Here is a 144,179-nt window from a genome sequence, read left to right as displayed (position 1 = left end):
ACACACCCAATCCAATACTGACATCATCACACACAATACAGAACACACCCAATCCAATACTGACATCATCATACACAATACAGAACACACCCAATCCAATACTGACATCATCACACACAATACAGAACACACCCAATCCAATACTGACATCATCACACACAATACAGAACACACCCAATCCAATACTGACATCATCACACACAATACAGAACACACCCAATCCAATACTGACATCATCATACACAATACAGAACACACCCAATCCAATACTGACATCATCACACACAATACAGAACACACCCAATCCAATACTGACATCATCAAACACAAGACAGAACACACCCAATCCAATACTGACATCATCACACACAATACAGAACACACCCAATCCAATACTGACATCATCACACACAATACAGAACACACCCAATCCAATACTGACATCATCACACACAATACAGAACACACCCAATCCAATACTGACATCATCACACACAATACAGAACACACCCAATCCAATACTGACATCATCATACACAATACAGAACACACACAATCCAATACTGACATCATCATACATAATACAGAACACACCCAATCCAATACTGACATCATCATACACAATACAGAACACACCCAATCCAATACTGACATCACACACAATACAGAACACACCCAATCCAATACTGACATCATCATGCACAACACAGAACACACCCAATCCAATACTGACATCACACAATACAGAACACACCCAATCCAATACTGACATCATCACACACAATACAGAACACACCCAATCCAATACTGACATCATCAGACACAATACAGAACACACCCAATCCAATACTGACATCATCATACACAATACAGAACACACACAATCCAATACTGACATCATCATACACAATACAGAACACACCCAATCCAATACTGACATCATCACACACAATACAGAACACACCCAATCCAATACTGACATCATCATACACAATACAGAACACACCCAATCCAATACTGACATCATCACACACAATACAGAACACACCCAATCCAATACTGACATCATCATACACAATACAGAACACACCCAATCCAATACTGACATCATCACACACAATACAGAACACACCCAATCCAATACTGACATCATCACACACAATACAGAACACACCCAATCCAATACTGACATCATCACACAAAATACAGAACACACCCAATCCAATACTGACATCATCACACACAATACAGAACACACCGAATCCAATACTGACATCATCACACACAATACAGAACACACCCAATCCAATACTGACATCATCACACACAACACAGAACACACCCAATCCAATACTGACATCACACACAATACAGAACACACCCAATCCAATACTGACATCATCACACACAATACAGAACACACCCAATCCAATACTGACATCATCACACACAATACAGAACACACCCAATCCAATACTGACATCATCACACACAACACAGAACACACCCAATCCAATACTGACATCACACACAATACAGAACACACCCAATCCAATACTGACATCATCACACACAACACAGAACACACCCAATCCAATACTGACATCACACACAATACAGAACACACCCAATCCAATACTGACATCATCACACACAATACAGAACACACCCAATCCAATACTGACATCATCATACACAATACAGAACACACCCAATCCAATACTGACATCATCACACACAATACAGAACACTCCCAATCCAATACTGACATCATCATACACAATACAGAACACACCCAATCCAATACTGACATCATCACACACAATACAGAACACACCCAATCCAATACTGACATCATCACACACAATACAGAACACACCCAATCCAATACTGACATCATCACACACAACACAGAACACACCCAATCCAATACTGACATCATCATACACAATACAGAACACACCCAATCCAATGCTGACATCATCATACACAATACAGAACACTCCCAATCCAAGACTGACATCATCATACACAATACAGAACACACCCAATCCAATACTGACATCATCATACACAATACAGAACACACCCAATCCAATACTGACATCATCTCACACAATACAGAACACACCCAATCCAATGCTGACATCATCATACACAATACAGAACACTCCCAATCCAATACTGACATCATCATACACAATACAGAACACACCCAATCCAATACTGACATCATCATACACAATACAGAACACACCCAATCCAATACTGACATCATCTCACACAATACAGAACACACCCAATCCAATACTGACATCACACACACAATACAGAACACACCCAATCCAATACTGACATCATCATACACAATACAGAACACACCCAATCCAATACTGACATCATCACACACAATACAGAACACACCCAATCCAATACTGACATCACACACACAATACAGAACACACCCAATCCAATACTGACATCATCATACACAATACAGAACACACCCAATCCAATACTGACATCATCACACACAATACAGAACACACCCAATCCAATACTGACATCATCATACACAATACAGAACACACCCAATCCAATACTGACATCATCACACACAATACAGAACACACCCAATCCAATACTGACATTATCACACACAATACAGAACACACCCAATCCAATACTGACATCATCACACACAATACAGAACACACCCAATCCAATACTGACATCATCACACACAATACAGAACACACCCAATCCAATACTGACATCATCATACACAATACAGAACACACCCAATCCAATACTGACATCATCACACACAATACAGAACACACCCAATCCAATACTGACATCACACACAATACAGAACACACCCAATCCAATACTGACATCACACACAATACAGAACACACCCAATCCAATACTGACATCATCACACACAATACAGAACACACCCAATCCAATACTGACATCATCACACACAATACAGAACACACCCAATCCAATACTGACATCATCACACACAATACAGAACACACCCAATCCAATACTGACATCATCACACACAATACAGAACACACCCAATCCAATACTGACATCATCACACACAATACAGAACACACCCAATCCAATACTGACATCATCATACACAATACAGAACACACCCAATCCAATACTGACATCATCACACAATACAGAACACACCCAATCCAATACTGACATCATCACACACAATACAGAACACACCCAATCCAATACTGACATCATCACACACAATACAGAACACTCCCAATCCAATACTGACATCACACACAATACAGAACACACCCAATCCAATACTGACATCATCACACACAATACAGAACACACCCAATCCAATACTGACATCATCACACACAATACAGAACACACCCAATCCAATACTGACATCATCACACACAATACAGAACACACCCAATCCAATACTGACATCATCACACACAATACAGAACACACCCAATCCAATACTGACATCATCACACACAATACAGAACACACCCAATCCAATACTGACATCATCACACACAATACAGAACACACCCAATCCAATACTGACATCACACACAATACAGAACACACCCAATCCAATACTGACATCATCACACACAATACAGAACACTCCCAATCCAATACTGACATCACACAATACAGAACACACCCAATCCAATGCTGACATCATCACACACAATACAGAACACACCCAATCCAATACTGACATCATCACACACAATACACAACACACCCAATCCAATACTGACATCATCATACACAATACAGAACACACCCAATCCAATACTGACATCATCATACACAATACAGAACACACCCAATCCAATACTGACATCATCAGACACAATACAGAACACACCCAATCCAATACTGACATCATCATACACAATACAGAACACACCCAATCCAATACTGACATCATCAGACACAATACAGAACACACCCAATCCAATACTGACATCACCATACACAATACAGAACACACCCAATCCAATACTGACATCATCATACACAATACAGAACACACCCAATCCAATACTGACATCATCATACACAATACAGAACACACCCAATCCAATACTGACATCATCAGACACAATACAGAACACACCCAATCCAATACTGACATCATCATACACAATACAGAACACACCCAATCCAATACTGACATCATCACACACAATACAGAACACACCCAATCCAATAGTGACATCATCATACACAATACAGAACACACCCAATCCAATACTGACATCATCACACACAATACAGAACACACCCAATCCAATGCTGACATCATCACACACAATACAGAACACACCCAATCCAATACTGACATCATCATACACAATACAGAACACACCCAATCCAATACTGACATCATCAGACACAATACAGAACACACACAATCCAATACTGACATCATCATACACAATACAGAACACACCCAATCCAATACTGACATCATCATACACAATACAGAACACACCCAATCCAATACTGACATCATCACACAATACAGAACACACCCAATCCAATACTGACATCATCATACACAACACAGAACACACCCAATCCAATACTGACATCATCATACACAATACAGAACACACCCAATCCAATACTGACATCATCACACAATACAGAACACACCCAATCCAATACTGACATCATCACACAATACAGAACACACCCAATCCAATACTGACATCATCATACACAATACAGAACACACCCAATCCAATACTGACATCATCACACACAATACAGAACACACCCAATCCAATACTGACATCATCACACACAACACAGAACACACCCAATCCAATACTGACATCATCACACACAATACAGAACACACGCAATCCAATACTGACATCATCACACACAATACAGAACACACCCAATCCAATACTGACATCATCAGACACAATACAGAACACACCCAATCCAATACTGACATCATCACACACAATACAGAACACACCCAATCCAATACTGACATCATCACACACAATACAGAACACACCCAATCCAATACTGACATCATACACAATACAGAACACACCCAATCCAATACTGACATCATCACACACAATACAGAACACACCCAATCCAATACTGACATCATCACACACAATACAGAACACACCCAATCCAATACTGACATCATCTCACACAATACAGAACACACCCAATCCAATACTGACATCATCACACACAATACAGAACACACCCAATCCAATACTGACATCATCACACACAATACAGAACACACCCAATCCAATACTGACATCATCATACACAATACAGAACACACCCAATCCAATACTGACATCATCACACACAATACAGAACACACCCAATCCAATACTGACATCATCATACACAATACAGAACACACCCAATCCAATACTGACATCATCATACACAATACAGAACACACCCAATCCAATACTGACATCATCACACAATACAGAACACACCCAATCCAATACTGACATCATCACACACAATACAGAACACACCCAATCCAATACTGACATCATCACACACAATACAGAACACACCCAATCCAATACTGACATCATCACACACAATACAGAACACTCCCAATCCAATCCTGACATCATCACACACAACACAGAACACACCCAATCCAATACTGACATCATCACACACAATACAGAACACACCCAATCCAATACTGACATCATCATACACAATACAGAACACTCCCAATCCAATCCTGACATCATCTCACACAATACAGAACACTCCCAATCCAATCCTGACATCATCACACACAATACAGAACACACCCAATCCAATACTGACATCATACACAATACAGAACACACCCAATCCAATACTGACATCATCTCACACAATACAGAACACACCCAATCCAATACTGACATCACACACAATACAGAACACACCCAATCCAATACTGACATCATCACACACAATACAGAACACACCGAATCCAATACTGACATCATCACACACAATACAGAACACACCCAATCCAATACTGACATCATCATACACAATACAGAACACACCCAATCCAATACTGACATCACGCACAATACAGAACACACCCAATCCAATACTGACATCATCACACAATACAGAACACACCCAATCCAATACTGACATCATCATACACAATACAGAACACACCCAATCCAATACTGACATCACACACACAATACAGAACACACCCAATCCAATACTGACATCACACACACAAAACAGAACACACCCAATCCAATACTGACATCATCACACACAATACAGAACACACCCAATCCAATACTGACATCATCATACACAATACAGAACACACCCAATCCAATACTGACATCACACACACAATACAGAACACACCCAATCCAATACTGACATCACACACACAATACAGAACACACCCAATCCAATACTGACATCATCACACACAATACAGAACACACCCAATCCAATACTGACATCATCATACACAATACAGAACACACCCAATCCAATACTGACATCATCATACACAATACAGAACACACCCAATCCAATACTGACATCACACACACAATACAGAACACACCCAATCCAATACTGACATCATCATACACAATACAGAACACACCCAATCCAATACTGACATCACGCACAATACAGAACACACCCAATCCAACACTGACATCATCTCACACAATACAGAACACACCCAATCCAATACTGACATCATCAGACACAATACAGAACACACCCAATCCAATACTGACATCATCACACACAACACAGAACACACCCAATCCAATACTGACATCATCATACACAATACAGAACACACCCAATCCAATGCTGACATCATCACACACAATACAGAACACACCCAATCCAATACTGACATCATCATACACAATACAGAACACACCCAATCCAATACTGACATCATCATACACAATACAGAACACACCCAATCCAATACTGACATCATCATACACAATACAGAACACACCCAATCCAATGCTGACATCATCACACACAATACAGAACACACACAATCCAATACTGACATCATCATACACAATACAGAACACACCCAATCCAATACTGACATCATCATACACAATACAGAACACACCCAATCCAATACTGACATCATCACACACAATACAGAACACACCCAATCCAATACTGACATCATCACACACAATACAGAACACTCCCAATCCAATACTGACATCATCACTCACAATACAGAACACACCCAATCCAATACTGACATCATCACACACAATACAGAACACTCCCAATCCAATACTGACATCACACACAATACAGAACACACCCAATCCAATACTGACATCATCACACACAATACAGAACAACCCAATCCAATACTGACATCATCACACACAATACAGAACACACCCAATCCAATACTGACATCATCACACACAATACAGAACACACCCAATCCAATACTGACATCATCATACACAATACAGAACACACCCAATCCAATACTGACATCATCATACACAATACAGAACACACCCAATCCAATACTGACATCATCACACACAATACAGAACACTCCCAATCCAATACTGACATCATCACACAATACAGAACACACCCAATCCAATACTGACATCATCATACACAACACAGAACACACCCAATCCAATACTGACATCATCACACACAATACAGAACACACCCAATCCAATACTGACATCATCACACACAACACAGAACACACCCAATCCAATACTGACATCATCACACACAACACAGAACACACCCAATCCAATACTGACATCATCACACACAATACAGAACACACCCAATCCAATACTGACATCATCACACACAACACAGAACACACCCAATCCAATACTGACATCATCACACACAATACAGAACACACCCAATCCAATACTGACATCATCTCACACAATACAGAACACACACAATCCAATACTGACATCATCACACACAACACAGAACACACCCAATCCAATACTGACATCATCACTCACAATACAGAACACACCCAATCCAATACTGACATCATCACACACAATACAGAACACACCCAATCCAATACTGACATCATCACACACAACACACCCAATCCAATACTGACATCATCACTCACAATACAGAACACACCCAATCCAATACTGACATCATCACACACAATACAGAACACACCCAATCCAATACTGACATCATCACACACAATACAGAACACACCCAATCCAATACTGACATCATCACACACAATACAGAACACACCCAATCCAATACTGACATCACACACAATACAGAACACACCCAATCCAATACTGACATCACACACACAATACAGAACACACCCAATCCAATACTGACATCATCACACAATACAGAACACACCCAATCCAATACTGACATCATCACACACAACACAGAACACACCCAATCCAATACTGACATCATCACACACAATACAGAACACACCCAATCCAATACTGACATCATCATACACAATACAGAACACACCCAATCCAATACTGACATCATCACACACAACACAGAACACACCCAATCCAATACTGACATCATCACACACAATACAGAACACACCCAATCCAATACTGACATCACACACAATACAGAACACACCCAATCCAATACTGACATCATCATACACAATACAGAACACACCCAATCCAATACTGACATCATCACACACAATACAGAACACACCCAATCCAATACTGACATCACACACAATACAGAACACACCCAATCCAATACTGACATCACACACAATACAGAACACACCCAATCCAATACTGACATCATCATACACAATACAGAACACACCCAATCCAATACTGACATCATCACACACAATACAGAACACACCCAATCCAATACTGACATCACACACAATACAGAACACACCCAATCCAATACTGACATCACACACACAATACAGAACACACCCAATCCAATACTGACATCATCACACACAATACAGTACACACCCAATCCAATACTGACATCATCACACAATACAGAACACACCCAATCCAATACTGACATCATCACACACAATACAGAACACACCCAATCCAATACTGACATCATCACACACAATACAGAACACACCCAATCCAATACTGACATCATCACACACAATACAGAACACACCCAATCCAATACTGACATCATCACACACAATACAGAACACACCCAATCCAATACTGACATCATCACACACAATACAGAACACACCCAATCCAATACTGACATCACACACAATACAGAACACACCCAATCCAATACTGACATCATCACACACAATACAGAACACACCCAATCCAATACTGACATCATCACACACAATACAGAACACACCCAATCCAATACTGACATCATCACACACAATACAGAACACACCCAATCCAATACTGACATCATCACACACAATACAGAACACACCCAATCCAATACTGACATCATCATACACAATACAGAACACACCCAATCCAATACTGACATCATCACACACAATACAGAACACTCCCAATCCAATACTGACATCATCACACACAATACAGAACACACCCAATCCAATACTGACATCATCAGACACAATACAGAACACACACAATCCAATACTGACATCATCATACACAATACAGAACACACCCAATCCAATACTGACATCATCACACAATACAGAACACACCCAATCCAATACTGACATCATCATACACAAAACAGAACACACCCAATCCAATACTGACATCATCACACACAATACAGAACACACCCAATCCAATACTGACATCATCACACACAATACAGAACACACCGAATCCAATACTGACATCATCACACACAATACAGAACACACCCAATCCAATACTGACATCATCATACACAATACAGAACACACCCAATCCAATACTGACATCACGCACAATACAGAACACACCCAATCCAATACTGACATCATCACACAATACAGAACACACCCAATCCAATACTGACATCATCATACACAATACAGAACACACCCAATCCAATACTGACATCACACACAATACAGAACACACCCAATCCAATACTGACATCATCACACACAATATAGAACACACCCAATCCAATACTGACATCATACACAATACAGAACACACCCAATCCAATACTGACATCACACACACAATACAGAACACACCCAATCCAATACTGACATCATCATACACAATACAGAACACACCCAATCCAATACTGACATCACACACAATACAGAACACTCCCAATCCAATACTGACATCATCACACACAATACAGAACACACCCAATCCAATACTGACATCATCATACACAATACAGAACACACCCAATCCAATACTGACATCATACACAATACAGAACACACCCAATCCAATACTGACATCACACACACAATACAGAACACACCCAATCCAATACTGACATCATCACACACAATACAGAACACACCCAATCCAATACTGACATCATCATACACAATACAGAACACACCCAATCCAATACTGACATCACACACACAATACAGAACACACCCAATCCAATACTGACATCACACACACAATACAGAACACACCCAATCCAATACTGACATCATCACACACAATACAGAACACACCCAATCCAATACTGACATCATCATACACAATACAGAACACACCCAATCCAATACTGACATCATCATACACAATACAGAACACACCCAATCCAATACTGACATCACACACACAATACAGAACACACCCAATCCAATACTGACATCATCATACACAATACAGAACACACCCAATCCAATACTGACATCACGCACAATACAGAACACACCCAATCCAACACTGACATCATCTCACACAATACAGAACACACCCAATCCAATACTGACATCATCAGACACAATACAGAACACACCCAATCCAATACTGACATCATCACACACAACACAGAACACACCCAATCCAATACTGACATCATCATACACAATACAGAACACACCCAATCCAATGCTGACATCATCACACACAATACAGAACACACCCAATCCAATACTGACATCATCATACACAATACAGAACACACCCAATCCAATACTGACATCATCACACACAATACAGAACACACCCAATCCAATACTGACATCATCATACACAATACAGAACACACCCAATCCAATGCTGACATCATCACACACAATACAGAACACACACAATCCAATACTGACATCATCATACACAATACAGAACACACCCAATCCAATACTGACATCATCATACACAATACAGAACACACCCAATCCAATACTGACATCATCACACACAATACAGAACACACCCAATCCAATACTGACATCATCACACACAATACAGAACACACCCAATCCAATACTGACATCATCACACACAATACAGAACACTCCCAATCCAATACTGACATCACACACAATACAGAACACTCCCAATCCAATACTGACATCATCACACACAATACAGAACAAACCCAATCCAATACTGACATCATCACACACAATACAGAACACTCCCAATCCAATACTGACATCATCACTCACAATACAGAACACACCCAATCCAATACTGACATCATCACACACAATACAGAACACTCCCAATCCAATACTGACATCATCACTCACAATACAGAACACACCCAATCCAATACTGACATCATCACACACAATACAGAACACTCCCAATCCAATACTGACATCACACACAATACAGAACACACCCAATCCAATACTGACATCATCACACACAATACAGAACAACCCAATCCAATACTGACATCATCACACACAATACAGAACACACCCAATCCAATACTGACATCATCACACACAATACAGAACACACCCAATCCAATACTGACATCATCATACACAATACAGAACACACCCAATCCAATACTGACATCATCATACACAATACAGAACACACCCAATCCAATACTGACATCATCACACACAATACAGAACACTCCCAATCCAATACTGACATCATCACACAATACAGAACACACCCAATCCAATACTGACATCATCATACACAACACAGAACACACCCAATCCAATACTGACATCATCACACACAATACAGAACACACCCAATCCAATACTGACATCATCACACACAACACAGAACACACCCAATCCAATACTGACATCATCACACACAACACAGAACACACCCAATCCAATACTGACATCATCACACACAATACAGAACACACCCAATCCAATACTGACATCATCACACACAACACAGAACACACCCAATCCAATACTGACATCATCACACACAATACAGAACACACCCAATCCAATACTGACATCATCTCACACAATACAGAACACACACAATCCAATACTGACATCATCACACACAACACAGAACACACCCAATCCAATACTGACATCATCACTCACAATACAGAACACACCCAATCCAATACTGACATCATCACACACAATACAGAACACACCCAATCCAATACTGACATCATCACACACAATACAGAACACACCCAATCCAATACTGACATCATCACACACAATACAGAACACACCCAATCCAATACTGACATCACACACAATACAGAACACACCCAATCCAATACTGACATCACACACACAATACAGAACACACCCAATCCAATACTGACATCATCACACAATACAGAACACACCCAATCCAATACTGACATCATCACACACAACACAGAACACACCCAATCCAATACTGACATCATCACACACAATACAGAACACACCCAATCCAATACTGACATCATCATACACAATACAGAACACACCCAATCCAATACTGACATCATCACACACAACACAGAACACACCCAATCCAATACTGACATCATCACACACAATACAGAACACACCCAATCCAATACTGACATCACACACAATACAGAACACACCCAATCCAATACTGACATCATCATACACAATACAGAACACACCCAATCCAATACTGACATCATCACACACAATACAGAACACACCCAATCCAATACTGACATCACACACAATACAGAACACACCCAATCCAATACTGACATCACACACAATACAGAACACACCCAATCCAATACTGACATCATCATACACAATACAGAACACACCCAATCCAATACTGACATCATCACACACAATACAGAACACACCCAATCCAATACTGACATCACACACAATACAGAACACACCCAATCCAATACTGACATCACACACACAATACAGAACACACCCAATCCAATACTGACATCATCACACACAATACAGTACACACCCAATCCAATACTGACATCATCACACAATACAGAACACACCCAATCCAATACTGACATCATCACACACAATACAGAACACACCCAATCCAATACTGACATCATCACACACAATACAGAACACACCCAATCCAATACTGACATCATCACACACAATACAGAACACACCCAATCCAACACTAACATCATCATAAGAACATAAGAAATAGGAGCAGGAGTCGGCCAATCGGCCCCTCGAGCCTGCTCCGCCATTCAATAAGATCATGGCTGATCTGGTCATAACCTCAAATCTGAATTCATGTCCAATTTCCTGCCCGCTCCCCGTAACCCCTAATTCCCTTTACTTCTCGGAAACTGTCTATTTCTGTTTTAAATTTATTTCATGATGTCGCTTCCACAGCTTCCTGGGGCAGCAAATTCCTCAGACCTTCCACCCTCTGAGTGAAGAAGTTTCTCCTCATCTCAGTTTTGAAAGAGCAGCCCCTTATTCTAAGATTGTGCCCCCTAGTTCTAGTTTCACCCATCCTTGGGAACATCCTTACCGCATCCACCCGATCAAGCCCCTTCACAATCTTATATGTTTCAATAAGATCGCCTCTCATTCTTCTGAACTCCAATGAGTAGAGTCCCAATCTGCTCAACCTCTCCTCATATGTCCACCCCCTCATCCCCGGGATTAACCGAGTGAACCTTCTTTGTACTGCCTCGAGAGCAAGTATGTCTTTTCTTAAGTGTGGACACCAAAACTGTATGCAGTATTCCAGGTGCGGTCTCACCAATACCTTATCTCACTGCAGCAATGCCTCCCTTTTTTTATATTCTATCCTCCGAGCAATAAAAGCCAACATTCCATTGGCCTTCTTGATCACCTGCTGCACCTGCATGCTAACTTTTTGATTTTCTTGCACCAAGACCCCCAGATCCCTTTGTACTGCAGTACTTTCCAGTTTCTCGCCATTAAGATAATAACTTGCTCTCTGATTTTTCCTGCCAAAGTGCATAACCGCACATTTTCCAATATTGTATTGTATCTGCCAAATCTCCGTCCACTCACCCAGCCTGTCGATATCCCGTTGTAGGTTTTTTAGAACATCAGAACATAAGAACATAAGAAATTGGAGCAGGAGTCGGCCAATCGGCCCCTTGAGCCTGCTCCGCCATTCAATAAGATCATGGCTGATCTGATCCCAACCACAAATCTAAAGAACACAAGAAGTCGGAGCAGGACCCGGCCACATAGCCCCTGGGCCCTCTCCGCCACCCACAGGGCATTGACCGATCCGAACTCAGCTTCATGTCCAATTTCCTGCCCGCTCCCCATAACCCCTAATTCCCTTTACTTGTAGGAAACTGTCTATTTCTGTTTTAAATTTATCTAATGATGTAGCTTCCACAGCTTCCTGGGGCAGCAAATTCCACAGACCTACCACCCTCTGAGTGAAGAAGTTTCTCCTCATCTCAGTTTTGAAAGAGCAGCCCCTTATTCTAAGATTATGCCCCCTAGTTCTAGTTTCACCCATCTTTGTCCTCCTCACTCTCTAGTTTCACCCATCTTTGTCCTCCTCACTCTCTACTTTCCCTCCCATCTTTCTATCATCTGCAAACTTTGATATGTTACTCTCGGTCCCCTCCTCCAAAGCGTCAAAAGAGATTGGAAAGAGTTGGGGACCCAGCACCGACCCCTGTGGAACACCACTGGCTACTGGTTGCCAGTCCGAGAATGAACCATTTATCCCAACTCTCTGCTTCCTGTTCGATAACCAATCCTCCACCCATGCCAGAATATTACCCCCAATCCAGTGATTCTGTATCTTGAGCAATAATCTTTTATGTGGCACCTTGTCGAATGCCTTCTGGAAGTCAAAACACACTACGTCCACTGGTTCCCCTTTATCCACCCTGTACGTTATGAACCATACACAATACAGAACACACCCAATCCAATACTGACATCATCATACACAATACAGAACACTCCCAATCCAATACTGACATCATCATACACAGTATGTGGATGGCCCGACTGGAGAGGGGGCAAAACTTGACCTCCTCTTGGGAAATAAGGAAGGGCAGGTGACAGAAGTGTTAGTGAGGGATCACTTTGGGACCAGTGATCATAATTCCATTAGTTTTAAGATAGCTGTGGAGAAGGATAGGTCTGGCCCAAAAGTTAAAATTCTAAATTGGGGAAAGGCCAATTTTGATGGTATTAGACAGGAACTTTCAGAAGTTGATTGGGAGAGTCTGTTGGCAGGCAAAGGGACGTCTGGTAAGTGGGAGGCTTTCAAAAGTGTGTTAACCAGGGTTCAGGGTAAGCACATTCCTTATAAAGTGAAGGGCAAGGCTGGTAGAAGTAGGGAACCTTGGATGACTCGAGAGATTGAGGCCCTCGTCAAAAAGAAGAAGGAGGCATATGAGATGCATCGACAGCTGGGATCAAGTGGATCCCTTGAAGAGTATCGAGATTGCCGGAGTAGAGTTGAGAGAGAAATCAGGAGGGCAAAAAGGGGACATGAGATTGCTTTGGCAGATAAGGCAAAGGAGAATCCAAAGAGCTTCTACAAATACATAAAGGGCAAAAGGGTAACTAGGGAGAGAGTAGGGCCTCTTAAGGATCAACAAGGTCATCTATGTGCAGAACCACAAGAGATGGGTGAGATCCTAAATGAATATTTCACATCGGTATTTACGGTTGAGAAAGGCATGGATGTTAGGGAACTTGGGGAAATAAATAGTGATGTCTTGAGGAGTGTACATATTACAGAGAGGGAGGTGCTGGAAGTCTTAACGCGCATCAAGGTAGATAAATCTCCGGGACCTCATGAAATGTATCCCAGGACGTTATGGGAGGTTAGGGAGGAAATTGCGGGTCCCCTAGCAGAGATATTTGAATCATCGACAGCTACGGGTGAGGTGCCTGAGGATTGGAGGGTAGCAAATGTTGTGCCTTTGTTTAAGAAGAGCGGCAGGGAAAAGCCTGGGAACTACAGACCGGTGAGCCTGACATCTGTAGTGGGTAAGTTGTTCGAGGGTATTCTGAGAGACAGGATCTGCAGGCATTTGGAGAGGCAGGGACTGATTAGGAACAGTCAGCATGGTTTTGTGAGAGGAAAATCATGTCTCACGAATTTGATTGAGTTTTTTGAAGGGGTAACCAAGAAGATAGATGAGGGCTGTGCAGTAGACGTGGTCTACATGGACTTCAGCAAAGCATTTGACAAGGTACCGCATGGTAGGTTGTTACATAAGGTTAAATCTCATGGGATCCAAGGTGAGGTAGCCAATTGGATACAAAATTGGATTGACGACAGAAGACAGAGGGTGGTTGTAGAGGGTTGTTTTTCAAACTGGAGGCCTGTGACCAGCGGTGTGCCTCAGGGATCGGTGCTGGGTCCGCTGTTATTTGTTATTTATATTCATGATTTGGATGAGAATTTAGGAGGCATGGTTAGTAAGTTTGCAGATGTAACCAAGATTGGTGGCATTGTGGACAGTGAAGAAGGTTATCTAGGATTGCAACGGGATCTTGATAAATTGGGCCAGTGGGCCGATGAATGGCAGATGGAGTTTAATTTAGATAAATGTGAGGTGATGCATTTTGGTCGATCGAATCGGGCCAGGACCTGCTCCATTAATGGTAGGGCGTTGGGGAGAGTTATAGAACAAAGAGATCTGGGAGTACAGGTTCATAGCTCCTTGAAAGTGGAGTCACAGGTGGTTAGGGTGGTGAAGAAGGCATTCGGCATGCTTGGTTTCATTGGTCAGAACATTGAATACAGGAGTTGGGATGTCTTGTTGAAGTTGTACAAGACATTAGTAAGGCCACACTTGGAATACTGTGTACAGTTCTGGTCACCCTATTATAGAAAGGATATTATTAAACTAGAAAGAGTGCAGAAAAGATTTACTAGGATGCTACCGGGACTTGATGGTTTGACTTATAGGGAGAGGTTGGATAGACTGAGACTTTTTTCCCTGGAGAGTAGGAGGTTAAGGGGTGATCTTATAGAAGTCTATAAAATAATGAGGGGCATCGATAAGGTAGATAGTCAAAATCTTTTCCCAAAGGTAGGGGAGTCTATAATGAGGGGACATAGATTTAAGGTGAGAGGGGAGAGATACAAAAGGGTCCAGAGGGGCAATTTTTTCACTCAAAGGGTGGTGAGTGTCTGGAACGAGCTGCCAGAGGCAGTAGTAGAGGCGGGTACAATTTTGTCTTTTAAAAAGCATTTGGACAGTTACATGGGTAAGATGGGTATAGAGGGATATGGGCCAAGTGCAGGCAATTGGGACTAGCTTAGTGGTATAAACTGGGCGACATGGACATGTTGGGCCGAAGGGCCTGTTTCCATGTTGTAAACTTCTATGATTCTATAATACAGAACACACCCAATCCAATACTGACATCATCACACACAATACAGAACACACCCAATCCAATACTGACGCCAACCTAACACAATGCAGAACTGATACAACTCCATTGCCCACATTGGCTGTCTGTCCGATTATGTCCTGGACTACAATAACCGAACCTGGTTCCAATTCCTCTGCAGCCGAAATGTGCTGCTTCACCATCTGATAGGACAGGGGCCCCGCACGGTCAGATCGGGAACCGAACCCTGTCCCCGGGCAGGGGCCCCGCCCGGTCAGATCGGGAACCGAACCCTGTCCCCGGGCAGGGGCCCCGCACGGTCAGATCGGGAACCGAACCCTGTCCCCGGGCAGGGGCCCCGCACGGTCAGATCGGGAACCGAACCCTGTCCCCGGGCAGGGGCCCCGCACGGTCAGATCTGGAACCGAACCCTGTCCCCGGGCAGGGGCCCCGCACGGTCAGATCGGGAACCGAACCCTGTCCCCGGGCAGGGGCCCCGCACGGTCAGATCGGGAACCGAACCCTGTCCCCGGGCAGGGGCCCCACACGGTCAGATTGGGAACTGAACCCTGTCCCTGGGTCGGGGCTCCGCACGGTCAGATCGGGAACCGAACCCTGTCCCCGGGCAGGGGCCCCGCACGGTCAGATCGGGAACCGAACCCTGTCCCCGGGCAGGGGCTCCGCACGGTCAGATCGGGAACCGAACCCTGTCCCCGGGCAGGGGCCCCGCACGGTCAGATCGGGAACCGAACCCTGTCCCCGGGCAGGGGCTCCGCACGGTCAGATCGGGAACCGAACCCTGTCCCCGGGCAGGGGCTCCGCACGGTCAGATCGGGAACCGAACCCTGTCCCCGGGCAGGGGCCCCGCACGGTCAGATCGGGAACCGAACCCTGTCCCCGGGCAGGGGCTCCGCACGGTCAGATCGGGAACCGAACCCTGTCCCCGGGCAGGGGCTCCGCACGGTCAGATCGGGAACCGAACCCTGTCCCTGGGTCAGGGCCCCGCACGGTCAGATCGGGAACTGAACCCTGTCCCCGGGCAGGGGCCCCGCACGGTCAGATTGGGAACCGAACCCTGTCCCTGGGCCTGTCGTCCTTCTCCCAGTTCTCCACTAACTTTCTTCACTTTGTTCTCCAAACTGTTCATTTAATGGAAATCTTCAAGACTCAGATTGATCGATTTGTTTCACATTCGTGTATGGAGAGATATGGAGAAATGACGGGTGAATGGAGTTGAGGCAGAAATCAGCTGTGGTCAAACTGAATGGTGGAGGACGCTCGACGGGCTGAATGGCCTCCTCCTGTCCCTGTGTAACAGACTCGAGGGGCTGAATGGCCTCCTCCTGTTTCCATGTTCCGAAAGCCTTATGGTGTTTTTACGACAGACACACACCATCCCTTGACAGCCTGGGTCACTGAACAGTCAGTGAGAGCAGGAACCCAGACTGAACATCCTTCAGAAGCAGAGAAGCTGAATGATGCAGTAACAGCGTTCCCCAGTGAGCAGCGGGCCGGAATCTAATCGAGGGGTTCGGGGGGGTTTATATATAGAATAACAGATACCCGGGAGTGAGTTACAGGCCGGAATCTAATCGAGGGGTTCGGGGGGGGGGTTTATATATAGAATAACAGATACACGGGAGTGAGTTACAGACTGGAATCAAATCGAGGGGTTCGAGGGGTTTATATATAGAATAACAGATACCCGGGAGTGAGTTGCAGACTGGAATCTAATCGAGGGGTTCGGGGGGTTTATATATAGAATAACAGATACCCGGGAGTGAGTTACAGACTGGAATCAAATCGAGGGGTTCGGGGGGTTTATATATAGAATAACAGATACCCGGGAGTGAGTTACAGGCTGGAATCTAATCGAGGGGTTCGGGGGGGGTTTATATATAGAATAACAGATACCCGGGAGTGAGTTACAGACTGGAATCTAATCGAGGGGTTCGGGGGGTTTATATATAGAATAACAGATACCCGGGAGTGAGTTACAGGCTGGAATCTAATCGAGGAGTTCGGGTGGGGTTTATATATAGAATAACAGATACCCGGGAGTGAGTTACAGACTGGAATCTAATCGGGGGGTTCGGGGGGGTTTATATATAGAATAACAGATACCCGGGAGTGAGTTACAGGCTGGAATCTAATCGAGGGGTTCGGGGGGTTTATATATAGAATAACAGATACCCGGGAGTGAGTTACAGACTGGAATCAAATCGAGGGGTTCGGGGGGTTTATATATAGAACAACAGATACCCGGGAGTGAGTTACAGACTGGAATCTAATCGAGGGGTTCGGGGGGGTTTATATATAGAATAACAGATACCCGGGAGTGAGTTACAGGCTGGAATCTAATCGAGGGGTTCGGGGGGTTTATATATAGAATAACAGATACCCGGGAGTGAGTTACAGGCTGGAATCTAATCGAGGGGTTCGGGGGGTTTATATACAGAATAACAGATACCCGGGAGTGAGTTACAGACTGGAATCTAATCGAGGGGTTCGGGGGGTTTATATACAGAATAACAGATACCCGGGAGTGAGTTACAGACTGGAATCTAATCGAGGGGTTCGGGGGGGTTTATATGCAGAATAACAGATACCCGGGAGTGAGTTACAGACTGGAATCTAATCGAGGGGTTCGGGAGGTTTATGATTCTGTGATCATGACTTCCTTGCTTTTGTACTCTATGCCTTTATTTATAAAGCTCAGGATCCCGTATGCCTTTTTAACCACTTTCTCAACCTGCCCTGCCACCTTCAATGATTTGTGTACATATACCCCCAGATCTCTCTGTTCCTGTACCCCTTTTAGAATTGTGCCCTCGAGTTTATATTGCCTCTCCTCGTTCTTCCCACCTAAATGTATCATTTCGCCTTTTTCTGGGTTAAATTTCATCTGCCACGTGTCCGCCCATTCCACCAGCCTGTCTATATCCTCTTGAAGTCTATCACTATCCTCCTCACTGTTTACTACACTTCCAAGTTTTGTGTCATCTGCAAATTTTGAAATTGTGCCCTGTACACCCAAGTCCAAGTCATTAATATATATCAAGAAAAGCAGTGGTCCCAGCACTGACCCCTGGGGAACACCACTGTACACCTCCCTCCAGTCCGAAAAACAACCGTTCACCACTACTCTCTGTTTCCTGTCCCTTAGCCAATTCTGTATCCATGTTGCTACTGCCCCCTTTATTCCATGGGCTGCAATCTTGATGATAAGCCGACCGTGCGGCACTTTATCAAACGCCTTTTGAAAGTCCATATACACCACATCCACCGCATTGCCCTCATCGACCCTCTCTGTTACCTCATCAAAAAACTCTATCAGGTTAGTTAAACACAATTTCCTTTCACAAATCCGTGCTGACTTTCCCTAATCAATCCACACTCGTCCAAGTGACTGTTAATTCTGTCCCGGATTATCGTTTCTAAAAGTTTCCCCACCACTGAGGTTAAACTGACTGGCCTGTAGTTGCTGGGTTTATCCGTACACCCTTTTTTGAACAAGGGTGTAACATTTGCAATTCTCCAGTCCTCTGGCACCACCCCCGTATCTACGGATATTTGGAAGATTATGGCCAGTACCTCCGCAATTTCCACCCTTACTTCCCTCAGCAACCTGGAATGCATCCCATCCGGACCGGGTGACTTATCTACTTTAAGTACAGCTAGACTTTCCAGTACCTCCTCTTTATCAATTTTTAGCCCATCCAGTATCTCAACTATATCTTCCTTTACTGAGACTCTGGCAGCATCTTCTCCCTTGGTAAAGACAGATGCAGACTCTGCTTTCCCGCCTTTGCTCCTTACCCCTTGATACCCACACCGAACAAAAAGATCTTGATCTCAATCTTGATATCCCGGGGTATGGGAGTGTAGTGGTTCTATTACTGGACTAGTAATCCAAAGGTCTGGGCTAATAATCCAGAGAACATAAGGCCCAACCATCTTCAGCTGCTTCATCAATGACCTTCCCTCCATCATGTCAGAAATGGGGATGTTCGCTGATGACTGCACAGTGTTCAGTTCCATTCGCAACCCCTCAGATAATGAAGCAGCCCGAGCCCGCATGCAGCAAGACCTGGACAACATCCAGGCTTGGGCTCATAAGTGGCAAGTAACATTCGCGCCAGACAAGTGCCAGGTAATGACCATCTCCAACAAGAGAGAGTCTAACCACCTCCCCTTGACATTCAATGGCATTACCATCGCCGAATCCCCCACCATCAACATCCTGGGGGTCACCATTGACCAGAAACTTAACTGGACCAGCCATATAAATACTGTGACTGCAAGAGCAGGTCAGAGGCTGGGTATTCTGCGGCGAGTGACTCACCTCCTGACTCCCCAAAGCCTTTCCACCATCTGCAAGGCACAAGTCAGGAGTGTGATGGAATACTCTCCACTTGCCTGGATGAGTGCAGCTCCAACAACACTCAAGAAGCTCGACACCATCCAGGACAAAGCAGCCCACTTGATTGGCACCCCATCCACCACCCTAAACATTCACTCCCTTCACCACCGGCGCACTGTGGCTGCAGTGTGTACCATCCACAGGATGCACTGCAGCAACTCGCCAAGGCTTCTTCGACAGCACCTCCCAAATCCACAACCTCTACCATCTAGAAGGACAAGGGCAGCAGGCACATGGGAACAACACCACCTGCACGTTCCCCTCCAAGTCACACACCATCCCGACTTGGAAATATATCGCCGTTCCTTCATCGTCGCTGGGTCAAAATCCTGGAACTCCCTTCCTAACAGCACTGTGGGAGAACCTTCACCACACGGACTGCAGCGGCTCAAGAAGGCGGCTCACCACCACCTTCTAAAGGGCAATTAGGGATGGGCAATAAATGCCGGCCTCGCCAGCGATGCCCACATCCTGAAAATATGTATTTTTTTTAATTGGTCACAGCCTTTTGGGTAAGAGAGTTCCAGATTTTCACTGCCTTTTGTGTGAACGCCCTGGCTCTAATTTTAAGGTCCTGCCCCCTTGTACTGGACTCACCCCACCAGAGGAAATAGTTTCCCTCTATCCACCCTATCAAATCCTTTACCATTTTAAACACCTCGATTAGATCACCCCTTAATCTTCTAAACTCGAGGGAATACAAGCCTAGTCTGTGGAACCTGTCCTCGTAATTTAACCCTTTTAGTCCCAGTATCGTAAATGTTAAGACTCTGTTAACGTGGTGGAGGATCAGATATATAGATCTGGGGACAGGTGGGAAAACTCACAGTGAGTCAAATGGGATCCTGGGCTTGAATGTAAAAGTTGGGAAGGGAGGAGTGAACTGGCACAAGATGCTGGTTGGGCCTCAGTTGGGAGGATTGTTAGCAGCTCTGAGCACCCCATTATAGGAAGGACAAGGGGGTGCTGAAGGAAAGGGGACAGAGAAGATTGCCCACAATGTTCCCAGGAGTGAGCAGTATGTTGAAGGAAGGTCTGAGAAATGAGGGCCATCGCACTGGAACAGAGAAGGTTGAACCACAGATGGTTCAAAACTAGGAAATGTTTTGAGAGGGCAACTAGTGTTAATGGCAAATTTGTAACAAGGGGTTGTAGACGGAGGGCCACTGTTGAAGAGGGAAGAGGGGGTTTACAGAGGCTGATTAGAGCAGGCAATGATTGAGAAGGAAGGGAGGTTTACAGAGGCTGATTGGAGCAGGCAATGATTGAGAAGGAAGGGAGGTTCACAGAGGCTGATTGGAGCAGGCAATGATTGAGAAGGAAGGGAGGTTTACAGAGGCTGATTAGAGCAGGCAATGATTGAGAAGGAAGGGAGGTTTCCAGAGGCTGATTAGAGCAGGTAATGATTAAGGAAGGGAGGTTTACAGAGGCTGATTAGAGCAGGCAATGATTTCGAAGTGATTTTTGAGCTCGATACTATCGAAGTGAATCGGATAAGTATTTGAAAAGAAGGTTTGGGGAAATGCTATTTGAGTTTCATGCTCCAGTGGAGGTGTGAAAATAAGAACATAAGAAACAGGAGCAGGAGTAGGCCATTCGGCCCCTCGATCCTGCTCCGCCATTCAATCAGATCATGGCTGATCTTTGACCTGAATTCCACTTCCCCGCCCGATGCCAGTGAGGTAGATGCAATGAGCAGAATGGATGGTGTCGTGTGGTTCGGGTTACTGGACTCGGAATCCAGTAAACAGAAGTTCAAACCCCACCAGGGCAGTTTGAGAATTTGAGTTCAGTTTTTTAAAAATCTGGAAAATAAAATGGTGTGGGTTGTCATAAAAAACGATTTCAGAACGTCGGAAGAGGAGAAGGCTATTCAACCCCTCGAGCCTGGTCGTTCCACTCCCCTTTGTGTGAAGAAAGGCTTCCTGACATCACTCCTGAACGGCCGAGCTCTCATTTCAAGGTTTTGCCCCCTTGTTTTTGGACTCTCGGGGTGATTATGTAAACTGGGAATGTTCTCATATTTGGGGATCCAGGACATGAGTAATTTGAGACATGACGTGTGGTGATTGTTCGCGGCTCGGGAGGAACAGGTGACTTTGACCAATGGCTCCCAAACCTCTCCACCACTGGGGGTTTTCCTCACCTCATGTCAGTAAGTCCACGATCATTGTATCATGAGATGACCAGGATGGTAGGAGGTCAACTGGATGGACTGCGGTCTTTTCCCATCCAGCAATTCCTATGTTCCCAAAACCCATCCGGTTCATTAATGCCCTTCAGGGAAGGAAACCTGCCGTCCTTACCCGGTCTGGGCCGAGATGTGACTCCAGACCCACAGCAATGTGGTTGTCTCTTAACTGCCCTCTGAAATGGGCCCAGCAAAACACTCAGTTTGACAACCACCTTTCTCAGGGCAACTTGACATGACAATAAACGCCCACACTCCAAGAATCAACTGAATTGCTCTTTCTGTGCTTTAAGTAATCATTCAGTGGGTGTTAACAGAGACAACATGGAATTTCAATAATTTCATATAATATTGGACTGACACAGCAGGTCAGTCAGTAACTGATTGACAGTTCACAATCAGAATCGAGCTCTCATCACCCCGCAAACAGGACCCTTTACTCACACAATCACCAATTTCCCACTGCACCCCAAATACCCCAGAGAGACAGCCCCCCACCCCCGATATCACTGTGTCCTGTCCCCACACTGAACACACCCAGAGAGACAGCCCCCCGATATCACTGTGTCCTGTCCCCACACTGAACACACCCAGAGAGACAGCCCCCCGATATCACTGGGTCCAGTCCCCACACTGAACACACCCAGAGAGACAGCCCCCCGATATCACTGGGTCCAGTCCCCACACTGAACACACCCAGAGAGACAGCCCCCCGATATCACTGGGTCCAGTCCCCACACTGAACACACCCAGAGAGACAGCCCCCCGATATCACTGGGTCCAGTCCCCACACTGAACACACCTGCCCAGGGAGCTCTTTTACAAGACTTGCTCTCACTGCAGCAGCAGATACATCTCAACTTTCAGCAAAACAAAATGCTTTTTTGGCAACTACTCTTTTTACGAAATAATTGTTTTTGGTTTAGAAGCTGAACACAGTGTGTCTATCACAGTGTATGTGTGCGACTGACTGTGAGCATGCGTGTGACTGACTCCGGGTGACTCACTGTGAGTGTGCATGTGACTGACTGAGCGCGTGAGGCCGTCTGTGAGCGCGTGAGGCCGTCTGTGAGCGCGTGAGGCCGTCTGTGAGCGCGCGAGGCCGTCTGTGAGCGCGCGAGGCCGTCTGTGAGCGCGCGAGGCCGTCTGTGAGCGCGCGAGGCCGTCTGTGAGCGCGCGAGGCCGTCTGTGAGCGCGCGAGGCCGCGTGCGAGGCCGCGTGTGAGCGCGCGAGGCCGCGTGTGAGCGCGCGAGGCCGCGTGTGAGCGCGCGAGGCCGCGTGTGTCTGTGACTATGCATGTGTATATCTGCACAGTTTATGTCTGTGATCTGTGTTGATTCAGGAGCACAGGGTGCTGCTGGGATTTGAAATGGGTTTTGTCCCCTTCAAGCCCAGTGATTGTAACAATTGCTCCCAGTCGATGCAGGCTGCTCGATCCACCCTCCCCGACAGGGACCGCACATGGACAGATGCAAGTCCCCATCTCCTACATTCCCCGACCGTTCGCTCACCCAGCCTGGTACCGGGCCCTCCCGGTGTGGGGGGGGCGGGGGGGGGAAGAGAATCCAACATGACTGTGTTGTTTCTGATGTGGATTTATGTCGACCCTATCATATAAAGCACCCTGATTGGTCAGGAGAGGCCTCCTCCGATTGGTTGTGCAGTTTGAGTGGGGATTGAAGTGCAGGTCGTGTGTCAGTGCTGGTTACCCAGTGCCCTCCCATGCTGCACTTTATTTATATATATATATATATATATAGAACCTATACATTGCATAAACACTCTCACACTCTTCAGATCTGTCTCTGAAGCATGCAGATATAAAAGGGCTGGCCTTGGAGTGAGACAGTCGGTACAAACTCTGCGGGTCCCTCCTCCGCTGGACAGGAGCTGCAGTCTCACAGCTTTAGATTATTGCCACTAATCTCAGACAGGACTCGAGAGCCTCCCGTTCACCCTCCCCACACACCCTCAGTCCCGGGAGAGTCAGGTCTTGGAGACGAAACGTGCCCACACCTGCTGCAGCTGTGTGCGGGAGACACGCAGGACAGAGGGCATCAGTCGGTGGTTGCCCGGTATCAGGGGCATGTGTCTCCGTGACGACGGCTGGCGTGCTGGGCTGCTCTCCGCCGAGCGGCTCCTCTGCAGGAAGGTGGTGCTGGGGTGAGGGTAGTGCTCTGTCTCCAGGGACGAGGAGGAGAAGACGGAGGAGGCCAGTCTCCTCAGCGGACTGTACCTCGGGATGGGCTGCTGGGGCCCGTGGCCTGGCTGCTCCTCCCCAAACTGAAACAGAAACGAGGTCATGGCCAAAATCAGCTTGAGAAAGGCAGGCGGCCAAGTCTCGGGTTAGATTCCGGGGTGGGTAAACTGGGGCCCGGGGCTGGTGACCGAGGGGCGAGTGACCCGGGGGGGCAGGGGCGAGTGACCCGGGGGGGCAGGGGCGAGTGACCCGGGGGGGCAGGGGCGAGTGACCCGGGGGGGCAGGGGCGAGTGACCCGGGGGGGCAGGGGCGAGTGACCCGGGGGGGCAGGGGCGAGTGACCCGGGGGGGCAGGGGCGAGTGACCCGGGGGGGCAGGGGCGAGTGACCCGGGGGGGCAGGGGCGAGTGACCCGGGGGGGCAGGGGCGAGTGACCCGGGGGGGCAGGGGCGAGTGACCCGGGGGGGCAGGGGCGAGTGACCCGGGGGGGCAGGGGCGAGTGACCCGGGGGGGCAGGGGCGAGTGACCCGGGGGGGGCAGGGGCGAGTGACCCGGGGGGGCAGGGGCGAGTGACCCGGGGGGGCAGGGGCGAGTGACCCGGGGGGGCAGGGGCGAGTGACCCGGGGGGGCAGGGGCGAGTGACCCGGGGGGGCAGGGGCGAGTGACCCGGGGGGGCAGGGGCGAGTGACCCGGGGGGGCAGGGGCGAGTGACCCGGGGGGGCAGGGGCGAGTGACCCGGGGGGGCAGGGGCGAGTGACCCGGGGGGGCAGGGGCGAGTGACCCGGGGGGGCAGGGGCGAGTGACCCGGGGGGGCAGGGGCGAGTGACCCGGGGGGGCAGGGGCGAGTGACCCGGGGGGGCAGGGGCGAGTGACCCGGGGGGGCAGGGGCGAGTGACCCGGGGGGGCAGGGGCGAGTGACCCGGGGGGGCAGGGGCGAGTGACCCGGGGGGGCAGGGGCGAGTGACCCGGGGGGGCAGGGGCGAGTGACCCGGGGGGGCAGGGGCGAGTGACCCGGGGGGGCAGGGGCGAGTGACCCGGGGGGGCAGGGGCGAGTGACCCGGGGGGGCAGGGGCGAGTGACCCGGGGGGGCAGGGGCGAGTGACCCGGGGGGGCAGGGGCGAGTGACCCGGGGGGGCAGGGGCGAGTGACCCGGGGGGGCAGGGGCGAGTGACCCGGGGGGGCAGGGGCGAGTGACCCGGGGGGGCAGGGGCGAGTGACCCGGGGGGGCAGGGGCGAGTGACCCGGGGGGGCAGGGGCGAGTGACCCGGGGGGGCAGGGGCGAGTGACCCGGGGGGGCAGGGGCGAGTGACCCGGGGGGGCAGGGGCGAGTGACCCGGGGGGGCAGGGGCGAGTGACCCGGGGGGGCAGGGGCGAGTGACCCGGGGGGGCAGGGGCGAGTGACCCGGGGGGGCAGGGGCGAGTGACCCGGGGGGGCAGGGGCGAGAGACCCGGGGGGGCAGGGGCGAGCGACCCAGGGGCGAGCGACCCAGGGGCGAGCGACCCAGGGGCGAGCGACCCAGGGGCGAGCGACCCAGGGGCGAGCGACCCAGGGGCGAGCGACCCAGGGGCGAGCGACCCAGGGGCGAGCGACCCGGGGGGGGGCAGGGGCTAGTGACCGAGGGGCGAACGACCCGGGGGGGGGCAGGGGATAGTGACCCAGGGGCGAGCGACCCGGGGGGGGGGCAGGGGATAGTGACCCGGGGGGACAGGGACCAGTGACCCAGAGAACGAGAGTTCAAATCCCACCCGGGCCGTTTGAGAATTTGAATTCAGTTGAAGAAATCGGTTAATAAAAAGTTGCTCTCAGTAAAAGTGACCGTGAAACTGTCGGATTGTCGTAAAAACCCAACTGGTTCATTAATGTCCTTTTAGGGAAGGAAACCTGCCGTCCTTACCCGGTCTGGGCCTATATGTGGCTCCAGACCCCACACCAACGGGATTGACTCTTAACTGCCCTCTGAAGTGGCCTCTCCGTTATATCAAAACACGATTGGTTCGGGGCGACGAGAGAAGAGCAATAAATGTCGGGTTTACCTGCCACAACCCACATCCCCAGAATTAAATAAAAACTTGCTGACTCAGGGGCCTCGCTGAGACACTCCGGGGGCCTCGCTGGGGGCAGTCAGGGGCCTCGCTGAGACACTCCGGGGGCCTCGCTGGGGGCAGTCAGGGGCCTCGCTGAGACACTCCGGGGGCCTCGCTGGGGGCAGTGAGGGGCCTCGCTGAGACACTCCGGGGGCCTCGCTGGGGGCAGTGAGGGGCCTCGCTGAGACACTCCGGGGGCCTCGCTGGGGGCAGTCAGGGCCTCGCTGAGACACTCCGGGGGCCTCGCTGGGGGCAGTCAGGGGCCTCGCTGAGACACTCCGGGGGCCTCGCTGGGGGCAGTGAGGGGCCTCGCTGAGACACTCCGGGGGCCTCGCTGGGGGCAGTCAGGGGCCTCGCTGAGACACTCCGGGGGCCTCGCTGGGGCAGTCAGGGGCCTCGCTGAGACACTCCGGGGGCCTCGCTGGGGGCAGTCAGGGGCCTCGCTGAGACACTCCGGGGGCCTCGCTGGGGGCAGTGAGGGGCCTCGCTGAGACACTCCGGGGGCCTCGCTGGGGGCAGTGAGGGGCCTCGCTGAGACACTCCGGGGGCCTCGCTGGGGGCAGTCAGGGGCCTCGCTGAGACACTCCGGGGGCCTCGCTGGGGGCAGTCAGGGGCCTCGCTGAGACACTCCGGGGGCCTCGCTGGGGGCAGTCAGGGGCCTCGCTGAGACACTCCGGGGGCCTCGCTGGGGGCAGTCAGGGGCCTCGCTGAGACACTCCGGGGGCCTCGCTGGGGGCAGTCAGGGGCCTCGCTGAGACACTCCGCGGGCCTCGCTGGGGGCAGTCAGGGGCCTCGCTGAGACACTCCGGGGGCCTCGCTGGGGGCAGTCAGGGCCTCGCTGAGACACTCCGGGGGCCTCGCTGGGGGCAGTCAGGGCCTCGCTGAGACACTCCGGGGGCCTCGCTGGGGGCAGTCAGGGGCCTCGCTGAGACACTCCGGGGGCCTCGCTGGGGGCAGTCAGGGGCCTCGCTGAGACACTCCGGGGGCCTCGCTGGGGGCAGTCAGGGGCCTCGCCAGGGTGCTCGGGAACACTCCAGGATTCCACACTCCTCACAGGAGAAAGGCTGACCGGTTAAACCAACTCCACGGGTGACAGCAGCTCTCAGCACTGAGAGTAAACCCGGCCCAGAACTCCTCCACAATTTGGGCGATTCGAGGGGAACGAATGGAGCACAGTCTGGCCCCTCCCCGACTCGGGGATTAAATCAGAGTGACCTGTTAGATTGCTGTGTGGGGTCCAGGTGCATGGAAGGCCCTCGGGCCAGGGATTACCAGCTCAAGGGGCACATAAGCAGAGTGGGCATGTGATTGGGACTGAGGGAGGATGGGGGGAGAGGGAGAGAAGGGAGGAGGGGGGGTGTGGGGGGGGGGGAAGAGAAAGAGGGGCCGGTCAGACAGAGAGGGGGGGGGGGCCGAGAGAGGGAGGGGGGGGGGGGGGCCCGAGAGAGGGGGAGGGAGAGGGGGAGGGCCGAGAGAGGGAGGGGGGGGGGGCCGGGAGAGGGGGAGGGCCGAGAGAGGAGGGGGGGGGCCGAGAGAGGGAGAGGGCCCGAGAGAGGGGGGGGGGGGCCCCGAGAGAGAGAGGGGGGGGCCGAGAGAGAGAGAGAGAGAGGGGGGGGGGCCGAGAGAGAGAGAGAGAGAGGGGGGGGCCGAGAGAGAGAGAGAGAGAGGGGGGGGGGCCGAGAGAGAGAGAGGGGGGGGGCCGAGAGAGAGAGAGAGAGGGGGGGGGCCGAGGAGAGAGAGAGGGGGGGGCCGAGAGAGAGAGAGAGAGAGGGGGGGGGGGGCCGAGAGAGAGAGGGGGGGGGGGCCGAGAGAGAGAGAGGGGGGGGGGCCGAGAGAGAGAGGGGGGGGGGGCGAGAGAGAGAGGGGGGGGGGGGGGGGCGAGAGAGAGAGAGGGGGGGGGGCCGAGAGAGAGAGAGGGGGGGGGCCGAGAGAGAGAGAGGGGGGGGGGCCGAGAGAGAGAGGGGGGGGGGGCGAGAGAGAGAGAGAGAGAGAGGGGGGGGGGCCGAGAGAGAGAGAGGGGGGGGCCGAGAGAGAGAGAGGGGGGGGGCCGAGAGAGAGAGGGGGGGGGGGCCGAGAGAGAGAGAGGGGGGGGGGCCCGAGAGGAGAGAGAGGGGGGGGGGCGAGAGAGAGAGAGAGAGAGAGGGGGGGCCGAGAGAGAGAGAGAGAGAGGGGGGGGGGCGAGAGAGAGAGAGGGGGGGGGGCCGAGAGAGAGAGAGGGGGGGGGGCCGAGAGAGAGAGAGGGGGGGGGCCCGAGAGAGAGAGAGAGGGGGGGGGGGCGAGAGAGAGAGAGAGAGAGAGAGGGGGCCGAGAGAGAGAGGGGGGGGGGGCCGAGAGAGAGAGAGGGGGGTGGGCCGAGAGAGAGGGAGGGGGGGGGCCGAGAGAGAGAGGGGGGGGGGCCGAGAGAGAGAGAGGGGGGGGGGGGGCGAGAGAGAGAGAGGGGGGGGGGGGGCGAGAGAGAGAGAGGGGGGGGGCCGAGAGAGAGAGAGGGGGGGGGGGCCGAGAGAGAGAGAGGGGGGTGGGCCGAGAGAGAGGGAGGGGGGGGGCCGAGAGAGAGAGAGGGGGGTGGGCCGAGAGAGAGGGAGGGGGGGGGCCGAGAGAGAGAGGGGGGGGGGCCGAGAGAGAGAGAGGGGGGGGGGGGCGAGAGAGAGAGAGGGGGGGGGGGGCGAGAGAGAGAGAGGGGGGGGGCCGAGAGAGAGAGAGGGGGGGGGGCGAGAGAGAGAGAGGGGGGGGGCCGAGAGAGAGAGAGGGGGGGGGGCCGAGAGAGAGAGAGGGGGGGGGGCCGAGAGAGAGAGAGGGGGGGGGGGGCCGAGAGAGAGAGAGGGGGGGGGCCGAGAGAGAGAGAGGGGGGGGGGCCGAGAGAGAGAGAGGGGGGGGGGCCGAGAGAGAGAGAGGGGGGGGGGGGCGAGAGAGAGAGAGAGAGAGAGAGAGAGAGGGACAGAGAGAGAGAGAGAGAGAGAGAGGGGGGGGGCCGAGAGAGAGAGAGGGGGGAGGGGGCCGAGAGAGAGAGAGAGAGGGGGGGGGGCCGAGAGAGAGAGAGAGAGAGAGAGAGGGGGGGCAAACAGAGAGGGGAGAGGGGCTGTCCCTGGGGTTCAGTCTGCACCCCCCTGACCCAGCCCTGTTCTGACCCCGAGGTGACTCCACTGACGCTCGGTGTTTCTGCAGCTTACCTGTGGCTCGGAGGCCGAGAGATCCGACTCACGTCTCCTGGTGCGGGGAGCGGGCTGTGAGTGGTGCAATGGTGAGCGGCTGGGGCTCGCTGCCCGTGGATCCCTCCGACTCTCGGAGACCGAGGGGCAGTGCCCTGCCTTCCGATCCTGGTCACTCGTCGTCAGGGGGCCCCTCGCCCTCCCGTCCTGGGCCTTGGGCCTGACTGCTGCCTCTGCCCCCTCCAGAGGTCTCAGCTCCTCGGGCTCCTCCTCTGTTGTCCCTGATGAGCTGGCCTCGACCCCTGGCTGGAAGTCCTTGAGTTCAGTCTTGTCGATGATGACCCACTCCTTGCTGTTGCAGTCCTCCTCCTCAGCCAAAGGCACTGACCTGAAGGCCGTGCTCAGAGCTTCGTGCTCCACTGAGGCAGAGGCTTCCATCCTCACACTGCCCGGCCTCTCTCCCCCACACTGCCCCTGCCCCACATTCACTGACAGCATCTGTGCCTGCTGCGAGGAGTAAACCTGACGCGAGGGAGAGCCCATGTAGTCCATCCGTGACCTGCAACAGACCAACGGGGCAGGTCAGGGGAAAGGCAACACATCACAGCTCACATGGACAGCGGGGCGGTGGGATTAACACAGGGCTTTGGGGAGAGAGCGAGGCGGTGAGATTAATACAGGGCTTTGGGGAGAGAGCGGGGGCGGTGGGATTAATACAGGGCTTTGGGGAGAGAGCGGGGCAGTGAGATTAATACAGGGCTTTGGGGAGAGAGCGAGGCGGTGAGATTAATACAGGGCTTTGGGGAGAGAGCAGGGCGGTGAGATATAAAGGGCTTGGGGGAGAGAGCGAGGCGGTGAGATTAATACAGGGCTTTGGGGAGAGAGCAGGGCGGTGAGATTAATACAGGGCTTTGGGGAGAGAGCGAGGCGGTGAGATTAATACAGGGCTTTGGGGAGAGAGCGAGGCGGTGAGATTAATACAGGGCTTTGGGGAGAGAGCGAGGCGGTGGGATTAATACAGGGCTTTGGGGAGAGAGCGAGGCGGTGAGATTAATACCGGGCTTTGGGGAGAGAGCATGGCGGTGAGATTAATACAGGGCTTTGGGGTGAGAGCGAGGCGGTGAGATTAATACAGGGCTTTGGGGAGAGCGGGGCGGTGAGATTAATACAGGGCTTTGGGGAGAGAGCAGGGCGGTGAGATTAATACAGGGCTTTGGGGAGAGAGCAGGGCGGTGAGATTAATACTGAGCTTTGGGGGGAGAGAGCGGGGCGGTGAGATTAATACAGGGCTTTGGGGAGAGAGCGAGGCGGTGAGATTAATACAGGGCTTTGGGGAGAGAGCGAGGCGGTGAGATTAATACAGGGCTTTGGGGAGAGAGCAGGGCGGTGAGATTAATACAGGGCTTGGGGGAGAGAGCGAGGCGGTGAGATTAATACAGGGCTTTGGGGAGAGAGCAGGGCGGTGAGATTAATACAGGGCTTTGGGGAGAGAGCGAGGCGGTGAGATTAATACAGGGCTTTGGGGAGAGAGCGAGGCGGTGAGATTAATACAGGGCTTTGGGGAGAGAGCGAGGCGGTGGGATTAATACAGGGCTTTGGGGAGAGAGCGAGGCGGTGGGATTAATCCAGGGCTTTGGGGAGAGAGCGGGGCGGTGAGATTAATACAGGGCTTTGGGGAGAGAGCGGGGCGGTGAGATTAATACAGGGCTTTGGGGAGAGAGCGAGGCGGTGAGATTAATGCAGGGCTTTGGGGAGAGAGCGAGGCGGTGGGATTAATACAGGGCTTTGGGGAGAGAGCGGGGCGGTGAGATTAATACAGGGCTTTGGGGAGAGAGCGAGGCGGTGGGATTAATACAGGGCTTTGGGGAGAGAGCGAGGCGGTGAGATTAATACAGGGCTTTGGGGAGAGAGCGGGGCGGTGAGATTAATACAGGGCTTTGGGGAGAGAGCGAGGCGGTGAGACTAATACAGGGCTTCGGGGAGAGAGCAGGGCGGTGAGATTAATACAGGGCTCTGGGGAGAGAGCGGGGCGGTGAGATTAATACAGGGCTTTGGGGAGAGAGCAGGGCGGTGAGATTAATACAGGGCTTTGGGGAGAGAGCAGGGCGGTGAGATTAATCCTGAGCTTTGGGGGAGAGCATGGCGGTGGGATTAATACAGGGCTTTGGGTAGAGAGCGGGGCGGTGAGATTAATACAGGGCTTTGGGGAGAGAGCAGGGCGGTGGGATTAATACAGGGCTTTGGGGAGAGAGCGAGGCGGTGAGATTAATACAGGGCTTTGGGGAGAGAGCAGGGCAGTGAGATTAATATTGAGCTTTGGGGAGAGAGCGGGGCAGTGAGATTAATATTGAGCTTTGGGGAGAGAGCGGGGCCGTGAGATTAATACAGGGCTTTGGGGAGAGAGCGAGGCGGTGGGATTAATACAGGGCTTTGGGGAGAGAGCGGGGCGGTGAGATTAATACAGGGCTTTGGGGAGAGAGCAGGGCAGTGAGATTAATACAGGGCTTTGGGGAGAGAGCGGGGCGGTGAGATTAATACAGGGCTTTGGGGAGAGAGCAGGGCGGTGAGATTAATACAGGGCTTTGGGGAGAGAGCAGGGCGGTGAGATTAATACAGGGCTTTGGGGAGAGAGCGAGGCGGTGGGATTAATACAGGGCTTTGGGGAGAGAGCGGGGCGGTGGGATTAATACAGGGCTTTGGGGAGAGAGCGAGGCGGTGGGATTAATACAGGGCTTTGGGGAGAGAGCGGGGCGGTGGGATTAATACAGGGCTTTGGGAAGAGAGCGAGGCGGTGAGGTTAATACAGGGCTTTGGGGAGAGAGCGGGGCGGAGAGATTAATACAGGGCTTTGGGGAGAGAGCGGGGCGGTGGGATTAATACAGGGCTTTGGGGAGAGAGCGGGGCGGTGAGGTTAATACAGGGCTTTGGGGAGAGAGCGGGGCGGAGAGATTAATACAGGGCTTTGGGGAGAGAGCGGGGCGGTGGGATTAATACAGGGCTTTGGGGAGAGAGCTGGGCAGTGAGATTAATACAGGGCTTTGGGGAAAGAGCGGGGCGGTGAGATTAATACAGGGCTTTGGGGAGAGAGCGGGGCGGTGAGATTAATACAGGGCTTTGGGGAGAGAGCTGGGCGGTGAGATTAATACAGGGCTTTGGGGAGAGAGCTGGGCGGTGAGATTAATACAGGGCTTTGGGGAGAGAGCGGGGCGGTGAGATTAATACAGAGCTTTGGGGAGAGAGCGGGGCGGTGGGATTAATACAGGGCTTTGCGGAGAGAGCGGGGCGGTGAGATTAATACAGGGCTTTGGGGAGCGAGCGGGGCGGTGACATTGATACAGGGGTTTGGGGAGAGAGCGGGGCGGTGAGATTAATACAGGGCTTTGGGGAGAGAGCGAAGCGGTGAGATTAGTACAGGGCTTTGGGGAGAGAGCGGGGCGGTGAGATTAATACAGGGCTTTGGGGAGAGAGCGAGGCGGTGAGATTAATACAGGGCTTTGGGGAGAGAGCCGGGCGGTGAGATTAATACAGGGCTTTGGGGAGAGAGCGGGGCGGTGAGATTAATACAGGGCTTTGGGGAGAGAGCGAAGCGGTGAGATTAATACAGGGCTTTGGGGAGAGAGCAGGGCAGTGAGATTAAGACAGGGCTTTGGGGAGAGAGCGGGGCGGTGAGATTAAGACAGGGCTTTGGGGAGAGAGCGAAGCGGTGAGATTAATACTGAGCTTTGGGGAGAGAGCGGGGCGGTGAGATTAATACGGGGCTTTGGGGAGAGAGCGAGGCGGTGAGATTAATACAGGGCTTTGGGGAGAGAGCAGGGCGGTGAGATTAATACAGGGCTTTGGGGAGAGAGCAGGGCGGTGAGATTAATACAGGGCTTTGGGGAGAGAGCGAAGCGGTGAGATTAATACAGGGCTTTGGGGAGAGAGCGGGGCGGTGAGATTAATACTGAGCTTTGGGGAGAGAGCGGGGCGGTGAGATTAATACAGGGCTTTGGGGAGAGAGCGAGGCGGTGGGATTAATACAGGGCTTTGGGGAGAGAGCGAAGAGGTGAGATTAATACTGAGCTTTGGGGAGAGAGCGGGGCGGTGAGATTGATACAGGGCTTTGGGGAGAGAGCGGCGGTGAGATTAATACAGGGCTTTGGGGAGAGAGCGGGGCGGTGGGATTAATACAGGGCTTTGGGGAGAGAGCGAGGCGGTGAGATTAATATTGAGCTTTGGGTAGAGAGCGAGGAGGTGAGATTAAAACAGGGCTTTGTGGAGAGAGCGGGGCGGTGAGATCAATACAGGGCTTTCGGGAGAGAGCGGGGCGGTGAGATTAATACAGGGCTTTGGGGAGAGAGCGAAGCGGTGAGATTAATACAGGGCTTTGGGGAGAGAGCGAGGCGGTGAGATTAATACAGGGCTTTGGGGAGAGAGCGAAGCGGTGAGATTAATACAGGGCTTTGGGGAGAGAGCGAGGCGGTGAGATTAATACAGGGCTTTGGGGAGAGAGCGAGGCGGTGAGATTAATACAGGGCTTTGGGGAGAGAGCGAAGCGGTGAGATTAATACAGGGCTTTGGGGAGAGAGCGAGGCGGTGAGATTAATACAGGGCTTTAGGGAGAGAGCGGGGCAGTGAGATTAATACAGGGCTTTGGGGTGAGAGCAGGGCAGTGAGATTAATACAGGGCTTTGGGGAGAGAGCGAGGCGGTGAGATTAATACAGGGCTTTGGGGAGAGAGCGAGGCGGTGAGATTAATACAGGGCTTTGGCGAGAGAGCGAGGCGGTGAGATTAATACAGGGCTTTAGGGAGAGAGCGGTGCGGTGAGATTAATACAGGGCTTTGGGGAGAGAGCGAGGCGGTGAGATTAATACAGGGCTTTGGGGAGAGAGCAGGGCGGTGGGATTAATACAGGGCTTTGGGGAGAGAGCGGAGCGGTGAGATTAATACAGGGCTTTGGGGAGAGAGCGGGGCAGTGAGATTAATATTGAGCTTTGGGGAGAGAGCGGGGCGGTGAGATTAACACAGGGCTTTGGGGAGAGAGCGGGGCAGTGAGATTAATATTGAGCTTTGGGGAGAGAGCGGGGCGGTGAGATTAATACATGGCTTTGGGGAGAGAGCAGGGCTGTGAGATTAATACAGGGCTTTGGGGAGAGAGCGAGGCGGTGGGATTAATACAGGGCTTTGGGGAGAGAGCGGGGCGGTGAGATTAATACAGGGCTTTGGGGAGAGAGCGAGGCGGTGAGATTAATACAGGGCTTTGGGGAGAGAGCGAGGCGGTGGGATTAATACAGGGCTTTGGGGAGAGAGCGAGGCGGTGAGATTAATACAGGGCTTTGGGGAGAGAGCGAGGCGGTGAGATTAACACAGGGCTTTGGGGAGTGAGCAGGGCGGTGAGATTAATACAGGGCTTTGGGGAGAGAGCGGGGCGGTGAGATTAATACAGGGCTTTGGGGAGAGAGCGAGGCGGTGGGATGAATACAGGGCTTTGGGGAGAGAGCGGGGCGGTGAGATTAATACAGGGCTTTGGGGAGAGAGCGAGGCGGTGAGATTAATACAGGGCTTTGGGGAGAGAGCAGGGCGGTGAGATTAATACAGGGCTTTGGGGAGAGAGCGAGGCGGTGAGATTAATACAGGGCTTTGGGGAGAGAGCAGGGCGGTGAGATTAATACAGGGCTTTGGGGAGAGAGCAGGGCGGTGAGATTAATACAGGGCTTTGGGGAGAGAGCAGGGCGGTGGGATTAATACAGGGCTTTGGGGAGAGCGAGGCGGTGAGATTAATGCAGGGCTTTGGGGAGAGAGCGGGGCGTTGAGATTAATACAGGGCTTTGGGGAGAGAGCGAGGCGGTGGGATTAATACAGGGCTTTGGGGAGAGAGCGGGGCGGTGAGATTAATACAGGGCTTTGGGGAGAGAGCGAGGCGGTGAGATTAATACAGGGCTTTGGGGAGAGAGCGAGGCGGTGGGATTAATACAGGGCTTTGGGGAGAGAGCGAGGCGGTGGGATTAATACAGGGCTTTGGGGAGAGAGCGGGGCGGTGAGATTAATACAGGGCTTTGGGGAGAGAGCGAGGCGGTGAGATTAATACAGGGCTTTGGGGAGAGAGCGAGGCGGTGGGATTAATACAGGGCTTTGGGGAGAGAGCGAGGCGGTGGGATTAATACAGGGCTTTGGGGAGAGAGCGAGGCGGTGAGATTAATACAGAGCTTTGGGGAGAGAGCGGGGCGGTGAGATTAATACAGGGCTTTGGGGAGAGAGCGGGGCGGTGAGATTAATACAGGGCTTTGGGGAGAGAGCGAGGCGGTGGGATGAATACAGGGCTTTGGGGAGAGAGCGGGGCGGTGAGATTAATACAGGGCTTTGGGGAGAGAGCGAGGCGGTGAGATTAATACAGGGCTTTGGGGAGAGAGCAGGGCGGTGAGATTAATACAGTGCTTTGGGGAGAGAGCAGGGCGGTGAGATTAATACAGGGCTTTTGGGGAGAGAGCAGGGCGGTGAGATTAATACAGGGCTTTGGGGAGAGAGCATGGCGGTGAGATTAATACAGGGCTTTTGGGGAGAGAGCAGGGCGGTGAGATTAATACAGGGCTTTGGGGAGAGAGCGGGGCGGTGAGATTAATACAGGGATTTGCGGAGAGAGCGGGGCGGTGAGATTAATACAGGGCTTTGGGGAGAGAGCGGGGCGGTGAGATTAATACAGGGCTTTGGAGAGAGAGCGGGGCGGTGAGATTAATACAGGGCTTTGGGGAGAGAGCAGGGCGGTGAGATTAATACAGGGCTTTGGGGAGAGAGCGGGGCGGTGAGATTAATACAGGGCTTTGGGGAGAGAGCGAGGCGGTGAGATTAATGCAGGGCTTTGGGGAGAGAGCGGGGCGGTGAGATTAATACAGGGCTTTGGGGAGAGAGCGAGGCGGTGGGATTAATACAGGGCTTTGGGGAGAGAGCGGGGCGGTGGGATTAATACAGGGCTTTGGGGAGAGAGCGGGGCGGTGGGATTAATACAGGGCTTTGGGGAGAGAGCGAAGCGGTGAGATGAATACAGGGCTTTGGGGAGAGAGCGAGGCGGTGAGATTAATACAGGGCTTTGGGGAGAGAGCGAAGCGGTGAGATTAATACAGGGCTTTGGGGAGAGAGCGAGGCGGTGAGATTAATACAGGGCTTTGGGGAGAGAGCGAAGCGGTGAGATTAATACAGGGCTTTGGGGAGAGAGCGAGGCGGTGAGACTAATACAGGGCTTTGGGGAGAGAGCAGGGCGGTGAGATTAATACAGGGCTTTGGGGAGAGAGCGGGGCAGTGAGATTAATACAGGGCTTTGGGGAGAGAGCAGGGCAGTGAGATTAATACAGGGCTTTGGGGAGAGAGCGGGGCGGTGGGATTAATACAGGGCTTTGGGGTGAGAGCAGGGCAGTGAGATTAATACAGGGCTTTGGGGAGAGAGCGAGGCGGTGGGATTAATACAGGGCTTTGGGGTGAGAGCAGGGCAGTGAGATTAATACAGGGCTTTGGGGAGAGAGCGAGGCGGTGAGATTAATACAGGGCTTTCGGGAGAGAGCGGGGCGGTGAGATTAATACAGGGCTTTGGGGAGAGAGCGAGGCGGTGAGATTAATACAGGGCTTTGGGGAGAGAGCGGGGCGGTGAGATTAATACAGGGCTTTGGGGAGAGAGCGGGGCGGTGGGATTAATACAGGGCTTTGGGGAGAGAGCGGGGCGGTGGGATTAATACAGGGCTTTGGGGAGAGAGCGAGGCGGTGAGATTAATACAGGGCTTTGGGGAGAGAGCGGGGCGGTGAGATTAATACAGGGCTTTAGGGAGAGAGCGGGGCGGTGAGATTATTACAGGGCTTTGGGGAGAGAGCGGGGCGGTGAGATTAATACAGGGCTTTGGGGAGAGAGCGAGGCGGTGAGATTAATACAGGGCTTTAGGGAGAGAGCGGGGCGGTGAGATTAATACAGGGCTTTAGGGAGAGAGCGGGGCGGTGAGATTAATACAGGGCTTTGGGGAGAGAGCGAGGCGGTGAGATTAATACAGGGCTTTGGGGAGAGAGCAGGGCGGTGGGATTAATACAGGGCTTTGGGGAGAGAGCGGAGCGGTGAGATTAATACAGGGCTTTGGGGAGAGAGCGGGGCAGTGAGATTAATATTGAGCTTTGGGGAGAGAGCGGGGCGGTGAGATTAACACAGGGCTTTGGGGAGAGAGCGGGGCAGTGAGATTAATATTGAGTTTTGGGGAGAGAGCGGGGCGGTGAGATTAATACATGGCTTTGGGGAGAGAGCAGGGCTGTGAGATTAATACAGGGCTTTGGGGAGAGAGCGAGGCGGTGGGATTAATACAGGGCTTTGGGGAGAGAGCGGGGCGGTGAGATTAATACAGGGCTTTGGGGAGAGAGCGAGGCGGTGAGATTAATACAGGGCTTTGGGGAGAGAGCGAGGCGGTGGGATTAATACAGGGCTTTGGGGAGAGAGCGAGGCGGTGGGATTAATACAGGGCTTTGGGGAGAGAGCGAGGCGGTGGGATGAATACAGGGCTTTGGGGAGAGAGCGAGGCGGTGAGATTAATACAGGGCTTTGGGGAGAGAGCAGGGCGGTGAGATTAATACAGGGCTTTGGGGAGAGAGCAGGGCGGTGAGATTAATACAGGGCTTTGGGGAGAGAGCGAGGCGGTGAGATTAATACAGGGCTTTGGGGAGAGAGCAGGGCGGTGAGATTAATACAGGGCTTTGGGGAGAGAGCGGGGCGGTGAGATTAATACAGGGCTTTGGGGAGAGAGCGAGGCGGTGAGATTAATACAGGGCTTTGGGGAGAGAGCGAGGCGGTGAGATTAATACAGGGCTTTGGGGAGAGAGCAGGGCGGTGAGATTAATACAGGGCTTTGGGGAGAGAGCGAGGCGGTGAGATTAATACAGGGCTTTGGGGAGAGAGCAGGGCGGTGAGATTAATACAGGGCTTTGGGGAGAGAGCAGGGCGGTGGGATGAATACAGGGCTTTGGGGAGAGAGCGAGGCGGTGGGATTAATACAGGGCTTTGGGGAGAGCGAGGCGGTGAGATTAATACAGGGCTTTGGGGAGAGAGCGGGGCGGTGAGATTAATACAGGGCTTTGGGGAGAGAGCGAGGCGGTGGGATTAATACAGGGCTTTGGGGAGAGAGCGGGGCGGTGAGATTAATACAGGGCTTTGGGGAGAGAGCGAGGCGGTGAGATTAATACAGGGCTTTGGGGAGAGAGCGAGGCGGTGGGATTCATACAGGGCTTTGGGGAGAGAGCGAGGCGGTGGGATTAATACAGGGCTTTGGGGAGAGAGCGGGGCGGTGAGATTAATACAGGGCTTTGGGGAGAGAGCGAGGCGGTGAGATTAATACAGGGCTTTGGGGAGAGAGCGAGGCGGTGGGATTAATACAGGGCTTTGGGGAGAGAGCGAGGCGGTGGGATTAATACAGGGCTTTGGGGAGAGAGCGAGGCGGTGAGATTAATACAGGGCTTTGGGGAGAGAGCGGGGCGGTGAGATTAATACAGGGCTTTGGGGAGAGAGCGGGGCGGTGAGATTAATATTGAGCTTTGGGGAGAGAGCGGGGCGGTGAGATTAACACAGGGCTTTGGGGAGAGAGCGGGGCAGTGAGATTAATATTGAGTTTTGGGGAGAGAGCGGGGCGGTGAGATTAATACATGGCTTTGGGGAGAGAGCAGGGCTGTGAGATTAATACAGGGCTTTGGGGAGAGAGCGAGGCGGTGGGATTAATACAGGGCTTTGGGGAGAGAGCGGGGCGGTGAGATTAATACAGGGCTTTGGGGAGAGAGCAGGGCGGTGAGATTAATACAGGGCTTTGGGGAGAGAGCATGGCGGTGAGATTAATACAGGGCTTTTGGGGAGAGAGCAGGGCGGTGAGATTAATACAGGGCTTTGGGGAGAGAGCGGGGTGGTGAGATTAATACAGGGATTTGCGGAGAGAGCGGGGCGGTGAGATTAATGCAGGGCTTTGGAGAGAGAGCGGGGCGGTGAGATTAATACAGGGCTTTGGGGAGAGAGCGAAGCGGTGAGATTAATACAGGGCTTTGGGGAGAGAGCAGGGCAGTGAGATTAAGACAGGGCTTTGGGGAGAGAGCGGGGCGGTGAGATTAAGACAGGGCTTTGGGGAGAGAGCGAAGCGGTGAGATTAATACTGAGCTTTGGGGAGAGAGCGGGGCGGTGAGATTAATACGGGGCTTTGGGGAGAGAGCGAGGCGGTGAGATTAATACAGGGCTTTGGGGAGAGAGCAGGGCGGTGAGATTAATACAGGGCTTTGGGGAGAGAGCAGGGCGGTGAGATTAATACAGGGCTTTGGGGAGAGAGCGAAGCGGTGAGATTAATACAGGGCTTTGGGGAGAGAGCGGGGCGGTGAGATTAATACTGAGCTTTGGGGAGAGAGCGGGGCGGTGAGATTAATACAGGGCTTTGGGGAGAGAGCGAGGCGGTGGGATTAATACAGGGCTTTGGGGAGAGAGCGAAGAGGTGAGATTAATACTGAGCTTTGGGGAGAGAGCGGGGCGGTGAGATTGATACAGGGCTTTGGGGAGAGAGCGGCGCGGTGGGATTAATACAGGGCTTTGGGGAGAGAGCGAGGCGGTGAGATTAATATTGAGCTTTGGGTAGAGAGCGAGGAGGTGAGATTAAAACAGGGCTTTGTGGAGAGAGCGGGGCGGTGAGATCAATACAGGGCTTTCGGGAGAGAGCGGGGCGGTGAGATTAATACAGGGCTTTGGGGAGAGAGCGAAGCGGTGAGATTAATACAGGGCTTTGGGGAGAGAGCGAGGCGGTGAGATTAATACAGGGCTTTGGGGAGAGAGCGAAGCGGTGAGATTAATACAGGGCTTTGGGGAGAGAGCGAGGCGGTGAGATTAATACAGGGCTTTGGGGAGAGAGCGAGGCGGTGAGATTAATACAGGGCTTTGGGGAGAGAGCGAAGCGGTGAGATTAATACAGGGCTTTGGGGAGAGAGCGAGGCGGTGAGATTAATACAGGGCTTTAGGGAGAGAGCGGGGCAGTGAGATTAATACAGGGCTTTGGGGTGAGAGCAGGGCAGTGAGATTAATACAGGGCTTTGGGGAGAGAGCGAGGCGGTGAGATTAATACAGGGCTTTGGGGAGAGAGCGAGGCGGTGAGATTAATACAGGGCTTTGGCGAGAGAGCGAGGCGGTGAGATTAATACAGGGCTTTAGGGAGAGAGCGGTGCGGTGAGATTAATACAGGGCTTTGGGGAGAGAGCGAGGCGGTGAGATTAATACAGGGCTTTGGGGAGAGAGCAGGGCGGTGGGATTAATACAGGGCTTTGGGGAGAGAGCGGAGCGGTGAGATTAATACAGGGCTTTGGGGAGAGAGCGGGGCAGTGAGATTAATATTGAGCTTTGGGGAGAGAGCGGGGCGGTGAGATTAACACAGGGCTTTGGGGAGAGAGCGGGGCAGTGAGATTAATATTGAGCTTTGGGGAGAGAGCGGGGCGGTGAGATTAATACAGGGCTTTGGGGAGAGAGCGAGGCGGTGGGATTAATACAGGGCTTTGGGGAGAGAGCGGGGCGGTGAGATTAATACAGGGCTTTGGGGAGAGAGCGAGGCGGTGAGATTAATACAGGGCTTTGGGGAGAGAGCGAGGCGGTGGGATTAATACAGGGCTTTGGGGAGAGAGCGAGGCGGTGAGATTAATACAGGGCTTTGGGGAGAGAGCGAGGCGGTGAGATTAACACAGGGCTTTGGGGAGAGAGCGGGGCGGTGAGATTAATACAGGGCTTTGGGGAGAGAGCGAGGCGGTGAGATTAATACAGGGCTTTGGGGAGAGAGCAGGGCGGTGAGATTAATACAGGGCTTTGGGGAGAGAGCGAGGCGGTGAGATTAATACAGGGCTTTGGGGAGAGAGCAGGGCGGTGAGATTAATACAGGGCTTTGGGGAGAGAGCAGGGCGGTGAGATTAATACAGGGCTTTGGGGAGAGAGCAGGGCGGTGGGATTAATACAGGGCTTTGGGGAGAGCGAGGCGGTGAGATTAATGCAGGGCTTTGGGGAGAGAGCGGGGCGTTGAGATTAATACAGGGCTTTGGGGAGAGAGCGAGGCGGTGGGATTAATACAGGGCTTTGGGGAGAGAGCGGGGCGGTGAGATTAATACAGGGCTTTGGGGAGAGAGCGAGGCGGTGAGATTAATACAGGGCTTTGGGGAGAGAGCGAGGCGGTGGGATTAATACAGGGCTTTGGGGAGAGAGCGAGGCGGTGGGATTAATACAGGGCTTTGGGGAGAGAGCGGGGCGGTGAGATTAATACAGGGCTTTGGGGAGAGAGCGAGGCGGTGAGATTAATACAGGGCTTTGGGGAGAGAGCGAGGCGGTGGGATTAATACAGGGCTTTGGGGAGAGAGCGAGGCGGTGGGATTAATACAGGGCTTTGGGGAGAGAGCGAGGCGGTGAGATTAATACAGAGCTTTGGGGAGAGAGCGGGGCGGTGAGATTAATACAGGGCTTTGGGGAGAGAGCGGGGCGGTGAGATTAATACAGGGCTTTGGGGAGAGAGCGAGGCGGTGGGATGAATACAGGGCTTTGGGGAGAGAGCGGGGCGGTGAGATTAATACAGGGCTTTGGGGAGAGAGCGAGGCGGTGAGATTAATACAGGGCTTTGGGGAGAGAGCAGGGCGGTGAGATTAATACAGTGCTTTGGGGAGAGAGCAGGGCGGTGAGATTAATACAGGGCTTTTGGGGAGAGAGCAGGGCGGTGAGATTAATACAGGGCTTTGGGGAGAGAGCATGGCGGTGAGATTAATACAGGGCTTTTGGGGAGAGAGCAGGGCGGTGAGATTAATACAGGGCTTTGGGGAGAGAGCGGGGCGGTGAGATTAATACAGGGATTTGCGGAGAGAGCGGGGCGGTGAGATTAATACAGGGCTTTGGGGAGAGAGCGGGGCGGTGAGATTAATACAGGGCTTTGGAGAGAGAGCGGGGCGGTGAGATTAATACAGGGCTTTGGGGAGAGAGCAGGGCGGTGAGATTAATACAGGGCTTTGGGGAGAGAGCGGGGCGGTGAGATTAATACAGGGCTTTGGGGAGAGAGCGAGGCGGTGAGATTAATGCAGGGCTTTGGGGAGAGAGCGGGGCGGTGAGATTAATACAGGGCTTTGGGGAGAGAGCGAGGCGGTGGGATTAATACAGGGCTTTGGGGAGAGAGCGGGGCGGTGGGATTAATACAGGGCTTTGGGGAGAGAGCGGGGCGGTGGGATTAATACAGGGCTTTGGGGAGAGAGCGAAGCGGTGAGATGAATACAGGGCTTTGGGGAGAGAGCGAGGCGGTGAGATTAATACAGGGCTTTGGGGAGAGAGCGAAGCGGTGAGATTAATACAGGGCTTTGGGGAGAGAGCGAGGCGGTGAGATTAATACAGGGCTTTGGGGAGAGAGCGAAGCGGTGAGATTAATACAGGGCTTTGGGGAGAGAGCGAGGCGGTGAGACTAATACAGGGCTTTGGGGAGAGAGCAGGGCGGTGAGATTAATACAGGGCTTTGGGGAGAGAGCGGGGCAGTGAGATTAATACAGGGCTTTGGGGAGAGAGCAGGGCAGTGAGATTAATACAGGGCTTTGGGGAGAGAGCGGGGCGGTGGGATTAATACAGGGCTTTGGGGTGAGAGCAGGGCAGTGAGATTAATACAGGGCTTTGGGGAGAGAGCGAGGCGGTGGGATTAATACAGGGCTTTGGGGTGAGAGCAGGGCAGTGAGATTAATACAGGGCTTTGGGGAGAGAGCGAGGCGGTGAGATTAATACAGGGCTTTCGGGAGAGAGCGGGGCGGTGAGATTAATACAGGGCTTTGGGGAGAGAGCGAGGCGGTGAGATTAATACAGGGCTTTGGGGAGAGAGCGGGGCGGTGAGATTAATACAGGGCTTTGGGGAGAGAGCGGGGCGGTGGGATTAATACAGGGCTTTGGGGAGAGAGCGGGGCGGTGGGATTAATACAGGGCTTTGGGGAGAGAGCGAGGCGGTGAGATTAATACAGGGCTTTGGGGAGAGAGCGGGGCGGTGAGATTAATACAGGGCTTTAGGGAGAGAGCGGGGCGGTGAGATTATTACAGGGCTTTGGGGAGAGAGCGGGGCGGTGAGATTAATACAGGGCTTTGGGGAGAGAGCGAGGCGGTGAGATTAATACAGGGCTTTAGGGAGAGAGCGGGGCGGTGAGATTAATACAGGGCTTTAGGGAGAGAGCGGGGCGGTGAGATTAATACAGGGCTTTGGGGAGAGAGCGAGGCGGTGAGATTAATACAGGGCTTTGGGGAGAGAGCAGGGCGGTGGGATTAATACAGGGCTTTGGGGAGAGAGCGGAGCGGTGAGATTAATACAGGGCTTTGGGGAGAGAGCGGGGCAGTGAGATTAATATTGAGCTTTGGGGAGAGAGCGGGGCGGTGAGATTAACACAGGGCTTTGGGGAGAGAGCGGGGCAGTGAGATTAATATTGAGTTTTGGGGAGAGAGCGGGGCGGTGAGATTAATACATGGCTTTGGGGAGAGAGCAGGGCTGTGAGATTAATACAGGGCTTTGGGGAGAGAGCGAGGCGGTGGGATTAATACAGGGCTTTGGGGAGAGAGCGGGGCGGTGAGATTAATACAGGGCTTTGGGGAGAGAGCGAGGCGGTGAGATTAATACAGGGCTTTGGGGAGAGAGCGAGGCGGTGGGATTAATACAGGGCTTTGGGGAGAGAGCGAGGCGGTGGGATTAATACAGGGCTTTGGGGAGAGAGCGAGGCGGTGGGATGAATACAGGGCTTTGGGGAGAGAGCGAGGCGGTGAGATTAATACAGGGCTTTGGGGAGAGAGCAGGGCGGTGAGATTAATACAGGGCTTTGGGGAGAGAGCAGGGCGGTGAGATTAATACAGGGCTTTGGGGAGAGAGCGAGGCGGTGAGATTAATACAGGGCTTTGGGGAGAGAGCAGGGCGGTGAGATTAATACAGGGCTTTGGGGAGAGAGCGGGGCGGTGAGATTAATACAGGGCTTTGGGGAGAGAGCGAGGCGGTGAGATTAATACAGGGCTTTGGGGAGAGAGCGAGGCGGTGAGATTAATACAGGGCTTTGGGGAGAGAGCAGGGCGGTGAGATTAATACAGGGCTTTGGGGAGAGAGCGAGGCGGTGAGATTAATACAGGGCTTTGGGGAGAGAGCAGGGCGGTGAGATTAATACAGGGCTTTGGGGAGAGAGCAGGGCGGTGGGATGAATACAGGGCTTTGGGGAGAGAGCGAGGCGGTGGGATTAATACAGGGCTTTGGGGAGAGCGAGGCGGTGAGATTAATACAGGGCTTTGGGGAGAGAGCGGGGCGGTGAGATTAATACAGGGCTTTGGGGAGAGAGCGAGGCGGTGGGATTAATACAGGGCTTTGGGGAGAGAGCGGGGCGGTGAGATTAATACAGGGCTTTGGGGAGAGAGCGAGGCGGTGAGATTAATACAGGGCTTTGGGGAGAGAGCGAGGCGGTGGGATTCATACAGGGCTTTGGGGAGAGAGCGAGGCGGTGGGATTAATACAGGGCTTTGGGGAGAGAGCGGGGCGGTGAGATTAATACAGGGCTTTGGGGAGAGAGCGAGGCGGTGAGATTAATACAGGGCTTTGGGGAGAGAGCGAGGCGGTGGGATTAATACAGGGCTTTGGGGAGAGAGCGAGGCGGTGGGATTAATACAGGGCTTTGGGGAGAGAGCGAGGCGGTGAGATTAATACAGGGCTTTGGGGAGAGAGCGGGGCGGTGAGATTAATACAGGGCTTTGGGGAGAGAGCGGGGCGGTGAGATTAATATTGAGCTTTGGGGAGAGAGCGGGGCGGTGAGATTAACACAGGGCTTTGGGGAGAGAGCGGGGCAGTGAGATTAATATTGAGTTTTGGGGAGAGAGCGGGGCGGTGAGATTAATACATGGCTTTGGGGAGAGAGCAGGGCTGTGAGATTAATACAGGGCTTTGGGGAGAGAGCGAGGCGGTGGGATTAATACAGGGCTTTGGGGAGAGAGCGGGGCGGTGAGATTAATACAGGGCTTTGGGGAGAGAGCAGGGCGGTGAGATTAATACAGGGCTTTGGGGAGAGAGCATGGCGGTGAGATTAATACAGGGCTTTTGGGGAGAGAGCAGGGCGGTGAGATTAATACAGGGCTTTGGGGAGAGAGCGGGGTGGTGAGATTAATACAGGGATTTGCGGAGAGAGCGGGGCGGTGAGATTAATGCAGGGCTTTGGAGAGAGAGCGGGGCGGTGAGATTAATACAGGGCTTTGGGGAGAGAGCGGGGCGGTGAGATTAATACAGGGCTTTGGGGAGAGAGCGGGGCGGTGAGATTAATACAGGGCTTTGGGGAGAGAGCGGGGCGGTGAGATTAATACAGGGCTTTGGGGAGAGAGCGAGGCGGTGAGATTAATGCAGGGCTTTGGGGAGAGAGCGGGGCGGTGAGATTAATACAGGGCTTTGGGGAGAGAGCGAGGCGGTGGGATTAATACAGGGCTTTGGGGAGAGAGCGGGGCGGTGAGATTAATACAGGGCTTTGGGGAGAGAGCGGGGCGGTGAGATTAATACAGGGCTTTGGGGAGAGAGCGGGGCGGTGAGATTAATACAGGGCTTTGGGGAGAGAGCGGGGCGGTGGGATTAATACAGGGCTTTGGGGAGAGAGCGGGGCGGTGGGATTAATACAGGGCTTTGGGGAGAGAGCGAAGCGGTGAGATGAATACAGGGCTTTGGGGAGAGAGCGAGGCGGTGAGATTAATACAGGGCTTTGGGGAGAGAGCGAAGCGGTGAGATTAATACAGGGCTTTGGGGAGAGAGCGAGGCGGTGAGATTAATACAGGGCTTTGGGGAGAGAGCGAAGCGGTGAGATTAATACAGGGCTTTGGGGAGAGAGCGAGGCGGTGAGACTAATACAGGGCTTTGGGGAGAGAGCAGGGCGGTGAGATTAATACAGGGCTTTGGGGAGAGAGCGGGGCAGTGAGATTAATACAGGGCTTTGGGGAGAGAGCGGGGCGGTGGGATTAATACAGGGCTTTGGGGTGAGAGCAGGGCAGTGAGATTAATACAGGGCTTTGGGGAGAGAGTGAGGCGGTGGGATTAATACAGGGCTTTGGGGTGAGAGCAGGGCAGTGAGATTAATACAGGGCTTTGGGGAGAGAGCGAGGCGGTGAGATTAATACAAGGCTTTGGCGAGAGAGCGAGGCGGTGAGATTAATACAGGGCTTTAGGGAGAGAGCGGGGCGGTGAGATTAATACAGGGCTTTGGGGAGAGAGCGAGGCGGTGAGATTAATACAGGGCTTTGGGGAGAGAGCAGGGCGGTGGGATTAATACAGGGCTTTGGGGAGAGAGCGGAGCGGTGAGATTAATACAGGGCTTTGGGGAGAGAGCGGGGCAGTGAGATTAATATTGAGCTTCGGGGAGAGAGCGGGGCGGTGAGATTAACACAGGGCTTTGGGGAGAGAGCGGGGCAGTGAGATTAATATTGAGTTTTGGGGAGAGAGCGGGGCGGTGAGATTAATACATGGCTTTGGGGAGAGAGCAGGGCTGTGAGATTAATACAGGGCTTTGGGGAGAGAGCGAGGCGGTGGGATTAATACAGGGCTTTGGGGAGAGAGCGGGGCGGTGAGATTAATACAGGGCTTTGGGGAGAGAGCAGGGCGGTGAGATTAATACAGGGCTTTGGGGAGAGAGCATGGCGGTGAGATTAATACAGGGCTTTTGGGGAGAGAGCAGGGCGGTGAGATTAATACAGGGCTTTGGGGAGAGAGCGGGGTGGTGAGATTAATACAGGGATTTGCGGAGAGAGCGGGGCGGTGAGATTAATGCAGGGCTTTGGAGAGAGAGCGGGGCGGTGAGATTAATACAGGGCTTTGGGGAGAGAGCGGGGCGGTGAGATTAATACAGGGCTTTGGGGAGAGAGCAGGGCGGTGAGATTAATACAGGGCTTTGGGGAGAGAGCGGGGCGGTGAGATTAATACCGGGCTTTGGGGAGAGAGCGAGGCGGTGAGATTAATGCAGGGCTTTGGGGAGAGAGCGGGGCGGTGAGATTAATACAGGGCTTTGGGGAGAGAGCGAGGCGGTGGGATTAATACAGGGCTTTGGGGAGAGAGCGGGGCGGTGGGATTAATACAGGGCTTTGGGGAGAGAGCGAGGCGGTGAGATTAATACAGGGCTTTGGGGAGAGAGCGAAGCGGTGAGATTAATACAGGGCTTTGGGGAGAGAGCGAGGCGGTGAGATTAATACAGGGCTTTGGGGAGAGAGCGAAGCGGTGAGATTAATACAGGGCTTTGGGGAGAGAGCGAGGCGGTGAGACTAATACAGGGCTTTGGGGAGAGAGCAGGGCGGTGAGATTAATACAGGGCTTTGGGGAGAGAGCGGGGCAGTGAGATTAATACAGGGCTTTGGGGAGAGAGCGGGGCGGTGGGATTAATACAGGGCTTTGGGGTGAGAGCAGGGCAGTGAGATTAATACAGGGCTTTGGGGAGAGAGTGAGGCGGTGGGATTAATACAGGGCTTTGGGGTGAGAGCAGGGCAGTGAGATTAATACAGGGCTTTGGGGAGAGAGGGAGGCGGTGAGATTAATACAGGGCTTTGGCGAGAGAGCGAGGCGGTGAGATTAATACAGGGCTTTAGGGAGAGAGCGGGGCGGTGAGATTAATACAGGGCTTTGGGGAGAGAGCGAGGCGGTGAGATTAATACAGGGCTTTGGGGAGAGAGCAGGGCGGTGGGATTAATACAGGGCTTTGGGGAGAGAGCGGAGCGGTGAGATTAATACAGGGCTTTGGGGAGAGAGCGGGGCAGTGAGATTAATATTGAGCTTTGGGGAGAGAGCGGGGCGGTGAGATTAACACAGGGCTTTGGGGAGAGAGCGGGGCAGTGAGATTAATATTGAGTTTTGGGGAGAGAGCGGGGCGGTGAGATTAATACATGGCTTTGGGGAGAGAGCAGGGCTGTGAGATTAATACAGGGCTTTGGGGAGAGAGCGAGGCGGTGGGATTAATACAGGGCTTTGGGGAGAGAGCGGGGCGGTGAGATTAATACAGGGCTTTGGGGAGAGAGCGAGGCGGAGAGATTAATACAGGGCTTTGGGGAGAGAGCGAGGCGGTGGGATTAATACAGGGCTTTGGGGAGAGAGCGAGGCGGTGGGATTAATACAGGGCTTTGGGGAGAGAGCGAGGCGGTGGGATGAATACAGGGCTTTGGGGAGAGAGCAGGGCGGTGAGATTAATACAGGGCTTTGGGGAGAGAGCGAGGCGGTGAGATTAATACAGGGCTTTGGGGAGAGAGCAGGGCGGTGAGATTAATACAGGGCTTTGGGGAGAGAGCGGGGCGGTGAGATTAATACAGGGCTTTGGGGAGAGAGCGGGGCGGTGAGATTAATACAGGGCTTTGGGGAGAGAGCGAGGCGGTGAGATTAATACAGGGCTTTGGGGAGAGAGCAGGGCGGTGAGATTAATACAGGGCTTTGGGGAGAGAGCGAGGCGGTGAGATTAATACAGGGCTTTGGGGAGAGAGCAGGGCGGTGAGATTAATACAGGGCTTTGGGGAGAGAGCAGGGCGGTGGGATTAATACAGGGCTTTGGGGAGAGAGCGAGGCGGTGGGATTAATACAGGGCTTTGGGGAGAGCGAGGCGGTGAGATTAATACAGGGCTTTGGGGAGAGAGCGGGGCGGTGAGATTAACACAGGGCTTTGGGGAGAGAGCGGGGCAGTGAGATTAATATTGAGTTTTGGGGAGAGAGCGGGGCGGTGAGATTAATACATGGCTTTGGGGAGAGAGCAGGGCTGTGAGATTAATACAGGGCTTTGGGGAGAGAGCGAGGCGGTGGGATTAATACAGGGCTTTGGGGAGAGAGCGGGGCGGTGAGATGAATACAGGGCTTTGGGGAGAGAGCGAGGCGGTGAGATTAATACAGGGCTTTGGGGAGAGAGCGAGGCGGTGGGATTAATACAGGGCTTTGGGGAGAGAGCGAGGCGGTGGGATGAATACAGGGCTTTGGGGAGAGAGCAGGGCGGTGAGATTAATACAGGGCTTTGGGGAGAGAGCGAGGCGGTGAGATTAATACAGGGCTTTGGGGAGAGAGCAGGGCGGTGAGATTAATACAGGGCTTTGGGGAGAGAGCGAGGCGGTGAGATTAATACAGGGCTTTGGGGAGAGAGCAGGGCGGTGAGATTAATACAGGGCTTTGGGGAGAGAGCAGGGCGGTAGGATTAATACAGGGCTTTGGGGAGAGCGAGGCGGTGAGATTAATACAGGGCTTTGGGGAGAGAGCGGGGCGGTGAGATTAATACAGGGCTTTGGGGAGAGAGCGAGGCGGTGGGATTAATACAGGGCTTTGGGGAGAGAGCGGGGCGGTGAGATTAATACGGGGCTTTGGGGAGAGAGCGAGGCGGTGAGATTAATACAGGGCTTTGGGGAGAGAGCGAGGCGGTGGGATTAATACAGGGCTTTGGGGAGAGAGCGAGGCGGTGGGATTAATACAGGGCTTTGGGGAGAGAGCGGGGCGGTGAGATTAATACAGGGCTTTGGGGAGAGAGCGAGGCGGTGAGATTAATACAGGGCTTTGGGGAGAGAGCGAGGCGGTGGGATTAATACAGGGCTTTGGGGAGAGAGCGAGGCGGTGGGATTAATACAGGGCTTTGGGGAGAGAGCGAGGCGGTGAGATTAATACAGGGCTTTGGGGAGAGAGCGGGGCGGTGAGATTAATACAGGGCTTTGGGGAGAGAGCGGGGCGGTGAGATTAATACAGGGCTTTGGGGAGAGAGCGGGGCGGTGAGATTAATACAGGGCTTTGGGGAGAGAGCGAGGCGGTGGGATGAATACAGGGCTTTGGGGAGAGAGCAGGGCGGTGAGATCAATACAGGGCTTTGGGGAGAGAGCGAGGCGGTGAGATTAATACAGGGCTTTGGGGAGAGAGCGAGGCGGTGAGATTAATACTGAGCTTTGGGGAGAGAGCAAGGCGGTGGGATTAACACAGGGCTTTGGGGAGAGAGCAGGGCGGTGGGATTAATACAGGGCTTTGGGGAGAAAGCAGGGCGGTGAGATTAATACAGGGCTTTGGGGAGAGAGCGAGGCGGTGAGATTAATACTGAGCTTTGGGGAGAGAGCGGTGAGATTAATACAGGGCTTTGGGGAGAGAGCGGGGCGGTGAGATAAACACAGGGCTTTGGGGAGAGAGCGGGGCGGTGAGATTAATACAGTGCTTTGGGGAGAGAGCGAGGCGCTGAGATTAATATTGAGTTTTGGGGAGAGAGCGGTGAGATTAAGACTGGGCTTTGGGGAGAGAGCGAGGCAGTGAGATTAATCCAGGGCTTTGGGGAGAGAGCAGGGCGGTGAGATTGATGCAGGGCTTTGGGGAGAGAGTGAGGCGGTGGGATTAATACAGGGCTTTGGGGAGAGAGCAGGGCGGTGAGATTAATATTCAGCTTTGGGGGGAGAGCGGGGCGGTGAGATTAACACAGGGCTTTGGGGAGAGAGCGAGGCGGTGAGATTAATACAGGGCTTTGGGGAGAGAGCATGGCGGTGAGATTAATACAGGGCTTTTGGGGAGAGAGCAGGGCGGTGAGATTAATACAGGGCTTTGGGGATAGAGCGGGGTGGTGAGATGAATACAGGGATTTGCGGAGAGAGCGGGGCGGTGAGATTAATGCAGGGCTTTGGAGAGAGAGCGGGGCGGTGAGATTAATACAGGGCTTTGGGGAGAGAGCGGGGCGGTGAGATTAATACAGGGCTTTGGGGAGAGAGCAGGGCGGTGAGATTAATACAGGGCTTTGGGGAGAGAGCGGGGCGGTGAGATTAATACAGGGCTTTGGGGAGAGAGCGAGGCGGTGAGATTAATACAGGGCTTTGGGGAGAGAGCGGGGCGGTGAGATTAATACAGGGCTTTGGGGAGAGAGCGGGGCGGTGGGATTAATACAGGGCTTTGGGGAGAGAGCGGGGCGGTGGGATTAATACAGGGCTTTGGGGAGAGAGCGAAGCGGTGAGATGAATACAGGGCTTTGGGGAGAGAGCGAGGCGGTGAGATTAATACAGGGCTTTGGGGAGAGAGCGAAGCGGTGTGATGAATACAGGGCTTTGGGGAGAGAGCGAGGCGGTGAGATTAATACAGGGCTTTGGGGAGAGAGCGAAGCGGTGAGATTAATACAGGGCTTTGGGGAGAGAGCGAGGCGGTGAGATTAATACAGGGCTTTAGGGAGAGAGCGGGGCAGTGAGATTAATACAGGGCTTTGGGGAGAGAGCAGGGCGGTGGGATTAATACAGGGCTTTGGGGTGAGAGCAGGGCAGTGAGATTAATACAGGGCTTTGGGGAGAGAGCGGGGCGGTGGGATTAATACAGGGCTTTGGGGAGAGAGCGAGGCGGTGGGATTAATACAGGGCTTTGGGGTGAGAGCAGGGCAGTGAGATTAATACAGGGCTTTGGGGAGAGAGCGAGGCGGTGAGATTAATACAGGGCTTTGGGGAGAGAGCGGGGCGGTGGGATTAATACAGGGCTTTGGGGAGAGAGCGGGGCGGTGGGATTAATACAGGGCTTTGGGGAGAGAGCGAGGCGGTGAGATTAATACAGGGTTTTGGGGAGAGAGCGAGGCGGTGAGATTAATACAGGGCTTTGGCGAGAGAGCGAGGCGGTGAGATTAATACAGGGCTTTAGGGAGAGAGCGGGGCGGTGAGATTAATATAGGGCTTTGGGGAGAGAGCGAGGCGGTGAGATTAATACAGGGCTTTGGGGAGAGAGCAGGGCGGTGGGATTAATACAGGGCTTTGGGGAGAGAGCGGAGCGGTGAGATTAATACAGGGCTTTGGGGAGAGAGCGGGGCAGTGAGATTAATATTGAGCTTTGGGGAGAGAGCGGGGCGGTGAGATTAACACAGGGCTTTGGGGAGAGAGCGGGGCAGTGAGATTAATATTGAGCTTTGGGGAGAGAGCGGGGCGGTGAGATTAATACATGGCTTTGGGGAGAGAGCAGGGCTGCGAGATTAATACAGGGCTTTGGGGAGAGAGCGAGGCGGTGGGATTAATACAGGGCTTTGGGGAGAGAGCGGGGCGGTGAGATTAATACAGGGCTTTGGGGAGAGAGCGAGGCGGTGAGATTAATACAGGGCTTTGGGGAGAGAGCGAGGCGGTGGGATTAATACAGGGCTTTGGGGAGAGAGCAGGGCGCTGAGATTAATACAGGGCTTTGGGGAGAGAGCAGGGCGGTGAGATTAATACAGGGCTTTGGGGAGAGAGCGAGGCGGTGAGATTAATACAGGGCTTTGGGGAGAGAGCAGGGCGGTGAGATTAATACAGGGCTTTGGGGAGAGAGCGGGGCGGTGAGATTAATACAGGGCTTTGGGGAGAGAGCGAGGCGGTGGGATGAATACAGGGCTTTGGGGAGAGAGCGGGGCGGTGAGATTAATACAGGGCTTTGGGGAGAGAGCGAGGCGGTGAGATTAATACAGGGCTTTGGGGAGAGAGCGAGGCGGTGAGATTAATACAGGGCTTTGGGGAGAGAGCAGGGCGGTGAGATTAATACAGGGCTTTGGGGAGAGAGCAGGGCGGTGGGAATAATACAGGGCTTTGGGGAGAGCGAGGCGGTGAGATTAATACAGGGCTTTGGGGAGAGAGCGGGGCGGTGAGATTAATACAGGGCTTTGGGGAGAGAGCGAGGCGGTGGGATTAATACAGGGCTTTGGGGAGAGAGCGGGGAGGTGAGATTAATACAGGGCTTTGGGGAGAGAGCGAGGCGGTGGGATTAATACAGGGCTTTGGGGAGAGAGCGAGGCGGTGGGATTAATACAGGGCTTTGGGGAGAGAGCGAGGCGGTGGGATTAATACAGGGCTTTGGGGAGAGAGCGAGGCGGTGAGATTAATACAGGGCTTTGGGGAGAGAGCGAGGCGGTGGGATTAATACAGGGCTTTGGGGAGAGAGCGAGGCGGTGGGATTAATACAGGGCTTTGGGGAGAGAGCGGGGCGGTGAGATTAATACAGGGCTTTGGGGAGAGAGCGAGGCGGTGAGATTAATACAGGGCTTTGGGGAGAGAGCGAGGCGGTGGGATTAATACAGGGCTTTGGGGAGAGAGCGAGGCGGTGGGATTAATACAGGGCTTTGGGGAGAGAGCGAGGCGGTGAGATTAATACAGGGCTTTGGGGAGAGAGCGGGGCGGTGAGATTAATACAGGGCTTTGGGGAGAGAGCGGGGCGGTGAGATTAATACAGGGCTTTGGGGAGAGAGCGGGGCGGTGAGATTCATACAGGGCTTTGGGGAGAGAGCGAGGCGGTGGGATGAATACAGGGCTTTGGGGAGAGAGCAGGGCGGTGAGATTAATACAGGGCTTTGGGGAGAGAGCGAGGCGGTGAGATTAATACAGGGCTTTGGGGAGAGAGCGAGGCGGTGAGATTAATACTGAGCTTTGGGGAGAGAGCAAGGCGGTGGGATTAATACAGGGCTTTGGGGAGAGAGCAGGGCGGTGGGATTAATACAGGGCTTTGGGGAGAGAGCAGGGCGGTGAGATTAATACAGGGCTTTGGGGAGAGAGCGAGGCGGTGAGATTAATACTGATCTTTGGGGAGAGAGCGGTGAGATTAATACAGGGCTTTGGGGAGAGAGCGGGGCGGTGAGATTAACACAGGGCTTTGGGGAGAGCGCGGGGCGGTGAGATTAATACAGGGCTTTGGGGAGAGAGCGAGGCGCTGAGATTAATATTGAGTTTTGGGGAGAGAGCGGTGAGATTAAGACAGGGCTTTGGGGAGAGAGCGAGGCGGTGAGATTAATCCAGGGCTTTGGGGAGAGAGCAGGGCGGTGAGATTGATGCAGGGCTTTGGGGAGAGAGTGAGGCGGTGGGATTAATACAGGGCTTTGGGGAGAGAGCAGGGCGGTGAGATTAATATTCAGCTTTGGGGGGAGAGCGGGGCGGTGAGATTAACACAGGGCTTTGGGGAGAGAGCGAGGCGGTGAGATTAATACAGGGCTTTGGGGAGAGCGGGGCGGTGAGATTAATACAGGGCTTTGGGGTGAGAGCAGGGCAGTGAGATTAATACAGGGTTTTGGGGAGAGAGCAGGGCAGTGAGATTAATACACGGCTTTGGGGAGAGAGCGAGGCGGTGAGATTAATACAGGGCTTTGGGGAGAGAGCAGGGCGGTGAGATTAATACAGGGCTTTGGGGAGAGAGCAGGGCAGTGAGATTAATACAGGGCTTTGGGGAGAGAGCGAGGCGGTGAGATTAATACAGGGCTTTGGGGAGAGAGCAGGGCGGTGAGATTAATACAGGGCTTTGGGGAGAGAGCGAGGCGGTGAGATTAATACAGGGCTTTGGGGAGAGAGCGAGGCGGTGAGATTAATACAGGGCTTTGGGGAGAGAGCGAGTGGGTGAGATTAATACAGGGCTTTGGGGAGAGAGCAGGGCGGTGAGATTAATACAGGGCTTTGGGGAGAGAGCAGGGCGGTGAGATTAATACAGGGCTTTGGGGGGAGAGCGAGGCGGTGAGATTAATACAGGGCTTTGGGGAGAGAGCGAGGCGGTGAGATTAATACAGGGCTTTGGGGAGAGAGCGAGGCGGTGAGATTCATCCAGGGCTTTGGGGAGAGAGCAGGGCGGTGAGATTAATACAGGGCTTTGGGGAGAGAGCAGGGCGGTGAGATTAATACAGGGCTTTGGGGAGAGAGCGAGGCGGTGAGATTAATACAGGGCTTTGGGGAGAGAGCAGGGCGGTGAGATTAATACAGGGCTTTGGGGAGAGAGCGAGGCGGTGAGATTAATACAGGGCTTTGGGGAGAGAGCAGGGCGGTGAGATTAATACAGGGCTTTGGGGAGAGAGCGGGGCGGTGAGATTAATACAGGGCTTTGGGGAGAGAGCGAGGCGGTGGGATGAATACAGGGCTTTGGGGAGAGAGCGGGGCGGTGAGATTAATACAGGGCTTTGGGGAGAGAGCGAGGCGGTGAGATTAATACAGGGCTTTGGGGAGAGAGCGAGGCGGTGAGATTAATACAGGGCTTTGGGGAGAGAGCAGGGCGGTGAGATTAATACAGGGCTTTGGGGAGAGAGCAGGGCGGTGGGAATAATACAGGGCTTTGGGGAGAGCGAGGCGGTGAGATTAATACAGGGCTTTGGGGAGAGAGCGGGGCGGTGAGATTAATACAGGGCTTTGGGGAGAGAGCGAGGCGGTGGGATTAATACAGGGCTTTGGGGAGAGAGCGGGGAGGTGAGATTAATACAGGGCTTTGGGGAGAGAGCGAGGCGGTGGGATTAATACAGGGCTTTGGGGAGAGAGCGAGGCGGTGGGATTAATACAGGGCTTTGGGGAGAGAGCGAGGCGGTGGGATTAATACAGGGCTTTGGGGAGAGAGCGAGGCGGTGAGATTAATACAGGGCTTTGGGGAGAGAGCGAGGCGGTGGGATTAATACAGGGCTTTGGGGAGAGAGCGAGGCGGTGGGATTAATACAGGGCTTTGGGGAGAGAGCGGGGCGGTGAGATTAATACAGGGCTTTGGGGAGAGAGCGAGGCGGTGAGATTAATACAGGGCTTTGGGGAGAGAGCGAGGCGGTGGGATTAATACAGGGCTTTGGGGAGAGAGCGAGGCGGTGGGATTAATACAGGGCTTTGGGGAGAGAGCGAGGCGGTGAGATTAATACAGGGCTTTGGGGAGAGAGCGGGGCGGTGAGATTAATACAGGGCTTTGGGGAGAGAGCGGGGCGGTGAGATTAATACAGGGCTTTGGGGAGAGAGCGGGGCGGTGAGATTCATACAGGGCTTTGGGGAGAGAGCGAGGCGGTGGGATGAATACAGGGCTTTGGGGAGAGAGCAGGGCGGTGAGATTAATACAGGGCTTTGGGGAGAGAGCGAGGCGGTGAGATTAATACAGGGCTTTGGGGAGAGAGCGAGGCGGTGAGATTAATACTGAGCTTTGGGGAGAGAGCAAGGCGGTGGGATTAATACAGGGCTTTGGGGAGAGAGCAGGGCGGTGGGATTAATACAGGGCTTTGGGGAGAGAGCAGGGCGGTGAGATTAATACAGGGCTTTGGGGAGAGAGCGAGGCGGTGAGATTAATACTGATCTTTGGGGAGAGAGCGGTGAGATTAATACAGGGCTTTGGGGAGAGAGCGGGGCGGTGAGATTAACACAGGGCTTTGGGGAGAGCGCGGGGCGGTGAGATTAATACAGGGCTTTGGGGAGAGAGCGAGGCGCTGAGATTAATATTGAGTTTTGGGGAGAGAGCGGTGAGATTAAGACAGGGCTTTGGGGAGAGAGCGAGGCGGTGAGATTAATCCAGGGCTTTGGGGAGAGAGCAGGGCGGTGAGATTGATGCAGGGCTTTGGGGAGAGAGTGAGGCGGTGGGATTAATACAGGGCTTTGGGGAGAGAGCAGGGCGGTGAGATTAATATTCAGCTTTGGGGGGAGAGCGGGGCGGTGAGATTAACACAGGGCTTTGGGGAGAGAGCGAGGCGGTGAGATTAATACAGGGCTTTGGGGAGAGCGGGGCGGTGAGATTAATACAGGGCTTTGGGGTGAGAGCAGGGCAGTGAGATTAATACAGGGTTTTGGGGAGAGAGCAGGGCGGTGAGATTAATACAGGGCTTTGGGGAGAGAGCAGGGCAGTGAGATTAATACAGGGCTTTGGGGAGAGAGCGGGGCGGTGAGATTAATACAGGGCTTTGGGGAGAGAGCGGGGCGGTGAGATTAATACAGGGCTTTGGCGAGAGAGCGAGGCGGTGGGATTAATACAGGGCTTTGGGGAGAGGGCGGGGCAGTGGGATTAATACAGGGCTTTGGGGAGAGAGCGAGGCGGTGGGATAAATACAGGGCTTTGGGGAGAGCGGGGCGGTGAGATTAATACAGGGCTTTGGGGAGAGAGCGAGGCGGTGAGATTAATACAGGGCTTTGGGGAGAGAGCGAGGCGGTGAGATTAATACAGGGCTTTGGGGAGAGAGCGAGGCGGTGGGATTAATACAAGGCTTTGGGGAGAGAGCAGGGCGGTGAGATTAATACAGGGCTTTGGGGAGGGAGCGAGGCGGTGGGATTAATACAGGGCTTTGGGGAGAGAGCAGGGCGGTGAGATTAATATTCAGCTTTGGGGAGAGAGCAGGGCGGTGAGATTAACACAGGGTTTTGGGGTGAGAGCAGGGCGGTGAGATTAACACAGGGCTTTGGGGAGAGAGCAGGGCGGTGAGATTAATACAGGGCTTTGGGGATCGAGCGAGGCGGTGAGATTAATACAGGGCTTTGGGGAGAGAGCAGGGCGGTGAGATTAACACAGGGCTTTGGGGAGAGAGCAGGGCGGTGAGATTAACACAGGGCTTTGGGGAGAGAGCAGGGCGGTGAGATTAATACAGGGCTTTGGGGAGAGAGCAGGGCGGTGAGATTAATACAGGGCTTTGGGGAGAGAGCAGGGCGGTGAGATTAATACAGGGCTTTGGGGAGAGAGCGAGGCGGTGGGATTCATTCAGGGCTTTGGGGAGAGAGCGGGGCGGTGAGATTAATACAGGGCTTTGGGGAGAGAGCAGGGCGGTGAGATTAATACAGGGCTTTGGGGAGAGAGCAGGGCAGTGGGATTAATACAGGGCTTTGGGGAGAGAGCGGGGCGGTGAGATTAATACAGGGCTTTGGGGAGAGAGCGGGGCGGTGAGATTAATACAGGGCTTTGGGGAGAGAGCGGGGCGGTGAGATTAATACAGGGCTTTGGGGAGAGAGCGGGGCGGTGAGATTAATACAGGGCTTTGGGGAGAGAGCAGGGCGGTGAGATTAATACAGGGCTTTGGGGAGAAAGCGGGGCGGTGAGATTAATTTCAGGGCTTTGGGAAGAGAGCGGGGCGGTGAGATTAATACAGGGCTTTGGGGAGAGAGCGGGGCGGTGAGATTAATACAGGGCTTTGGGGAGAGAGCAGGGCGGTGGGATTAATACAGGGCTTTGGGGAGAGAGCAGGGCGGTGAGATTAATACAGGGCTTTGGGGAGAGAGCGAGGCGGTGAGATTAATACAGGGCTTTGGGGAGAGAGCGGGGCGGTGAGATTAATACAGGGCTTTGGAGAGAGAGCAGTGCGGTGAGATTAATACAGGGCTTTGGGGAGAGAGCGGGGCGGTGAGATTAATACAGGGCTTTGGGGAGAGAGCGAGGCGGTGAGATTAATACAGGGCTTTGGGGAGAGAGCGAGGCGGTGGGATTGATACAGGGGTTTGGGGAGAGAGCGGGGCGGTCAGATTGATACAGGGCTTTGGGGAGAGAGCAGGGCGGTGAGATTAATACAGGGCTTTGGGGAGAGAGCAGGGTGGTGAGATTAATACAGGGCTTTGGGGAGAGAGCAGGGCGGTGAGATTAATACAGGGCTTTGGGGAGAGAGCGAGGCGGTGAGATTAATCCTGAGCTTTGGGGGAGAGCGGGGCGGTGAGATTGATACAGGGCTTTGGGGAGAGAGCGGGGCGGTGAGATTAATACAGGGCTTTGGGGAGAGAGCGAGGCGGTGAGATTAATACAGGGCTTTGGGGAGAGAGCAGGGCGGTGAGATTAATACAGGGCTTTGGGGAGAGATCGAGGCGGTGGGATTAATACAGGGCTTTGGGGAGAGAGCAGGGTGGTGAGATTAATACAGGGCTTTGGGGAGAGAGCAGGGCGGTGAGATTAATACAGGGCTTTGGGGAGAGAGCGAGGCGGTGAGATTAATACAGGACTTTGGGGAGAGAGCGAGGCGGTGAGATTAATACAGGGCTTTGGGGAGAGAGCGGGGCGGTGAGATTAATACAGGGCTTTGGGGAGAGAGCGGGGCGGTGAGATTAATACAGGGCTTTGGGGAGAGAGCGGGGCGGTGGGATTAATACAGGGCTTTGGGGAGAGAGCAGGGTGGTGAGATTAATACAGGGCTTTGGGGAGAGAGCAGGGCGGTGAGATTAATACAGGGCTTTGGGGAGAGAGCGAGGCGGTGAGATTAATCCTGAGCTTTGGGGGAGAGCGGGGCGGTGAGATTGATACAGGGCTTTGGGGAGAGAGCGGGGCGGTGAGATTAATACAGGGCTTTGGGGAGAGAGCGAGGCGGTGAGATTAATACAGGGCTTTGGGGAGAGAGCAGGGCGGTGAGATTAATACAGGGCTTTGGGGAGAGATCGAGGCGGTGGGATTAATACAGGGCTTTGGGGAGAGAGCAGGGTGGTGAGATTAATACAGGGCTTTGGGGAGAGAGCAGGGCGGTGAGATTAATACAGGGCTTTGGGGAGAGAGCGAGGCGGTGAGATTAATACAGGACTTTGGGGAGAGAGCGAGGCGGTGAGATTAATACAGGGCTTTGGGGAGAGAGCGGGGCGGTGAGATTAATACAGGGCTTTGGGGAGAGAGCGGGGCGGTGAGATTAATACAGGGCTTTGGGGAGAGAGCGGGGCGGTGGGATTAATACAGGGCTTTGGGGAGAGAGCAGGGCGGTGAGATTAATACAGGGCTTTGGGGAGAGAGCGAGGCGGTGGAATTAATACAGGGCTTTGGGGAGAGAGCAGGGCGGTGAGATTAATATTCAGCTTTGGGGAGAGAGCGGGGCGGTGAGATTAATACAGGGCTTTGGGGAGAGCGGGGCGGTGAGATTAATACAGGGCTTTGGGGTGAGAGCAGGGCAGAGAGATTAATACAGGGCTTTGGGGAGAGAGCGAGGCGGTGAGATTAATACAGGGCTTTGGGGAGAGAGCAGGGCTGTGGGATTAATACAGGGCTTTGGGGAGAGAGCAGGGCGGTGAGATTAATACAGGGCTTTGGGGAGAGAGCGGGGCGGTGAGATTAATACAGGGCTTTGGGGAGAGAGCAGGGCGGTGAGATTAATACAGGGCTTTGGGGAGAGAGCATGGCGGTGAGATTAATACAGGGCTTTGGGGAGAGAGCGAGGCGGTGAGATTAACACAGGGCTTTGGGGAGAGAGCAGGGCGGTGAGATTAACACAGGGCTTTGGGGAGAGAGCGAGGCGGTGAGATTAATACAGGGCTTTGGGGAGAGAGCAGGGCGGTGAGATTAACACAGGGCTTTGGGGAGAGAGCGAGGCGGTGAGATTAATACAGGGCTTTGGGGAGAGAGCGAGGCGGTGAGATTAATCCTCAGCTTTGGGGGAGAGCGGGGCGGTGAGATTGATACAGGGCTTTGGGGAGAGAGCGGGGTGGTGGGATTAATACAGGGCTTTGGGGAGAGAGCAGGGCGGTGAGATTAATACAGGGCTTTGGGGAGAGAGCGAGGCGGTGAGATTAATACAGGGCTTTGGGGAGAGAGCAGGGCGGTGAGATTAATACAGGGCTTTGGGGAGAGAGCGGGGCGGTGAGATTAATACAGGGCTTTGGGGAGAGAGCGGGGCGGTGAGATTAATACAGGGCTTTGGGGAGAGAGCGGGGCGGTGGGATTAATACAGGGCTTTGGGGTGAGAGCGAGGCGGTGAGATTAACACAGGGCATTGGGGAGAGAGCGAGGCGGTGGGATTAATACAGGGCTTTGGGGAGAGAGCGAGGCGGTGAGATTAATACAGGGCTTTGGGGAGAGAGCGAGGCGGTGAGATTAATACAGGGCTTTGGGGAGAGAGCAGGGCGGTGAGATTAATACAGGGCTTTGGGGAGAGAGCTAGGCGGTGAGATTAATACAGGGCTTTGGGGAGAGAGCGGGGCGGTGGGATTAATACAGGGCTTTGGGGAGAGAGCAGGGCAGTGAGATTAATACACGGCTTTGGGGAGAGAGCGAGGCGGTGAGATTAATACAGGGCTTTGGGGAGAGAGCAGGGCGGTGAGATTAATACAGGGCTTTGGGGAGAGAGCAGGGCAGTGAGATTAATACAGGGCTTTGGGGAGAGAGCGAGGCGGTGAGATTAATACAGGGCTTTGGGGAGAGAGCAGGGCGGTGAGATTAATACAGGGCTTTGGGGAGAGAGCGAGGCGGTGAGATTAATACAGGGCTTTGGGGAGAGAGCGAGGCGGTGAGATTAATACAGGGCTTTGGGGAGAGAGCGAGTGGGTGAGATTAATACAGGGCTTTGGGGAGAGAGCAGGGCGGTGAGATTAATACAGGGCTTTGGGGAGAGAGCAGGGCGGTGAGATTAATACAGGGCTTTGGGGGGAGAGCGAGGCGGTGAGATTAATACAGGGCTTTGGGGAGAGAGCGAGGCGGTGAGATTAATACAGGGCTTTGGGGAGAGAGCGAGGCGGTGAGATTCATCCAGGGCTTTGGGGAGAGAGCAGGGCGGTGAGATTAATACAGGGCTTTGGGGAGAGAGCAGGGCGGTGAGATTAATACAGGGCTTTGGGGAGAGAGCGAGGCGGTGAGATTAATACAGGGCTTTGGGGAGAGAGCAGGGCGGTGAGATTAATACAGGGCTTTGGGGAGAGAGCGAGGCGGTGAGATTAATACAGGGCTTTGGGGAGAGAGCAGGGCGGTGAGATCAATACAGGGCTTTGGGGAGAGAGCAGGGCGGTGGGATGAATACAGGGCTTTGGGGAGAGAGCAGGGCGGTGAGATTAATACAGGGCTTTGGGGAGAGAGCGGGGCGGTGAGATTAATGCAGGGCTTTGGGGATAGAAGGGGACAGTGAGATTAATACGGGCTTTGGGGAGAGAGGGGCGGTGAGATTAATACAGGGCTTTGGGGAGAGAGCGAGGCGGTGAGATTAATACAGGGCTTTGGGGAGAGCGGGGCGGTGAGATTAATACAGGGCTTTGGGGAGAGCGGGGCGGTGAGATTAATACAGGGTTTGGGAAGAGAGCAGGGCGGTGAGATTAATACAGGGCTTTGGGGAGAGAGCGAGGCGGTGAGATTAATACAGGGCTTTGGGGAGAGAGCAGGGCGGTGAGATTAATACAGGGCTTTGGGGAGAGAGCAGGGCGGTGAGATTAATACAGGGCTTTGGGGAGAGAGCGAGGCGGTGAGATTAATACAGGGCTTTGGGGAGAGAGCAGGGTGGTGAGATTAACACAGGGCTTTGGGGAGAGAGCGGGGCGGTGAGATTAATACAGGGCTTTGGGGAGAGAGCAGGGCGGTGAGATTAATACAGGGCTTTGGGGAGAGAGCGAGGCGGTCAGATTAATACAGGGCTTTGGGGAGAGAGCGGGGCGGTGAGATTAATACAGGGCTTTGGGGAGAGAGCGGGGCAGTGAGATTAATACAGGGCTTTGGGGAGAGAGCAGGGCGGTGGGATTCATACAGGGCTTTGGGGAGAGAGCGGGGCGGTGAGATTAATACAGGGCTTTGGGGTGAGAGCAGGGCGGTGAGATTAATACAGGGCTTTGGGGAGAGAGCGGGGCGGTGAGATTAATACAGGGCTTTGGGGAGAGAGCGAGGCGGTGAGATTAATACAGGGCTTTGGAGAGAGAGAGAGGCGGTGGGATTAATACAGGGCTTTGGGGAGAGAGCGGGGCGGTGAGATTAATATTCAGCTTTGGGGAGAGAGCACGGCGGTGAGATTGAAACAGGGCTTTGGGGTGAGAGCAGGGCAGTGGGATTAATACAGGGCTTTGGGGAGAGAACGGGGCGGTGAGATTAATACAGGGCTTTGGGGAGAGAGCAGGGCGGTGAGATCAATACAGGGCTTTGGGGAGAGAGCGGGGCGGTGAGATTAATACAGGGTTTTGGGGAGAGAGCGGGGCGGTGAGATTAATACAGGGCTTTGGGGAGAGAGCAGGGCGGTGAGATTAATCCAGGGCTTTGGGGAGAGAGCGGGGCGGTGAGATTAATGCAGGGCTTTGGAGATAGAAGGGGACAGTGAGATTAATACAGGGCTTTGGGGAGAGCGGGGCGGTGAGATTAATACGGGCTTTGGGGAGAGAGGGGCGGTGAGATTAATACAGGGCTTTGGGGAGAGAGCGAGGCGGTGAGATTAATGCAGGGCTTTGGGGAGAGCGGGGCGGTGAGATTAATACAGGGTTTGGGAAGAGAGCAGGGCGGTGAGATTAATACAGGGCTTTGGGGAGAGAGCGAGGCGGTGAGATTAATACAGGGCTTTGGAGAGAGAGAGAGGCGGTGGGATTAATACAGGGCTTTGGGGAGAGAGCGGGGCGGTGAGATTAATATTCAGCTTTGGGGAGAGAGCACGGCGGTGAGATTGAAACAGGGCTTTGGGGTGAGAGCAGGGCAGTGGGATTAATACAGGGCTTTGGGGAGAGAACGGGGCGGTGAGATTAATACAGGGCTTTGGGGAGAGAACGGGGCGGTGAGATTAATACAGGGCTTTGGGGAGAGAGCAGGGCGGTGAGATCAATACAGGGCTTTGGGGAGAGAGCAGGGCGGTGGGATGAATACAGGGCTTTGGGGAGAGAGCGGGGCGGTGGGATTAATACAGGGCTTTGGGGAGTGAGCGGGGCGGTGAGATTAATACAGGGCTTTGGGGAGAGAGCGGGGCGGTGAGATTAATAATGAGCTTTGGGTGGAGAGCGAGGCGGTGAGATTAATACAGGGCTTTGGGGAAAGAGCAGGGCGGTGAGATTAATGCAGGGCTTTGGGGAGAGAGGGGGACAGTGAGATTAATACAGGACTTTGGGGAGAGAGCGGGGCGGTGAGATTAATACAGGGCTTTGGGGAGAGAGCGAGGCGGTGGGATTAATACAGGGCTTTGGGGAGAGAGCAGGGCGGTGGGATTAATACAGGGTTTTGGGCAGAGAGTGAGGCGGTGGGATTAACACAGGGCTTTGGGGAGAGAGCGAGGCAGTGAGATTAATACAGGGCTTTGGGGAAAGAGCAGGGCGGTGAGATTAATGCAGGGCTTTGGGGAGAGCGGGGCGGTGAGATTAATACGGGCTTTGGGGATAGAGGGGGACAGTGAGATTAATACAGGGCTTTGGGGAGAGCGGGGCGGTGAGATTAATACAGGGTTTGGGAAGAGAGCGGGGCGGTGAGATTAATACAGGGCTTTGGGGAGAGAGCGAGGCGGTGAGATTAATACAGGGCTTTGGGGAGAGAGCGAGGCGGTGAGATTAATACAGGGCTTTGGGGAGAGAGCAGGGTGGTGAGATTAATACAGGGCTTTGGGGAGAGAGCAGGGCGGTGAGATTAATACAGGGCTTTGGGGAGAGAGCGAGGCGGTGAGATTAATACAGGGCTTTGGGGAGAGAGCGGGGCGGTGAGATTAATACAGGGCTTTGGGGAGAGAGCGGGGCAGTGAGATTAATACAGGGCTTTGGGGAGAGAGCGGGGCGGTGGGATTAATACAGGGCTTTGGGGAGAGAGCGGGGCGGTGAGATTAATACAGGGCTTTGGGGAGAGAGCAGGGCGGTGGGATTAATACAGGGCTTTGGGGTGAGAGCAGGGCGGTGAGATTAATACAGGGCTTTGGGGAGAGAGCGGGGCGGTGAGATTAATACAGGCCTTTGGGGTGAGAGCAGGGCGGTGAGATTAATACAGGGCTTTGGGGAGAGAGCGAGGCGGTGAGATTAATACAGGGCTTCGGGGAGAGAGCGGGGCGGTGGGATTAATACAGGGCTTTGGGGAGAGGTCGGGGCAGTGAGATTAATACAGGGCTTTGGGGAGAGAGCGAGGTGGTGGGATTAATACAGGGCTTTGGGGAGAGAGCAGGGCGGTGAGATTAATATTGAGCTTTGGGTGGAGAGCGAGGCGGTGAGATTAATACAGGGCTTTGGGGAGAGAGCGGGGCGGTGAGATTAATATTGAGCTTTGGGTGGAGAGCGAGGCGGTGAGATTAAAACAGGGCTTTGGGGTGAGAGCAGGGCAGTGGGATTGATGCAGGGCTTTGGGGAGAGAGCAGGGCGGTGAGATTAATACAGGGCTTTGGGGAGAGAGCGAGGCGGTGAGATTAATACAGGGCTTTGGGGAGAGAGCAGGGCGGTGAGATTAATACAGGGCTTTGGGGAGAGAGCGGGGCGGTGAGATTAATACAGGGCTTTGGGGAGAGAGCACGGCGGTGAGATTAATACAGGGCTTTGGGGTGAGAGCGGGGCGGTGAGATTAATACACGGCTTTGGGGAGAGAGCTGGGCGGTGAGATTAATACAGGGCTTTGGGGAGAGAGCAGGGCGGTGAGATTAATACAGGGCTTTGGGGAGAGAGCAGGGCGGTGAGATTAATACAGGGCTTTGGGGAGAGAGCAGGGCGGTGAGATTAATACAGGGCTTTGGGGAGAGAGCAGGGCGGTGAGATTAATAATGAGCTTTGGGGAGAGTGTGGGGCGGTGGGATTAATACAGGGCTTTGGGGTGAGAGCAGGGCTGTGAGATTAATACAGGGCTTTGGGGAGAGAGCGGGGCGGTGAGATTAATACAGGGCTTTGGGGTGAGAGCAGGGCGGTGAGATTAATACAGGGCTTTGGGGAGAGAGCAGGGCGGTGAGATTAATAATGAGCTTTGGGGAGAGTGTGGGGCGGTGGGATTAATACAGGGCTTTGGGGTGAGAGCAGGGCGGTGAGATTAATACAGGGCTTTGGGGAGAGAGAGGGGCGGTGAGATTAATACAGGGCTTTGGGGTGAGAGCGGGGCGGTGAGATTAATACAGGGCTTTGGGGAGAGAGTGAGGCGGTGAGATTAATACAGGGCTTTGGGGAGAGAGCGAGGCGGTGAGATTCATACAGGTCTTTGGGGAGAGAGCGGGGCGGTGAGATTAATACAGGGCTTTGGGGAGAGAGCGGGGCGGTGGGATTAATACAGGGCTTTGGGGAGAGAGCGAGGCGGTGAGATTAATACAGGGCTTTGGGGAGAGAGCGGGGCGGTGAGATTAATGCAGGGCTTTGGGGAGAGGGCGGGGCATTGAGATTAATACAGGGCTTTGGGGAGAGAGGGGGGCGGTGAGATTAATACAGGGCTTTGGGGAGAGAGCGAGGTGGTGAGATTAATATTGAGCTTTGGGTGGAGAGCGAGGCGGTGAGATTAATACAGGGCTTTGGGGAGAGAGCGGGGCGGTGAGATTAATATTGAGCTTTGGGTGGAGAGCGAGGCGGTGAGATTAATACAGGGCTTTGGGGAGAGAGCGGGGCGGTGAGATTAATATTGAGCTTTGGGTGGAGAGCGAGGCGGTGAGATTAAAACAGGGCTTTGGGGTGAGAGCAGGGCAGTGAGATTAATACAGGGCTTTGGGGAGAGAGCGAGGCGATGAGATTAATACAGGGCTTTGGGGAGAGAGCAGGGCGGTGAGATTAATACAGGGCTTTGGGGAGAGAGCAGGGCGGTGGGATTAATACAGGGCTTTGGGGAGAGAGCGGGGCGGTGAGATTAATACAGGGCTTTGGGGAGAGAGCGGGGCGGTGAGATTAATACAGGGCTTTGGGGAGAGAGCGGGGCGGTGAGATTAATACTGAGCTTTGGGTGGAGAGCGAGGCGGTGAGATTAAAACAGGGCTTTGGGGTGAGAGCAGGGCAGTGAGATTAATACAGGGCTTTGGGGAGAGAGCGAGGCGGTGAGATTAATACAGGGCTTTGGGGAGAGAGCAGGGCGGTGAGATTAATACAGGGCTTTGGGGAGAGAGCAGGGCGGTGGGATTAATACAGGGCTTTGAGGAGAGAGCGGGGCGGTGAGATTAATACAGGGCTTTGGGGAGAGAGCGGGGCGGTGAGATTAATACAGGGCTTTGGGGAGAGAGCGAGGCGGTGGGATTAATACAGGGCTTTGGGGAGAGAGCGAGGCGGTGAGATTAATACAGGGCTTTGGGGTGAGAGCGAGGCGGTGAGATTAATGCAGGGCTTTGGGGAGAGAGCGGGGCGGTGAGATTAATACAGGGCTTTGGGGAGAGAGCACGGCGGTGGGATTAATACAGGGCTTTGGGGAGAGAGCGAGGCGGTGAGATTAATACAGGGCTTTGGGGAGAGAGCGAGGCAGTGAGATTAATAATGAGCTTTGGGGAGAGAGCGAGGCGGTGAGATTAATACAGGGCTTTGGGGAGAGAGCGAGGCGGTGAGATTAATACAGGGCTTTGGGGAGAGAGCAGGGCCGTGAGATTAATACAGAGCTTTGGGGAGAGAGCGAGGCGGTGAGATTAATAATGAGCTTTGGGGAGAGAGCGAGGCGGTGGGATTAATACAGGGCTTTGGGGAGAGAGCGAGGCGGTGAGATTAATCCAGGGCTTTGGGGAGAGAGCGAGGCGGTGAGATTAATATTCAGCTTTGGGGAGAGAGCGAGGCGGTGGGATTAATACAGGGCTTTGGGGAGAGAGCGAGGCGGTGAGATTAATACAGGGCTTTGGGGAGAGAGCGAGGCGGTGAGATTAATACAGGGCTTTGGGGAGAGAGCGGGGCGGTGGGATTAATACAGGGCTTTGGGGAGAGAGCAGGGCAGTGAGATTAATACAGGGCTTTGGGGAGAGAGCGGGGGGGTGAGATTAATACAGGGCTTTGGGGAGAGAGCGGGGCGGTGGGATTAATACAGGGCTTTGGGGAGAGAGCGGGGCGGTGAGATTAATACAGGGCTTTGGGGAGAGAGCAGGGCGGTGGGATTAATACAGGGCTTTGGGGAGAGAGCGGGGCGGTGAGATTAATACAGGGCTTTGGGGAGAGAGCGAGGCGGTGAGATTAATACAGGGCTTTGGGGAGAGAGCGAGGCGGTGAGATTAATACAGGGCTTTGGGGAGAGAGCGAGGCGGTGAGATTAATACAGGGCTTTGGGGAGAGAGCGGGGCGGTGAGATTAATACAGGGCTTTGGGGAGAGAGCACGGCGGTGGGATTAATACAGGGCTTTGGGGAGAGAGCGAGGCGGTGAGATTAATACAGGGCTTTGGGGAGAGAGCGAGGCAGTGAGATTAATAATGAGCTTTGGGGAGAGAGCGAGGCGGTGAGATTAATACAGGGCTTTGGGGAGAGAGCGAGGCGGTGAGATTAATACAGGGCTTTGGGGAGAGAGCAGGGCCGTGAGATTAATACAGAGCTTTGGGGAGAGAGCGAGGCGGTGAGATTAATAATGAGCTTTGGGGAGAGAGCGGGGCGGTGAGATTAATACAGGGCTTTGGGGAGAGAGCGGGGCGGTGGGATTAATACAGGGCTTTGGGGAGAGAGCAGGGCAGTGAGATTAATACAGGGCTTTGGGGAGAGAGCGGGGGGGTGAGATTAATACAGGGCTTTGGGGAGAGAGCGGGGCGGTGGGATTAATACAGGGCTTTGGGGAGAGAGCGGGGCGGTGAGATTAATACAGGGCTTTGGGGAGAGAGCGAGGCAGTGAGATTAATACAGGGCTTTGGGGAGAGAGCAGGGCGGTGAGATTAATGCAGGGCTTTGGGGAGAGAGGGGGACAGTGAGATTAATACAGGGCTTTGGGGAGAGAGCGAGGCGGTGAGATTAATACAGGGCTTTGGGGAGAGCGGGGCGGTGAGATTAATACGGGCTTTGGGGAGAGAGCAGGGCAGTGAGATTAATACAGGGCTTTGGGGAGAGCGGGGCGGTGAGATTAATGCAGGGTTTGGGAAGAGAGCAGGGCGGTGAGATTAATACAGGGCTTTGGGGAGAGAGCGAGGCAGTGAGATTAATACAGGGCTTTGGGGAGAGAGCAGGGCGGTGGGATTAATACAGGGCTTTGGGGAGAGAGCGAGGCGGTGAGATTAATACAGGGCTTTGGGGTGAGAGCGAGGCGGTGAGATTAATACAGGGCTTTGGGGAGAGAGCAGGGCAGTGAGATTAATACAGGGCTTTGGGGAGAGAGCGAGGCGGTGAGATTAATACAGGGCTTTGGGGTGAGAGCGGGGCGGTGGGATTAATACAGGGCTTTGGGGAGAGAGCGAGGCGGTGAGATTAATACAGGGCTTTGGGGAGAGAGCGGGGCGGTGAGATTAAGACAGGGCTTTGGGGAGAGAGCGGGGTAGTGAGATTAATACAGGGCTTTGGGGAGAGAGCAGGGCGGTGGGATTAATACAGGGCTTTGGGGAGAGAGCGGGGCGGTGAGATTAATACAGGGCTTTGGGGAGAGAGCAGGGCGGTGGGATTAATACAGGGCTTTGGGGAGAGAGTGGGGCGGTGGGATTAATATTGAGCTTTGGGGAGAGAGCGGGGCGGTGGGATTAATATTGAGCTTTGGGGAGAGAGCGGGGCGGTGAGATTAAGACAGGGCTTTGGGGAGAGAGCGAGGCTGTGAGATTAATACAGGGCTTTGGGGAGAGAGCGAGGCGGTGGGATTAATACAGGGCTTTGGGGAGAGAGCGAGGCGGTGAGATTAATACAGGGCTTTGGGGAGAGAGCGGGGCGGTGAGATTAATACAGGGCTTTGGGGAGAGCGGGGCGGTGAGATTAATACAGGGCTTTGGGGAGGGAGCGAGGCGGTGAGATTAATACAGGGCTTTGGGGAGAGAGCGGGGCGGTGAGATTAATACAGGGCTTTGGGGAGAGAGCAGGGCGGTGGGATTAATACAGGGCTTTGGGGAGAGAGCGGGGCGGTGAGATTAATACAGGGCTTTGGGGAGAGAGCGGGGCGGTGAGATTAATACAGGGCTTTGGGGAGAGAGCAGGGCGGTGGGATTAATACAGGGCTTTGGGGAGAGAGCGAGGCGGTGAGATTAATACAGGGCTTTGGGGAGAGAGCGGGGCGGTGAGATTAATACAGGGCTTTGGGGAGAGCGGGGCGGTGAGATTAATACAGGGCTTTGGGGAGGGAGCGAGGCGGTGAGATTAATACAGGGCTTTGGGGAGAGAGCGGGGCGGTGAGATTAATACAGGGCTTTGGGGAGAGAGCGGTGCGGTGAGATTAATACAGGGCTTTGGGGAGAGAGCACGGCGGTGAGATTAATACAGGGCTTTGGGGAGAGAGCGGTGCGGTGAGATTAATACAGGGCTTTGGGGAGAGAGCGAGGCGCTGAGATTAATATTGAGTTTTGGGGAGAGAGCGGAGCGGTGAGATTAATACAGGGCTTTGGGGAGAGAGCGGGGCGGTGAGATTAATACAGGGCTTTGGGGAGAGAGCAGGGCGGTGAGATTAATACAGGGCTTTTGGGGAGAGAGCACGGCGGTGAGATTAATACAGGGCTTTGGGGAGAGAGCAGGGCGGTGAGATTAATACAGGGCTTTGGGGAGAGAGCGGGGCGGTGGGATTAATACAGGGCTTTGGGGAGAGAGCGGGGCGGTGAGATTAATACAGGGCTTTTGGGGAAAGAGCACGGCGGTGAGATTAATACAGGGCTTTGGGGAGAGAGCGGTGCGGTGAGATTAATACAGGGCTTTGGGGAGAGAGCGAGGCGCTGAGATTAATACTGAGTTTTGGGGAGAGAGCGGAGCGGTGAGATTAATACAGGGCTTTGGGGAGAGAGCGAGGCGGTGGGATTAATACAGGGCTTTGGGGAGAGAGCGGGGCGGTGAGATTAATACAGGGCTTTGGGGAGAGAGCACGGCAGTGAGATTAATACAGGGCTTTGGGGAGAGAGCGAGGCGGTGAGATTAATACAGGGTTTTGGGGATCGAGCGAGGCGGTGGGATTAATACAGGGCTTTGGGGAGAGAGAGGCGGTGAGATTAATACAGGGCTTTGGGGAGAGAGCGGGGCGGTGGGATTAACACAGAGCTTTGGGGAGAGAGCGGGGCGGTGGGATTAATACAGGGTTTTGGGGATCGAGCGAGGCGGTGGGATTAATACAGGGCTTTGGGGAGAGAGAGGCGGTGAGATTAATACAGGGCTTTGGGGAGAGAGAGGCGGTGAGATTAATACAGGGCTTTGGGGAGAGAGCGGGGCGGTGGGATTGATACAGAGCTTTGGGGAGAGAGCGGGGCGGTGGGATTAATACAGAGCTTTGGGGAGAGAGCGGGGCGGTGAGATTCATACAGGGCTTTGGGGAGAGAGCGAGGCGGTGAGATTAATACAGGACTTTGGGGAGAGAGCAGGGCGGTGAGATTAATACAGGGCTTTGGGGAGAGAGCGGGGCGGTGAGATTAATACAGGGCTTTGGGGCGAGAGCGAGGCGGTGGGATTAATACAGGGCTTTGGGGAGAGAGTGAGGCGGTGGGATTAATACAGGGCTTTGGGGAGAGAGCGAGGCGGTGAGATTAATACAGGGCTTTGGGGAGAGAGCGGGGCGGTGAGATTAATACAGGGCTTTGGGGAGAGAGCGGGGCGGTGAGATTAAAACAGGGCTTTGGGGAGAGAGCGGGGCGGTGAGATTAATACAGGGCTTTGGGGAGAGAGCAGGGCAGTGAGATTAATACAGGGCTTTGGGGAGAGAGCGAGGCGGTGAGATTAATACAGGGTTTTGGGGATCAAGCGAGGCGGTGGGATTAATACAGGGCTTTGGGGAGAGAGCGAGGCGGTGGGATTAATACAGGGCTTTGGGGAGAGAGCGGGGCGGTGAGATTAATACAGGGCTTTGGGGAGAGAGCAGGGCGGTGGGATTAATACAGGGCTTTGGGGAGAGAGCGGGGCGGTGAGATTAATACAGGGCTTTGGGGAGAGAGCAGGGCGGTGAGATTAATACAGGGCTTTGGGGAGAGAGCAGGGCGGTGGGATTAATACAGGGCTTTGGGGAGAGAGCGGGGCGGTGAGATTAATACAGGGCTTTGGGGAGAGAGCGGGGCGGTGAGATTAATACAGGGCTTTGGGGAGAGAGCGGTGCGGTGAGATTAATACAGGGCTTTGGGGAGAGAGCACGGCGGTGAGATTAATACAGGGCTTTGGGGAGAGAGCGGTGCGGTGAGATTAATACAGGGCTTTGGGGAGAGAGCGAGGCGCTGAGATTAATATTGAGTTTTGGGGAGAGAGCGGAGCGGTGAGATTAATACAGGGCTTTGGGGAGAGAGCGGGGCGGTGAGATTAATACAGGGCTTTGGGGAGAGAGCGGGGCGGTGAGATTAATACAGGGCTTTTGGGGAGAGAGCACGGCGGTGAGATTAATACAGGGCTTTGGGGAGAGAGCAGGGCGGTGAGATTAATACAGGGCTTTGGGGAGAGAGCGGGGGGGTGGGATTAATACAGGGCTTTGGGGAGAGAGCGGGGCGGTGAGATTAATACAGGGCTTTGGGGAGAGAGCACGGCAGTGAGATTAATACAGGGCTTTGGGGAGAGAGCGGGGCGGTGGGATTAATACAGGGCTTTGGGGAGAGAGCGGGGCGGTGGGATTAATACAGGGCTTTGGGGAGAGAGCGGGGCGGTGAGATTAATACAGGGCTTTGGGGAGAGAGCAGGGCGGTGAGATTAATACAGGGCTTTGGGGAGAGAGCGAGGCGGTGAGATTAATACAGGGCTTTGGGGAGAGCGGGGCGGTGAGATTAATACAGGGCTTTGGGGTGAGAGCAGGGCAGTGAGATTAATACAGGGCTTTGGGGAGAGAGCGAGGCGGTGGGATTAATGCAGGGCTTTGGGGAGAGAGCGAGGCGGTGAGATTAATACAGGGCTTTGGGGAGAGAGCGAGGCGGTGGGATTAATACAGGGCTTTGGGGAGAGAGCAGGGCGGTGAGATTAATACAGGGCTTTGGGGAGAGAGCGGGGCGGTGAGATTAATACAGGGCTTTGGGGAGAGAGCGGGGCGGTGAGATTAATACAGGGCTTTGGGGAGAGAGCAGGGCAGTGAGATTAATACAGGGCGTTGGGGAGAGAGCGAGGCGGTGAGATTAATACAGGGTTTTGGGGATCGAGCGAGGCGGTGGGATTAATGCAGGGCTTTGGGGAGAGAGCGAGGCGGTGGGATTAATACAGGGCTTTGGGGAGAGAGCGAGGCGGTGAGATTAATACAGGGCTTTGGGGAGAGAGCAGGGCGGTGGGATGAATACAGGGCTTTGGGGAGAGAGCGGGGCGGTGAGATTAATACAGGGCTTTGGGGAGAGAGCGGGGCGGTGAGATTAATACAGGGCTTTGGGGAGAGAGCGGGGCGGTGAGATTAATACAGGGCTTTGGGGAGAGAGCGGGGCGGTGAGATTAATACAGGGCTTTGGGGAGAGAGCGGGGCGGTGAGATTAATACAGGGCTTTGGGGAGAGAGCGAGGCGGTGAGATTAATACAGGGCTTTGGGGAGAGAGCGGGGCGGTGAGATTAATACAGGGCTTTGGGGAGAGAGCGAGGCGGTGAGATTAATACAGGGCTTTGGGGTGAGAGGGGGGCAGTGAGATTAATACAGGGCTTTGGGGAGAGAGCGAGGCGCTGAGATTAATATTGAGTTTTGGGGAGAGAGCGGAGCGGTGAGATTAATACGGGGCTTTGGGGAGAGAGCGGGGCGGTGAGATTAATACAGGGCTTTGGGGAGAGAGCGGGGCGGTGAGATTAATACAGGGCTTTTGGGGAGAGAGCACGGCGGTGAGATTAATACAGGGCTTTGGGGAGAGAGCAGGGCGGTGAGATTAATACAGGGCTTTGGGGAGAGAGCGGGGCGGTGGGATTAATACAGGGCTTTGGGGAGAGAGCGGGGCGGTGAGATGAATACAGGGCTTTTGGGGAAAGAGCACGGCGGTGAGATTAATACAGGGCTTTGGGGAGAGAGCGGTGCGGTGAGATTAATACAGGGCTTTGGGGAGAGAGCGAGGCGCTGAGATTAATATTGAGTTTTGGGGAGAGAGCGGAGCGGTGAGATTAATACAGGGCTTTGGGGAGAGAGCGAGGCGGTGGGATTAATACAGGGCTTTGGGGAGAGAGCGGGGCGGTGAGATTAATACAGGGCTTTGGGGAGAGAGCACGGCAGTGAGATTAATACAGGGCTTTGGGGAGAGAGCGAGGCGGTGAGATTAATACAGGGTTTTGGGGATCGAGCGAGGCGGTGGGATTAATACAGGGCTTTGGGGAGAGAGAGGCGGTGAGATTAATACAGGGCTTTGGGGAGAGAGCGGGGCGGTGGGATTAATACAGAGCTTTGGGGAGAGAGCGGGGCGGTGGGATGAATACAGGGTTTTGGGGATCGAGCGAGGCGGTGGGATTAATACAGGGCTTTGGGGAGAGAGAGGCGGTGAGATTAATACAGGGCTTTGGGGAGAGAGAGGCGGTGAGATTAATACAGGGCTTTGGGGAGAGAGCGGGGCGGTGGGATTGATACAGAGCTTTGGGGAGAGAGCGGGGCGGTGGGATTAATACAGAGCTTTGGGGAGAGAGCGGGGCGGTGAGATTAATACAGGGCTTTGGGGAGAGAGCGAGGCGGTGAGATTAATACAGGACTTTGGGGAGAGAGCAGGGCGGTGAGATTAATACAGGGCTTTGGGGAGAGAGCGGGGCGGTGAGATTAATACAGGGCTTTGGGGCGAGAGCGAGGCGGTGGGATTAATACAGGGCTTTGGGGAGAGAGCGAGGCGGTGGGATTAATACAGGGCTTTGGGGAGAGAGCGAGGCGGTGAGATTAATACAGGGCTTTGGGGAGAGCGGGGCGGTGAGATTAATACAGGGCTTTGGGGAGAGAGCAGGGCGGTGAGATTAATACAGGGCTTTGGGGTGAGAGCAGGGCAGTGAGATTAATACAGGGCTTTGGGGAGAGAGCGAGGCGGTGAGATTAATACAGGGTTTTGGGGATCGAGCGAGGCGGTGGGATTAATACAGGGCTTTGGGGAGAGAGCGAGGCGGTGGGATTAATACAGGGCTTTGGGGAGAGAGCGGGGCGGTGAGATTAATACAGGGCTTTGGGGAGAGAGCAGGGCGGTGGGATTAATACAGGGCTTTGGGGAGAGAGCGGGGCGGTGAGATTAATACAGGGCTTTGGGGAGAGAGCGGGGCGGTGAGATTAATACAGGGCTTTGGGGAGAGAGCAGGGCGGTGGGATTAATACAGGGCTTTGGGGAGAGAGCGGGGCGGTGAGATTAATACAGGGCTTTGGGGAGAGAGCGGTGCGGTGAGATTAATACAGGGCTTTGGGGAGAGAGCACGGCGGTGAGATTAATACAGGGCTTTGGGGAGAGAGCGGTGCGGTGAGATTAATACAGGGCTTTGGGGAGAGAGCGAGGCGCTGAGATTAATATTGAGTTTTGGGGAGAGAGCGGAGCGGTGAGATTAATACAGGGCTTTGGGGAGAGAGCGGGGCGGTGAGATTAATACAGGGCTTTGGGGAGAGAGCGGGGCGGTGAGATTAATACAGGGCTTTTGGGGAGAGAGCACGGCGGTGAGATTAATACAGGGCTTTGGGGAGAGAGCAGGGCGGTGAGATTAATACAGGGCTTTGGGGAGAGAGCGGGGCGGTGGGATTAATACAGGGCTTTGGGGAGAGAGCGGGGCGGTGAGATTAATACAGGGCTTTTGGGGAAAGAGCACGGCGGTGAGATTAATACAGGGCTTTGGGGAGAGAGCGGTGCGGTGAGATTAATACAGGGCTTTGGGGAGAGAGCGAGGCGCTGAGATTAATATTGAGTTTTGGGGAGAGAGCGGAGCGGTGAGATTAATACAGGGCTTTGGGGAGAGAGCGAGGCGGTGGGATTAATACAGGGCTTTGGGGAGAGAGCGGGCCGGTGAGATTAATACAGGGCTTTGGGGAGAGAGCACGGCAGTGAGATTAATACAGGGCTTTGGGGAGAGAGCGAGGCGGTGAGATAAATACAGGGTTTTGGGGATCGAGCGAGGCGGTGGGATTAATACAGGGCTTTGGGGAGAGAGAGGCGGTGAGATCAATACAGGGCTTTGGGGAGAGAGCGGGGCGGTGGGATTAATACAGAGCTTTGGGGAGAGAGCGGGGCGGTGGGATTAATACAGGGTTTTGGGGATCGAGCGAGGCGGTGGGATTAATACAGGGCTTTGGGGAGAGAGAGGCGGTGAGATTAATACAGGGCTTTGGGGAGAGAGAGGCGGTGAGATTAATACAGGGCTTTGGGGAGAGAGCGGGGCGGTGAGATTAATACAGGGCTTTGGGGAGAGAGCGGGGCGGTGGGATTAATACAGGGCTTTGGGGAGAGAGCGGGGCGGTGGGATTAATACAGGGCTTTGGGGAGAGAGCGGGGCGGTGAGATTAATACAGGGCTTTGGGGAGAGAGCAGGGCGGTGAGATTAATACAGGGCTTTGGGGAGAGAGCGAGGCGGTGAGATTAATACAGGGCTTTGGGGAGAGCGGGGCGGTGAGATTAATACAGGGCTTTGGGGTGAGAGCAGGGCAGTGAGATTAATACAGGGCTTTGGGGAGAGAGCGAGGCGGTGGGATTAATGCAGGGCTTTGGGGAGAGAGCGAGGCGGTGAGATTAATACAGGGCTTTGGGGAGAGAGCGAGGCGGTGGGATTAATACAGGGCTTTGGGGAGAGAGCAGGGCGGTGAGATTAATACAGGGCTTTGGGGAGAGAGCGGGGCGGTGAGATTAATACAGGGCTTTGGGGAGAGAGCGGGGCGGTGAGATTAATACAGGGCTTTGGGGAGAGAGCAGGGCAGTGAGATTAATACAGGGCTTTGGGGAGAGAGCGAGGCGGTGAGATTAATACAGGGTTTTGGGGATCGAGCGAGGCGGTGGGATTAATGCAGGGCTTTGGGGAGAGAGCGAGGCGGTGGGATTAATACAGGGCTTTGGGGAGAGAGCGAGGCGGTGAGATTAATACAGGGCTTTGGGGAGAGAGCAGGGCGGTGGGATTAATACAGGGCTTTGGGGAGAGAGCGGGGCGGTGAGATTAATACAGGGCTTTGGGGAGAGAGCGGGGCGGTGAGATTAATACAGGGCTTTGGGGAGAGAGCGGGGCGGTGAGATTAATACAGGGCTTTGGGGAGAGAGCGGGGCGGTGAGATTAATACAGGGCTTTGGGGAGAGAGCTGGGCGGTGAGATTAATACAGGGCTTTGGGGAGAGAGCAGGGCGGTGAGATTAATACAGGGCTTTGGGGAGAGAGCGAGGCGGTGAGATTAATACAGGGCTTTGGGGAGAGAGCGGGGCGGTGAGATTAATACAGGGCTTTGGGGAGAGAGCGAGGCGGTGAGATTAATACAGGGCTTTGGGGTGAGAGGGGGGCAGTGAGATTAATACAGGGCTTTGGGGAGAGAGCAGGGCGGTGAGATTAATACAGGGCTTTGGGGAGAGAGCGGGGCGGTGAGATTAATACAGGGCTTTGGGGAGAGAGCGAGGCGGTGAGATTAATACAGGGCTTTGGGGAGAGAGCAGGGCGGTGAGATTAATACAGAGCTTTGGGGAGAGAGCGGGGCGGTGAGATTAATACAGGGCTTTGGGGAGAGCGGGGCGGTGAGATTAATACAGGGCTTTGGGGAGAGAGCGGGGCGGTGAGATTAATACAGGGCTTTGGGGAGAGAGCACGGCGGTGAGATTAATACAGGGCTTTGGGGAGAGAGCGGTGCGGTGAGATTAATACAGGGCTTTGGGGAGAGAGCGGTGCGGTGAGATTAATACAGGGCTTTGGGGAGAGAGCACGGCGGTGAGATTAATACAGGGCTTTGGGGAGAGAGCGGTGCGGTGAGATTAATACAGGGCTTTGGGGAGAGAGCGAGGCGCTGAGATTAATATTGAGTTTTGGGGAGAGAGCGGAGCGGTGAGATTAATACAGGGCTTTGGGGAGAGAGCGGGGCGGTGAGATTAATACAGGGCTTTGGGGAGAGAGCGGGGCGGTGAGATTAATACAGGGCTTTGGGGAGAGAGCGGGGCGGTGAGATTAATACAGGGCTTTGGGGAGAGAGAGGCGGTGAGATTAATACAGGGCTTTGGGGAGAGAGCGGGGCGGTGAGATTAATACAGGGCTTTGGGGAGAGAGCACGGCGGTGAGATTAATACAGGGCTTTGGGGAGAGAGCGAGGCGGTGGGATTAATACAGGGCTTTGGGGAGAGAGCGAGGCGGTGAGATTAATACAGGGCTTTGGGGAGAGAGCGGGGCGGTGGGATTAATACAGAGCTTTGGGGAGAGAGCGGGGCGGTGGGATTAATACAGAGCTTTGGGGAGAGAGCGGGGCGGTGAGATTAATACAGGGCTTTGGGGAGAGAGCGAGGCGGTGAGATTAATACAGGACTTTGGGGAGAGAGCAGGGCGGTGAGATTAATACAGGGCTTTGGGGAGAGAGCGGGGCGGTGAGATTAATACAGGGCTTTGGGGAGAGAGCGAGGCGGTGAGATTAATACAGGGCTTTGGGGAGAGAGCGGTGCGGTGGGATTAATACAGGGCTTTGGGGAGAGAGCGGGGCGGTGAGATTAATACAGGGCTTTGGGGAGAGAGCGGGGCGGTGAGATTAATACAGGGCTTTGGGGAGAGAGCGAGGCGGTGAGATTAATACAGGGCTTTGGGGTGAGAGCAGGGCAGTGAGATTAATACAGGGCTTTGGGGAGAGAGCGAGGCGGTGAGATTAATACAGGGCTTTGGGGAGAGAGCGAGGCGGTGGGATTAATACAGGGTTTTGGGGAGAGAGCGAGGCGGTGGGATTAATACAGGGCTTTGGGGAGAGAGCAGGGCGGTGTGATTAATACAGGGCTTTGGGGAGAGAGTGAGGCGGTGGGATTAATACAGGGCTTTGGGGAGAGAGCAGGGCGGTGAGATTAATATTCAGCTTTGGGGAGAGAGCGGGGCGGTGAGATTAATACAGGGCTTTGGGGAGAAAGCGAGGCGGTGAGATTAATACAGGGCTTTGGGGAGAGAGCAGGGCGGTGAGATTAATATTCAGCTTTGGGGAGAGAGCGAGGCGGTGAGATTAATATAGGGCTTTGGGGAGAGAGCGAGGCGGTGAGATTAATACAGGGCTTTGGGGAGAGCGGGGCGGTGAGATTAATACAGGGCTTTGGGGTGAGAGCAGGGCAGTGAGATTAATACAGGGCTTTGGGGAGAGAGCGAGGCGGTGAGATTAATACAGGGCTTTGGGGAGAGAGCGAGGCGGTGGGATTAATACAGGGCTTTGGGGAGAGAGCAGGGCGGTGAGATTAATACAGGGCTTTGGGGAGAGAGCGGGGCGGTGAGATTAATACAGGGCTTTGGGGAGAGAGCGGGGCGGTGAGATTAATACAGGGCTTTGGGGAGAGAGGGGGGCGGTGAGATTAATACAGGGCTTTGGGGAGAGAGCGGGGCGGTGAGATTAATACAGGGCTTTGGGGAGAGAGCGAGGCGGTGGGATTAATACAGGGCTTTGGGGAGAGAGCAGGGCGGTGAGATTAATACAGGGCTTTGGGGAGAGAGCGGGGCGGTGAGATTAATACAGGGCTTTGGGGAGAGAGCGGGGCGGTGAGATTAATACAGGGCTTTGGGGAGAGAGCGAGGCGGTGGGATTAATACAGGGCTTTTGGGGAGAGAGCAGGGCAGTGAGATTAATACAGGGCTTTGGGGAGAGAGCGGGGCGGTGAGATTAATACAGGGCTTTGGGGAGAGAGCGAGGCGGTGAGATTAATACAGGGTTTTGGGGATCGAGCGAGGCGGTGGGATTAATACAGGGCTTTGGGGAGAGAGCGAGGCGGTGAGATTAATACAGGGCTTTGGGGAGAGAGCAGGGCGGTGGGATTAATACAGGGCTTTGGGGAGAGAGCGGGGCGGTGAGATTAATACAGGGCTTTGGGGAGAGAGCAGGGCAGTGAGATTAATACAGGGCTTTGGGGAGTGAGCGAGGCGGTGAGATTAATACAGGGCTTTGGGGAGAGAGCGAGGCGGTGAGATTAATACAGGGCTTTGGGGAGAGAGCGAGGCGGTGAGATTCATACAGGGCTTTGGGGAGAGAGCAGGGCGGTGAGATTAATACAGGGCTTTGGCGAGAGAGCGAGGCGGTGGGATTAATACAGGACTTTGGGGAGAGAGCGGGGCGGTGAGATTAATACAGGGCTTTGGGGAGAGAGCAGGGCGGTGAGATTAATACAGGGCTTTGGGGAGAGAGCGGGGCGGTGAGATTAATACAGGGCTTTGGGGAGAGAGCGGAGCGGTGAGATTAATACAGGGCTTTGGGGAGAGAGCGGGGCGGTGGGATTAATACAGGGCTTTGGGGAGAGAGCAGGGCGGTGAGATTGATGCAGGGCTTTGGGGAGAGAGTGAGGCGGTGGGATTAATACAGGGCTTTGGGGAGAGAGCGAGGCGGTGGGATTAATACAGGGCTTTGGGGAGAGAGCGGGGCGGTGAGATTAATACAGGGCTTTGGGGAGAGAGCGAGGCGGTGAGATTAATATTCACCTTTGGGGAGAGAGCGAGGCGGTGAGATTAACACAGGGCTTTGGGGAGAGAGCGAGGCGGTGAGATTAATACAGGGCTTTGGGGAGAGAGCGAGGCGGTGAGATTAATACAGGGCTTTGGGGAGAGCGGGGCGGTGAGATTAATACAGGGCTTTGGGGTGAGAGCAGGGCAGTGAGATTAATACAGGGTTTTGGGGAGAGAGCAGGGCGGTGAGATCAATACAGGGCTTTGGGGAGAGAGCAGGGCGGTGAGATTAATACAGGGGTTTGGGGAGAGAGCAGGGCGGTGAGATTAATACAGGGCTTTGGGGAGAGAGCGGGGCGGTGAGATTAATACAGGGCTTTGGGGAGAGAGCGAGGCGGTGAGATTAATATTCACCTTTGGGGAGAGAGCGAGGCGGTGGGATTAATACAGGGCTTTGGGGAGAGAGCGGGGCGGTGAGATTAATACAGGGCTTTGGGGAGAGAGCGGGGCGGTGAGATTAATACAGGGCTTTGGGGAGAGAGCGAGGCGGTGAGATTAATACAGGGCTTGGGGGAGAGAGCATGGCGGTGAGATTAATACACGGCTTTGGGGAGAGCGCGAGGCGGTGAGATTAATACAGGGCTTTGGGGTGAGAGCGAGGCGGTGAGATTAATACAGGGCTTTGGGGAGAGAGCGAGGCGGTGAGATTAATACAGGGCTTTGGGGAGAGAGCGGGGCGGTGAGATTAATACAGGGCTTTGGGGAGAGAGCAGGGCAGCGAGATTAATACAGGGCTTTGGGGAGAGAGCAGGGCGGTGGGATTAATACAGGGCTTTGGGGAGAGAGCGGGGCGGTGAGATTAATACAGGGCTTTGGAGTGAGAGCAGGGCAGTGAGATTAATACAGGGCTTTGGGGAGAGAGCGGAGCGGTGAGATTAATACAGGGCTTTGGAGTGAGAGCAGGGCAGTGAGATTAATACAGGGCTTTGGGGAGAGAGCAGGGCGGTGGGATTAATACAGGGCTTTGGGGAGAGAGCGGGGCGGTGAGATTAATACAGTGCTTTGGGGAGAGAGCGAGGCGGTGAGATTAATACAGGGCTTTGGGGAGAGGGCGCGGCAGTGAGATTAATACAGGGCTTTGGGGAGAGAGCAGGGCGGTGAGATTAATACAGGGCTTTGGGGAGAGAGCGGGGCGGTGAGATTAATACAGGGCTTTGGGGAGAGAGCGGGGCGGTGAGATTAATACAGGGCTTTGGGGAGAGAGCGGGGCGGTGAGATTAATACAGGGCTTTGGGGAGAGAGCAGGGCGGTGAGATTAATACAGGGCTTTGGGGAGGGGGGCGGTGGGATTAATACAGGGCTTTGGGGAGAGAGCAGGGCGGTGAGATGAATACAGGGCTTTGGGGAGAGAGCAGGGCAGCGAGATTAATACAGGGCTTTGGGGAGAGAGCGAGGCGCTGAGATTAATATTGAGTTTTGGGGAGAGAGCGGGGCGGTGAGATTAATACAGGGCTTTGGGGAGAGAGCGAGGCGGTGAGATTAATACAGGGCTTTGGGGAGAGAGCGGGGCGGTGAGATTAATACAGGGCTTTGGGGAGAGAGGGGGGCGGTGAGATTAATACAGGGCTTTGGGGAGAGAGCGAGGCGGTGAGATTAATACAGGGCTTTGGGGTGAGAGCAGGGCAGTGAGATTAATACAGGGCTTTGGGGAGAGAGCGAGGCGGTGAGATTAATACAGGGCTTTGGGGAGAGAGCGGGGCGGTGAGATTAATACAGGGCTTTGGGGAGAGAGCGGGGCGGTGAGATTAATACAGGGCTTTGGGGAGAGAGGGGGGCGGTGAGATTAATACAGGGCTTTGGGGAGAGAGCGAGGCGGTGAGATTAATACAGGGCTTTGGGGTGAGAGCAGGGCAGTGAGATTAATACAGGGCTTTGGGGAGAGAGCAGGGCGGTGAGATTAATACAGGGCTTTGGGGAGAGAGCGGGGCGGTGAGATTAATACAGGGCTTTGGGGTGAGAGCAGGGCAGTGAGATTAATACAGGGCTTTGGGGAGAGAGCGAGGCGGTGAGATTAATACAGGGCTTTGGGGTGAGAGCAGGGCAGTGAGATTAATACAGGGCTTTGGGGAGAGAGCGAGGCGGTGAGATTAATACAGGGCTTTGGGGAGAGAGCGAGGCGGTGAGATTAATCCAGGGCTTTGGGGAGAGAGCAGGGCGGTGAGATTAATACAGGGCTTTGGGGAGAGAGTGAGGCGGTGGGATTAATACAGGGCTTTGGGGAGAGAGCAGGGCGGTGTGATTAATACAGGGCTTTGGGGAGAGAGCGAGGCGGTGAGATTAATACAGGGCTTTGGGGAGAGAGCGGGGCGGTGGGATTAATACAGGGCTTTGGGGAGAGAGCGGGGCGGTGTGATTAATACAGGGCTTTGGGGAGAGAGTGAGGCGGTGAGATTAATACAGGGCTTTGGGGAGAGAGCAGGGCGGTGAGATTAATATTCAGCTTTGGGGAGAGAGCGGGGCGGTGAGATTAATACAGGGCTTTGGGGAGAAAGCGAGTCGGTGAGATTAATACAGGGCTTTGGGGAGAGAGCGGGGCGGTGAGATTAATACAGGGCTTTGGGGAGAGAGCGAGGCGGTGAGATTAATACAGGGCTTTGGGGAGAGAGCGGGGCGGTGAGATTAATACAGGGCTTTGGGGAGAGCGGGGCGGTGAGATTAATGCAGGGCTTTGGGGTGAGAGCAGGGCAGTGAGATTAATACAGGGCTTTGGGGAGAGAGCAGGGCGGTGAGATTAATACAGGGCTTTGGGGTGAGAGCGGGGCGGTGAGATTAATATCAGGGCTTTGGGGAGAGCGGGGCGGTGAGATTAATACAGGGCTTTGGGGAGAGAGCAGGGCGGTGAGATTAATACAGGCCTTGGGGAGAGAGCGAGGCGGTGAGATTAATACAGGGCTTTGGGGAGAGAGCAGGGCGGTGAGATTAATACAGGGCTTTGGGGAGAGAGCAGGGCGCTGAGATGAATACAGGGCTTTGGGGAGAGAGCAGGGCGGTGAGATTAATACAGGGCTTTGGGGAGAGAGCAGGGCGCTGAGATGAATACAGGGCTTTGGGGAGAGAGCGAGGCGGTGAGATTAATACAGGGCTTTGGGGAGAGAGCGAGGCGGTGAGATTAATAAAGGGCTTTGGGGAGAGAGCAGGGCGGTGAGATTAATAAAGGGCTTTGGCGAGAGAGCGAGGCGGTGGGATTAATACAGGGCTTTGGGGAGAGAGCGGGGCGGTGGGATTAATACAGGGCTTTGGGGAGAGAGCGGGGCGGTGAGATTAATACAGGGCTTTGGGGAGAGAGCGAGGCGGTGAGATTAATACAGGGCTTTGGGGAGAGAGCGAGGCGGTGAGATTAATACAGGGCTTTGGGGAGAGAGCGAGGCGCTGAGATTAATATTGAGTTTTGGGGAGAGAGCGGGGCGGTGAGATTAATACAGGGCTTTGGGGAGAGAGCGAGGCGGTGAGATTAATACAGGGCTTTGGGGTGAGAGCCGGGCAGTGAGATTAATACAGGGCTTTGGGGAGAGAGCGAGGCGGTGAGATTAATACAGGGCTTTGGGGAGAGAGCAGGGCGGTGAGATTAATACAGGGCTTTGGGGAGAGAGCGGGGCGGTGAGATTAATACAGGGCTTTGGGGTGAGAGCAGGGCAGTGAGATTAATACAGGGCTTTGGGGAGAGAGCGAGGCGGTGAGATTAATACATGGCTTTGGGGTGAGAGCAGGGCAGTCAGATTAATACAGGGCTTTGGGGAGAGAGCGAGGCGGTGAGATTAATACAGGGCTTTGGGGAGAGAGCAGGGCGGTGAGATTAATACAGGGCTTTGGGGAGAGAGCGGGGCGGTGAGATTAATACAGGGCTTTGGGGAGAGAGCGAGGCGGTGAGATTAATACAGGGCTTTGGGGAGAGAGCGAGGCGGTGAGATTAATACAGGGCTTTGGGGAGAGAGCAGGGCGGTGTGATTAATACAGGGCTTTGGGGAGAGAGTGAGGCGGTGGGATTAATACAGGGCTTTGGGGAGAGAGCAGGGCGGTGGGATTAATACAGGGCTTTGGGGAGAGAGCAGGGCGGTGTGATTAATACAGGGCTTTGGGGAGAGAGCGGGGCGGTGAGATTAATACAGGGCTTTGGGGAGAGAGCGAGGCGGTGGGATTAATACAGGGCTTTGGGGAGAGAGCAGGGCGGTGAGATTAATACAGGGCTTTGGGGAGAGAGCGGGGCGGTGAGATTAATACAGGGCTTTGGGGAGAGAGCGAGGCGGTGAGATTAATACAGGGCTTTGGGGGGAGAGCAGGGCGGTGGGATTAATACAGGGCTTTGGGGAGAGAGTGAGGTGGTGGGATTAATACAGGGCTTTGGGGAGAGAGCAGGGCGGTGAGATTAATATTCAGCTTTGGGGAGAGAGCGGGGCGGTGAGATTCATACAGGGCTTTGGGGAGAAAGCAGGGCGGTGAGATTAATACAGGGCTTTGGGGAGAGAGCGAGGCGGTGAGATTAATACAGGGCTTTGGGGAGAGAGCGAGGCGGTGAGATTCATACAGGGCTTTGGGGAGAGAGCGAGGCGGTGAGATTAATACAGGGCTTTGGGGAGAGAGCGAGGCGGTGAGATTAATACAGGGCTTTGGGGAGAGAGCAGGGCGGTGAGATTAATACAGGGCTTTGGGGAGAGAGCGAGGCGGTGAGATTAATACAGGGCTTTGGGGAGAGAGCAGGGCGGTGAGATTAATACCGGGCTTTGGGGAGAGAGCAGGGCGGTGAGATTAATACAGGGCTTTGGGGAGAGCGGGGCGGTGAGATTAATACAGGGCTTTGGGGAGAGAGCGGGGCGGTGAGATTAATACAGGGCTTTGGGGAGAGAGCGAGGCGGTGAGATTAATACAGGGCTTTGGGGAGAGCGGAGCGGTGAGATTAATACAGGGCTTTGGGGTGAGAGCAGGGCGGTGAGATTAATACAGGGCTTTGGCGAGAGAGCGAGGCGGTGGGATTAATACAGGGCTTTGGGGAGAGAGCGGGGCGGTGAGATTAATACAGGGCTTTGGGGAGAGAGCAGGGCGGTGAGATTAATACAGGGCTTTGGGGAGAGAGCGGGGCGGTGAGATTAATACAGGGCTTTGGGGAGAGAGCGGGGCGGTGAGATTAATACAGGGCTTTGGGGAGAGAGCAGGGCGGTGAGATTAATACAGGGCTTTGGGGAGAGAGCGGGGCGGTGAGATTAATACAGGGCTTTGGGGAGAGAGCAGGGCGGTGAGATTAATACAGGGCTTTGGGGAGAGAGCGGGGCGGTGAGATTAATACAGGGCTTTGGGGAGAGAGCGAGGCGGTGAGATTAATACAGGGCTTTGGGGAGAGAGCGGGGCGGTGAGATTAATACAGGGCTTTGGGGAGAGCGGGGCGGTGAGATTAATACAGGGCTTTGGGGAGAGCGGGGCGGTGAGATTAATACAGGGCTTTGGGGAGAGAGCGAGGCGGTGAGATTAATACAGGGCTTTGGGGAGAGAGCGAGGCGGTGGGATTAATACAGGGCTTTGGGGAGAGAGCAGGGCGGTGGGATTAATACAGGGCTTTGGGGAGAGAGTGAGGTGGTGGGATTAATACAGGGCTTTGGGGAGAGAGCAGGGCGGTGAGATTAATACAGGGCTTTGGGGAGAGAGCGGGGCGGTGAGATTAATACAGGGCTTTGGGGAGAGAGCAGGGCGGTGGGATTAATACAGGGCTTTGGGGAGAGAGTGAGGTGGTGGGATTAATACAGGGCTTTGGGGAGAGAGCAGGGCGGTGAGATTAATATTCAGCTTTGGGGAGAGAGCGGGGCGGTGAGATTCATACAGGGCTTTGGGGAGAAAGCAGGGCGGTGAGATTAATACAGGGCTTTGGGGAGAGAGCGAGGCGGTGAGATTAATACAGGGCTTTGGGGAGAGAGCGAGGCGGTGAGATTCATACAGGGCTTTGGGGAGAGAGCGAGGCGGTGAGATTAATACAGGGCTTTGGGGAGAGAGCAGGGCGGTGAGATTAATACAGGGCTTTGGGGAGAGAGCAGGGCGGTGAGATTAATACAGGGCTTTGGGGAGAGAGCGAGGCGGTGAGATTAATACAGGGCTTTGGGGAGAGAGCAGGGCGGTGAGATTAATACAGGGCTTTGGGGAGAGAGCAGGGCGGTGAGATTAATACAGGGCTTTGGGGAGAGCGGGGCGGTGAGATTAATACAGGGCTTTGGGGAGAGAGCAGGGCGGTGAGGTTAATACAGGGCTTTGGGGAGAGAGCAGGGCGGTGAGATTAATACAGGGCTTTGGGGAGAGAGCGAGGCGGTGAGATTAATACAGGGCTTTGGGGAGAGAGCGAGGCGGTGAGATTAATACAGGGCTTTGGGGGAGAGCAGGGCGGTGAGATTAATACAGGGCTTTGGAGTGAGAGCAGGGCAGTGAGATTAATACAGGGCTTTGGTGAGAGAGCAGGGCGCTGAGATGAATACAGGGCTTTGGGGAGAGAGCAGGGCGGTGGGATTAATACAGGGCTTTGGGGAGAGAGCAGGGCGGTGGGATTAATACAGGGCTTTGGGGAGAGAGCAGGGCGGTGAGATTAATACAGGGCTTTGGGGAGAGAGCGGGGCGGTGGGATTAATACAGGGCTTTGGGGAGAGAGCGGGGCGGTGAGATTAATACAGGGCTTTGGGGAGAGAGCGAGGCGGTGAGATTAATACAGGGCTTTGGGGAGAGAGCGAGGCGGTGAGATTAATACAGGGCTTTGGAGTGAGAGCAGGGCAGTGAGATTAATACAGGGCTTTGGGGAGAGAGCGGGGCGGTGAGATTAATACAGGGCTTTGGGGAGAGAGCATGGCGGTGAGATTAATGCAGGGCTTTGGGGAGAGAGCGGGGCGGTGAGATTAATACAGGGCTTTGGGGAGAGAGCATGGTGGTGAGATTAATGCAGGGCTTTGGGGAGAGAGCGGGGCGGTGATATTAATACAGGGCTTTGGGGAGAGAGCAGGGCGGTGAGATTAATACAGGGCTTTGGGGAGAGAGCAGGGCGGTGAGATTAATACAGGGCTTTGGGGAGAGAGCGGGGCGGTGAGATTAATACACGGCTTTGGGGAGAGAGGGGGGCAGTGAGATTAATACAGGGCTTTGGGGAGAGAGCGGGGCGGTGAGATTAATACAGGGCTTTGGGGAGAGAGCGAGGCGGTGAGATTCATACAGGGCTTTAGGGAGAGAGCGAGGCGGTGAGATTAATACAGGGCTTTGGGGAGAGAGCGAGGCGGTGAGATTAATACAGGGCTTTGGGGAGAGAGCAGGGCGGTGAGATTAATACAGGGCTTTGGGGAGAGAGCGAGGCGGTGAGATTAATACAGGGCTTTGGGGAGAGCGGGGCGGTGAGATTAATACAGGACTTTGGGGAGAGAGCGGGGCGGTGAGATTAATACAGGGCTTTGGGGAGAGAGCGGGGCGGTGAGATTAATACAGGGCTTTGGGGAGAGCGGGGCGGTGAGATTAATACAGGGCTTTGGGGAGAGAGCGGGGCGGTGAGATTAATACAGGGCTTTGGGGAGAGCGGGGCGGTGAGATTCATACAGGGCTTTGGGGAGAGAGCGAGGCGGTGAGATTAATACAGGGCTTTGGGGAGAGAGCGAGGCGGTGAGATTAATACAGGGCTTTGGGGAGAGAGCAGGGCGGTGAGATTAATACAGGGCTTTGGGGAGAGAGCGAGGCGGTGAGATTAATACAGGGCGTTGGGGAGAGCGGGGCGGTGAGATTAATACAGGACTTTGGGGAGAGAGCGGGGCGGTGAGATTAATACAGGGCTTTGGGGAGAGAGCGGGGCGGTGAGATTAATACAGGGCTTTGGGGAGAGCGGGGCGGTGAGATTAATACAGGGCTTTGGGGAGAGAGCGAGGCGGTGGGATTAATACAGGGCTTTGGGGAGAGAGCAGGGCGGTGGGATTAATACAGGGCTTTGGGGAGAGAGTGAGGTGGTGGGATTAATACAGGGCTTTGGGGAGAGAGCAGGGCGGTGAGATTAATACAGGGCTTTGGGGAGAGAGCGGGGCGGTGAGATTAATACAGGGCTTTGGGGAGAGAGCAGGGCGGTGGGATTAATACAGGGCTTTGGGGAGAGAGTGAGGTGGTGGGATTAATACAGGGCTTTGGGGAGAGAGCAGGGCGGTGAGATTAATATTCAGCTTTGGGGAGAGAGCGGGGCGGTGAGATTCATACAGGGCTTTGGGGAGAAAGCAGGGCGGTGAGATTAATACAGGGCTTTGGGGAGAGAGCGAGGCGGTGAGATTAATACAGGGCTTTGGGGAGAGAGCGAGGCGGTGAGATTCATACAGGGCTTTGGGGAGAGAGCGAGGCGGTGAGATTAATACAGGGCTTTGGGGAGAGAGCGAGGCGGTGAGATTAATACAGGGCTTTGGGGAGAGAGCAGGGCGGTGAGATTAATACAGGGCTTTGGGGAGAGAGCGAGGCGGTGAGATTAATACAGGGCTTTGGGGAGAGAGCAGGGCGGTGAGATTAATACAGGGCTTTGGGGAGAGAGCAGGGCGGTGAGATTAATACAGGGCTTTGGGGAGAGCGGGGCGGTGAGATTAATACAGGGCTTTGGGGAGAGAGCAGGGCGGTGAGATTAATACAGGGCTTTGGGGAGAGAGCGGGGCGGTGAGATTAATACAGGGCTTTGGGGAGAGCGGGGCGGTGAGATTAATACAGGGCTTTGGGGAGAGAGCGGGGCGGTGAGATTAATACAGGGCTTTGGGGAGAGCGGGGCGGTGAGATTAATACAGGGCTTTGGGGAGAGAGCAGGGCGGTGAGGTTAATACAGGGCTTTGGGGAGAGAGCGAGGCGGTGAGATTAATACAGGGCTTTGGGGAGAGAGCGAGGCGGTGAGATTAATACAGGGCTTTGGGGGAGAGCAGGGCGGTGAGATTAATACAGGGCTTTGGAGTGAGAGCAGGGCAGTGAGATTAATACAGGGCTTTGGTGAGAGAGCAGGGCGCTGAGATGAATACAGGGCTTTGGGGAGAGAGCAGGGCGGTGGGATTAATACAGGGCTTTGGGGAGAGAGCAGGGCGGTGGGATTAATACAGGGCTTTGGGGAGAGAGCAGGGCGGTGAGATTAATACAGGGCTTTGGGGAGAGAGCGGGGCGGTGGGATTAATACAGGGCTTTGGGGAGAGAGCGGGGCGGTGAGATTAATACAGGGCTTTGGGGAGAGAGCGAGGCGGTGAGATTAATACAGGGCTTTGGGGAGAGAGCGAGGCGGTGAGATTAATACAGGGCTTTGGAGTGAGAGCAGGGCAGTGAGATTAATACAGGGCTTTGGGGAGAGAGCGGGGCGGTGAGATTAATACAGGGCTTTGGGGAGAGAGCATGGCGGTGAGATTAATGCAGGGCTTTGGGGAGAGAGCGGGGCGGTGAGATTAATACAGGGCTTTGGGGAGAGAGCATGGCGGTGAGATTAATGCAGGGCTTTGGGGAGAGAGCGGGGCGGTGATATTAATACAGGGCTTTGGGGAGAGAGCAGGGCGGTGAGATTAATACAGGGCTTTGGGGAGAGAGCAGGGCGGTGAGATGAATACAGGGCTTTGGGGAGAGAGCGAGGCGGTGAGATTAATACAGGGCTTTGGGGAGAGAGCGGGGCGGTGGGATTAATACAGGGCTTTGGGGAGAGAGCGGGGCGGTGTGATTAATACAGGGCTTTGGGGAGAGAGTGAGGCGGTGAGATTAATACAGGGCTTTGGGGAGAGAGCAGGGCGGTGAGATTAATATTCAGCTTTGGGGAGAGAGCGGGGCGGTGAGATTAATACAGGGCTTTGGGGAGAAAGCGAGTCGGTGAGATTAATACAGGGCTTTGGGGAGAGAGCGGGGCGGTGAGATTAATACAGGGCTTTGGGGAGACAGCGAGGCGGTGAGATTAATACAGGGCTTTGGGGAGAGAGCGGGGCGGTGAGATTAATACAGGGCTTTGGGGAGAGCGGGGCGGTGAGATTAATGCAGGGCTTTGGGGTGAGAGCAGGGCAGTGAGATTAATACAGGGCTTTGGGGAGAGAGAGAGGCGGTGGGATTAATACAGGGCTTTGGGGAGAGCGGGGCGGTGAGATTAATACAGGGCTTTGGGGAGAGAGCAGGGCGGTGAGATTAATACAGGGCTTTGGGGAGAGAGCGAGGCGGTGAGATTAATACAGGGCTTTGGGGAGAGAGCAGGGCGGTGAGATTAATACAGGGCTTTGGGGAGAGAGCAGGGCGCTGAGATGAATACAGGGCTTTGGGGAGAGAGCAGGGCGGTGGGATTAATACAGGGCTTTGGGGAGAGAGCGAGGCGGTGAGATTAATAAAGGGCTTTGGGGAGAGAGCAGGGCGGTGAGATTAATAAAGGGCTTTGGCGAGAGAGCGAGGCGGTGGGATTAATACAGGGCTTTGGGGAGAGAGCGGGGCGGTGGGATTAATACAGGGCTTTGGGGAGAGAGCGGGGCGGTGAGATTAATACAGGGCTTTGGGGAGAGAGCGAGGCGGTGAGATTAATACAGGGCTTTGGGGAGAGAGCGAGGCGGTGAGATTAATACAGGGCTTTGGGGAGAGAGCGAGGCGCTGAGATTAATATTGAGTTTTGGGGAGAGAGCGGGGCGGTGAGATTAATACAGGGCTTTGGGGAGAGAGCGAGGCGGTGAGATTAATACAGGGCTTTGGGGTGAGAGCCGGGCAGTGAGATTAATACAGGGCTTTGGGGAGAGAGCGAGGCGGTGAGATTAATACAGGGCTTTGGGGAGAGAGCAGGGCGGTGAGATTAATACAGGGCTTTGGGGAGAGAGCGGGGCGGTGAGATTAATACAGGGCTTTGGGGTGAGAGCAGGGCAGTGAGATTAATACAGGGCTTTGGGGAGAGAGCGAGGCGGTGAGATTAATACAGGGCTTTGGGGTGAGAGCAGGGCAGTCAGATTAATACAGGGCTTTGGGGAGAGAGCGAGGCGGTGAGATTAATACAGGGCTTTGGGGAGAGAGCAGGGCGGTGAGATTAATACAGGGCTTTGGGGAGAGAGCGGGGCGGTGAGATTAATACAGGGCTTTGGGGAGAGAGCGAGGCGGTGAGATTAATACAGGGCTTTGGGGAGAGAGCGAGGCGGTGAGATTAATACAGGGCTTTGGGGAGAGAGCAGGGCGGTGTGATTAATACAGGGCTTTGGGGAGAGAGTGAGGCGGTGGGATTAATACAGGGCTTTGGGGAGAGAGCAGGGCGGTGGGATTAATACAGGGCTTTGGGGAGAGAGCAGGGCGGTGTGATTAATACAGGGCTTTGGGGAGAGAGCGGGGCGGTGAGATTAATACAGGGCTTTGGGGAGAGAGCGAGGCGGTGGGATTAATACAGGGCTTTGGGGAGAGAGCAGGGCGGTGAGATTAATACAGGGCTTTGGGGAGAGAGCGGGGCGGTGAGATTAATACAGGGCTTTGGGGAGAGAGCGAGGCGGTGAGATTAATACAGGGCTTTGGGGGGAGAGCAGGGCGGTGGGATTAATACAGGGCTTTGGGGAGAGAGTGAGGTGGTGGGATTAATACAAGGCTTTGGGGAGAGAGCAGGGCGGTGAGATTAATATTCAGCTTTGGGGAGAGAGCGGGGCGGTGAGATTCATACAGGGCTTTGGGGAGAAAGCAGGGCGGTGAGATTAATACAGGGCTTTGGGGAGAGAGCGAGGCGGTGAGATTAATACAGGGCTTTGGGGAGAGAGCGAGGCGGTGAGATTCATACAGGGCTTTGGGGAGAGAGCGAGGCGGTGAGATTAATACAGGGCTTTGGGGAGAGAGCGAGGCGGTGAGATTAATACAGGGCTTTGGGGAGAGAGCAGGGCGGTGAGATTAATACAGGGCTTTGGGGAGAGAGCGAGGCGGTGAGATTAATACAGGGCTTTGGGGAGAGAGCAGGGCGGTGAGATTAATACAGGGCTTTGGGGAGAGAGCAGGGCGGTGAGATTAATACAGGGCTTTGGGGAGAGCGGGGCGGTGAGATTAATACAGGGCTTTGGGGTGAGAGCAGGGCGGTGAGATTAATACAGGGCTTTGGGGAGAGAGCAGGGCGGTGAGATTAATACAGGGCTTTGGGGAGAGCGGGGCGGTGAGATTAATACAGGGCTTTGGGGAGAGAGCGGGGCGGTGGGATTAATACAGGGCTTTGGGGAGAGAGCAGGGCGGTGGGATTAATACAGGGCTTTGGGGTGAGAGCAGGGCGGTGAGATTAATACAGGGCTTTGGGGAGAGAGCAGGGCGGTGAGATTAATACAGGGCTTTGGGGAGAGCGGGGCGGTGAGATTAATACAGGGCTTTGGGGAGAGCGGGGCGGTGAGATTAATACAGGGCTTTGGGGAGAGAGCGAGGCGGTGAGATTAATACAGGGCTTTGGGGAGAGAGCGAGGCGGTGGGATTAATACAGGGCTTTGGGGAGAGAGCAGGGCGGTGGGATTAATACAGGGCTTTGGGGAGAGTGAGGTGGTGGGATTAATACAGGGCTTTGGGGAGAGAGCAGGGCGGTGAGATTAATACAGGGCTTTGGGGAGAGAGCGGGGCGGTGAGATTAATACAGGGCTTTGGGGAGAGAGCAGGGCGGTGGGATTAATACAGGGCTTTGGGGAGAGAGTGAGGTGGTGGGATTAATACAGGGCTTTGGGGAGAGAGCAGGGCGGTGAGATTAATATTCAGCTTTGGGGAGAGAGCGGGGCGGTGAGATTCATACAGGGCTTTGGGGAGAAAGCAGGGCGGTGAGATTAATACAGGGCTTTGGGGAGAGAGCGAGGCGGTGAGATTAATACAGGGCTTTGGGGAGAGAGCGAGGCGGTGAGATTCATACAGGGCTTTGGGGAGAGAGCGAGGCGGTGAGATTAATACAGGGCTTTGGGGAGAGAGCGAGGCGGTGAGATTAATACAGGGCTTTGGGGAGAGAGCAGGGCGGTGAGATTAATACAGGGCTTTGGGGAGAGAGCGAGGCGGTGAGATTAATACAGGGCTTTGGGGAGAGAGCAGGGCGGTGAGATTAATACAGGGCTTTGGGGAGAGAGCAGGGCGGTGAGATTAATACAGGGCTTTGGGGAGAGAGCGAGGCGGTGGGATTAATACAGGGCTTTGGGGAGAGCGGGGCGGTGAGATTAATACAGGGCTTTGGGGAGAGAGCGGGGCGGTGAGATTAATACAGGGCTTTGGGGAGAGCGGGGCGGTGAGATTAATACAGGGCTTTGGGGAGAGAGCAGGGCGGTGAGGTTAATACAGGGCTTTGGGGAGAGAGCGAGGCGGTGAGATTAATACAGGGCTTTGGGGAGAGAGCGAGGCGGTGAGATTAATACAGGGCTTTGGGGGAGAGCAGGGCGGTGAGATTAATACAGGGCTTTGGAGTGAGAGCAGGGCAGTGAGATTAATACAGGGCTTTGGTGAGAGAGCAGGGCGCTGAGATGAATACAGGGCTTTGGGGAGAGAGCAGGGCGGTGGGATTAATACAGGGCTTTGGGGAGAGAGCAGGGCGGTGGGATTAATACAGGGCTTTGGGGAGAGAGCAGGGCGGTGAGATTAATACAGGGCTTTGGGGAGAGAGCGGGGCGGTGGGATTAATACAGGGCTTTGGGGAGAGAGCGGGGCGGTGAGATTAATACAGGGCTTTGGGGAGAGAGCGAGGCGGTGAGATTAATACAGGGCTTTGGGGAGAGAGCGAGGCGGTGAGATTAATACAGGGCTTTGGAGTGAGAGCAGGGCAGTGAGATTAATACAGGGCTTTGGGGAGAGAGCGGGGCGGTGAGATTAATACAGGGCTTTGGGGAGAGAGCATGGCGGTGAGATTAATGCAGGGCTTTGGGGAGAGAGCGGGGCGGTGAGATTAATACAGGGCTTTGGGGAGAGAGCATGGTGGTGAGATTAATGCAGGGCTTTGGGGAGAGAGCGGGGCGGTGATATTAATACAGGGCTTTGGGGAGAGAGCAGGGCGGTGAGATTAATACAGGGCTTTGGGAAGAGAGCAGGGCGGTGAGATTAATACAGGGCTTTGGGGAGAGAGCGGGGCGGTGAGATTAATACACGGCTTTGGGGAGAGAGGGGGGCAGTGAGATTAATACAGGGCTTTGGGGAGAGAGCGGGGCGGTGAGATTAATACAGGGCTTTGGGGAGAGAGCGGGGCGGTGAGATTAATACAGGGCTTTGGGGAGAGAGCAGGGCGGTGAGATTAATACAGGGCTTTGGGGAGAGAGCGAGGCGGTGAGATTAATACAGGGCTTTGGGGAGAGAGCGAGGCGCTGAGATTAATATTGAGTTTTGGGGAGAGAGCGGGGCGGTGAGATTAATACAGGGCTTTGGGGAGAGCGGGGCGGTGAGATTAATACAGGGCTTTGGGGAGAGAGCAGGGCGGTGAGATTAATACAGGGCTTTGGGGAGAGAGCGGGGCGGTGAGATTAATACAGGGCTTTGGGGAGAGCGGGGCGGTGAGATTAATACAGGGCTTTGGGGAGAGCGGGGCGGTGAGATTAATACAGGGCTTTGGGGAGAGAGCGAGGCGGTGAGATTAATACAGGGCTTTGGGGAGAGAGCGAGGCGGTGGGATTAATACAGGGCTTTGGGGAGAGAGCAGGGCGGTGGGATTAATACAGGGCTTTGGGGAGAGAGTGAGGTGGTGGGATTAATACAGGGCTTTGGGGAGAGAGCAGGGCGGTGAGATTAATACAGGGCTTTGGGGAGAGAGCAGGGCAGTGAGATTAATACAGGGCTTTGGGGAGAGAGCGGGGCGGTGAGATTAATACAGGGCTTTGGGGAGAGAGCATGGCGGTGAGATTAATGCAGGGCTTTGGGGAGAGAGCGGGGCGGTGAGATTAATACAGGGCTTTGGGGAGAGAGCATGGCGGTGAGATTAATGCAGGGCTTTGGGGAGAGAGCGGGGCGGTGATATTAATACAGGGCTTTGGGGAGAGAGCAGGGCGGTGAGATTAATACAGGGCTTTGGGGAGAGAGCAGGGCGGTGAGATTAATACAGGGCTTTGGGGAGAGAGCGGGGCGGTGAGATTAATACACGGCTTTGGGGAGAGAGGGGGGCAGTGAGATTAATACAGGGCTTTGGGGAGAGAGCGGGGCGGTGAGATTAATACAGGGCTTTGGGGAGAGAGCGGGGCGGTGAGATTAATACAGGGCTTTGGGGAGAGAGCGAGGCGGTGAGATTAATACAGGGCTTTGGGGAGAGAGCAGGGCGGTGAGATTAATACAGGGCTTTGGGGAGAGAGCGAGGCGGTGAGATTAATACAGGGCTTTGGGGAGAGAGCAGGGCGGTGAGATTAATACAGGACTTTGGGGAGAGAGCGGGGCGGTGAGATTAATACAGGGCTTTGGGGAGAGAGCAGGGCGGTGAGATTGATGCAGGGCTTTGGGGAGAGAGCGGGGCGGTGGGATTAATACAGGGCTTTGGGGAGAGAGCGGGGCGGTGAGATTAATATTGAGCTTTGGGGAGAGAGCGGGGCGGTGGGATTGATGCAGGGCTTTGGGGAGAGAGCGGGGCGGTGGGATTGATGCAGGGCTTTGGGGAGAGAGCGAGGCGGTGAGATTAATACAGGGCTTTGGGGAGAGAGCGGGGCGGTGGGATTGATGCAGGGCTTTGGGGAGAGAGCGGGGCGGTGGGATTAATACAGGGCTTTGGGGAGAGAGCAGGGCGGTGGGATGAAGACAGGGCTTTGGGGAGAGAGCAGGGCGGTGAGATTAATACAGGGCTTTGGGGAGAGAGCGGAGCGGTGAGATTAATACAGGGCTTTGGGGAGAGAGCAGGGCGGTGGGATTAATACAGGGGTTTGGGGAGAGAGCGGGGCGGTGAGATTAATACAGGGCTTTGGGGAGAGAGCAGGGCAGCGAGATTAATACAGGGCTTTGGGGAGAGAGCGGGGTGGTGAGATTAATACAGGGCTTTGGGGAGAGAGCGGGGCGGTGAGATTAATACAGGGCTTTGGGGAGAGAGCGGGGCGGTGAGATTAATACAGGGCTTTGGGGAGAGAGCGGGGCGGTGAGATTAATACAGGGCTTTAGGGAGAGAGCGGGGCGGTGAGATTAATACAGGGCTTTGGGGAGAGAGCGGGGCGGTGAGATTAATACAGGGCTTTGGGGAGAGAGCAGGGCAGCGAAATTAATACAGGGCTTTGGGGAGAGAGCGGGGCGGTGAGATTAATACAGGGCTTTGGGGAGAGAGCAGGGCGGTGAGATTAATACAGGGCTTTGGAGAGAGAGCAGGGCGGTGAGATTAATACAGGGCTTTGGGGAGAGAGCAGGGCGGTGAGATTAATACAGGGCTTTGGGGAGAGAGCAGGGCGGTGAGATTAATACAGGGCTTTGGGGAGAGAGCGGGGCGGTGAGATTAATACAGGGCTTTGGGGAGAGAGCAGGGCGGTGGGATTAATACAGGGCTTTGGGGAGAGAGCGGGGCGGTGAGATTTCTCCAGGGCTTTGGGGAGAGAGCAGGGCGGTGAGATTAATACAGGGCTTTGGGGAGAGAGCGGGGCGGTGAGATTAATACAGGGCTTTGGGGAGAGAGCGAGGCGGTGAGATTAATACAGGGCTTTGGGGAGAGAGCAGGGCGGTGAGATTAATACAGGGCTTTGGGGAGAGAGCGGGGCGGTGAGATTAATACAGGGCTTTGGGGAGAGAGCAGGGCGGTGAGATTAATACAGGGCTTTGGGGAGAGAGCGGGGCGGTGGGATTAATACAGGGCTTTGGGGAGAGAGGGGGGCGGTGAGATTAATACAGGGCTTTGGGGAGAGAGGGGGGCGGTGGGATTAATACAGGGCTTTGGGGAGAGAGCGAGGCGGTGGGATTAATACAGGGCTTTGGGGAGAGAGGGGGGCGGTGGGATTAATACAGGGCTTTGGGGAGAGAGCGAGGCGGTGGGATTAATACAGGGCTTTGGGGAGAGAGGGGGGCGGTGAGATTAATACAGGACTTTGGGGAGAGAGCGGGGCGGTGAGATTAATACAGGGCTTTGGGGAGAGAGCGAGGCGGTGAGATTGATGCAGGGCTTTGGGGAGAGAGCGGGGCGGTGGGATTAATACAGGGGTTTGGGGAGAGAGCGGGGCGGTGAGATTAATATTGAGCTTTGGGGAGAGAGCGGGGCGGTGGGATTGATGCAGGGCTTTGGGGAGAGAGCGGGGCGGTGGGATTGATGCAGGGCTTTGGGGAGAGAGCGAGGCGGTGAGATTAATACAGGGCTTTGGGGAGAGAGCGGGGCGGTGGGATTGATGCAGGGCTTTGGGGAGAGAGCGGGGCGGTGGGATTAATACAGGGCTTTGGGGAGAGAGCAGGGCGGTGGGATTAATACAGGGCTTTGGGGAGAGAGCGGGGCGGTGGGATTAATACAGGGCTTTGGGGAGAGAGCGAGGCGGTGAGATTAATACAGGGCTTTGGCGAGAGAGCGAGGCGGTGAGATTAATATTGAGCTTTGGGGAGAGAGCGGGGCGGTGAGATTAATACAGGGCTTTGGGGAGAGAGCAGGGCGGTGAGATTAATACAGGGCTTTGGGGAGAGAGCAGGGCGGTGAGATTAATACAGGGCTTTGGGGAGAGAGCGAGGCGGTGAGATTAATACAGGGCTTTGGGGAGAGAGCAGGGCGGTGAGATTAATACAGGGCTTTGGGGAGAGAGCGGAACGGTGAGATTAATACAGGGCTTTGGGGAGAGAGCAGGGCGGTGGGATTAATACAGGGGTTTGGGGAGAGAGCGGGGCGGTGAGATTAATACAGGGCTTTGGGGAGAGAGCAGGGCAGCGAGATTAATACAGGGCTTTGGGGAGAGAGCGGGGCGGTGAGATTAATACAGGGCTTTGGGGAGAGAGCGAGGCGGTGAGATTAATACAGGCTTTGGGGAGAGAGCAGGGCGGTGAGATTAAATCAGGGCTTTGGGGAGAGAGCGGGGCGGTGAGATTAATACAGGGCTTTGGGGAGAGAGCAGGGCGGTGAGATTAATACAGGGCTTTGGGGAGAGAGCGGGGCGGTGGGATTAATACAGGGCTTTGGGGAGAGAGGGGGGCGGTGAGATTAATACAGGGCTTTGGGGAGAGAGGGGGGCGGTGGGATTAATACAGGGCTTTGGGGAGAGAGCAAGGCGGTGGGATTAATACAGGGCTTTGGGGAGAGAGGGGGGCGGTGGCATTAATACAGGGCTTTGGGGAGAGAGCGAGGCGGTGGGATTAATACAGGGCTTTGGGGAGAGAGGGGGGCGGTGAGATTAATACAGGACTTTGGGGAGAGAGCGGGGCGGTGAGATTAATACAGGGCTTTGGGGAGAGAGCGAGGCGGTGAGATTGATGCAGGGCTTTGGGGAGAGAGCGGGGCGGTGGGATTAATACAGGGCTTTGGGGAGAGAGCGGGGCGGTGAGATTAATATTGAGCTTTGGGGAGAGAGCGAGGCGGTGAGATTAATACAGGGCTTTGGGGAGAGAGCGGGGCGGTGGGATTGATGCAGGGCTTTGGGGAGAGAGCGGGGCGGTGGGATTAATACAGGGCTTTGGGGAGAGAGCAGGGCGGTGGGATTAATACAGGGCTTTGGGGAGAGAGCGGGGCGGTGGGATTAATACAGGGCTTTGGGGAGAGAGCGAGGCGGTGAGATTAATACAGGGCTTTGGCGAGAGAGCGAGGCGGTGAGATTAATATTCAGCTTTGGGGAGAGAGCGGGGCGGTGAGATTAATACAGGGCTTTGGGGAGAGAGCAGGGCGGTGAGATTAATACAGGGCTTTGGGGAGAGAGCAGGGCGGTGAGATTAATACAGGGCTTTGGGGAGAGAGCGAGGCGGTGAGATTAATACAGGGCTTTGGGGAGAGAGCAGGGCGGTGAGATTAATACAGGGCTTTGGGGAGAGAGCGGAGCGGTGAGATTAATACAGGGCTTTGGGGAGAGAGCAGGGCGGTGGGATTAATACAGGGGTTTGGGGAGAGAGCGGGGCGGTGAGATTAATACAGGGCTTTGGGGAGAGAGCAGGGCAGCGAGATTAATACAGGGCTTTGGGGAGAGAGTGGGGCGGTGAGATTAATACAGGGCTTTGGGGAGAGAGCGGGGCGGTGAGATTAATACAGGGCTTTGGGGAGAGAGCGGGGCGGTGAGATTAATACAGGGCTTTGGGGAGAGAGCGGGGCGGTGAGATTAATACAGGGCTTTAGGGAGAGAGCGGGGCGGTGAGATTAATACAGGGCTTTGGGGAGAGAGCGGGGCGGTGAGATTAATACAGGGCTTTGGGGAGAGAGCAGGGCAGCGAAATTAATACAGGGCTTTGGGGAGAGAGCGGGGCGGTGAGATTAATACAGGGCTTTGGGGAGAGAGCAGGGCGGTGAGATTAATACAGGGCTTTGGGGAGAGAGCAGGGCGGTGAGATTAATACAGGGCTTTGGGGAGAGAGCAGGGCGGTGAGATTAATACAGGGCTTTGGGGAGAGAGCGGGGCGGTGAGATTAATACAGGGCTTTGGGGAGAGAGCGGGGCGGTGAGATTAATACAGGGCTTTGGGGAGAGAGCAGGGCGGTGGGATTAATACAGGGCTTTGGGGAGAGAGCGGGGCGGTGAGATTTCTCCAGGGCTTTGGGGAGAGAGCAGGGCGGTGAGATTAATACAGGGCTTTGGGGAGAGAGCGGGGCGGTGAGATTAATACAGGGCTTTGGGGAGAGAGCAGGGCGGTGAGATTAATACAGGGCTTTGGGGAGAGAGCGGGGCGGTGAGATTAATACAGGGCTTTGGGGAGAGAGCGGGGCGGTGAGATTAATACAGGGCTTTGGGGAGAGAGCGGGGCGGTGAGATTAATACAGGGCTTTGGGGAGAGAGCGGGGCGGTGGGATTAATACAGGGCTTTGGGGAGAGAGGGGGGCGGTGAGATTAATACAGGGCTTTGGGGAGAGAGGGGGGCGGTGGGATTAATACAGGGCTTTGGGGAGAGAGCGAGGCGGTGGGATTAATACAGGGCTTTGGGGAGAGGGGGGCGGTGGGATTAATACAGGGCTTTGGGGAGAGAGCGAGGCGGTGGGATTAATACAGGGCTTTGGGGAGAGAGGGGGGCGGTGGGATTAATACAGGGCTTTGGGGAGAGAGCGAGGCGGTGGGATTAATACAGGGCTTTGGGGAGAGAGGGGGGCGGTGGGATTAATACAGGGCTTTGGGGAGAGAGCGAGGCGGTGGGATTAATACAGGGCTTTGTGGAGAGAGCGAGGCGGTGAGATTAATACAGGGCTTTGGGGAGAGAGCGGGGCGGTGAGATTAATACAGGGCTTTGGGGAGAGAGCGAGGCGGTGGGATTAATACAGGGCTTTGGGGAGAGAGCGAGGCGGTGAGATTAATACAGGGCTTTGGGGAGAGAGCGGGGCGGTGGGATTAATACAGGGCTTTGGGGAGAGAGCGAGGCGGTGGGATTCATACAGGGCTTTGGGGAGAGAGCGGAGCGGTGAGATTAATACAGGGCTTTGGGGAGAGAGCGGGGCGGTGGGATTAATACAGGGCTTTGGGGAGAGAGGGGGGCGGTGAGATTAATACAGGGCTTTGGGGAGAGAGGGGGGCGGTGAGATTAATAGGAACAGGAGTAGGCCATTCAGCCCCTCGTGCCTGCTCCACCATTCAATGAGATCATGGCTGATCTGTGATCTAACTCCATACACCTGCCTTTGGCCCATATCCCTTAATACCTTTGGTTGCCAAAAAGCTATCTATCTCAGATTTAAATTTAGCAATTGAGCTGGTATCAATTGCCGTTTGAGGAAGAGAGTTCCAAACTTCTACCACCCTTTGTGTGTAGAAATGTTTTCTAATCTCGCTCCTGAAAGGTCTGGCTCTAATTTTTGGACTGTGCCCCCTACTCCTAGAATCCCCAACCAGCGGAAATAGTTTCTCTCTATCCACCCTATCTGTTCCCCTTAATATCTTATAAACTTCGATCAGATCACCCCTTAACCTTCTAAACTCCAGAGAATACAACCCCAATTTGTGTAATCTCTCCTCGTAACTTAACCCTTGAAGTCCGGGTATCATTCTAGTAAACCTACGCTGCACTCCCTCCAAGGCCAACATGTCCTTCCGAAGGTGCGGTGCCCAGAACTGCTCACAGTACTCCAGGTGCGGTCTAACCAGGGTTTTGTATAGCTGCAGCATAACTTCTGCCCCCTTGTACTCCAGTCCTCGAGATATAAAGGCCAGCATTCCATTAGCCTTACTGATTATTTTCTGCTCCTGTTCATGACACTTCAATGATCTGTGTACCTGAACCCCTAAGTCCCTTTGGACATCCACTGTTTTTAACTTTTTACCATTTAGAAAGTAATACAGGACTTTGGGGAGAGAGCGGGGCAGTGGGATTAGTTTGGGATTGATACAGGGCTATGGGGAGAGAGTGAGGGCAGTGGGATTAGATTGGGATTGATACAGGGCTATGGGGAGAGAGCGGGGCAGTGGGATTAGATTGGGATTGATACAGGGCTGTGGGGAGAGAGCGGGGCAGTGGGATTAGATTGGGATTGATGCAGGGATATGGGAGAGTGAGGGGCAGTGGGATTAGTTTGTGATTGATTCAAGGATATGGGAGAGGGGCAGTGGGATTAGTGTGGGATTGATGCAGGGATTTGGGAGAGTGAGGGCAGTGGGATTAGATTGGGATTGATGCAGGGCTATGGGGAGAGAGCGGGGCAGTGGGATTAGATTGGGATTGATGCAGGGCTATGGGGAGAGAGCGGGGCAGTGGGATTAGATTGGGATTGATGCAGGGCTATGGGGAGAGAGCGGGGCAGTGGGATTAGATTGGGATTGATGCAGGGATATGGGAGAGTGAGGGGCAGTGGGATTAGATTGGGATTGATGCAGGGATATGGGAGAGTGAGGGGCAGTGGGATTAGATTGGGATATGGGAGGGTGAGGGGCAGTGGGATTAGATTAGGATTGATACAGGGTTATGGGGAGAGAGGGGGGCAGTGGGATTAGATTGGGATATGGGAGAGTGAGGGGCAGTGGGATTAGATTGGGATATGGGAGAGTGAGGGGCAGTGGGATTAGATTGGGATATGGGAGGGTGAGGGGCAGTGGGATTAGATTGGGATATGGGAGGGTGAGGGGCAGTGGGATTAGATTGGGATATGGGAGAGTGAGGGGCAGTGGGATTAGATTGGGATATGGGAGAGTGAGGGGCTGTGGGATTCGATTGGGATATGGGAGGGTGAGGGGCAGTGGGATTAGATTGGGATATGGGAGAGTGAGGGGCAGTGGGATTAGATTAGGATTGATACAGGGATATGGGGAGAGAGGGGGGCAGTGGGATTAGATTGGGATATGGGAGAGTGAGGGGGGCAGTGGGATTAGATTGGGATATGGGAGAGTGAGGGGGGCAGTGGGATTAGATTGGGATATGGGAGAGTGAGGGGCAGTGGGATTAGATTGGGATATGGGAGAGTGAGGGGGGCAGTGGGATTAGATTGGGATATGGGAGAGTGAGGGGGGCAGTGGGATTAGATTGGGATATGGGAGAGTGAGGGGGGCAGTGGGATTCGATTGGGATATGGGAGAGTGAGGGGGGCAGTGGGATTAGATTGGGATATGGGAGAGTGAGGGGCAGTGGGATTAGATTGGGATATGGGAGAGTGAGGGGCAGTGGGATTGGTCCCACCGAGTGCGTGACCTCACCTCTTCTCCTGTCCGTCTCCCCTGGCGTCTGCAGTGGACAGCCTGTCCGACTCAGGGCTGTTGACACGGCGATATCTCAGTGAAGGCTGTCGTTCCTGTCCCGGGGAGTCTGGCGCCCCTCGGACCGGTGAGCAGGGGCCTGGCACATGGCTCCGATCCTCCTCGATAACACACTGCGTCTGCACAGGGAGACTACTGATGTTATTCCAGCTCCGCCCAGAGCCCTGTGTTACTGACTGTATCTCTACTGATGTTAATCCCTCTCCCTCGCACTGTCACTCAGTAACCCCTCTCCCCCCAGCGCCCTGTGTTACTGACTGTATCTCTACTGATGTTAATCCAGCTCCCTCACACTGTCTCTCAGTAACCCCTCTCCCCCCAGCGCCCTGTGTTACTGACTGTATCTCTACTGATGTTAATCCCTCTCCCTCACACTGTCTCTCAGTAACCCCTCTCCCCCAGCGCCCTGTGTTACTGACTCTATCTCGACTGATGTTAATCCTCTCCCTCACACTGTCTCTCAGTAACCCCTCTCCCCCAGCGCCCTGTGTTACTGACTGTATCTCTACTGATGTTAATCCCTCTCCCTCACACTGTCTCTCAGTAACCCCTCTCCCCCAGCGCCCTGTGTTACTGACTGTATCTCTCCTGATGTTAATCTCTCTCCCTCACACTGTCTCTCAGTAACCCCTCTCCCCCCAGCGCCCTGTGTTACTGACTGTATCTCTACTGATGTTAATCCCTCTCCCTCACACTGTCACTCAGTAACCCCTCTCCCCCAGCGTCCTGTGTTACTGACACTATCTCTACTGATGTTAATCGCTCTCCCTCACACTGTCACTCAGTAACCCCTCTCCCCCCAGTGCCCTGTGTTACTGACTGTATCTCTCCTGATGTTAATCTCTCTCCCTCACACTGTCACTCAGTAACCCCTCTCCCCCAGCGCCCTGTGTTACTGACTGTATCTCTCCTGATGTTAATCTCTCTCCCTCACACTGTCTCTCAGTAACCCCTCTCCCCCCAGCGCCCTGTGTTACTGACTGTATCTCTCCTGATGTTAATCTCTCTCCCTCACACTGTCTCTCAGTAACCCCTCTCCCCCAGAGCCCTGTGTTACTGACTGTATCTCTACTGATGTTAATCCCTCTCCCTCACACTGTCTCTCAGTAACCCCTCTCCCCCAGCGCCCTGTGTTACTGACTGTATCTCTACTGATGTTAATCGCTCTCCCTCACACTGTCTCTCAGTAACCCCTCTCCCCCCAGCACCCTGTGTTACTGACTGTATCTCTACTGATGTTAATCCCTCTCCCTCACACTGTCACTCAGTAACCCCTCTCCCCCCAGCGCCCTGTGTTACTGACTGTATCTCTACTGATGTTAATCCCTCTCCCTCACACTGTCTCTCAGTAACCCCTCTCCCCCAGCGTCCTGTGTTACTGACCGTATCTCCACTGATGTTAATCCCTCTCTCTCACACTGTCTCTCAGTAACCCCTCTCCCCCAGGGCCCTGTGTTACTGACTGTATCTCTACTGATGTTAATCCCTCTCCCTCACACTGTCACTCAGTAACCCCTCTCCCCCCAGCGCCCTGTGTTACTGACACTATCTCTACTGATGTTAATCCCTCTCCCTCACACTGTCACTCAGTAACCCCTCTCCCCCCAGAGCCGTGTTACTGACTGTACCTCTCCTGATGTTAATCCCCCTCCCTCACACTGTCACTCAGTAACCCCTCTCCCCCCAGGGCCATGTGTTACTGACTGTATCTCCACTGATGTTAATCCCTCTCCCTCACACTGTCTCTCAGTAACCCCTCTCCCCCAGCTTCCTGTGTTACTGACACTATCTCTACTGATGTTAATCTCTCTCCCTCACACTGTCACTCAGTAACCCCTCTCCCCCCAGCGCTCTGTGTTACTGACTGTATCTCCACTGATGTTAATCTCTCTCCCTCGCACTCTCAGTAACCCCTCTCCCCCCAGCGCCCTGTGTTACTGACTGTATCTCAACTGATGTTAATCCCTCTCCCTCACACTGTCACTCAGTAACCCCTCTCCCCCCAGCGCCCTGTGATACTGACTGTATCTCGACTGATGTTAATCCCTCTCCCTCACACTGTCACTCAGTAACCCCTCTCCCCCCAGAGCCCTGTGTTATTGACTGTCCCTCTCCTGATGTTAATCCTCCTCCCTCACACTGTCATTCAGTAACCCCTCTCCCCCCAGCGCCCTGTGTTACTGACACTATCTCTACTGATGTTAATCCCTCTCCCTCACACTGTCACTCAGTAACCCCTCTCCCCCCAGAGACGTGTTACTGACTGTACCTCTCCTGATGTTAATCCCCCTCCCTCACACTGTCACTCAGTAACCCCTCTCCCCCTGGCCATGTGTTACTGACTGTATCTCCAATGATGTTAATCCCTCTCCCTCACACTGTCATTCAGTAACCCCTCTCCCCCAGCTTCCTGTGTTACTGACACTATCTCTACTGATGTTAATCTCTCTCCCTCACACTGTCACTCAGTAACCCCTCTCCCCCCAGCGCTCTGTGTTACTGATTGTATCTCCACTGATGTTAATCTCTCTCCCTCGCACTCTCAGTAACCCCTCTCCCCCCAGCGCCCTGTGTTACTGACTGTATCTCAACTGATATTAATCCCTCTCCCTCACACTGTCACTCAGTAACCCCTCTCCCCCCAGCGCCCTGTGTTACTGACTGCACCTCTCCTGATGTTAATCCCTCTCCCTCACACTGTCACTCAGTAACCCCTCTCCCCCAGCACCCTGTGTTACTGACTGTATCTCGACTGATGTTAATCCCTCTCCCTCACACTGTCTCTCAGTAACCCCTCTCCCCCCAGCGCCCTGTGTTACTGACTGTATCTCTCCTGATGTTAATCCCTCTCCCTCACACTGTCACTCAGTAACCCCTCTCCCCCAGCGCCCTGTGTTGCTGACTGTATCTCCACTGATGTTAATCGCTCTCCCTCACACTGTCACTCAGTAACCCCTCTCCCCCAGTGCCCTGTGTTACTGACTGTATCTCTACTGATGTTAATCCCTCTCCCTCACACTGTCTCTCAGTAACCCCTCTCCCCCAGCGTCCTGTGTTACTGACTGTATCTCTACTGATGTTAATCCTCTCCCTCACACTGTCTCTCAGTAACCCCTCTCCCCCCAGAGCCCTGTGTTATTGACTGTCCCTCTCCTGATGTTAATCCCCCTCCCTCACACTGTCATTCAGTAACCCCTCTCCCCCAGCGCCCTGTGTTACTGACCGTATCTCTACTGATGTTAATCCCTCTCCCTCACACTGTCACTCAGTAACCCCTCTCCCCCCAGAGCCGTGTTACTGACTGTATCTCCACTGATGTTAATCCCTCTCCCTCACACTGTCACTCAGTAACCCCTCTCCCCCCAGCGCCCTGTGTTACTGACTGTATCTCCACTGATGTTAATCCCTCTCCCTCACACTGTCACTCAGTAACCCCTCTCCCCCAGCGCCCTGTGTTACTGACTGTATCTCTACTGATGTTAATCCCTCTCCGTCACGCTGTCACTCAGTAACCCCTCTCCCCCCAGCGCCCTGTGTTACTGACTGTATCTCTACTGATGTTAATCCCTCTCCCTCACACTGTCACTCAGTAACCCCTCTCCCCCAGCGCCCTGTGTTACTGACTGTATCTCTACTGATGTTAATCCCTCTCCCTCACACTGTCTCTCAGTAACCCCTCTCCCCCAGCACCCTGTGTTACTGACTGTATCTCTACTGCTGTTAATCCCTCTCCCTCACACTGTCCCTCAGTAACCCCTCTCCCCCTAGCGCCCTGTGTTACTGACTGTATCTCTCCTGATGTTAATCCCCCTCCCTCACACTGTCACTCAGTAACCCCTCTCCCCCAGCGCCCTGTGTTACTGACTGTATCTCTACTGATGTTAATCTCTCTCCCTCACACTGTCACTCAGTAACCCCTCTCCCCCCAGCGCCCTGTGTTACTGACTGTATCTCTACTGATGTTAATCCCTCTCCCTCACACTGTCACTCAGTAACCCCTCTCCCCCAGCGCCCTGTGTTACTGACTGTATCTCTACTGATGTTAATCCCTCTCCCTCACACTGTCACTCAGTAACCCCTCTCCCCCCAGCGCCCTGTGTTACTGACTGTATCTCTACTGATGTTAATCTCTCTCCCTCACACTGTCCCTCAGTGACCCGTGACCCGGTGACCCCACTGACCTTGCTGATACTGATCCTCAGTTTGTTCCGGTTGATGTCAGTCTCGTCCCAGCCCTCGGTCTCCATGGTGAAGGCCAGATTGGCCGGAGCCGCCGAGAGCTCGGCCGGTCTCCCTGGTAAGATAGCCGGAGCGTTCTCCTGGTCACTCAGGTGTTCGTCCTGCAGGACATCGTCCGTGTTCTCCCGGAGCACGTCACCAGGGACCGGAGTCACATTAATCACCCTGCAACAGGACCAGACTCAGATCTACTGGCCGCAGCGACCCGCGACCCCCTCTCGCGCCCACCCTCGAGTCCACCCTCGACCCCCTCGCGCCCACCCTCGAGTCCACCCTCGACCCCCTCGCGCCCACACTCGAGTCCACCCTCGACCCCCTCGCGCCCACACTCGAGTCCACCCTCGACCCCCTCGCGCCCACACTCGAGTCCACCCTCGACCCCCCCACGCTACCCTCGACTCGCCCCTCTATCCCCTGCGCCGGCCCCTCGCAACCCCACCATCCACCCCCCCTTGATGCGATCCTCGACCCCCCCATGACCCCCCCCCGGTCCATGGACCATGGGTGGTGTCCGGCTGGAGGGGACTCACCCAAACATGGCGGCTGTCTGCTTGGTGTGGAGCTGGGCCTGTGTGGGGGTGGTGGACAGTGAGATATCGGTCCCTCCTTTCTCCCAGTCGAAGGGTTCATTCTCGGTGATATTCCGCTCCTTCGTACTGTTCTCCAACACCGACATTATTAACTGCAAGAGGGAGGGGGACGGTCAACTGTGAGCAGCTCTGACCCCCCTCCCCCGCCCTCCACCCCCCCACCCTCCCCTCGCCCCCGCTAAATCAACCCCCCCTCCCCCGCTAAATCAACCCCCTCCCCCGCCAAATCAACCCCCCTCCCCTGCCCTCCCCTCCCCCCCGCTAAATCAACCCCCCTCCCCCGCCCTCCACCCTCCCCTCCCCCGCTAAATCAACCCCCCCTCCCCCGCCCTCCACCCTCCCCTCCCCCGCTAAATCAACCCCCCCTCCCCCGCTAAATCAACCCCCCTCCCCCGCCCTCCACCCCCCCACCCTCCCCTCCCCCGCTAAATCAACCCCCCTCCCCCGCCCTCCACCCCCCCACCCTCCCCTCCCCCGCTAAATCAACCCCCCTCCCCCGCTAAATCAACCCCCCTCCCCCGCCCTCCACCCCCCCACCCTCCCCTCCCCCGCCCTCCACCCCCCCACCCTCCCCTCCCCCGCCCTCCACCCCCCCACCCTCCCCTCCCCCGCAAAATCAACCCCCCCTCCCCCGCTAAATCAACCCCCCCTCCCCTGCCCTCCCCTCCCCCCTCCCCCGCTAAATCAACCCCCCTCCCCCGCCCTCCACCCTCCCCTCCCCCGCTAAATCAACCCCCCTCCCCCGCTAAATCAACCCCTCCTCCCCCGCTAAATCAACCCCCCCTCCCCCGCCCTCCCCCCTCCCCTCCCCCCGCTAAAATCAACCCCCCCTCCCCCCGCTAAAATCAACCCCCCCTCCCCCCGCTAAAATCAACCCCCCCTCCCCCGCTAAAATCAACCCCCCCTCCCCCGCTAAAATCAACCCCCCCTCCCCCGCTAAAATCAACCCCCCCTCCCCCGCTAAAATCAACCCCCCCTCCCCCGCTAAAATCAACCCCCCCTCCCCCGCTAAAATCAACCCCCCCTCCCCCGCTAAAATCAACCCCCCCTCCCCCCGCTAAAATCAACCCCCCCTCCCCCCGCTAAAATCAACCCCCCCTCCCCTCCCCCCGCTAAAATCAACCCCCCCTCCCCTCCCCCCGCTAAAATCAACCCCCCCTCCCCTCCCCCCGCTAAAATCAACCCCCCCTCCCCTCCCCCCGCTAAAATCAACCCCCCCTCCCCTCCCCCCGCTAAAATCAACCCCCCCTCCCCTCCCCCCGCTAAAATCAACCCCCCCTCCCCTCCCCCCGCTAAAATCAACCCCCCCTCCCCTCCCCCCGCTAAAATCAACCCCCCCTCCCCTCCCCCCGCTAAAATCAACCCCCCCTCCCCTCCCCCCGCTAAAATCAACCCCCCCTCCCCTCCCCCCGCTAAAATCAACCCCCCCTCCCCTCCCCCCGCTAAAATCAACCCCCCCTCCCCTCCCCCCGCTAAAATCAACCCCCCCTCCCCTCCCCCCGCTAAAATCAACCCCCCCTCCCCTCCCCCCGCTAAAATCAACCCCCCCTCCCCTCCCCCCGCTAAAATCAACCCCCCCTCCCCTCCCCCCGCTAAAATCAACCCCCCCTCCCCTCCCCCCGCTAAAATCAACCCCCCCTCCCCTCCCCCCGCTAAAATCAACCCCCCCTCCCCTCCCCCCGCTAAAATCAACCCCCCCTCCCCTCCCCCCGCTAAAATCAACCCCCCCTCCCCTCCCCCCGCTAAAATCAACCCCCCCTCCCCTCCCCCCGCTAAAATCAACCCCCCCTCCCCTCCCCCCGCTAAAATCAACCCCCCCTCCCCTCCCCCCGCTAAAATCACCCCCCCCGCTAAAATCAACCCCCCCCCCACTAAAATCACCCCCCCCCCGCTAAAATCAGCCCCCCCCCGCTAAAATCAACCCCCCCCCGCTAAAATCAACCCCCCCCCCGCTAAAATCAACCCCCCCCCGCTAAAATCAACCCCCCCCCGCTAAAATCAACCCCCCCCCGCTAAAATCAACCCCCCCCCGCTAAAATCAACCCCCCCTCCCCCGCCCTCCACCCTCCCCCCCCCGCTAAAATCAACCCCCCCTCCCCCGCCAAATCAACCCCCCCTCCCCTCCCCCCGCTAAAATCAACCCCCCCTCCCCTCCCCCCGCTAAAATCAACCCCCCCTCCCCTCCCCCCGCTAAAATCAACCCCCCTCCCCTCCCCCCGCTAAAATCAACCCCCCCTCCCCTCCCCCCGCTAAAATCAACCCCCCCTCCCCTCCCCCCGCTAAAATCAACCCCCCCTCCCCTCCCCCCGCTAAATCAAACCCCTCCCCTCCCCCCGCTAAAATCAACCCCCCCTCCCCTCCCCCCGCTAAAATCAACCCCCCCTCCCCCGCCCTCCACCCTCCCCCCCCCGCTAAAATCAACCCCCCCTCCCCCGCCAAATCAACCCCCCCTCCCCTCCCCCCGCTAAAATCAACCCCCCCTCCCCTCCCCCCGCTAAAATCAACCCCCCCTCCCCTCCCCCCGCTAAAATCAACCCCCCTCCCCTCCCCCCGCTAAAATCAACCCCCCCTCCCCTCCCCCCGCTAAAATCAACCCCCCCTCCCCTCCCCCCGCTAAAATCAACCCCCCACCCCTCCCCCCGCTAAATCAAACCCCTCCCCCGCCCTCCCCTCACCCGCCACCCCTCACCACATGGTCCCCCTGACCACCTCCTCACCCCCACCCCCACGCTCTCCTCCCCTCTCACACGCACCCGCTACCCCCTCACTTCCTCCTCCCCCACCCTCCTCTCCTCCCCTTCCCCACTTCCTCAACCCCCCCCTCCCTGCCACCCTTCCAAAACCTGGCCCCCACCCATCCGCCACTCCCACCCAACTCCTTCCCACTCCCACCCTCACTCTCTCCACATCGCAGGCAATGTTTACTTCAGAGCCGCCATGGGGCCTGTGTCTGAGTAAAAAAGGCAAGACCAGGTGAGGCAAGCCATGCCAGACACATGCCACGCCAGACACACACGGCACACCAGACAGACGGGACACACACACGCCACACACACACACGCCACACGCCACACACGACACACGCCACACACGACACACGCCACACACGACACACGCCACACACACACACGCCACACACACACACGCCACACACACACACGCCACACACACACACGCCACACACACACACGCCACACGGCACACCCGCCACACGGCACACCCGCCAGACACACGCCAGTAGACGGCACACCACGCCAGGCACCCATGGCACACCGTGCCAGACACACACACACACCAGGCACACCATGCCAGACGCACGGCACGCCAGACGCACGGCACGCCAGACGCACGGCACGCCAGACGCACGGCACGCCAGACGCACGGCACGCCAGACGCACACACACATCACACCAGACACACCCCACCAGACACACATGCGCCAAACCAGACGAAGGCGCACACATGCACACCATGCCAGGCTACTCCACCGACAGATATGCCAAACCACAGACACATGGCACAACACACCAAACCCATGCCATGACATGCCACCAACACATGACACCACACCATCAGACACAAGCCACAACACGTCAGGCACACACCACACCACAGACACACCACATCTGGCTACACCACAGCCACAGCCGTGCCTCGCAGTCCACGTGAGGATATCAGCCTCACAGGGGCCAGGGCTCAGGCGTAGGTTTAGATGTAACTACTTTACAGAGAGGGTGTGGGGAGCACGGGAGAGTGGTGAGGGTACCTGATAATCCGGTTTGGTGAAGTAATCGAGAGCGGACACATGATCGAGGAAATTGTGGAATTCTGAGGGCATGTGTTTCAAAAGCATCCTGTGATCAAACTTCTCCTTAATCAGTCCAACCTGCTCCTGTAATGAACCAGAGAGAGGATATGAGCACGAGTACAGGAAGAGATATACAAACACGCACGCAAACGCACGCACACATACCTAAATGCAGCAAAGTGCACACGCACGGTCACGGGCAAATGCACACACATGTTAACGGGCAAATGCACACAGGCAAATGAGCGCAGGTGGCCAAATGACTGCACGTGTACGTAAATGCACACACATGAGCAAACGCAAACAAACGCAAACTCACACGCAAGTAAATGTGCACAGGGAAGCGCGCACGCACAAGCAAGCGCCGGCACACACAAAAGCACATGAGCACGCACACAACGACATGAGCACACACTAACTAATGCACACACAATGACACGAGCACACACTAACTAATGCACACACACTAACTAATGCATAATGACACGAGCACACACTAACTAATGCACACACACTAACTAATGCATAATGACACGAGCACACACTAACTAATGCACACACACTAACTAATGCATAATGACACGAGCACACACTAACTAATGCACACACACTAACTAATGCATAATGACACGAGCACACACTAACTAATGCACACACACTAACTAATGCATAATGACACAAGCACACACTAACGTACACACACAATGACATGAGCACGCACTGACTAACGCACAAACACACTAACTAACGCACGCACTCTCTAACGCACGCACTCTCTAACGCACGCACTCTCTAACGCACGCACTCTCTAACGCACGCACTCTCTAACGCACGCACTCTCTAACGCACGCACTCTCTAACGCACGCACTCTCTAACGCACGCACTCTCTAACGCACGCACTCTCTAACGCACGCACTCTCTAACGCACGCACTCTCTAACGCACGCACTCTCTAACGCACGCACTCTCTAACGCACGCACTCTCTAACGCACGCACTCTCTAACGCACGCACTCTCTAACGCACGCACACACTAACGCAGGCACACACTAACGCAGGCACACACTAACGCAGGCACACACACTAATTAACTAACGCACACGCACAAACTAACGCACACACTAACGCACGCAGCGCACGCTAATGCACGCGCACACTAACTAACGCACGCGCACACCAACTATTGCACACGCACTAACTAACGCACAATTAACGATTTGGAGGAGGGGACCGAGTGTAACATATCAAAGTTTGCAGATGATACAAAGAGGGGAGGGAAAGTAGAGAGTGAGGAGGACATAAAAAACCTACAAGGGGATATAGACAGGCTGGGTGAGTGGGCGGAGATTTGGCAGATGCAATACAATATTGGAAAATGTGAGGTGATGCACTATGGCAGGAAAAATCGGAGAGCAAGTTATTATCTTAATGGCGAGCAACTGGAAAGTACTGCAGTACAAAGGGATCAGGGGGTCCTAGTGCAAGAAAATCAAAAAGTTGGTATGCAGGTGCAGCAGGTGATCAAGAAGGCCAACGGAATGTTGGCTTTTATTGCTCGGGGGATAGAATATAAAAACAGGGAGGTATTGCTGCAGTTATATAAGGTATTGGTGAGACTGCACCTGGAATACTGCATACAGTTTTGGTCTCCATACTGAAGAAGACATACTTGCTCTCGAGGCAGTACAAAGAAGGTTCACTCAGTTAATCCCGGGGATGAGGGGGTGGACATATGAGGAGAGGTTGAGTAGATTGGGACTCTACTCATTGGAGTTCAGAAGAATGAGAGGCGATCTTATTGAAACATATAAGATTGTGAAGGGGCTTGATCGGGTGGATGCGGTAAGGATGTTCCCAAGGATGGGTGAAACTAGAACTAGGGGGCATAATCTTAGAATAAGGGGCTGCTCTTTCAAAACTGAGATGAGGAGAAACTTCTTCACTCAGAGGGTAGTAGGTCTGTGGAATTTGCTGCCCCAGGAAGCTGTGGAAGCTACATCATTAAATAAATTTAAAACAGAAATAGACAGTTTCCTAGAAGTAAAGGGAATTAGGGGTTATGGGGAGCGGGCAGGAAATTGGACATGAATTTAGATTTGAGGTTAGGATCAGATCAGCCATGATCTTATTGAATGGCGGAGCAGGCTCGAGGGGCCGATTGGCCTACTCCTGCTCCTATTTCTTATGTTCTTACAAACTAACAAACGCATGCACACACTAACTAATGCACACACAAACTAACTAACGCACACACCAACTAACACGCACACTAACGCGCGCGCACACTAACACACACTAACCAATGCACACACACTAACGCACGTGCACACACACACGAACTAACGCACGCGCACACTAACTAACGCGCACACTAACTAACGCACGCGCACACTAACTAACGCACGCGCACACTAACTAACGCACGCGCACACTAACTAACGCACGCGCACACTAACTAACGCACGCGCACACTAACTAACGCATGCGCACACTAACTAATGCACACATGAATTAACTAACATACACACTAACACACACGCACACTAACTAATACACACGCACACTAACTAATGCACACACACTAACTAATGCACACACACTAACACGCACACACACTAACTAGCGCACGCACACACTAACTAGCGCACGCACACACTAACTAGCGCACGCACACACTAACACACACACTAACTAATGCGCACACACACTAACGCACACAAACTAACTAACGCACACACGAACTAACGCACACACTAACTAACGCACACACACTAACACACACACACACGAACTAACTAAGGCACACACTAACTAACGCACACTATAATGCATGCACACCCAAACTAACGCACACACTAATGCACGCACGCACACACTAACGCACGCACACACTAACGCACGCCACGGGCTAGTGAGTATAGAAATAGGAGGATAGAACAGATGAATGCGTGGCTAAAGAGTTGGTGCAGGAGGGAGGGTTTCAGTTTCCTGGATCACTGGGCCTGCTTCTGGGGAAGGTGGGACTTGTACAAGTCGGACGGGTTGCACCTGAACCAGAGCGGGACAAATATCCTTGCGGGGAGGTTTGCTAGCACTGTTGGGGGGGGGTTTAAACTAACTTGGCAGGGGGATGGGATACAGAGTGGAGCTACAATAGGGGGTGATGTGCAGCCATATATAGAGAAAAAAACAAGTCAGCTTGGAAGACAGGGCAAATATGTAAGGGCAAGGCTGGATGGCATCTATTTTAATGCAAGGAGTCTTGCGAATAAGGTGGATGAACTGAAGGTGTTGATAAACACATGGGAGTATGATATTGTTGCTGTCACAGAGACATGGTTGAGGGAGGGGCAAGACTGGCAGCTCAATATTCCGGGGTACAGAATCTTCAGGCGAGACAGAGGGGGAGGTATAAGAGGAGGGGGGTCGCAATAATAATTAAAGAATCAATTACTGCCATAAGGAGGGATGATATATTAGCAGGTTCCTCTAATGAGGCCATATGGGTGGAGCTTAAAAACAAAAAGGGGGCAAGCACTTTGACGGGAGTGTACTATAGGCCCCCAAACGATCAGGGGGAGATAGAGGAACAGATATGTAGGCAAATCTCAGAAAATTGTGCAAATAATAGGGTAATAATAGTGGGGGATTTCAACTTCCCCAATATTAACTGGGATACTCAGAGTGTAAAAGGCTTAGAGGGTACAAAATTCTTAACGTGCATCCAGGAGAGCTTCTTGAGCCAGCATGTAGAAAGTCCTACAAGAGAGGGGGCGGTACTGGACCTAATTCTAGGGAATGTGGCCGGCCAAGTGGAAGAAGTGCTAGTAGGTGAGCACTTTGGTGACAGTGACCATAATTCGGTGAGATTTAAGGTGGTCATGGAAAAGGACAGGGAGGGGCCGGAAATAAAGGTTCTAAATTGGGGGAAGGCCGATTTTAATAGGATAAGGCAGGATCTGGCCAAAATGGACTGGGATCAGCTGCTTGTAGGAAAATCCGCATCGGAGCAATGGGAGTCTTTCAGAAGGGAGATTGAGACCATACAATGGCAACATGTTCCCGTAAAGGTCAAGGGTGGTTCCAAGAACTCCAGGGAACCTTGGATGTCAGGGGATATACGAGAATGGATTAGGAAAAAAAGGAGGGCTTTTGGCAGATACAAAAGGCTAAGGACGGAGGAAGCCCGAGAGGAGTACAAAGTGCAGGGGGATACTTAAAAAAGAAATTAGGAGATCAAGGAGGGGCCATGAAATAACACTGGCGAGCAAAATAAAGGAAAATCCTAAGATGTTTTATAAGTATATTAAGGGTAAGAGGATGACTAGGGAAAAAATAGGGCCCATTAGGGACAAAAATGCCAATCTGTGTGTGGAGCCGGCAGATGTAGGAGGGGTTCTAAATGAATTTTTTGCATCTGTTTTCACTATGGAGAAGGACGACGTAGACATAGAAATACGGCAGGGGGACTGTGATATACTCGAACATATTAACATCGAGCGGGAGGAGGTATTGGCGGTTTTAGCAGGCCTAAAAATGGATAAATCCCCAGGCCCGGACGAAATGTATCCCAGGCTACTGTGTGAGGCAAAGGAGGAGATTGCGGGGGCTCTGACACATATATTCAGAACCTCTCTGGCCACAGGGGATGTGCCAGAGGACTGGAGAACCGCTAATGTAATACCATTATTCAAGAAGGGGAGTAGGGAAAAACCGGGGAACTACAGGCCAGTGAGCCTAACATCAGTGGTAGGAAAATTATTGGAAAAAATTCTGAAGGACAAAATTAGTCTCCACTTGGAGAAGCAAGGATTAATCAGGGATAGTCAACATGGCTTTGTCAAGGGAAGATCATGTCTGACTAATTTGATTGAATTTTTTGAGGGGGTGACTGGGCGTGTGGATGAGGGTAACGCAGTGGATGTGGTATACATGGATTTCAGTAAGGCCTTCGATAAAGTCCCGCACAGGAGACTGGTCAAGAAGGTACGAGCCCATGGAATCCAGGGTGCCTTGGCACTTTGGATGCAAAACTGGCTTAGTGGCAGAAGGCAGAGGGTGATGGTCGAAGGTTGTTTTTGTGACTGGAAGCCTGTGGCCAGTGGGGTACCACAGGGATCGGTGCTGGGTCCCTTGCTGTTTGTGGTCTACATTAATGACTTGGATATGAATGTAAAAGGTATGATCAGTAAGTTCGCTGATGATACAAAAATTGGTAGGGTGGTAAATAGCGAGGAGGATAGCCTCAGTCTGCAGGACGATATAGATGGGTTGGTCAGATGGGCGGAACAGTGGCAAATGGAATTTAACCCGGAAAAGTGCGAGGTGATGCACTTTGGAGGGACTAACAAGGCAAGGGACTACACAATGAATGGGAGGACCCTAGGCAAGACAGAGGGTCAGAGGGATCTTGGTGTGCAAGTTCACAGATCCCTGAAGGCGGCGGAACAGGTAGATAAGGTGGTAAAGAAGGCATATGGGATACTTGCCTTTATTAGCCGAGGCATAGAATATAAGAGCAAGGAGGTTATGATGGAGCTGTATAAAACACTGGTTAGGCCACAGCTGGAGTACTGTGTGCAGTTCTGGTCGCCACACTACAGGAAGGATGTGATCGCTTTGGAGAGGGTGCAGAGGAGATTCACCAGGATGTTACCAGGGCTGGAGCGCTTCAGCTATGAAGAGAGACTGGGAAGATTGGGTTTGTTTTCCTTGGAGCAGAGGAGGCTGAGGGGGGACATGATTGAGGTGTACAAAATTATGAGGGGCACAGATAGGATGGTTACTAAGGAGCTTTTTCCCTTCGTTGAGGGTTCTATAACAAGGGGACATAGATTCAAGGTAAAAGGCGGGAGGTTTAGAGGGGATTTGAGAAAGAACTTTTTCACCCAGAGGGTGGTTGGAGTCTGGAACTCACTGCCTGAGAGGGTTGTGGAGGCAGGAACCCTCACAACATTCAAGAAGCATTTGGATGAGCACTTGAAATGCCATAGCATACAAGGCTACGGACCAAATGCTGGAATATGGGATTAGAGTCGACAGGGCTGATGGCCGGCGCGGACACGATGGGCCGAAGGGCCTCTATCCGTGCTGTATGACTCTATGACTCTATGACTCTCGCACGCACACACTAACGCACGCACACACTAACGCACGCACACACACACCAACACACACAAACTAACGCACACACACAAACTAACGCACACACACAAACTAACGCACACACACAAACTAACGCACACACACACTAACTAATGCACACATGAATTAACTAACACACACTAACACACGTGCACACTAACTAACGCGCACACACTAACGCACGCGCGCACCAACTAACTAACGCGCACACTAACTAACGCGCACACTAACTAACGCGCACACTAACTAACGCGCACACTAACTAACGCGCACACTAACTAACGCACACTAACTAACGCACACACTAACGCACACACTAACGCACACACTAACGCACACACTAACTATCTAACGCACACTATAATGCACGCACATACACACTAACTAACGCGCACACTAACTAACGCGCACACTAACTAACGCGCACACTAACTAACGCGCACACTAACTAACGCGCACACAGTAACGCACGCGCACACTAATACATGCACACCTTCAGGCACGTACTAAGGCACGCACACACTAACTAACACAGGCACACCCTAACACAGGCACACCCTAACACAGGCACACCCTAACACAGGCACACCCTAGATAACGCACGTGCACACTAACACGCACACAATAAAGCACGCGCACACTAACACACACTAACGAATGCACACAAACGCACGCACACTAATGCGCACACACACAAACTAACTAACGCACGCACACACTAACGCACGCACACAAACACGCACACTAACGCACAAACTGACGCACGCGCACACAAACTGACGCACGCGCACACAAACTGACGCACGCGCACACAAACTGACGCACGCGCGCACACACACCAACTAGCACGCACACACACCAACTAGCACGCACACACACCAACTAGCACGCACACCAACTAGCACGCACACCAACTAACGCACACCAACTAACGCACACCAACTAACGCACACCAACTAACGCACACACACCAACTAACGCACACACACCAACTAGCGCACACACCAACTAGCGCACACACTAACGCGCGCACACACTAACGCGCGCACACACTAACGCGCGCACACACTAACGCGCGCACACACACTAACTAACGCACAAACTAGCGCACGTGCGCACTAACTAACGCACACACTAACTAACGCACACACACACGAACTAACTAACGCACACACACACGAACTAACTAACGCACTAACTAGCGCACTAACTAGCGCACGCGCGCACTAACGCGCGCACACACTAACGCGCGCACACACTAACGCGCGCACACACTAAGGCATGTACTAAGGCACGCACACACTATCTAACGCACACACTATCTAACGCACACACTATCTAACGCACACACTATCTAACGCACACACTATCTAACGCACACACTATCTAACGCACACACTAACGCACACACTATCTAACGCACGCACACACTAACGAACACACAAACGAACGCACGCGCACACTAACTAATGCGCACACACACACTAATGAACGCACTAACTAACGCACACTAACGCACACACTAACTAACTAACGCACACACTAACTAAAGCACACACTAACTAACACACACACTAACTAACACACACACTAACTAACACACACACACACGAACTAACGCACACACACACGAACTAACGCACACACACACGAACTAACGCACACTATAATGCATGCACACCCAAACTAACGCACACACTAATGCACGCACACACACTAACGCACTAACGCAGGCGCACACTAACGCAGGCGCACACTAACGCAGGCGCACACTAACGCAGGCGCACACTAACGCAGGCGCACACTAACGCAGGCGCACACTAACGCAGGCGCACACACACCAACTAGCACGCACACACTAACGCACACACACAAACTAACTAATGCACGCGCACACTAACTAATGCACACACACTAACTAATGCACACATGAATTAACTAACAAACACTAACACGCGCACACTAACGCACACACTAACTAATGCACACACACTAACGCGCGCACACACACAAACTAACTAACGCACAAACTAGCGCACGCACACACTAACTAACGCGCGCGCACACACACTAACGCACAAACTAACGCATGCACAAACTAACGCACGCGCGCACCAACTAACTAACGCACACACTAACTAACGCACACACTAACTAACGCACACACTAACTAACGCACACACTAACTAACGCACACACTAACTAACGCACACACTAACTAACGCACACACTAACTAACGCACACTATAATGCACGCACATACAAACGAACTAACGCACACACGAACTAACGCACACACTAATGCACGCACACACTAATGCACGCACACACGAACTAACTAACGCACACACTAATGCACGCACACACGAACTAACTAACGCACACACTAACGCACGCGCACACTAATACATGCACACCTTCAGGCACGTACTAAGGCACGCACACACTAACGAACACAGGCACACCCGAACACAGGCACACCCGAACACAGGCACACCCGAACACAGGCACACCCGAACACAGGCACACCCGAACACAGGCACACCCGAACACAGGCACACCCGAACACAGGCACACCCGAACACAGGCACACCCGAACACAGGCACACCCGAACACAGGCACACCCGAACACAGGCACACCCGAACACAGGCACACCCGAACACAGGCACACACTAGATAATGCACGTGCACACTAACATGCACACTAACGCACACACACAATAAAGCACGCGCACACTAACACACACTAACGCGCATGCATACTAACACACACTAACTAATGCACACAAACGCACGCACACTAATGTGCACACAAACTAACTACCGCACGCGTGCACTAACGCACACATGAACTAACGCACGCACACACTAACGCACAAACTAACGCACGCAAACACGCACACTAACGCACGCGCACACACATACCAACTAACGCGCACACACATACCAACTAACGCGCACACACATACCAACTAACGCGCACACACCAACTAACGCGCACACACCAACTAACGCGCACACACCAACTAACGCGCACACACCAACTAACGCGCACACACCAACTAACGCGCACACACCAACTAACGCGCACACACCAACTAACGCGCACACACCAACTAACGCGCACACACCAACTAACGCGCACACACCAACTAACGCGCACACACACTAACGCGCGCGCACATACCAACTAACGCGCACACACCAACTAACGCGCACACACCAACTAACGCGCACACACCAACTAACGCGCACACACCAACTAACGCGCACACACCAACTAACGCGCACACACACTAACGCGCACACACACTAACGCGCACACACACTAACGCGCACACACACTAACGCGCACACACACACGAACTAACTAATGCACAAACTAACGCACGCACACACGAACTAACGCACGCACACACGAACTAACGCACGCACACACGAACTAACGCACGCACACACGAACTAACACACACACACTAACGCTCTCACTAACGCGCACACACACGAACTAACTAACGCATGCGCGCACTAACTAACGCACACCATAACACACGCACGCACACACTAACGCACGCACACACTAACGCACGCACACACGAACTAACGCACGCACACACTAACGCACGCACACACGAACTAACTAACGCACACACTAACGCACGCACACACGAACTAACTAACGCACACGCACACGAATACATGCACACACGAAGGCATGTACCAAGGCACGCACACACTATCTAACGCACACACTATCTCACTAACGCACACACTATCTCACTAACGCACACACTATCTCACTAACGCACACACTATCTCACTAACGCACACACTATCTCACTAACGCACACACTATCTCACTAACGCACACACTATCTCACTAACGCACACACTATCTCACTAACGCAGGCACACACTAACTAACTGACACACACACTAACACACGCACCTACTAACTGACACGCACACTAACACACACGCGCACACTAACACACACGCGCACACTAACACACACGCGCACACTAACACACACGCGCACACTAACACACACGCGCACACTAACACACACGCGCACACTAACACACACGCGCACACTAACACACGCGCACACTAACACACGCGCACACTAACACACGCGCACACTAACACACGCGCACACTAACACACGCGCACACTAACACACGCGCACACTAACACACGCGCACACTAACACACGCGCACACTAACACACGCGCACACTAACACACGCGCACACTAACACACGCGCACACTAACACACGCGCACACTAACACACGCGCACACTAACACACGCGCACACTAACACACGCGCACACTAACACACGCGCACACTAACACACACACCAACACATACTAACATAAGCGCACACAAAAACACGGACATTCAGTTCTGGGTTCTGCCAGGACCACTCTGCTCCAGACCTCATTACAGCCTTGGTCCAAACATGGACAAAAGAGCTGAATTCCAGAGGTGAGGTGAGAGTGACTGCCCTTGATATCAAGGCAGCATTTGACAGAGTGTGGCACCAAGGAGCCCTAGTAAAATTGAAGTCAATGGGAATCAGGGGGAAAACTCTCCAGTGGCTGGAGTCATACCGAGCACAAAGGAAGATGGTAGTGGTTGTTGGAGGCCAATCATCTCAGCCCCAGGACATTGCTGCAGGAGTTCCTCAGGGCAGTGTCCTAGGCCCAACCATCTTCAGCTGCTTCATCAATGACCTTCCCTCCATCATAAGGTCAGAAATGGGGATGTTCGCTGATGATTGCACAGGGTTCAGTTCCATTCGCAACCCCTCAGATGATGAAGCAGTCCGTGCTCACATGCAGCAAGACCTGAACAACATCCAGGCTTGGACTGATAAGTGGCAAGTAACATTCGCGCCAGACAAATGCCAGGCAATGACCATCTCCAACAAGAGAGAGTCAAACCACCTCTCCTTGACATTCAACGGCATTACCATCGCCGAATCCCCCACCATCAATATCCTGGGGGTCACCATTGACCAGAAACTTAACTGGACCAGCCACATAAATACTGTGGCTACGAGAGCAGGTCAGAGGCTGGGTATTCTGCGGCGAGTGACTCACCTCCTGACTCCCCAAAGCCTTTCCACCATCTACAAGGCACAAGTCAGGAGAGTGATGGAATACTCTCCACTTGCCTGGATGAGTGCAGCTCCAACAACACTCAAGAAGCTCGACACCATCCAGGACAAAGCAGCCCGCTTGATTGGCACCCCATCCACCACCCTAAACATTCACTCCCTTCACCACCGGCGCACTGTGGCTGCAGTGTGTACCATCCACAGGATGCACTGCAGCAACTCGCCAAGGCTTCTTCAACAGCACATCCCAAACCCGCGACCTCTACCACCTAGAAGGACAAGAGCAGCAGGCACATGGGAACAACACCACCTGCACGTTCCCCTCCAAGTCACACACCATCCCGACTTGGAAATATATCGGCCGTTCCTTCATCGTCGCTGGGTCAAAATCCTGGAACTCCCTTCCTAACAGCACTGTGGGAGAACCTTCACCACACGGACTGCAGCGGTTCAAGAAGGCGGCTCACCACCACCTTCTCGAGGGCAATTGGGGATGGGCAATAAATGCCGGCCTCGCCAGTGACGCCCGCATCCCATGAACGAATTAAAAAAAACCCTGCCCAGCTTCATCCCCTAAAACTAAATCCAGAACTGCCCCCTCTCTTGTTGGGCTTGCCACGTACTGGCTAAAATAGTTCTCCTGAATGCAATTCAAGAATTCTGCACCCTCTATACCTTTCACACTGATTGTATCCCAGTTAATATTCGGGTTGTTGAAATCCCCGACTATTACTGCCCTATTGTTTTTGCATTTCTCAGAAATTTGCCGACATATTTGCTCCTCTATCTCCCTCTGACTATTTGGGGGTCTATAGCACACTCCCAGTGTGATTGCCCCTTTTTTGATCTTCAGTTCAACCCATGTGGCCTCATTTGATGATCCTTCGAACATTTCATCCCTCCTCACAGTTGTAATTGTTCCTTTAACCAATATTGCTACCGCCCCTCCTTTTATATCCCCCTCTCTATCTCGTCTGAAAACCCTGTAACCAGGATTCAGTACCTCAGCCATGCCCTCTGCCTCCACAAGAAGATCTCCCTCTTTTGTCCCGAGTCGGTCCCACCCTTCCTTTGACTATCCTTTTACTATTTATATGTTTATAATACACTCTTGGGTTCCCTTTTATGTGAGTCACCAATCTAGTCTCATTCTCTCTCTCTGCCCCTCTTATTCCCTTTTTTCGATCTCCTCTGTCCTTTCTGTGATCAGCCTGGTTCACCACTGTATAATGAACCTTACATTCATCATAAGCCTCCTTTTTCTGTTTCATTTCAATCTCCATATCTCTGGTCATCCAGGGAGCTCGAGCTTTGGATGCCCTTTCCTTTCCCCCTCGTAGGGACGTGTCTACTCTGTACCTGAACCATCTCCTCCTTGAAGGCCTCGCATTGGTCAATCACTGTTTCTCCTCCAATTTTTGATTCCAATCCACCTGGCCAAGATCCCTTTTTAACTCACTGAAATTTACCCTCCACCACTTCAGTATTTTTACCCAGCCAGTTCCACTCCCCCACCCTTTCCCCGTAGCCCTGCAAATCTTTTCCTTTCAAGTGCTTATCCAGTTCCCTTTTGAAGGCCATGATTGAATCTGCCTCCACCACCCCCTCGGGCAGAGCATTCCAGATCCTGAACACTCGCTGGGTAAAAAAGTTTTTCCTCATGTCACCTTTGGTTCTTTTGCCAATCACCTTAAATCTGTGTCCTCTGGTTCTTGACCCTTCCACCAATGGGAACAGTTTCTCTCTATCTACTCTGTCTCGACCCTTCATGATTTTGAACACCTCGATCAAATCTCCTCACAACCGTCTCTGTTCCAAGGAGAACAACCCCAGCTTCTCCAGTCTATCCACGTAACTAAAGTCCCTCATCCCTGGAATCATTCCAGTAAATCTCTTCTGCACCCTCTCTAAGGCCTTCACATCTTTCCTAAAGTGCGGTGCCCAGAACTGGACACAATACTCCAGTTGTGGTCGAACCAGTGTTTTATAAAGGTTGATCATGACTTCCATACTTTTGTACTCTCTGCCTCTATTTATAAAGCCCAGGATCCCGTATGCTTTTTTAACCACTTTCTCAACCTGCCCTGCCACCTTCAACGATTTGTGTACATATACCCCCAGATCTCTCTGTTCCTGTACCCCTTTTAGAGTTGTGCCCTCTAGTTTATATTGCCTCTCCTCGTTCTTCCTACCGAAATGTATCACTTCCCATTATTCCGCGTTAAATTTCATCTGCCACGTGTCCGCCCATTCCACCAGCCTGTCTATATCCTCTTGAAGTCTATCACTATCCTCCTCACTGTTCACTACACTTCCAAGTTTTGTGTCAACTGCAAATTTTGAAATTGTGCCCTGAACACCCAAGTCCAAGTCATTAATATATATATCAAGAAAAGCAGTGGTCCCAGCACCGACCCCTGGGGAACACCACTGTACACCTCCCTCCAGTCCGAAAAACAACCGTTCACCACTACTCTCTGTTTCCTGTCCCTTAGCCAATTCTGTATCTATGTTGCTACTGCCCCCTTTATTCCATGGGCCACAATCTTGATGATAAGCCTACTGTGCGGCACTTTATCAAACGCCTTTTGAAAGTCCATATACACCACATCCACCGCATTGCCCTCATCGACCCTCTCTGTTACCACATCAGATTAGTTAAACACGATTTGCCTTTAACAAATCCGTGCTGGCTTTCCGTAATCAATCCATACTCGTGGATTGATTAGGGAAATCCATAACTTTTCCATAACTATTCCAAACCTAATGATATTATGATCACTATTCCCCAAATGCTCCCCCAGTGAAACTTGCTCCACCTGCCCCACTTCATTCCCCAGGACTAGATCCAGCACTGCTTCCTTCCTGGTTGGGTTGGAAACACACAAAGTCACATACCTTGTCTATGATTCTCCCCTGATTTGGGGACACGTACCATGTCTATGATTCTCCCCTGATTTGGAGACACAGACCATGTCTATGATTCTCCCCTGATTTGGGGACACAGACCATGTCTATGATTTCCCCCTGATTTGGAGACACAGACCATGTCTATGATTCTCCCCTGATTTGGGGACACAGACCATGTCTATGATTCTCCCCTGATTTGGGGACACAGACCATGTCTATGATTCTCCCCTGATTTGGGGACACAGACCATGTCTATGATTTCCCCCTGATTTGGGGACACAGACCATGTCTATGATTCTCCCCTGATTTGGAGACACAGACCATGTCTATGATTCTCCCCTGATTTGGGGACACAGACCATGTCTATGATTTCCCCCTGATTTGGAGACACAGACCATGTCTATGATTCTCCCCTGATTTGGGGACACAGACCATGTCTATGATTCTCCCCTGATTTGGGGACACAGACCATGTCTATGATTCTCCCCTGATTTGGGGACACAGACCATGTCTATGATTTCCCCCTGATTTGGAGACACAGACCATGTCTATGATTCTCCCCTGATTTGGAGACACAGACCATGTCTATGATTCTCCCCTGATTTGGAGACACAGACCATGTCTATGATTCTCCCCTGATTTGGGGACACATACCATGTCCTTGATTCTCCCCTGATTTGGGGACACGTACCATGTCTATGATTCTCCCCTGATTTGGAGACACGTACCATGTCTATGATTCTCCCCTGATTTGGGGACACATACCATGTCTATGATTCTCCCCTGATTTGGGGACACAGACCATGTCTATGATTCTCCCCTGATTTGGGGACACATACCATGTCTATGATTCTCCCCTGATTTGGAGACACAGACCATGTCTATGATTTCCCCCTGATTTGGGGACACATACCATGTCCTTGATTCTCCCCTGATTTGGGGACACAGACCATGTCTATGATTTCCCCCTGATTTGGGGACACATACCATGTCCTTGATTCTCCCCTGATTTGGAGACACAGACCATGTCTATGATTTCCCCCTGATTTGTGGACACATACCATGTCCTTGATTCTCCCCTGATTTGGGGACACGTACCATGTCTATGATTCTCCCCTGATTTGGAGACACATACCATGTCTATGATTTCCCCCTGATTTGGGGACACGTACCATGTCCTTGAATCTCCCCTGATTTGGAGACACATACCATGTCCTTGATTTCCCCCTGATTTGGGGACACATACCATGTCTATGATTCTCCCCTGATTTGGAGACACATACCATGTCCTTGAATCTCCCCTGATTTGGGGACACATACCATGTCCTTGATTCTCCCCTGATTTGGGGACACATACCATGTCTATGATTCTCCCCTGATTTGGAGACACATACCATGTCCTTGAATCTCCCCTGATTTGGGGACACATACCATGTCCTTGATTCTCCCCTGATTTGGAGACACATACCATGTCCTTGATTTCCCCCTGATTTGGGGACACATACCATGTCTATGATTCTCCCCTGATTTGGAGACACATACCATGTCCTTGAATCTCCCCTGATTTGGGGACACATACCATGTCCTTGATTCTCCCCTGATTTGGAGACACATACCATGTCTATGATTCTCCCCTGATTTGGGGACACAGACCATGTCTATGATTCTCCCCTGATTTGGAGACACAGACCATGTCTATGATTCTCCCCTGATTTGGGGACACAGACCATGTCTATGATTTCCCCCTGATTTGGAGACACAGACCATGTCTATGATTCTCCCCTGATTTGGGGACACAGACCATGTCTATGATTCTCCCCTGATTTGGGGACACAGACCATGTCTATGATTCTCCCCTGATTTGGGGACACAGACCATGTCTATGATTTCCCCCTGATTTGGAGACACAGACCATGTCTATGATTCTCCCCTGATTTGGAGACACAGACCATGTCTATGATTCTCCCCTGATTTGGAGACACAGACCATGTCTATGATTCTCCCCTGATTTGGGGACACATACCATGTCCTTGATTCTCCCCTGATTTGGGGACACGTACCATGTCTATGATTCTCCCCTGATTTGGAGACACGTTCCATGTCTATGATTCTCCCCTGATTTGGGGACACATACCATGTCTATGATTCTCCCCTGATTTGGGGACACAGACCATGTCTATGATTCTCCCCTGATTTGGGGACACATACCATGTCTATGATTCTCCCCTGATTTGGGGACACGTACCATGTCTATGATTCTCCCCTGATTTGGGGACACATACCATGTCTATGATTCTCCCCTGATTTGGAGACACAGACCATGTCTATGATTTCCCCCTGATTTGGGGACACATACCATGTCCTTGATTCTCCCCTGATTTGGGGACACAGACCATGTCTATGATTTCCCCCTGATTTGGGGACACATACCATGTCCTTGATTCTCCCCTGATTTGGAGACACAGACCATGTCTATGATTTCCCCCTGATTTGTGGACACATACCATGTCCTTGATTCTCCCCTGATTTGGGGACACGTACCATGTCTATGATTCTCCCCTGATTTGGAGACACATACCATGTCTATGATTTCCCCCTGATTTGGGGACACGTACCATGTCCTTGAATCTCCCCTGATTTGGAGACACATACCATGTCCTTGATTTCCCCCTGATTTGGGGACACATACCATGTCTATGATTCTCCCCTGATTTGGAGACACATACCATGTCCTTGAATCTCCCCTGATTTGGGGACACATACCATGTCCTTGATTCTCCCCTGATTTGGGGACACATACCATGTCTATGATTCTCCCCTGATTTGGAGACACATACCATGTCCTTGAATCTCCCCTGATTTGGGGACACATACCATGTCCTTGATTCTCCCCTGATTTGGAGACACATACCATGTCCTTGATTTCCCCCTGATTTGGGGACACATACCATGTCTATGATTCTCCCCTGATTTGGAGACACATACCATGTCCTTGAATCTCCCCTGATTTGGGGACACATACCATGTCCTTGATTCTCCCCTGATTTGGAGACACATACCATGTCCTCGAATCTCCCCTGATTTGGGGACACAGACCATGTCTATGATTTCCCCCTGATTTGGGGACACATACCATGTCCTTGATTCTCCCCTGATTTGGAGACACATACCATGTCCTTGAATCTCCCCTGATTTGGGGACACATACCATGTCTATGATTCTCCCCTGATTTGGGGACACAGACCATGTCCTTGATTCTCCCCTGATTTGGGGACACAGACCATGTCTATGATTCTCCCCTGATTTGGGGACACAGACCATGTCTATGATTCTCCCCTGATTTGGGGACACATACCATGTCCTTGATTCTCCCCTGATTTGGGGACACATACCATGTCCTTGATTCTCCCCTGATTTGGAGACACATACCATGTCCTTGAATCTCCCCTGATTTGGGGACACATACCATGTCTATGATTCTCCCCTGATTTGGGGACACATACCATGTCCATGATTCTCCCCTGATTTGGGGACACAGACCATGTCTATGATTCTCCCCTGATTTGGGGACACAGACCATGTCTATGATTCTCCCCTGATTTGGGGACACATACCATGTCCTTGATTCTCCCCTGATTTGGGGACACGTACCATGTCTATGATTCTCCCCTGATTTGGGGACACGTACCATGTCCGTGATTCTCCCCTGATTTGGAGACACATACCATGTCTATGATTCTCCCCTGATTTGGGGACACAGACCATGTCTATGATTCTCCCCTGATTTGGGGACACGTACCATGTCCTTGATTCTCCCCTGATTTGGAGACACATACCATGTCTATGATTCTCCCCTGATTTGGGGACACGTACCATGTCTATGATTCTCCCCTGATTTGGAGACACAGACCATGTCTATGATTCTCCCCTGATTTGGAGACACGTACCATGTCTATGATTCTCCCCTGATTTGGAGACACAGACCATGTCTATGATTCTCCCCTGATTTGGAGACATGTACCATGTCTATGATTCTCCCCTGATTTGGAGACACATACCATGTCTATGATTCTCCCCTGATTTGGAGACACATACCATGTCCTTGATTTCCCCCTGATTTGGAGACACAGACCATGTCTATGATTCTCCCCTGATTTGGGGACACATACCATGTCCTTGAATCTCCCCTGATTTGGGGACACATACCATGTCCTTGATTCTCCCCTGATTTGGAGACATGTACCATGTCTATGATTCTCCCCTGATTTGGAGACACAGACCACGTCTATGATTCTCCCCTGATTTGGGGACACAGACCATGTCCTTGAATCTCCCCTGATTTGGGGACACATACCATGTCCTTGAATCTCCCCTGATTTGGGGACACATACCATGTCTATGATTCTCCCCTGATTTGGAGACACGTACCATGTCTATGATTCTCCCCTGATTTGGGGACACAGACCATGTCTATGATTCTCCCCTGATTTGGGGACACAGACCATGTCTATGATCCTCCCCTGATTTGGGGACACAGACCATGTCTATGATTCTCCCCTGATTTGGGGACACGTACAATGTCTATGATTCTCCCCTGATTTGGGGACACAGACCATGTCTATGATTCTCCCCTGATTTGGGGACACAGACCATGTCTATGATTCTCCCCTGATTTGGGGACACAGACCATGTCTATGATTCTCCCCTGATTTGGGGACACGTACCATGTCTATGATTCTCCCCTGATTTGGGGACACAGACCATGTCTATGATTCTCCCCTGATTTGGGGACACAGACCATGTCTATGATTCTCCCCTGATTTGGGGACACAGACCATGTCTATGATTCTCCCCTGATTTGGGGACACAGACCATGTCTATGATTCTCCCCTGATTTGGGGACACAGACCATGTCTATGATTCTCCCCTGATTTGGGGACACAGACCATGTCTATGATTCTCCCCTGATTTGGGGACACAGACCATGTCTATGATTCTACCCTGATTTGGGGACACATACCATGTCTATGATTCTCCCCTGATTTGGGGACACGTACCATGTCTATGATTCTCCCCTGATTTGGGGACACATACCATGTCTATGATCCTCCCCTGATTTGGAGACACATACCATGTCCTTGATTCTCCCCTGATTTGGGGACACGTACCATGTCCTTGATTCTCCCCTGATTTGGGGACACATACCATGTCTATGATCCTCCCCTGATTTGGGGACACATACCATGTCCTTGATTCTCCCCTGATTTGGGGACACATACCATGTCCTTGATTCTCCCCTGATTTGGGGACACATACCATGTCCTTGATTCTCCCCTGATTTGGGGACACATACCATGTCCTTGAATCTCCCCTGATTTGGAGACACATACCATGTCTATGATTTCCCCCTGATTTGGAGACATGTACCATGTCTATGACTTCTCCCTGATTTGGAGACATGTACCATGTCTATGATTTCCCCCTGATTTGGAGACATGTACCATGTCTATGATTTCCCCCTGATTTGGAGACATGTACCATGTCTATGATTTCCCCCTGATTTGGAGACATGTACCATGTCTATGATTTCCCCCTGATTTGGAGACATGTACCATGTCTATGATTTCCCCCTGATTTGGAGACACATACCATGTCTATGATTTCTCCCTGATTTGGAGACACGTACCATGTCTATGATTTCCCCCTGATTTGGAGACACATACCATGTCTATGATTTCCCCCTGATTTGGAGACACATACCATGTCTATGATTTCCCCCTGATTTGGAGACACGTACCATGTCTATGATTCTCCCCTGATTTGGAGACATGTACCATGTCTATGATTTCCCCCTGATTTGGAGACACATACCATGTCCTTGAATCTCCCCTGATTTGGGGACACGTACCATGTCTCTGATTTCCCCCTGATTTGGGGACACAGACCATGTCTATGATTTCCCCCTGATTTGGGGACACATACCATGTCTCTGATTTCCCCCTGATTTGGAGACACGTACCATGTCTATGATTTCCCCCTGATTTGGGGACACAGACCATGTCTATGATTTCCCCCTGATTTGGAGACACAGACCATGTCTATGATTTCCCCCTGATTTGGGGACACATACCATGTCTATGATTTCCCCCTGATTTGGAGACACGTACCATGTCTCTGATTTCCCCCTGATTTGGAGACACATACCATGTCTATGATTCTCCCCTGATTTGGAGACACATACCATGTCCTTGATTTCCCCCTGATTTGGAGACACAGACCATGTCTATGATTCTCCCCTGATTTGGGGACACATACCATGTCCTTGAATCTCCCCTGATTTGGGGACACATACCATGTCCTTGATTCTCCCCTGATTTGGAGACATGTACCATGTCTATGATTCTCCCCTGATTTGGAGACACAGACCACGTCTATGATTCTCCCCTGATTTGGGGACACAGACCATGTCCTTGAATCTCCCCTGATTTGGGGACACATACCATGTCCTTGAATCTCCCCTGATTTGGGGACACAGACCATGTCTATGATTCTCCCCTGATTTGGGGACACAGACCATGTCTATGATTCTCCCCTGATTTGGAGACACGTACCATGTCTATGATTCTCCCCTGATTTGGGGACACAGACCATGTCTATGATTCTCCCCTGATTTGGGGACACAGACCATGTCTATGATCCTCCCCTGATTTGGGGACACAGACCATGTCTATGATTCTCCCCTGATTTGGGGACACGTACAATGTCTATGATTCTCCCCTGATTTGGGGACACAGACCATGTCTATGATTCTCCCCTGATTTGGGGACACAGACCATGTCTATGATTCTCCCCTGATTTGGGGACACAGACCATGTCTATGATTCTCCCCTGATTTGGGGACACGTACCATGTCTATGATTCTCCCCTGATTTGGGGACACAGACCATGTCTATGATTCTCCCCTGATTTGGGGACACAGACCATGTCTATGATTCTCCCCTGATTTGGGGACACAGACCATGTCTATGATTCTCCCCTGATTTGGGGACACAGACCATGTCTATGATTCTCCCCTGATTTGGGGACACAGACCATGTCTATGATTCTCCCCTGATTTGGGGACACAGACCATGTCTATGATTCTCCCCTGATTTGGGGACACAGACCATGTCTATGATTCTCCCCTGATTTGGGGACACAGACCATGTCTATGATTCTCCCCTGATTTGGGGACACATACCATGTCTATGATTCTCCCCTGATTTGGGGACACATACCATGTCTATGATCCTCCCCTGATTTGGAGACACATACCATGTCCTTGATTCTCCCCTGATTTGGGGACACGTACCATGTCCTTGATTCTCCCCTGATTTGGGGACACATACCATGTCTATGATCCTCCCCTGATTTGGGGACACATACCATGTCCTTGATTCTCCCCTGATTTGGGGACACATACCATGTCCTTGATTCTCCCCTGATTTGGGGACACATACCATGTCCTTGATTCTCCCCTGATTTGGGGACACATACCATGTCCTTGAATCTCCCCTGATTTGGAGACACATACCATGTCTATGATTTCCCCCTGATTTGGAGACATGTACCATGTCTATGACTTCTCCCTGATTTGGAGACATGTACCATGTCTATGATTTCCCCCTGATTTGGAGACATGTACCATGTCTATGATTTCCCCCTGATTTGGAGACATGTACCATGTCTATGATTTCCCCCTGATTTGGAGACATGTACCATGTCTATGATTTCCCCCTGATTTGGAGACATGTACCATGTCTATGATTTCCCCCTGATTTGGAGACACATACCATGTCTATGATTTCTCCCTGATTTGGAGACACGTACCATGTCTATGATTTCCCCCTGATTTGGAGACACATACCATGTCTATGATTTCCCCCTGATTTGGAGACACATACCATGTCTATGATTTCCCCCTGATTTGGAGACACGTACCATGTCTATGATTCTCCCCTGATTTGGAGACATGTACCATGTCTATGATTTCCCCCTGATTTGGAGACACATACCATGTCCTTGAATCTCCCCTGATTTGGGGACACGTACCATGTCTCTGATTTCCCCCTGATTTGGGGACACAGACCATGTCTATGATTTCCCCCTGATTTGGGGACACATACCATGTCTCTGATTTCCCCCTGATTTGGAGACACGTACCATGTCTATGATTTCCCCCTGATTTGGGGACACAGACCATGTCTATGATTTCCCCCTGATTTGGAGACACAGACCATGTCTATGATTTCCCCCTGATTTGGGGACACATACCATGTCTATGATTTCCCCCTGATTTGGAGACACGTACCATGTCTCTGATTTCCCCCTGATTTGGAGACACATACCATGTCTATGATTTCCCCCTGATTTGGGGACACATACCATGTCTATGATTTCCCCCTGATTTGGGGACACATACCATGTCTATGATTTCCCCCTGATTTGGAGACACATACCTTGTCCTTGATTTTTCTCCAGGGGAGCTGACCGACTGCAAACTCGACCAGCATATAGAGAAGTGACCAGAGGTCATCGTGTCGACCCATCTCCTGCAGATAGGGAAGGAGACAGTGAATCATCAGCACTCGCTGGGGTATGACCAGACCCCTTCACACTTTGCTGTGTATTCGCCCCTCTCTCTCCCTTCTCCCCGTTTGTCCCCTTTCCCCACTCTCTGCAGGGTGAACACACCCATTTCAGCCCAGGTGGAGTGAGCTGTGTCGTGTACAGTCATCACCTGCCAGCTTTGGCAACGCTGAGCTCTCACCTCACACTCTGTGACAGTCCCATTCTCCCCTCAGGGACCGAAAGCTGATCTGGAACACGTCTGACACAACTGCCAGAAAGCAAAGCCTCTGACCATTTAGTCAGAGGGTGAAAGGTGAGAGAGGTCAGTGCCTGACCCACTGCCCCCGCCCCGGACTGGTTAATAAGGGTGTCCCTTACTCGGTTTTTATGGGCGTTGACTGACGCATAGCGAACCGTTCCTCGGAATCCAGCGACAGCTCGAGGCTGCAAAACAGAACGAGACACAGGTCAGTGCAACACAACACACACAACATGCCCGCCCGCTTCACCTCGCCAGCTCAACGAGCCAGAGACCTGCTCTCCTAAACACCAGCTGGCAGCCATGTCACTCTTTCTATCATCCAGTCAGTGGTGAGACGAACCTGGAGGTGGTGACGAGCTGACGGTTCGATACTCACAGCTCCACCTCGACGACAACACAGGTAGATGGGGCAAAATATAAATAAGGCAAAAAAAACCAACGGCCTAGGCAGGGAGCTCCGTCAGTGCCCAGGATCAGATAGCTCACTATCACTCCACAACAACCCCAGCCCTCTCCTGTACCAGCAAACTACCCTGTACCCTGACTGTATCCCCCCACCCCGTGCTGTGCCTGTAAAACCCCCCACCCACCCCGTGCTGTGCCTGTACACACCCTGACCCCGCCCCGCCTTGCAGTGCTCTGCCTGTACAAATCCCTCATGTTCGGCACGTACCCACCCCCCCACCCCCTGGGTTCAGCCTGTACCCACCGACCCTTCGCCCCCCGTGCTTGACCCGTACAACCCCGACATGCTCTGCCTGCACACCCTAACCCGTGCACTGACTGTACCCCCCTGTATGTTCCCTGTACTCTGACTGCACCCCCCTGCGCCCTGACTGCACACCCCTGTACCCCCCTGCGCCCTGACGGCACACCCCCCTGCGCCCTGACGGCACACCCCCCTGCGCCCTGACGGCACACCCCCCCTGCGCCCTGACGGCACACCCCCCCTGCGCCCTGACGGCACACCCCCCTGCGCCCTGACGGCACACCCCCCTGCGCCCTGACGGCACACCCCCCCTGCGCCCTGACGGCACACCCCCCCCTGCGCCCTGACGGCACACCCCCCCTGCGCCATGACGGCACACCCCCCCTGCGCCATGACGGCACACCCCCCCCTGCGCCCTGACGGCACACCCCCCCTGCGCCATGACGGCACACCCCCCCTGCGCCCTGACGGCACACCCCCCCTGCGCCCTGACGGCACACCCCCCCTGCGCCCTGACGGCACACCCCCCCTGCGCCCTGACGGCACACCCCCCCTGCGCCCTGACGGCACACCCCCCCTGCGCCCTGACGGCACACCCCCCCTGCGCCCTGACGGCACACCCCCCTGCGCCCTGACGGCACACCCCCCTGCGCCCTGACGGCACACCCCCCTGCGCCCTGACGGCACACCCCCCTGCGCCCTGACGGCACACCCCCCTGCGCCCTGACGGCACACCCCCCTGCGCCCTGACGGCACACCCCCCTGCGCCCTGACGGCACACCCCCCTGCGCCCTGACGGCACACCCCCCTGCGCCCTGACGGCACACCCCCCTGCGCCCTGACGGCACACCCCCCTGCGCCCTGACGGCACACCCCCCTGCGCCCTGACGGCACACCCCCCTGCGCCCTGACGGCACACCCCCCTGCGCCCTGACGGCACACCCCCCTGCGCCCTGACGGCACACCCCCCTGCGCCCTGACGGCACACCCCCCTGCGCCCTGACGGCACACCCCCCTGCGCCCTGACGGCACACCCCCCTGCGCCCTGACGGCACACCCCCCTGCGCCCTGACGGCACACCCCCCTGCGCCCTGACGGCACACCCCCCTGCGCCCTGACGGCACACCCCCCTGCGCCCTGACGGCACACCCCCCTGCGCCCTGACGGCACACCCCCCTGCGCCCTGACGGCACACCCCCCTGCGCCCTGACGGCACACCCCCCTGCGCCCTGACGGCACACCCCCCTGCGCCCTGACGGCACACCCCCCTGCGCCCTGACGGCACACCCCCCTGCGCCCTGACGGCACACCCCCCTGCGCCCTGACGGCACACCCCCCTGCGCCCTGACGGCACACCCCCCTGCGCCCTGACGGCACACCCCCCTGCGCCCTGACGGCACACCCCCCTGCGCCCTGACGGCACACCCCCCTGCGCCCTGACGGCACACCCCCCTGCGCCCTGACGGCACACCCCCCTGCGCCCTGACGGCACACCCCCCTGCGCCCTGACGGCACACCCCCCTGCGCCCTGACGGCACACCCCCCTGCGCCCTGACTGCACACCCCCCTGCGCCCTGACTGCACACCCCCCTGCGCTCTGACTGCACATCCCCTGCACCCTGACTGCACATCCCCTGCACCCTGACTGCACATCCCCTGCACCCTGACTGCACATACCCTGCACTCTGACTGCACATTCCCTGCACTCTGACCGCACATCCCCTGCACCCTGACGGCACACCCCCTGCACTCTGACTGCACATTCCCTGCACTCTGACTGCACATTCCCTGCACTCTGACTGCACATTCCCTGCACTCTGACTGCACATTCCCTGCACTCTGACTGCACATTCCCTGCACTCTGACTGCACACCCCCTGCACCCCCCCTGCACCCTGACTGCACACCCCCTGCACCCTGACTGTACATCCCCTGCACCCTGACTGCACATCCCCTGCACCCTGACTGCACATCCCCTGCACTCTGACTGCACATCCCCTGCACTCTGACTGCACACCCCCTGCACTCCGACTGCACATTCCCTGCACTCCGACTGCACATTCCCTGCACTCCGACTGCACATTCCCTGCACTCCGACTGCACATTCCCTGCACTCCGACTGCACATTCCCTGCACTCCGACTGCACATTCCCTGCACTCCGACTGCACATTCCCTGCACTCTGACTGCACATTCCCTGCACTCTGACTGCACATTCCCTGCACTCTGACTGCACATTCCCTGCACTCTGACTGCACATTCCCTGCACTCTGACTGCACATTCCCTGCACTCTGACTGCACATTCCCTGCACTCTGACTGCACATTCCCTGCACTCTGACTGCACATTCCCTGCACTCTGACTGCACATTCCCTGCACTCTGACTGCACATTCCCTGCACTCTGACTGGACATTCCCTGCACTCTGACTGTTCCTCCGGAAGTTCTACTTCTCTGCAGGTAAGATTACCTGGAATGTTTGGGCTGTGTCTGGGTTTCTCGGAGATCCCCGTCTAGTAAAACATATTGAAAGAACAGAAATTCGATGTGTTGGTGATGGAACACTCACAACTCTTCGTTTAACTTTGCACAACGATGAAAACATGCAGGGAGTAGGAGGCCTGATCGTCAAACATAGGCTTCGGGAGGGAGCACAAGAATAGGCAATCCAAAAGAAACTGTAAAACAAAAAGGAAAAACAGAACAGGAGAACAAGCAGCTAAATCAAAACCAAAAGATACAGCAGACAGCTCAGGCAAACAATCCAAGAAATGCACAGTCAGCAACTGAGAGAGCTCTGAGGAGCCGGGTTTGGTTCCCTGGCGGAGCTCCGAGGGGCCGGGGATGGTCCCCTGGCGGAGCTCCGAGGGGCCGGGGGGAGGGGTGGTCCCCTGGCGGAGTTCCGAGGAAGCTGTCCCCACTGTAATGTTCTCCACTCACTTTCAGACAATGACTAACATTGCTCACATTCCCAGCAACTTCAGGATCACTTCCCCATTTCACAAATGAACAGCTTTCTTTTTGTAACAATATTCTTATTCTTATTCTTATTAAAGGGTATGGGGAGGGAGGAGAGTGGAATTATACCTGAGGGGGAAATTAAAGGGTGTGGGGAGTGAGGGGGAGAGTGGGATTAGAGTGGGTGGGATATTAAAGGGTACGGGGAGTGAGGAGGAGAGTGGGATTAGACTGGGTGGGATATTAAAGGGTACGGGGAGTGAGGGGGAGAGTGGGATTAGACTGGGTGGGATATTAAAGGGTACGGGGAGTGAGGGGAGAGTGGGATTAGACTGGGTGGGATATTAAAGGGTACGGGGAGTGAGGGGGAGAGTGGGATTAGAGTGGGTGGGATATTAAAGGGTACGGGGAGTGAGGAGGAGAGTGGGATTAGACTGGGTGGGATATTAAAGGGTACGGGGAGTGAGGGGAGAGTGGGATTAGACTGGGTGGGATATTAAAGGGTACGGGGAGTGAGGGGAGAGTGGGATTAGACTGGGTGGGATATTAAAGGGTACGGGGAGTGAGGGGGAGAGTGGGATTAGACTGGGTGGGATATTAAAGGGTACGGGGAGTGAGGGGAGAGTGGGATTAGACTGGGTGGGATATTAAAGGGTACGGGGAGTGAGGGGAGAGTGGGATTAGACTGGGTGGGATATTAAAGGGTACGGGGAGTGAGGGGAGAGTGGGATTAGACTGGGTGGGATATTAAAGGGTACGGGGAGTGAGGGGAGAGTGGGATTAGACTGGGTGGGATATTGAAGGGTACGGGGAGTGAGGGGGAGAGTGGGATTAGACTGGGTGGGATATTAAAGGGTACGGGGAGTGAGGGGAGAGTGGGATTAGACTGGGTGGGATATTAAAGGGTACGGGGAGTGAGGGGGAGAGTGGGATTAGACTGGGTGGGATATTAAAGGGGACGGGGAGTGAGGGGGAGAGTGGGATTAGACTGGGTGGGATATTAAAGGGTACGGGGAGTGAGGGGAGAGTGGGATTAGACTGGGTGGGATATTAAAGAGTACGGGGAGTGAGGGGAGAGTGGGATTAGACTGGGTGGGATATTAAAGGGTACGGGGAGTGAAGGGGAGAGTGGGATTAGACTGGGTGGGATATTAAAGGGTACGGGGAATGAGGGGGAGAGTGGGATTAGACTGGGTGTGATATTAAAGGGTACGGGCAGTGAGGGGAGAGTGGGATTAGACTGGGTGGGATATTAAAGGGTACGGGGAGTGAGGGGCAGAGTGGGATTAGACTGGGTGGGATATTAAAGGGTACGGGGAGTGAGGGGAGAGTGGGATTAGACTGGGTGGGATATTAAAGGGTACGGGGAGTGAGGGGAGAGTGGGATTAGACTGGGTGGGATATTAAAGGGTACGGGGAGTGAGGGGGAGAGTGGGATTAGACTGGGTGGGATATTAAAGGGTATGGGGAGTGAGGGGGAGAGTGGGATTAGACTGGGTGGGATATTAAAGGGTACGGGGAGTGAGAGGAGAGTGGGATTATACCTGAGGGGGAAATTAAAGGGTACGGGGAGTAAGGGGGAGAGTGGGATTAGACTGGGTGGGATATTAAAGGGTACGGGGAGTGAGGGGGAGAGTGGGATTAGACTGGGTGGGATATTAAAGGGTACGGGGAGTGAGGGGGAGAGTGGGATTAGACTGGGTGGGATATTAAAGGGTACGGGGAGTGAGGGGAGAGTGGGATTCGACTCGGTGGGATATTAAAGGGTACGGGGAGTGAGGGGAGAGTGGGATTAGACTGGGTGGGATATTAAAGGGTACGGGGAGTGAGGGGGAGAGTGGGATTAGACTGGGTGGGATATTAAAGGGTACGGGGAGTGAGGGGGAGAGTGGGATTAGACTGGGTGGGATATTAAAGGGTACGGGGAGTGAGGGGGAGAGTGGGATTAGACTGGGTGGGATATTAAAGGGTACGGGGAGTGAGGGGGAGAGTGGGATTAGACTGGGTGGGATATTAAAGGGTACGGGGAGTGAGGGGGAGAGTGGGATTAGACTGGGTGGGATATTAAAGGGTACGGGGAGTGAGGGGAGAGTGGGATTAGACTGGGTGGGATATTAAAGGGTACGGGGAGTGAGGGGAGAGTGGGATTAGACTGGGTGGGATATTAAAGGGTACGGGGAGTGAGGGGGAGAGTGGGATTAGACTGGGTGGGATATTAAAGGATACGGGGAATGAGGGGGAGAGTGGGATTAGACTGGGTGGGATATTAAAGGGTGTGGGGAGTGAGGGGAGAGAGGGATTAGACTGGGTGGGATATTAAAGGGTACGGGGAGTGAGGGGAGAGTGGGATTAGACTGGGTGGGATATTAAAGGGTACGGGGAGTGAGGGGGAGAGTGGGATTCGACTGGGTGGGATATTAAAGGGTACGGGGAGTGAGGGGAGAGTGGGATTAGACTGGGTGGGATATTAAAGGGTACGGGGAGTGAGGGGAGAGTGGGATTAGACTGGGTGGGATATTAAAGGGTACGGGGAGTGAGGGGGAGAGTGGGATTAGACTGGGTGGGATATTAAAGGGTACGGGGAGTGAGGGGAGAGTGGGATTAGACTGGGTGGGATATTAAAGGGTACGGGGAGTGAGGGGGAGAGTGGGATTCGACTGGGTGGGATATTAAAGGGTACGGGGAGTGAGGGGAGAGTGGGATTAGACTGGGTGGGATATTAAAGGGTACGGGGAGTGAGGGGAGAGTGGGATTAGACTGGGTGGGATATTAAAGGGTATGGGGAGTGACGGGGAGAGTGGGATTAGACTGGGTGGGATATTAAAGGGTGCGGGGAGTGAGGGGGAGAGTGGGATTAGACTGGGTGGGATATTAAAGGGGACGGGGAGTGAGGGGAGAGTGGGATTAGACTGGGTGGGATATTAAAGGGTATTGGGAGTGATGGGGAGAGTGGGATTAGACTGGGTGGGATATTAAAGGGTACGGGGAGTGAGGGGGAGAGTGGGATTAGACTGGGTGGGATATTAAAGGGTGTGGGGAGTGAAGGGGAGAGTGGGATTCGACTGGGTGGGATATTAAAGGGTGTGGGGAGTGAAGGGGAGAGTGGGATTCGACTGGGTGGGATATTAAAGGGTACGGGGAGTGAGGGGAGAGTGGGATTCGACTGGGTGGGGTATTAAAGGGTACGGGGAGTGAGGGGGAGAGTGGGATTAGACTGGGTGGGATATTAAAGGGTACGGGGAGTGAGGGGGAGAGTGGGATTAGACTGGGTGGGATATTAAAGGGTACGGGGAGTGAGGGGGAGAGTGGGATTAGACTGGGTGGGATATTAAAGGGTACGGGGAGTGAGGGGAGAGTGGGTTCGAGTGGGTGGGATATTAAAGGGTACGGGGAGTGAGGGGGAGAGTGGGATTAGACTGGGTGGGATATTAAAGGGTACGGGGAGTGAAGGGGAGAGTGGGATTCGAGTGGGTGGGATATTAAAGGGTACGGGGAGTGAGGGGAG

General features: G+C 53.8%; 1 protein-coding gene across 1 annotated transcript; it reads right to left on the bottom strand.

Moving 5' to 3' along the window:
* Positions 1-24,952: 24,952 nt before the first annotated feature.
* Positions 24,953-140,394, bottom strand: LOC137310520 (tau-tubulin kinase 1-like; the record flags this gene model as incomplete). The annotated part of the gene is made up of 9 exons (XM_067978290.1): positions 24,953-26,724; positions 31,892-32,429; positions 105,263-105,441; positions 109,504-109,726; positions 110,092-110,243; positions 113,918-114,043; positions 136,637-136,729; positions 137,127-137,192; positions 140,286-140,394. Coding segments are annotated over 9 exons (1,783 nt in total), but the record flags the coding sequence as incomplete, so codon positions are not given.
* Between the last annotated feature and the right edge of the window lie 3,785 nt (positions 140,395-144,179).

Source organism: Heptranchias perlo, unplaced genomic scaffold (assembly GCF_035084215.1).
Source record: "Heptranchias perlo isolate sHepPer1 unplaced genomic scaffold, sHepPer1.hap1 HAP1_SCAFFOLD_257, whole genome shotgun sequence".
Classification (NCBI taxonomy): domain Eukaryota; kingdom Metazoa; phylum Chordata; class Chondrichthyes; order Hexanchiformes; family Hexanchidae; genus Heptranchias; species Heptranchias perlo.
The sequence above is the reverse complement of the archived record's forward strand: the minus strand, read 5'-3'. Positions and strand labels throughout refer to the sequence as shown.